This window comes from Corvus hawaiiensis, chromosome 16 (genome assembly GCF_020740725.1).
Source record: "Corvus hawaiiensis isolate bCorHaw1 chromosome 16, bCorHaw1.pri.cur, whole genome shotgun sequence".
NCBI classification, from domain to species: Eukaryota; Metazoa; Chordata; class Aves; order Passeriformes; family Corvidae; genus Corvus; species Corvus hawaiiensis.
In genome coordinates, this window is record NC_063228.1 from 2211983 (window position 1) to 2352257 (window position 140275).

Sequence of the window (140275 nt, forward strand, 5' to 3'; positions counted from 1 at the left end):
CTTGCTCTTTTTTGCTGTTTTTTTTTAATTGGTTTTTTTTTATTTTGTCACACACAATAAGAAGCTCCTGCTGAGCTCCCAGCCTGGTGCCTGGCTGGGGCAGCTTTGAGTTCAAAGGAGAAGCCTTCTGCATCGTTGTCTGGGCAGCTGCAGTCCTGGGCTACTGATCTTCTCTGGCTCACATCAACAGCATCTTCTCCCCTACACTGAGAGGAAAATGTGACTTCTGGAGTGTCAAACATGCTCTGACAGCTGTCAGCTCCCATGACACAGTGCACGTTAAATAACTCAAGTAAAACTCAAGTAAAAATCCATTTTAACTTTGCTGTATTTATATACTATATAAATTTTACATGCTATATATTTACAGTGGGGCAAGTGCTTTTTATCTTTAAAAAAACAAAGATCAAACTTTAGACATCTCTGAACAACACAGCTTGTATAAACCAGACAGATTATTCAGATGAACTGTATTTAATACAGGTTCCCCACTCATCTCCTGATGCAGGACCAGTGAATAATAAGTGCATCACAGTTTGATAGCATTTAATAATAAAAATAAAAATCACAGTATGAATTTGTCTGTAACTAGACACTTTAGAGAGACAAAACAGACAACTGAGACTTAAGACAAATGACAGTATATTAAGAAAATGTAATAAAAACATATGGAACAATATACAAATAGTCTTGAGAGATACATTCAGAACTGCATATTTGTTGTTTCACAATGCCGAAAACCAGAAGATTTTCTTCAGATCTTGAATATAACTCAAATGTGAAGTAAATTAGTTTCTAGTGTCAGACCACAGAAAAAAATGAAGCTCTTGCAAAACTTGTGAAGTTTTAAATAAGTCTTTAAATTAAATATACAGACTGTCAGTTGCAACTTTTATAATTCCTGGTCGCTCTTGCACCAGATGTCTTAACTTGGAGTAACATTACATGAATAACATAAAGTCAACCTGAGTCTGTAATTAAGCAGCATTTGAGATGGTCTATTCCAGGGCATTATCTCAGCACAGTGAGATATTTATGTGGTAATTTACAATGTTCAGCAGTTGTAAAAAGTTTTCACCCTTTTGGATTAGAAGTATATTTTAAAAAAGAAAGTCTCAAGTTAAAAACTAAAAAAAAGTTCTTACATGGTAAAATTCTGTACAGAAATGTTAAGCACCACTTATGACTGGATTTTGTCTTGATGGTAATTGATAATAAATTTTAAGTTTTGATGGTCAATATTGGTAATGTCAGGTTTGAAGGTAAGAAGTCGTTGAAGGTAAGAAGTCATTGGTTTTGATGATGAAAAGTTGTTGGTTTTGAAGGTGAAGGGTTGCTGGGGTTGGTGGTCAGAAGTCATTGGGGTTGGTGGTGGGTTCAGTCTGAGTATTGAAGGCTTTCATCAGTCAGCTCCACATCTGAAAGGCAAAAGGAAGCAAGGTCAGGCTCTGCTGGGACATTAAACAGAAAACTGTCTCAGGCTTGATTTCTAAAAGGCTCAAATCTTCCCCAGCTCCATCTGCTCCCTCAGTACAGGATCCAACCTCCTCACACACCAACTGCATCCCAGTTCTCAGCTAAGGCTGCTGAACAGGACAGAGCCACCTGCTTTAACAGCAAGTGCTGGACCTTGGCTGAATCAAATTTAATTTAAGGTCTGCCCAAACAGCATTGTTGTTTTAGTAACAATCTTGTGGTCAGGCTGACCAGATCTTAGCCACAAAGGCAGAGCCCTCAGAAATTTGCTGGAGAGGACATGTAGGAATGTAGGAAAGAACTGCTTCAAAGCTGCTCCTTCTCCCATCCTGTGTGAATTTTTCTTAAACCACAACTCGGCACTAGCTGTTTTCATCCTTATTAATTCCTTCAAAATAACAGGAGTTGTGGTGAAAAGGCACAACCTCACAATTCCTCTTCAGTGGTTCCACGCCTGTCCCTACCTTGTTTGAGAGGTTCAATACTCTAAAAACACAGCCCAAGTGGCCTCTTTGGAAAGCAGCTTTCATTGTTCAGAGACTTCTGAGACCCATTAAAAAAAAAAAACAAAAAAAACATTGACCTTCCAGAAGATGGAATTAACATCCATGCACTTGAGGAAATACTAAAATTCTCAAGACTTGAAAAAATTGCTTTTGCCAGCCCTCATCTCCCCTCGAGTTGTGAGGGGCGAGTTGTGCAATGGATGAACGGCTCCCTCCCTGCACAGCCCAGCAGCCCCAGTGCCCTGTGAGCACGGCAGGACACTGAACTCCTCACTAAACCTGACTGGTTTGGAAAAACCCGAGTTTGCCATCTGCTGGCCAGAAAATCACTAAGGCCAAACCACTACTGATCACAAGCATTTTGTTCTGTTTAGTTCCTGATTTATCAGCTCGATAACCTTTTAGTGCAATAAGGGTTATTTTGGACATGAGTATTATAAAAGAAATCTCTTTTTACAACATTAGGATTTGAAAGACCTCAACTCAGTTCTTAAATTTTTCTTGTTAAAGAATAATGGGTGAACAATCAGCTTTCCCTCCTGACCATTAACCCAGTTCTTAAACCATGGGTAGGTATAAAACGTAGAAAATTTGACAATAAAATTTGCTTTTGGATAGTGAGCTGTCTTCTTCAGGGATTACTTCACTTATCTTCGAGTAAAATAGATAGCTGGGGGATTGTTTTGGTTTTTTATTAAAATAGATGGGTAACTGGAACTGGTTTATGTCAGATAATAGCCATTTAATAATATTTTATTTCTATAATAAACACTTCTGTTCAGCAAAAATTTCACGGGAGATGTTGTCAAGTTTGATTTTAGATGTTGAATTTGTTGCAGTATGCAATCATCTTCATTGCATAATTTTAGAGCTAATTAATTTAATTAATTTATCTACTGTGAGCCCAAGTTGAGATTATGACAAGCAACAGCTGAGAGCTCAGTGTAAATTTAGTCAGGCACACAAATTCATATTCAGGTTTTTTGTAAGAAGCACCAATCAGATTTTCTAAATATTAAAAACTGGGGAAGAGCTGTTTCCTCAGCCCACTTCTATGTATTGTTTAAGCCTATGCTAACAGAAAAACCCCACAACTGAATAAAACAATAGCAGGAATTTAACACTCTCCAGGTGTTTAATTGTGAAGTGTCCTCTGGAGGTTTGACAGCTGTGCTTAGGAGAAGGCAGAGCTACACCTGGACCAACAATATTTCAGTATCATCACCAACTTCTGTTACTCTGAGTGAGCAACCAGCACTGTTTCTATGCTCTGAACAGCTGAATGTGGTATTTTACTTAAATTACAGAATGGTTTGGGTTGGAAGGCATCTTAAAGATCATCTATTTCCAACCCCCTGCCACGATAGTGTTTGGAAGCCATGATAAAACCCAGGGATTTTATCACACAAGAATTTAAAGATGGTTATGAATAACCAGGAGTCCTGCCAGCATCCCAGGGCCCCTTACCTCTGACATACTCGTTGGATGCCATGGAGCTGTATTTCTTGCTGTCACCTGCACCAGAAGGCTTCTCTTCCTTGTAGGGTTGTTTACTGCCCTGGTTTCTGTATTGCTCACATAAATGGTCATCTGGAGGATGGGATTCTTCCTTCTTCTCCCATGTTTTCTTCTGGAAACGAGGATCTAAATATTCCAGTAAGTCTTTCAGTTTCCTGTCATGCTTCTTCTTTTTCTTCTTTTTCTTATGTTTGCGATTGTCATTGTCAAAGTGGAGCACAGAGCAATCCAAATCATAAAGTCTGAAGGAAACATGCAAGTTAGAAAAACAGATGTGGCACTTGATGTATATATGAAATGTTATTTATTTACCACAGGTGACGACTTGCAGAGTGTCTGCTACTTTGTGGTAATTTCTGCACATCTAACTTAATTTAGATGCAGCAACCTTAAGCCCTCAGAATGAAGGACAAGAGGTCCTGGTTTGTACACAAATCATTAACAGGCATATGGGGAATTAAAAAAAAAAAATTAAAATTGTAACCTAACCAAGAACGGTGTGCAGATGTTATTCTGACTACATTGTCCAGCTCTAGTGTTCTAACACAATTCAGCAACATCTTTCCTATCTTCACTTGGCCAACCTAATGACATGATCCCGTCACATTATGACAGAAAAGTTACTTAGAAACAAGGAAAAAAAGGCAGACATGAGAAATACCCAGAAAATAATTAGGAAAAAATTGCTGATTATGCTGGAATCCTTGCTTACTTGTAATCCTTCTCTCGATGTTTATCTTTGGACTTCTTTTTCTTCTTGACCTTCTTATACTTTTTGATTCTTTGGTCATCCACCTTTCGGCATTTCTTTTCTATGTCACTTCCACTTTCTTCTTGGTGGGAGTATTTTCTTTTGCTATTTCTTAGTTTTTCTTTTTCATTTTCCCGGGAAGAGTCCTCAAAATTTGAGTGAGCTGACACTGGTGGAAGTGTGTGCCTTTCACGAGAGTATTTTTCCGAGTGCTGCTGAGGTACTGAACAGTGGTGGAAGTTTGCTCTGTGGCTGCTGAAGTGATGCACATCCTCCTCTCGGGAGAGTGTGCTGTGAGCCCATCTGCTTTTGCAATGATAATCCTTGTGTGACCTGCTGTAAGCTTGGCTCAATTTGTCATAGTCTTTATCACAATGAGAGGACTTCCTCTCCCTACCATCCCTTGTTCCATGGGAGGAATAATAATCATTGTAGTATCTGCATTTTTCCCATCTCCGTGGTTCATCTTGATAGTATCTTTCTCTAATCCAAGGTCTGTCTCCTTTGGAATAATAATACCTGTTCCTGTCTGGATCTGTCCTTTCTCTGCTTCGGGATCTGTAACGAGAATATTTTCCTGAGCTCCTGCCATTACTGGGACTGTTTCTTTCATTGTGGGAGGATCTGTACTTGCTCTCACTGCAATACTCCTGCTTATGACGGCTTTGCTTGTTTTTTTCCATGCTGTGAGAGCTCCTCCTCCTGTGGGAATGATCATCTGGTTTGTTTCTGGTTTGCCTCTCCTTCTCCTCAGTGTCCGAGTTTTCTCTCTTCCTCCGGTAGTGCTCTTTGTCAGTTCTTTTAGAGTCGTGGATTTTTTTCTTATTTTTTTTCATATGTTTATCATCTTCTTCACATATTTTATTACTCAGTCCCTCATCTGCTCTAGAAAATTGACTTTCCAATACTTTATCCAGTTTTGTAATAGAGGAGTCATTAACGGGTGGTACCTCTACATAGTTATTAGAAATGTCCTTTGTATCTTGGCATTTATCTGTAATATCTAGAGATGCAAGTTTTTTAGAACTACATTCAATGTCAGGCTTTATAGAGGAAGTTTGCCCTAATTTCTCTTTGCTCTCAGGAGACCCTTTCATGTACAAAGGATTTTCTTTTGAAATGAGTTCAGGTTCCTTTGATCTTCTTAGTTTGTCTTTATCTCTGATGTCTTCAGACTCGCACTGCCCAAGGAATTCACCTTCAGTATCCAAGGATTTTTTCCTAACCTTGTGCTGACCATTAATATTGAGATGTGCATTATCAGCTTTTGTTATAATACTTTCAGCAACTTCTTCTTTGGTAAAAACAGTTTCAGAATCTGATTGAGTAAAAAGTTTCTCAACGTCACAGCTGAAGTTGGAAGAAACCTTCCTGGAATCTTCATAGGCAAACAGTGCTTCCATCACTACAGTTTCCATAAGACCATCATTGTCAGAAGATTTCTGAGATCCAGAGACACTGCATAAAAACAAAAACATATTTTTAACTTGAAAAAGTCCATCTAAAAGATATTAGGAGTAAAATCTCCTGAAGTAAAAAAAAAAAAAAAAAGAAAAAAGAAACAAAAAAGGTGGCTAATGCAAAACTCTGAAAGACATTGTCCTTAGAAAATTATTCTTACACCTCCCTCTGCTCCCATGGAGAGTTTTTCTTTTCTCAATTCTTCAAGTCTTGCCTTGAAAAATCCACCATTTTTAGGCATTTTTCAAATAACACACAAGCAAAATTGAGAGAAAATCCCCCTGTTTTAATTAGAAACCCCAACACATCCATCTCCTTCCACTTGCAGCTCTGAATCACATCAGTAGCCAGAAGAGTGATATTTGCTCTCCCCCCAATTAGAAAAAAGGTAAACACACAGATCTCCCACTCTCTCCCAAACGGGAGAGCAGATTGTGGGAATTTACATTCACTCATCCTAGGATGCAAAAAAGGGAAAGAGGAATAGAAAAGTATTCCAGACAATGGAAGAAAAATGTAAAAACATCCTGTGAAAGTTTTACAGGAGTGAAACTGTCTGCCTGTATTTAGTATCAGAATAATGTGTGCCCAGTGCTGATGTTTGCAATACCACATGTACAGTGTGGAATTCTCTGTACTGATGTAAATCTCTTAAGTAGTGTTAGTAGAGGGGTAAAATAATAATAAACTTGTATGAAATCTTGTTTTAATCAGTGTGTACTCATTTTACCTTTTTTCCTCTGACAAGCTGTTCAACTGGCTGTATGTAAGAGATTCTAAGATACCTTGAGGATCTGGTGACAAAGCTTTAGGCATCTACAATTAAAACACAGAAGTTAACAATCAGAAAGAAAAAGCTATTTTTAGTAGAAAACTACTGTTGTTGACAAACTTCCAACATCAGATGTTAAACAAGATCACACTGAGCTACCTGCACTACTCCCACTTTACACATCATCCCCCACTTCGCTCAAAAATGTATTTTATGAAACTTATGAAGTCTTCTCTCCCTGAACTTCTCTTATGTTGACATATGTCATGTGTCAGCTCAGCTCTGCAAATTCAGTGGGATAACAGCACAAAGGGTTAGAATGTAGTGCTCATGAATATTGAATATATCACAAGTGAGGAAGTCCAGAGGAACAAACGTAACTCACCATTTCAAGCACTCCATTTGCTTTAGAGAAGAAAATCTCAGAAGGTTTAACGGGTTGGACTTGGCAAGTGGAATCATCAAGTTTCAGTCCATTTTCTTTATATTCATTATCTAAACTAATAGCACCATTTAAGGAATCAATTTTTGGCAGCTCATGTTGGGATCTTTCTTCAGCATTCTGACAGGACGAATGGGAATTATGCAATGTACGGACCACCTTCCCAATCAGAATTCCATTGGAAGATATGACGTTGCAATTCCTTTTAAACAAGCCCTTGGACTCCTCGGATTTTCCTGAAGGTTCTGCACCGTATGGGACTGTGTTATCAGAACAGAGCTTAGGGTTTCCATTCACTGCTGGCTCAACAAAGATTTCATCAGGAACCTCCTGCTTGGAGACATTAGTAGCAACTGACACTGCGGCTAGGTTTGAGGTAGGCTCTGCTGCGGAAGAGTTTGTAATTGTGGCTGAAGGAAGGGGCTTCAGATCCTCCTCCTCCACAGCACTGCTCGGACACTCCGCCTGCGACACCGTCTGGCGTGAGGGCAGCTTGTTGTGAATACTGATCGTGATCTTCTGGGGCTTTGAAGGGTCTGTCATTGAAGGCCTGGAAATTGCCCAGTTTTGAACACAAGCTGTTGGTGGAGCTGAAGACGGCCTTTTTACAGCAACACCAACAGTACTGGGATCCTCTTTCAAGGGTCCATTTCCATTTAAGCGACTGGAACTCTGGATTTAATGAGATTGTAAGATGGATATGTTCAAACACAGCATTGCAAGGTTTACAACATTGAATTCTCACGCTAAATAGTTCTACAGATTGCCTCAACACCTAAGAAGAAACCTCATCTCCCTTCCAATATAACTGCAAGTCCAACAAGTGTGTGTAAATCCTGCTTTTGGTATCAAATGAGCATCAGTTTTGACACCCACCCAAACAACTTAACATTGACTAAAGCTATCCCAAAAATATTTATTTTCCTTTTAAAACATTCTCTGACAACACTGGAATGATTCTGCTGGTACCCAGGAACAAGACAATTTTTTTTCTATCACTGTCTCAACTAAAGTGACAGTGATAGGGACGGGGCTTTTACTTTGTAAATTTAAATTATTTAGGCATTAATAGACGACTTAAATTGTCTCGAGCACAGCTCTCAGTGCTTTAGAAAGCTGAGCTGGAAGGGTAAAGTAACAAAGTGGCAAGGCTGCACAATTTAGGATTAGCTACTGTTTGAATAACTCTGGCTCCAGCATGAGGGCCGTGAAAAAACCTGCAGTGTGGAAGGGAAGAAAAAACTCAAAAAAACCCCCCAACCCCACATGAAAACCCACCATAATTTGGTGCTATAATCTGCCCTGCTCCAATTACCTTGATCATGTGAGGAGGAAGGCGTGGCCCCATAAATGCAGCCTGCTTGCTGTTGGCTCCGCGCTGGCCGAGGAAGGTGCGGGGGTAGGACGGCGCGGGCAGGTAAAAGGCTCGCTCGCCCAGCGTCAGATCGTAGCGCCTTGGGAGACAAGGGCACCTTAGCTCAGAGCTTTGCCTTCAGCCTGTCCCTAGATTAAACCCCACCCTATAATCTCACAGGAACAGTGTATATGACATGAAAGACACATGAGGAAGATTTAGCCAAGACTACAAACTGAAGATTAGATAATAGTCCTCCTACAATGACTTCCCAGAGCAATGCTTCAGCCTCACACCATCTATGGCCATGATTTCTCCTTTTTTCTAAGGTGGCCAGCTACAGAGAGCAGATATAATGCAGTGTACCCAAGAGCAGAAGTTTAATGTCAAGCAACGAGAGATAATAAATGACATGGGGAATTTCCACTTTGACAGAAGTATACAAACAATAATATTTTCCTAGGGTGAAAACAAAAAGACTTGAACACAAGAAAAGTATCAACAACTTCATAGTAAAAATATCCTGAGCACAACTGGTGTTTGTTATTACCTGATATAAAAAAGTACATAAGCTTGCTGATTGAGAACTGTTTTGATATCAGAAAGCTCTACTGAGGCATCATTCATTCGGTACCAAAGTCCATTACCAGCCTGCAAACAAAGACAGAACAACTTCAGATGAATTGCATGCGTTCCAAAGGACATCACAGATAGAGCACTACAGAACAAAGCACACCAAAGCAAACAAAGCACATGATGCAATGTTTTCCCCTAAAGCCAGGGGTTACCAGTAACATTTTGATTTCTTTGCCAGCATATATTTTACCCTGCTAGAAGTTGAGCTGACACCTACCTTTATGAAGCAGAGATAGTGTCCAGCATTACAGTTGAAGCCACTATGTACAAGAACTGCATATAAAGCATAGATGAGGGGTTCTCCAATGGATTGGGACATATATGCTCGAAGATCCAAATATTCAGGGTATTTTACATCCTAAACACAGACAAAGATTCAAACATTATCCTGAAATACTTCAGAGAACAGCCTGAAAAAAACATTTCTACAAACACAGACTAGGGACTTACATATTTTTCGATTCACTTAAAAATGCCTATTCTCAGAAACAACATTTAATAACTTAACTGCAGGGAGCTATTTTCTACAGAATTAGCTCTTTAAGGGTAAGGTATGTTCTTATGGTCACACAGGAACTTTATCACAATTAAAAAAGAAAGAAGCAGCCACTGCTGCTAAGTTGTTGTATCGATTTCTCTTACAGGTACTGCCTGAAAATGTGAACAACTTTAAAATGAGTATTCATCTTTGGGAAACGTCCCATTCTGAGAAGATAAAGTAGCATTCCAGCTACAAACATACCTTGTTGATCTTTCCACCTGTAAAATTTGCAAATCTTTTCAGTGATATTGTGAGAACATTGGAAGAGCGATGTATCGTGTATCTCTTTGATGCTGGGACCATCTTTTTACACCTTTAAAACAAGCACAGACATATTTTTAACAAGACAAGCACAGTATATTCTTTTCTCACCCAGAAGTCAAACAAGTTTTCATCTCTCACACATGCTTATGCTATTTGAATGATATTTGTTTGTGTAATATGTTAGATCTTTTCTTAAATCCATAAACTGCATTTCAGCTTTGTTAAGAGAGAGAAGATAGGACATTAGAGACAGCTCTACAGAACAAATAATAAAGGATTTAGGACATTATCTCTTGATAGCCAAATAAATGTCTGAACACGTATCTTTCTTAAGCCAAAAAGGTAAGGCTGTAAAAAATGTAAACAAAAATCACTGGAAGGAAACAGTCAGCCATTCTGCAAAGAGGCAGACACTGGACAATATTGAGTTTTCTTGAACTGAGGTTGCCTGGAAAGACACTGAAACCCTCTGCAGTCTTTGAAAACAAAATTGGTAATTTTGTATGTTGCACTGCACACTCAAAGGAGGTACAGACTAAGTCCTGAAATGCAACAATCAGCATAAAGACTGAAATATGTCACTTTACATTGTGAAGAAAAATACTGCTGAGAGCTAACAAACAGAAAGAATTTAATAGCCTCTTTTCAAACTGATGTCAAAATACAAGGCACAGAATTCCAAACTGATAGTGAAAGCCAGTGTAAAAAAAAGACCCACCCAGAATACAAAAAAAAAAAAAAAAGGTGGTTTATAAAATTCTGTAACTTGTATTTAGAAACAAAATTTTCAGGCAGTAGTCTTTATTAGAAAAAATAATGGTAGAAAACAAAAAGGAAACTGAAAAGTAATATAATAGCTTGCCTGCAATGGAAATGACATTGTATGTATACCAAACCTTTCTTTTCAAACTCACAAAAAGACTAAAGCTTCTGGGTTTATGTGTGACTAAGCTGGTGTTGCCTCCCACCCCAAATCCTTGTCCATGGCCCTGTGCTCCAGCTCACCACTTCTTATCAGACACGCCTTTTAACTTCCAGCCATGAGTATTTTAGTGTGCAACTTCACCCTTAGGAAGGATGACAAGCCCCAGTACAGACAACATTAGGAATAAAAGTCTAATGTGAGCAACACAATTCTTATAACATATTTCCAAATATTCCAACAGAAACATTAAAGTTACTCACTTAGAAACAAGTGCATTATTTTCCAAGGTTTGAATGATTTCAGTATATTAGTTGTGTAAACAAAACTAAATGAAACAGCAAGCCATGTCTGTCTTAATGGTAAACAAAGTCAAGAGATAACTTATCCTCCAAGTCATGCACTGCATTAAACGTGTATCTTTTATTAAAGTGTAATTAATAATAATCTTACTTGCTACACTTATAGCTATTTTCACCGTCCAGTTGTTCTGGTTTCACAAATTGTTCTAGAGCTCTGGTGACAGATGTAACTGCCTGGATGAGTAAGAAAGTAGAGCACTAAGTCACAAGAAATGCAAAATTTCAAGCACTTACAAGCACTATACAAGAGAACCTTGCTAGTTCATACTTAAGTGACCTATTGTGAACAGCAAACACTGTGAAGGAGGAGACAGAAACAGAATTCATTGAGCCTTTACCTCATTTGAAAATGATCCTACTTCAAAATAAATAAATTTTGCAGTGCCAGACAATATCTGTGGTATGCTTTGGCACCAATAATGAGAACAATCAAACCCATCAGTCTGACAATAGATGTATATTGAAGTAGAATAATTGAGAAGTATGATTGTATCACTGTTTGTGTAGACATAATTATTATTTTTCCAGCTTAAATCCAATCCAAACACAGAGAGCATTTCCACGGCTTCCACAGAATAACAAAGTCCAATCCACCCACATCCACCACCAAGTTCTTTTGTTTCAACAAGATATGTTTTTAAGGAAAATGACTTTATTTTATGAAGCTCTATAGGCCTTTCTACATCTCAATCCATGCTCACAAAACATCTTACCTTTATATCCAAAGTAACGTCGAGAAATGGCTCGTACGTATCCGACACTGCTTTGCAGTTCAAGCACTTTACTGGAAACAAAATACAAATGCTTAACATCATGTGAATGAGACTAACTGCATGAATTTAAATTATTAGTACACATTACTTTAGTCAAACTACAAATTCCTTTGCTACAGGCAGACAAAAAGACACAGATCAGTTCGGAAGACAGTAGATTTTTTTAAAAAGTACCTCGAGATCTTAGATATCCTCCAAATATTTGATAAATAAGCGTGGTGGCTTGAGAAGATCTGTCTAACCTGGAAATAAATTAGAGTCAGACCTCAGAAGACTGAAAGCACAGTTAACTCCGCAAACAATTTTTGGTTTTATGAAAACCAAGGACATAGATTTTAATTCATGATAGTAATTAAAGTAGTAAGAGGGGCTAAGAAACATTTAAATTTAATTAGTTTATGCTTACTTGGTGCTTCCATTCAAGCAAGCTTTCTGTAAAGCATCAACAGTGAAGCATAAGAATTCATGTGCATCCTCTTGACTGCCAAAATGGAAATGTTTTCCTATTCCTAATAAATAAGAAGGTTATTATATATTTATTTCTTATAGAATGAAAGAAAACACAGATTTCTAAAATATCTCTTCTTTAAAGTATCAGAATAATTTATATGCATCAAATAACTCTTTGAAAAACTAAAAACAAAACAAAGAAAGTAAAGCTATACTACTTACTTTTAAGGCCATTGATAACAGACGTAGGTTTGATGGCATTATTAGAGCAACACAGGACCTGGTTGATGTGACTTTCCATTGTGCACATCATACAGAATCCTTCTACATGACCTAGACAGTGAAAGAAGACAGCATCCCATTCCAGTCAAATTTGTATCTTTTCAGCAATGTATATTTGACTGATTCCAGTCAAATGTACATTGCTAAAAAACAAACCCACCCCAAAATAATAATAATCTAAGTTGTGGGTGCAATGTCCACTCTCTGTGTTACATTCCCTTCTCCTAAGGTGTCAATATCCCAACAGTTTTGTGGCATTTTAATATGCAGAACTGTACAGAATAAAACTCTTAAAATCACAGACCAGGCTGCTCAAAGCCCCATCCAACCTGGCCTGGAACACTCCCAGTGGAAGGTGTCCCTGCCCATGGCAGGGGATTGGAACTAAATCATTTTGAAGGTTCCTTCCAGCCCAAACCATTCTACGATTCTGAACGGAAATAATTTTCATATGGGAACAAAATGCAATCAAACTTCTAGGAATACACATTAAGATACCATACTAGAAAGCATAGAGGTGCCTTAGGAAAAAACCACATTTATGGATATAAAAAGAAGCTCCCCTAGGCTTAAATAAATTCAAGTAGAAAAACAAAATTCAAAGAACACAAATTCCAGCATTTAAAAAATACAAACTTAATTATTTAGATTAAAATCAGCCTAAATTTTAATCCATCCCCATCCCAAATTTCTATTTGAGTTCATAAGATATTAGTTCGTAGCGCTCTCTAGAATGTTTGGGTTTTTTAATGGGTCAACATTGAACACACAATTTATCACAGTATTAGTGCACTGCAGTATCTCAGCTGTGAACACTAAGAATCTTCAACGCCAGCATCCTAAATTTTACCACCTTTCCACCAGCAGGAAGCCCAAATGCCAAATGTTCATCAAATGCCTTACTTTACAATGTACTTTATTATTCACATGAAGCAAGAAATGATCTTTTCTTTAAGTTTTACCGTGGCACATTAAATTAACAAATTCACTTTATATGCCTCCTATAATTCTGAGCTTCCTGTTAGCAGAATCATAGAACCATTTAGGCTGAAAAAGACCTTTAAGATCATGTGCAAAACCTGCTTCTACAGGCAAAACAGGACAACTAAGGATTTTCTTCACAGAGCCACTGTTTTTCTTTCACCTCTGGAGCTGTCCAACAGATTTATAGTGTTAGAAAGTACTCACATGACTTGGTGTGCTCAAGAGAAAGCATGTAATTGGCAAGAGGAGGCGTGTAGGTCAAACACTGGAGAGTAGAATTAAGGAAACATGTGTTGCCGAGGTTCTGCAGCCCAACTCCAACACTTTGTGTTTGTTGCCAATCCATACAGATTTTCTCAGGTGGAAAAAGAATTCTTTGTGGCGGAGCAATCCCATCATTAACAACTGCAAGAAAACTTTCTTTTAGAAAGAGTTGTATTGGTTTTGTTTTAAAGCAGGTATTTAAAAGGTAGGTTTCTGCAGGAGCAGCCTGAAGAACCAGCTCTACTCCAAAACACAGCAACACACGATGCACAGCTTTAACACTGCCACGTGAATTTGCTGGTCAACACACTGTTTGGGACAACAATTTATTAATCTGTTTTAATTCTTTTAATGCAAGACAAACTACCACTCTATTTTAGTACCTGGTTTCTTTATATCTATATCCTTTAATCTCTTTATTAATTAAATTACTGGTTTTTTCCTTATTGTAACTTCAACCACAAACTTACACTTGTGGTTACACAGTAAGAAGAACTCAGACGGACAAGCAAGTACAGAAAGTAACCCTACAAATATCAAATCTCTTCCTGGGCAGTGTTATTATTCAAAGACTTGTGAATAATGGAAGCCATGAATGGTAAAATGTACTTTTCTCTCCAGAACAGAAGAGACCTAGGTACATCTGTGCACTATGAAAAGCTCCCCTTATTTGATTATACATAAATAAAAAATACTTTACAAATCAATTGTAAATAGATAAAACCAAGTTCTGCAACACCTATCCCTGCAGCTGCCTCAGGGGATGCACAGAATTGAAGTCTATGGCTGAACTCTTGATTCATTGTGGGCCCATTTTATAGCAATGCAACAACTAAAATCTGCTTCTACTTTGGTTTTGTTTTTAAGAAAAAGGAGGGAGGACAAAAGACACTTACCTAGATCTCTTTGGGCAAAAGGCTTTGATTTTTGAGATGATCTACAATAAATATGCCCCCCAGGACCTTTGTCCACAGAGACTTTGTTTGGATCTTCTGTAGGAGGTACCCGGCCCAAACTTGCAGTGCGTGATGTCATTTTTTTAGTACGGGGTTTCATAGATTTGTCAGACCGTCTTGAGGAAGATTTTTTAGACTTTGAAGATTTTGGCTTGTTAACTATGGTCATTGTTCATATCTGTAACAAGGCAAAAGTTCAGTTTGGCATAAGAATGTCCAAAATATTCCAGAAAGGAAAGACTAAGAGAGATCCTGTCACTTAGCCTCAAAGAACTTGAAGAATTGAACAGCTAAAAGTGATTACAAACAAAGGAACAAACCCAAAACTAAAAAAAAAAAAAAAAAAAAAAAAAAAAAAAAAATTCCACCCAACACACAACTAAATGCACAAAGTAGCATTTTCCATCAAAACTGTATCAATGTTGCTTTTAACTTCTGCTGAGCTAATGACTGATGGGATTTCTTACACTTCCATGGGGTTTTAAACCACTATAGCTACCAAGACCTCCTTCCTAAAAGAAGCTGTGAGCAGTGGAACAATCACGTGCCGGCCTGTTGAGATCCAGCAGGAATTGTCTGGCCAACATGCTCTCACTCCTGGGAACCACACACCCCAGATGACACAGAGGATGGGATATAGCTCAGAAATCTTGGGAAAGGAGAGCAAGAAAACACTTGCAAATTTATTTCCACCTGGGTTTCTTCTGCCCTTCCAAGAAGTATTTGTTTGGATACAATTTTGGCAGCACTCCTTGCGGTATTTTGCAGCCATCACATTTACAATGCTTACTTATCAACCAAGAAGTTGAATTAAAAAGTATCTTTTTCAGTTCTAGTTATGTGAAACTATTTTACCAGGGAAAAACAAAAGAGGAACGTAAACTATAAAAAGAAAATGATGAATGCAAAAGAAAGCAAAGAAATCCTCAGTCCTCAAGAATAAAGGCAACAACTGATATTAAGGCCTTTATAAAATGCTGATTATGTTTCAAGATGGTACCTCTTTAAATATGTGTCATTGTGTGTGCATAGTAAGCTGCTTAATAATTACATGATCAACTATCAACTCCTATATATGAATTTTTACTACTATCGTACTATATCATGTAGGGCCTTTTTAAGTTTAGGGAAACTATAAACTTAACTGAGGGTTTAAAGTATAACCTGCTTTGTAATCCTGAAATAACTGAGAGAACAAAGCATGAAGCACTTCAGATTCATAGCACAACTTGATTGCTAATGATAAAATTTTGGGTAGATGAAACAAAGCAAGTAAATCAGAGAACTTCTAGGCCCACAAAAGACAAATGATGTGTGGAGCCTTTAATTAGATTTTCCCCCTCTAAATTTTCAATTCCGAATCTACTCTGTGCACACTTTCCATTTTAGAGATGATAATACACAAAAAAAAAGAAAATATACTAATTTTACTGAAAAAATAGGACATCTTTTTCCATTTGAAAGACTAAGGTGACAGTTCTTGGGCTCAGTGATTTTCAGGTAAGATCCAGACTTCAAATTGCAGATACCAGTGACATCTCCTTTTCCTGATGGAAAGGGAAGGGGTTCCAACATCATATTTAAAACTTGTTTGCAAGACAAAAACCAGAATCAAGACTGCAGTGAAAAGCAATCAGAAGAATATTATCACAAACAGGCTTTGGCCTTATTCTGACCAATGAGGGATGCCTCATGTACTTTTAAACTTATTTTTGACAACCGAGTAGCACACTACCAGATATCAAACAGTAAGACACCTGCAAATATCAATGGATGTCAAGAATAACTCAGATCCACCACTTTTAAAAAATGTCAATATAACTAATTTGGATATAACATCTCTGTGATGAAGTAGCACAAAAATTACAAAAGATAGTCTTCCTCTCCTGCTATTCAATGCGTGTACAGGTTCTGTTCCTGTACCACTGCTGAACATAAATGCACTTTGCCGTGTGTATTGAGCGTTTTTTCCCCGTGCTATTCCCATAACAGACTTCTCCCAGTATGATACTGAAACAGAACAAACAGTTGCTTCCCTCCCATTTGGAGTGTTGCATCAGGGTTGTTTAGACTCTTTTTTCGCAGTCTCATCACAACACGCATCAGTTACGACTTGGATCTAAATATTTATGTTTGGTCTCCGCTTTGCATACAATAAATCACAGCTCAGGAGGGTTTTAGACAAGATCCCGTTCACAGAACCGCATTCAGCCAGGGAGCATGATTGCGCCTTTATCTCAGTACAAACCAAACGTTTCCAGCAGCGAGTGTAAAAAAACAAGAGCGGCACACGGCAACGCCGAGGCACAAACAAGAAGCAGGAGGCAACTACTCCAGCAGAAGCCCAGGCAGAGCCACCTCGCTACATCACCGCACACGCCGCCGGGAGCAAAACAACCCGGGGCAGTGCGGAACACAAACACACACCCCCCGCGCTGCTGTTACTTTAGTTACAAAATGAAAGGCAGCAGAGGCAAAAGTAATTAATGAGTTTACCCTTGCTCAGCAGGCGGCGGGGAGCGCCCGGCGCGGGACAGCTCCGCGCTGCGTGTCCCGGGGCCGCTGGTTGTGGCGGGACCGAGCCCGGCGCCGTGAGCGCCTCGCTCCGGGCGGCCCCGAGCCCCGGGACCCCGCTCACAACCGACCCGCCCGCCCCGGTACCGCCAGCGCCAAGCCCGCGGCACCGACCCGGCTTCCCCCGCTCTGCCTTTCGGAAGAGTCCCGGTTCCCGAAAACGTTCTGACACCGACAGTAAAAGGCCGCTGGCAGGGGCAGGGACGGGCACCGCAAGCAACATGTCCGCGCTCAGCGCGGCAAGAGCCCAAACACACACAAAACAAAACCCACTCCGACACGCAGGCGAGGGGTGCCGGGAACTGGCCCTGAGCGAGCCCCCGCCTCGCCCTTCTTCGTCACACCGCACACCCGCCAGACCCCCCAGCCCCGCGGCTCCCCGCCCGTGCCGTGCCCGCCTCCCGGCCCCGCGCTGACCTGTCCGGGCCCGCGTCCCATCCCGGCCCGGGGGCAGGACCGCGGCGGCGGCGGCGCCCAACGGCGGCTCCGTGCCCATGGCAACGCGGAGGGGGGGGGAGAAGGGGGCGGCGAACCTAGCGCGGAGCCCCCCGGGCACGGGGCGGAGGGGCCGCGGGAGCCGCCACCGCCGCGCCGAGCGGGAACAACGCGGGGCCAGGCGGGGCACAGCGCCGCTCCCGCCGCGGGACGCGGGGCCGGGGCGTCCCGGCCGCCCTCCCGCCAGCGCCGGGACGCGGGGGAGCCACGCCGGGTCCCCCACGCCGACAGCAGCAGGAGTAGGAGCAAGGAGAAGTGGGCGCCGGCGGGACCCCGGCGCGTAACAGAGAGGGCGGGCGCGGAGGCACCGCCGCGCCGGGAGGGGGCCGGTCCCGCCGGCCCAGGGGGTGGCGGCGGCGGCGGGGCTGGGTCCCTCCGCCGCGTGCTGGGGACGGCGCCCCGCCCCGCCCGGGGGTCCCACCCCCTCCGGCTGCCCGCCAGCCAGGAGGGCAGCGGCCGAGCGCCCGGCCCGCGCCCCGGCGCGGTGGGCTGGGCTGAGCCGGCTGCTCCCGCCGGTCGCTTTCCCTTCCCTTTCCCGGGCCGGCCCCTCCCCCCGGCCCATTGATTTCCAGGCGGGATGCGCACGCGGTGCCGCCGGGCTGTGCCGGGGCCGCCGCCGGGCCCGGCGCTGCCCCCCAGCCCCATTACCTGGCTCGGCCCCGCTTGACTCGGCGCTGCCGGGTCCCCCTCGCCGCAGCCCCCGCCTCAGCCCGGCCCGCTCCGCCTACTGTTACAGTCCGTCGGGGAACAATGACGTCCCTCCGCCGGCCTCTTGCATCCGGGGCCCGGCGCCGGCCGGGCAGGCGGGCGGGCGGGGGGAGGAGAGGAGGCGGCGGCGGCGGCGGGGGGAGCAGCGAGCGCCTCCGGGTCACACGGGGACCGGCACCGCCCCTGTGCCGCGGCCGGGAGCCGCTAGAGGGGGCTCGGCGACCCCCGGTCCGGGCGCGGGGCTCACGCGGGCTGCGGGCGGTGTCGGTCCCCGTGCGGAGGGGAGGGGACGCTCCGCTCCCCGCCGCAGACCTTCGGTATAAGCTCCTGCCTGCCCGTCCCCGCCTCCCGGGCCGAAGGTTCCCCTCTCGGGTTTATCCGTCCGGTTCATGTTTTATCGCTCCGCGCTCAAAGAGAGGCCATAAACGCTGGCCCGGCCCCCAGAGCCGCCCACAGGGAGGCGGGCGGGCCCCGCCGGCCGCAGCGGAGGGGACCCGGGCCCCGGCACCCGGCATGTGGGGGGGCAGGAGGGCTGCGGCCCTGCTGGCGCCGCCGCCCGCCATCGAGTACCCTGAGGAGAGCCCGGAGCCGCGCTTTGACGGTAAGCAGGGCAGCCATGTGGGCGACCGGGGAAGTCGCCCCTTTCCCCGGCTGGCGGGGAGGGAAGGAAGGTAGAACCGCCGCCTTCCTCTTCCCGTCCTTCCCCACCGCTCTGAGGTAGCGGTGGCCGCGGGGGTGATGCAAGAGCGGGCAGGCCCTCAGCAGTGCCCTGCCCTGAGGCCGCCGTGGGAGCTCCCCCTGCCTCGGGCACGAGGCGCCTCGGCCTCCCCGGGTAGCTGCTTTCCGTGTACACTTAAAAAAATTAATTAGGCTCTTAATTAGCGTCTTAAGCTACTCGCTCAGTGGCAGCTCGGGTGCTGCCTCTGTGAGCCTGGGTCGTACATAGTTTTGATGTTTAGGTAAATAGGTGTGAACTGAGACCTCAGTTCATTCGTCTAACTGTCCTCTTTCAGAATCGGATGTGCCGGCCGAGCTGCGAGTTGCAAACGGGTCGCAAAAATTTGTGAAGTTCACTTCGACCATCCAAAACCAGCTGCTGCTCGTTTCACTGCTGGAGCATCTCTGCCACATGTACACGCACAACCCCGTTCACTCCAGGTGTTTGTTCCGAAGTTAGTAAGAGGAGTTCATTCCTGTCTCTTAACCTGCCTTACTGCAATACGTACCAGACCCTTCTGTGCAGAGTTACAGTGTAATATCAATACAAAGCTGTAGGTTTCATCCTGCTGGGACAAGAATGATTCTCTGAAGAGGATGAATACCTTGAATCAACTAAATTGGCAATGACAACTTGTCTTATTCTTGAAAACAGTAACAGAATATTGCTGTAGATGTAAGAATCAGACAGTTCTGTTCCAGCTAGATCCTGTGAGTTGCATCATGAGAAGGGCAGCAGGGTAAATTATGTAACTGTTAAATGTGATCTAAAAAGGCAGGTAGAAGAGGAATTTAATAAAATATTTATCAAGAAATAGTTGTAGTAGAGTCTTCACTAAATATTTCAAAATTCTGCGAAAATCTGAGTAAATACCTTTATAAGCCATTTATTTTGCCATAAAGTCATTCAGGGAGTTTGCATTTTTAAGTGTGAAGTGTTACTTTTAAAATGCCTTTTTGGTATGTGACTTATCATGGGTATTTCATTCATTTAGGCATATACTGAGTGCATTTAAAAATGCATATCCAAGGGGTTTGTCCTTACTTTACATGATTGTAGACAATAAAATCTAATGTGTTGTTCATAGCTAAAATTTATGCCATTTATAACAACGCAGTTGCACCCATCTCCAGCACTTTTTAGGTTTTGTTTGCCTCAGTTGTTTTACTGCAACTGAGAGAGATGAGGTGCTTGGGGAGGTGGTGGAAGGGAGTGACTTCTTTCTTTATTATGAGTATGTGCACAAGTGTGTGGGTTTGCAGGGGAATTAAAAAACCTTGACATGACCACTTTTAATTCTAATTGCAAACCTGCTTTGAATTTTTCTTTTCACTGGTCAAAATAAGTCCAAAGGTAAAATGTAAGTGGATGGTCGGATGTTTGTATGATTCATCTGCTGAGATGAGGAAGAAGAGGAGATGCAGTTGTGATGCTGAAGGGCATGGCAAATAACTATTATGCAAAGGGATTCCCATAGAGCAGCTCTGGTTTGGATTTAATTAGTTTTTATTGCTAAGAGTACAGGAACAGCATTAGAGTAGGAGGGATTGTTGAGTTTTTCAGACACGTTATCTTTCAAATAAGATTTCTTGTTTAAAAACTTTGCATGGTCTTATTGGCTGGCTTTATTTAATGTTTCTCTGACCTTTCTCTGTTCCTTTGTGCAGTTTTTCGTCAGGCTTTCACAAGAACAGGCTTGCTCTCCCCTTTTGCCTTCTGTGATGAATTTAGTACTGTAAGACTGCAGCACAACAGAGCCATTGCTGAACTGATGAAAGCAGCTAATCAACAAATACTTAACGGAGTAAGCTTTGTTACATGTCTTTGGCAACCTCTGCAGTAAGGAGCTTTTGTTTGGGGAGTTCTTTTATTGTTGGATTGGGTCTTTTTAATAGTTATACAAAAGAACTTAGCTGTTTGGGATGGCATGCTCTGGTTCTATAGGTGGAAACCAATTTTTGAAGCCATCAATATTTTGTACCTTAATAAATAATAATAATAATAATAAACCAAGTTAAAATGTTTATAAACAAACGCAAGGTGGTGTAAGTATTGCTACAGCTTTTTTTGACAGACATCCATTTTCAACTTGAAACTGTTGGTTATGTTAACACCCTCATATTTACATTAGTGGAGGGTGTATTTTGTGTACTTGTGTTTCAGGCTGAATCAGACCCATTTGCTTATCTCACTGCTTGAACTAAGCTAGTTAATTTTGTTTTAAGCACATTTTAGAGCCCTCATTTTATCCTGTTTGCCAGCAGAACTCTAAAAGGGCAGTAATCTCTCTAGCAGAGAGATGTTAACAGATTACCAGTGGGATAATAATACTTTAATTTGGTGAAGCTCTCCGCAGCATGCGAATGCCTGGCTGTAACCTCATTTTCTTCTAAGAAGGAGGTTGCAGTTTCTGGTTTGATTAAGCTGTCCATGCCACTAGCACAGTAGACATGTTATTCTTTTTATATGGTATATTTTTATGTTGGATTTTGTTGTTTCACAGGAGCTTGATAATGGAGAGTCTCATGCAATTGGGTATGTATTCAAGGCATGTACAAATACTAAACTAACTCCTTCCTTAAAGTTCTGTGCTCTACTCTGAATTTAATATATACTGCATATCATATTTTGGCTCTGAAACATAGAAAAAAAAGGTAAAAGCTTCTTCAAATTCTCAAAGTGTCGTGGTGAAAATTTATTCTTCAGTACAACTCTAGCATTCACTGCCACTGTTCAGGAAAACAAGATTTATCAGGCATCAACGTAAAAGAAGTAAGCTGGATACTTCTGCTAAAACAGAGTATGGATTCGTAGCACATGTGCATGTTCTTGCAGTCTGCTGGTTTTCAATATTCACTGAAACTCAGGCTGGTACAGTATGGTAATGTCAAGGTACTTCCTTCTTCTTTTCATAATGTGAATAATATTTTTAGAATGTGTACAGCTGTATCTTACTTGTAAGTTGTAATTTAGTTTAATGCAGCCTAACTTTTTTTGATCAGGGAAAAAGAAGTTCTTTTTGAAGCACAGACTTCACGATACTTGAATGAATTTGAAGAGGTTGCAAGGCTAGGAAAAGGAGGATATGGTAAAGTATACAAGGTATTCTTTACCTCACATTTAAAACGAATCTGTTTGTATCTAGTTTTTGTTTGGAATTTAGAGTTACTGTTTCAGCTGTACTATCAAATGGTTTTTGAATAGAAAAGGTGCAAATCTGTACCTTAGAAGAAAGCTGGTGTTTCATTTCAGAATCTGCTCAGTTGTAGTTAGTTTTGCTCGTCAGAAGCAGGATATATCAGATGTTTTACTTTGTGTATTTTGACCCTTTTAAAATGAAAGAAAACTTCTTATTTCACATGTGAAGTATTGTGTTATATTGACTTTGAACAGCCTCAGAACTGATTAGTCTCCACAATCCAATGCTTTAGTTGTGGCTGCTTGAAAAAAAATGAGCCTTAATATGAACATAAACTGTCAACATTGGCTTGGACTTGGCTTAATTGTATTAAGGACTTGTAGTGCATGGCCAGCCCAAGGTTCCCCATGAGGTATGTGCCATGTGGAAATGGCAAGTGTGGTCTCACATATTTATTGAGGACCTGTTAAGCAGTTATTGGACCTATCAGTATCCCTATCTTAGACAGCAGGGGCCTAATTCCAGTTTCATTCTCTGATGCAGGTGATAGTCTATATGAATGGGGTGCAGAAATAAAATTTTAGAAAATAGTGGAATCTAAAGGATTTAATTAGTCCAAGCACATTAACATCTAATTTTCTCCTATTGCAATTGTTTTCAGGTCAGAAACAAGTTAGATGGTCAGTTCTATGCTATTAAAAAAATTAAAATTAAGAAGGCTACAAGAAGAGATTGCATGAAGGTATTCTTCTTCCTTTGTTTTGTCCCTGTTTTAACACCTTGTTGGCTTTAGCTTATTCTGTTCTAATTTATTAATGTAGCTAATATTTCCTGATATATTAAAAATACTAATACGATTTTTATGCATTCTGAGTTTTTAAAGGTTTGAGCCAATCAATACCTAGTAGAAAAAAGTAAATGAGAGGTATTTAAGTCCATTAAAAGAGCCATATTAATTACTTGAACGTGATGCATCTCTGCAACCATGAAAATCAATTTGTTTTAAAGCTTTCAAATTTTCTCTGTTACTGTAACAATTTTATCTGTTCCTTCTCTGTAAGAAACTTATTTTTTGTTACATTTCATGTTTCTAAGCATTCAGAATAAAGGACTGTCACACTGTGGGGTTTTTGGTCTTTTTAGGTGCTCCGAGAAGTCAAAGTGCTGGCTGGGCTGCAGCATCCCAATATTGTAGGCTATCACACTGCTTGGATGGAACAAGTTCAAACAGTACATCCAAAAGGAAAGTACAGCTCATTGTGTAATTCTTGCTTGCATCTTGCAACCTCTCTACTATTATTTGAAGGAGAGTATTACTTCTCTGATAAAATAACTAATTTTTTTTGTGTATCAGCTACTGTCTGTAACTGTTGAGAATTTATCTTTTTTTGTGTTAATTTTATACCTTCTTCTCGGTTTTCCTCTTCAGTTTCTTTGTTCTCAGCTCTTTCTACACTCTGTCCTTTGGTCCCTTTGTAACCCTAATCCATTGGTCCCTGTCTAGTCCTTTCCTGGAATGCCTTTAGCAGTTAAATCTTTTGATCCTCTCTTAGTGGGAGGTTTGGTTATGCTCTGTATAACTTTATTGCTTTCCAAGTCACTGACTTGATGCCCAGCCAGCCCAAAAACACCAAAGAAAATGCATAAATGCATAGGAAGTTGACTGCAGAGTAAAACAGGCAAAACTTTTTAACCAGTGATCCAGAGAATCTCGAGGGAAGCAATTCTTTAATGCTGGGGGTCCTTCACAAGTATTTAATGGTGGTAATGGAAGTACATAATGAGATCTATAGGTAGGTTCTGTGGTACTTAATGGTTTCCCTTGTGTTACAAGATTGGTGTTTTATATTTGCTTTTGTGTGCTAAAACAGCTTTTTCATATAAAAATGCAATTTTGATGACAATTATTTCCAAGATATCAAGTGTCTTCAAAACAGCAGCAGTGTGATGTGAAGGGTGGTGCCTTTTGGAGCTGCTTCTTTAACTGTGTGTTATTTTATACATTGTAAACCCTTACTTTGAACAGGCCGACTTCTGAAAGATGAAGTGTAAGTAAATATCTAAGAGAGCCCAGTTAGTGACTTTGTAAAACATATATTTTCTTTCCATTTAAAGAAAAATTAAATACATATTAGGGTAGCTTCTTAGGAAACTTAACAAGCCTCTTTTGCAGCAGCAGAAATAGAGGTCATCTAGAGCTATGCATAGGTAACAAAGTTAAATTCAGTGAGGTGCTGTAGCTTAAATGCTGAATTTAGTAAATATGTGCATGCATTCTTTGTTTTATAAAATACCTTATTTATCTTTTCATCCAGCAGGTAAAACAATAATGGAGTTGCAGCCATTATCTTTGGAGCAAGAGAGCAGCAAGTGAGTATTACAAATCTCAGCGTCAACATATATTTGACTTTAGCTTCAGGTGTGTATCTGAGACATTGCTGTCTGGGACAGCTGTCCGAAATCCCTGCTGGGAGAAAGCATTAGAACAGCTGGAGCCTGCACTGACAGTTATGTAATCCTGCAGTTTTGTGTGGGGAAGCAGCTAAACTCTTCCTTGGGAGTGCTTTTTGCAACTGGGGGGAAAAAATAATCAGTATGGTATATCACAAAGGGATGGTATGAAACTGTGTACTTACTTGGATTTCTCTCCCTTTATTATTTTCAGTGATCACTGTCACATCCAGAGCGTGGAAAGTGATAGTTCAATTATCTTTGCTGACCTTACCTCACAAGAAAAGAAGTCTTGTGACAGTACCAATCTTAAAAATCTGGGTGGAGAATCAGTGCAGAATATGGATGTAAGGAATGACTTTACAAACAGCAATAGCAAAGAGTGTGTGAAACCAAATAAATGTGAATTATCCATAGAACTACAAGAAGACTTTGTACATAATGTTAACAGTTTGTCAACTGATGTGGAAAATCATTCAACACGGGGACGTCATTCCAGTCTGGATCAAGATGCTAGCACTGAAAGCCAGTCCAGCTCTGAAAGTAAGTCCTACTCTGAAGAATGCTCCAAAAACGAGGTAGCACTCTGTGGAGAGTTTGAGGTAAATACAATTCTCTTTAAGTATCCTTAACTGCTGTCTAATTTTGTGTTGTTTTAAAAGTAGTTCAGTAGACAGGAAAAGAATGATTCATAACAATAAATTTAAAAGGATTAAATGACTGCAAGTAGAGCCAAAAGTTCAGACAATTTTTACTTAAGTGGGTAACATCATTACAAGGAATGTAATGACCAGAGGAGCTGGCAAAGCACAGCATCTGTGAGGAACTTCCCATGTGTTTGGCACCTTGAGTCCTTTCAAAGTACCTGTATGAATAAAAAGTGCTACTGCTGCATAAAACGGCCCCATCAAACCTGAAAACATTTAGCTATCAGTAATGATGGCTAAAGCAGCTGTTAGCGGTAAAAGTGTCTTGGTCTGTCCTGTGGTGCCCATGCAGTGTAGGAGCACATGGGAAAAAGATAAAAAGCAGATTTGAGCAGGGAATCACTTGTGCTTCTAAAACCTTGTTAGCATTCATACCATACCACTGATATGTTTTGTACAACACAGCCACCTCTGGAATGCTTCAAGCTTTTGCTATCACTTGGAGCTCCCTCTTGCAAGAAACCCAGTTTTAAAGGTGTCTGCTTGAGTTGTCAGATGAACTGGTACATTATCAGAAACTGAGATACATATTCATGGTAATAAATCAAACAGTTGGACTCAAAGATCTTTTCCAGCCTAAACAATTCTGTGATTCCATAAAATTCCATGTCAAGAAATTGGGGTTTTTTTCTATTTTATATTAATTACACTGGAATAAATGTCTGTTCAGTATGTCTAGAAGGTTTCAAACTCTACTTTGAATATTAAAGTATGTATCTGGCAGTTTTGTTAGCATTTATCATGTAAAAATTGTTAAAATTTGAGAAACAAGCAAAAAACACCCTGAAACTAGATAGTATTGTTGCATCTGCTTCTTGAGTGCAGTAGGTTACTAATACTATACTTGATGTCCTTTTGGCACCTGTTTTTGGAGGGGTTTTTTGTTTAATAAATTTTGGGTTTATTTAGAGAAAATAACTAAGGAAATACTGTTCATATTACTATGGCAAAATTATGGACCATTATTTTTCTGTTAGGTGGAGTATCATTTGATGCTTCATATACAAATGCAGTTGTGTGAAATATCCTTGTGGGATTGGATTGTTGACCGTAATAAAAGATGCAACAAGAGATCAGAGGACACTTCAAGTAAGATTCATCACTATCTTATTCATTGTAAAGCAAATAATTTTTTTTTTTGTGATTTGAAGTGCAGTTGTCTACTTTTATTTTACTTTAGCAGCTTATAATACAGATCTTCATTACATTCTTTATTCAGTTTATCAAATAGCAGCTTGTATTGAATTTTTGTATGATAGATGTTGGTAAAAGAATTGAAATTCTTCAGTTTTAGACAGCTCTTCAAAAAAGAATGACTGAATGCCTGAGGCATAGTTGTTACCAGGGGAGATCAGTGTCTGGGCAATACTCCTTATTTGGAATTGAGTTTTTTATTGACAGAATCTGCTGCTTCTCAGAAAGTGGTTAAAGGCAAATTTATCTGCTGTGGAAAATACAAATACATCATTTGATCCAGACAGGTTACAACAAACTTAAAGGTTTGTTCTCAGGAGTCAAAAATCCTATGCAGGCTAATCTGTAATAGGTCAAAGAATGTAACACTCCCTTTTTCTGAGTGACCAGGGGGTTCTCATGCTCCCATACCAAGCAGTCATCAGTAACTGTTGACATTTGGAGGAACAAGTCTAATGCTCTTAAAGCGTTAGAGACATGTTCCATTCTCTGGAGTGGTTGTATAAAAGCAGCATATGCATATCAGACTGTAAAACAAACTGTGTGATTAATGTTTTATCTTGGTTTTAATCATTATTAAGGTAAATCTGTTCTTCTCTTCATTCATAGAGTCAGGTTTACCAGCAAACTGTCAGCTGACTTCCACTAATCCCTCCTGTAATCATAATCTTGTAGCTTTCTTAAGATAAAAGATGATGTTCCTGGTCAGGAAATGACAGAATTACTATCGCATTTGTGCTTGCAAAATGCTGGTTTCACACATTTTCATGGAAATGGTGAATGTTATCATAGGTTAGACATGAAGAAACAGAAATCCAAATGTGAGTAAATTGCTAATGTTTAAATGGACAAGATGTGGGTTACTAGAGCAGGAAGACAACGTAGTTTATTAAAATAGTAATGTGGAAAATAGTCAAAACAAGGAGATGCTAAGTTTATTTAGGACCACTACAGCCAGAGGAGATTGAGGGATTCCAGAGGGTAGCACAGCAGCAGCAGGATTAGGAACCAAACAGGAAGAGTGCAAAGCAATACAGACAGCATGTCACTACATAAATTAGTACGATTTTATCTGGAACTGTATTTTTTATGCTAGGTCAGGACTGACATGAAAGTAAAGAGTTTATTAAATTCATAATCAAATAACTATCTGACGGGGTTTGGAAGAATCTTTTCAGGAGAACCTAGGTTCATGTTCCTTCAACTTTCCTTTTTGGAATTTTGATCTTAGTGACTTTTTGCTGATTCAGAAATAATATCTTGAGAGAAGCATGGGAAAATCCATATTTAAAATATGTGCATTCTGTTAAAAATTTATTCCACAGCATAAATAAACAGAATTCTACAAGACATACCACCATAAACTTACATAACTCAGTAAAACTAGCTGAAATAAATTAAATTGTTTTAAGGTCCATACCATCTCGTGGATGTTCGCTGGACAACAAAAATTTTCCAGGAGGTAGTAGAAGGAGTTTGCTATATCCACAGCATGGGAGTGATGCATCGAGACATTAAAGTAAGTCCATCAAATTATTACTTGAGGTTGAAGAAAACAAAGACAATTTACATTATGGGAAAATGAAAGCAACTTCATAGTTGCATTTGAGATGACCTGGGCTCTTCAGAATTTAGTTGTTGCATATGAAAAATTACATTATCTCCTCTATAGCAGTACCATGCTTGCTTTGCTGTCAGCATAGTAGTGATTTACACTGACTTACAAGTGGATTTTAAGCTCTGTAAGTGTTTTCTCCTTGGAAGCCATTTTCCTGTCTGAAACAGGCATGGTGAGAGTGGTTTTCTTTTGTCTCAGTCTTTCCTTAACCAGGGTAGGAACTTAATTACCTAAAAAAATTTTCTTTTAGGCAAAAATAAGAAAAGCCCCTTGACTACACCTCAGTTTGCTAACTGCATACCAGTTAGATTTTGGAAATATGTTCTAGTTACTTGCTTTAAAAAAAACCCAACCCCCTTGTTGCAAATAATTGCTGTCTTTCTAGAAGTTGCTGCATCCTCTAAGGAACCAAAATTATAGATGTCATTAGTGACTGAAAGTTTTGGGTTTATTCCTATTAACAGTAATAAAGAGCAGACTTTAAAAAATACCACTTAGAATGATTAGAATAGGATGCCCTTTATATGTTCCCTTGAAGATTTTTGGAACTCTAAGAATACTTTTGACTTCCTGGCTGGCTTGGATTGAAGCACAGGTAGATGAATCTCACTTCTGGTCCACCCCCACCATTAAACTGATAAACCTGAATAGCAAGGAGGTGAATGTGTGTTTTCCTACTTTGCTTCCCACTCAGGTTTTCTGCATCTGATACAGCAGCAGTATGAAGAAATCATGATTATTAAAACTTCACATGTAGAAGCTTGGAAGTACTTGAAGTCACACAATCTTCATTCAGGATTAATTTTCATTTTCCTGTCAACTGTTTCAGGGTGAACAGGTTTCAGTTTGCCTTCCCATTTAGCATCATCATGGCCTTATTGTCCAAAGTCCTGGTAGTTGTATAAAGAATTCCAGAATTCCACACAGTTACTGCAAACCTGTGTTTGAGCCAGTTCTGATGGTTTTCACCATATATTCTTCTAATGGTGATTTTGCAGGTATCTTGCAGAGACTGTAGTTTCTGTGATAATATTCTAAGTCTTTCAGCATGTGAATTTCTGAGAACAGAAGCCCAGTGGGTGGGTGTCCTGGAGTATGTTTTAACTTCAGTGGATATGAGAAGCCTAGCAACTTGTTCAACAGTGCTGCATCTTTTAAATTTGATCTGCATTGTGGATAGGAAAAGAATGGAGATTGCCCATCTCTTGTTAAACTATTCACATTTCCTTTATACTCTAACAGAAGACCAACTATTTCCTTTCTGCCACCTGAGCAAGTTGGGGTTTTTTCTAGATACATAATGCTTGCATTTCTCCTTCTTAGTGGTCCTAAAATCAAAATATATGGAAAAAAAACATTTCAGTTTTCTGAGTCAGAGCTCTCAAGTCTGTCATAATTTGGCTTTTTTTTTCATAGCAGCTTCCCAGAACCAAGTAGCATATTGCAGCTGTGCTCATCATACAGAAAAGTCTATTTTGGTTTCTTTATGTCTGGCCCAATGATATTTAGTCATCCTTCCTGCTACATCAGTTGGTCAAATTGACTGTCCACTCTTGCCTGTTCCTGTCTACTGTTCTGCAAATTTCCCAGTTTCTGTTGGGGAGAAAAAAGTACTTCATTTTTTCACTAAATCTTGGTTTTTTCAGTTTTGCTTTTCTTCCTTTTTTTCTAGATCCTTGTTCTAGGTCTGTGGTCTTTCGGCCCAAATGGTGTTGCTAACACATGATTTGGTATCAGCAATGACTATTTTTTCTCTCTCACTACTCAAAAAAGTGAAATAATCATCTTATACCTGTGAACTGGATTTTATAGCCTTTGAAACTACTGAAATTACATAATTCTTTATATAGACATGTATTTAAATTGTGTTCTGTCTTGCAGCCTAGGAATATCTTTCTACATGGATCAGATCATCAGGTAAAAATAGGTGACTTCGGATTAGCCTGCAAAGACCTTCTTTGGGATGATGCAGACCAGTGGTTTCAGACAGAAAGGATAAATGGTAAAAGGATAAATGGTAAGAGAAGAAAGTTTAATGGGTTTCAGTGTTTCAGTTTCTATGGTATTAAAATCAGTAAACTGTTACTTGCAAGGGTAACACTTGCTAAATCTCAATTGCCTTTCAAAGGACTGACACATACTTCAGGAGTTGGGACTTGCCTCTATGCCTCACCAGAACAACTGCAGGGATCTCACTATGATTTCAAGGTAGAGAACTTTGTTTTGTTCCTTCTTTTCTCTATTAACACATGGTAGATAATAGGAATAAATCAAGCCTTTCAATGGGCAAATACATACTTGATAAATACATAAATATTCCTCCTACTGTCACTCCTAATGTTTTTGTTGAAACATGGATTTCAACTTTGCCTTCTCATTTGCTATTAAAGCAAAAATTATTTTTTAATATGTTGAGAATGTAGATAGCTTTGTGTTCCTTTAGTAGTGTCATGATATTCCTCATATCATCATGAAACTTCATTGTTGTTAAACGTTTTCATGTCATGATTTTATGAGAAAGAGAAGCGTACTAAGTTAAAATCACAGTTATCCCAGAACTTTCTCTTCACCCCATCAACAGTCAGACATGTACAGCATGGGTGTTATCCTGCTAGAACTCTTCCAACCATTTGGAACAGAAATGGAAAGAACTGAAGTTCTTACACATTTAAGGACAGGCCAAATTCCTCACACTTTCTACAAGAAATGGCCTACTCAGGCCAAGTATGTGAAACTCCTCACCAGTGCGAGAGCTACAGAACGCCCAACAGCGGCTCAGCTTCGGGACAGCGAACTCTTCCACACCACAGACCAGGTAAGTCATGCCACTGACCCCAACCCTTACAGCATAAAGCAGCACAAAAAGAAAATGCCCTTTGTATCCCTGCCACCATTACATTTGTTTGGCTTTGAACTTAATCACATTCCTCTTAAGACTCTTTTTCTGATTACAGTATTTAGGCCACTCTATTATTTCTGGTGTCTTTGCAATGAGATAGCTGGTCCTTAACTATAGGTAACTTTCTGAAGACTGTACAGGTGAGAGGTATTTTCATAGGTCAGAAAAGATTTCAAAGCTTTTCACCACATCTGCAGATTCTTCTAATCATTTTTCCTTTCCATGCCCCACTGCTTTGTGGATTAACTTGTAGTATCAGGAAGGTAGAATAGCTGAGTGCTGCTGCATTGTGTGTGTAGTGGATTGCAAACACAATTCAAGTAGGTCAGTAAGGCTTTATCCTTGCTTAGCTATAAATGAAGTAAACTGACTCTAATTTTCAGGTTATTTCTAACCTTCAAGAGAAGGTGAGACAGCAAGAAGAAGAAATAGAGAAGCTGAGGGAGACAATAAGACAGCTTTCTGAAGAGCAGGATGAACAAACGAGACTAGGCTCTCCTGTTTAAGTACAGGAAAAACTAACTTCTATTGTGTTTTAAGTTATATAAAATGTTTCTTTTTTTACATAAAATATTTCAATGCATTTTCTTTCTGCTGTCTGTTCTTAAAAGGTATCTTGACCAAAGGCTCCTGAGAAAGGAATCATGTTGCAGTGGAAAAATTAAGAGCACAGCTTGTATTTACATAGGATTAATTTCCATACCTTAGCCATTGAACAAATACGTGTTACATAGGAGTTACAAAAAAGGAAGGTCACACCCAAAAGGCAGCTGTAATGCTTTTATTAATTTAGGATCCTGTCCAACTGTAGTAGCTAAAATACATCTCAGAAAGGACTCAAACATTACAGCAGGCATGAGGTGGAGTAAGATTAAAACAACATCACTGTGCAGAGTACAGGCTCACTTGAGGAGCTTCATCACAGAGCTGAAAGGTGCCAGATTCTCACAGGACTTCATCCACTTCTGCACGTTGGCCGGGGCAGTGTTGGCAGTGCCCGTCTGCCGCAGCGCGCACCACGCCACCACATCGGCCACCGTCAGTTCATTGCCCACCAGCCACGAGCTCTTGCCCAGGGCAGCGTTCATGGAGCGCAGCACTGCTCCTCTCTCCTTGCTGCTGCCTTCTTTCAGCTGGAAGATGGCTGTGTCCACCCAGCTGTCAATCAGAGTTGAGGTAACTGCATTGTACTTCTGGCCAAACAGGGAAAAGAGAAATCGAGCGATGTTCCCCTCTCCTTCTATAGGGCACATGGTTTGAATGCTAAACTTCATCTGGGGTTTGGGAACTGAAATTAACAGGAAAAAAAAGTGAATACAACATAGTAAAGAAATGAACTAGAACATGATGCACATTTGTGATGCCAGCACCATCATTAACATCATTAACCCAATGAGCAGTTTTCAGTCTTCTGGGATAAAGAGATTGCTTTTTGAAAACATCAGCCAAAACTCCCCCATAATTGCTCTTCTAGCTACCTTATTTGTAGAAACTGAAAAACATTTCTATTAGAAAAAAATCCTGAAGGTACAAGCAGCTCTGTCAATGTCATGTGTATTTTAACAGCAGTAACTACAAACAAGAATCTTCCTCTTCTGGCCCAGCATGGTTCACAGCTATGAAAAGAGAACAAACATGTTACCTGCTTCTTCATATCCACCATGTCTCAGCACAGGGATACCAAGGCAGCTGTTGGCAAGGGTTTAGCACAAGTTTCATTTTCTCACCTATTGTAAAATATTGATCTACAGCTTTCATTCTTACCATCCTTCCAAATCAGAGTAAAGCCCAGCTGATACTCATGACGTGGCTGCTTCTTAGTCTGCTCTCCAAAGCATTTCAAGAGGTTTTCTGGCACACTTTTCACTGATGAATGTGTGTGAACAGCTGATAATATTTTGTAGCGTTCACAAAGCAGACTGTGTATCACTAACAGTGACAGTGGAGGTAGAGAAGGATTTGCATTGATGACAACATCTTTGAGGGCACCATAATCCTGAATGGAAAGTAAAACATTCAGCAGTTAAGACACATTCCAGATCATACTCATAAGTATTGCTTTTATTTGACACCAAAATGTACAGTCATGCATGTGTATATCTGAAATTCTAATGACATTCAAGTAAATCAGTTCAAGCTTGGATATTTAAAACTCGTTTAAACCTTCGAACATCTTCCTTCCTCAACACATAATTCAAGGACATGACTGAGGTAAATTCTACTCCCAAGCTGAAGCCAATGTCAAAGTTTCCAGTTTAGTAACAAACAAGAAACCAACTGTTGTAATTTCAAGATCAACTATTCTAGCTTGAAATTCTATCCAAATGAGCATATATAGTACTAATATTTATAAATGTTTGTATCTATAATCTGCATGGCCAAAAGGAAATGGTAATTGTAGGTTGTATACTGAGTTCTGAGTATCCCAGGTTTTAATGCTCTCCTTCCAACCCTGAAAACTGAACATTGAGAAAGTATCTACCAATGTACCTACTCAACTAGACTTACCTTTCCAAGCATCAGATCTAAATCTGCTCCATTTGTTGTCAAAGGAGAAAATTCATCAGTTTGAATGATATTTGTTACATCAAAGTCAGCATCTGGGGTTTGTATCATCTTGGAGAGCCCATCCACAGCACTCTTCAGTTCATACAAGCGCTTTAGAATCTCTTCCTGGCGGGATTCAAGTGCTTGAAGTGATGGGTCAGCCTCTTCCTATAGGACAGAAAAAACCAAGGCCACGTAAACGTTCATTCAGCTCAGTGTCAAAAGAGTCCACAGCTCCCTTGAAATTAAGTTTTGAAAGACTAAACACATTCAAATACCCAGACCATTGTGAATGTCATGGGCTTATGTCTATCAGTTGTCTGTTGTGTGGTGAAGTGACGTATTTAATAAATTCCTGAAATCTTCCTGCTTAGTATATTTTTAAAACCACTTGTTACAGCAAACTCTGTAACATAGTCAAAATCAGACAGAGCTGGCAGTGAAGTGCGGAATAATGACTGAAAAGTCAAAGACAACTTGTCAGGTTCTTTTCAGCCCAGAAGAGCAGATGGGGAGGTTTGTGCTACAGCAGCCAAACAAGGAAACTTTTTGACTAATCAGGTAGTTAATAAAAGTAAAAAACCCTGTAGGTTTAGATGGATGGTGTATCATCTGGATTCAGTCTTTGTTTCAGAGAATATAAATTATAGAGGAAAAAAAAGACCATGGGCTTTGTTATGTTAATACCAATGCAGCTTTTTATCTCAATTACCTTACAAGCATCTCATCTTACAATCTCTTTTAAAAGAAGATGAAAAATATATTCCTGTGGCAGGTTTTACGTCTACAAACTTACAATAACGTTAAAGAAAAATCTTCAAATAGCTTATTTCTAAGCATCCTGAAGGAGGATTAACAAAACCCAAACTATCATGGATGAAGACATAGACAAGGTATCAAAGTAAAATCTTTATACCCACTTAACACAATATGCTCAAAGACAAGACAAGGAAAGACTCCTTAAGTGATCATTATTTAGTTAGTACACAAGTCCATACTTTGCAATGGGAAGGCATTTAGTTAGCACTCCTGTTAGGTTCTGCCCCGAAGTTACTCCTATTCAGTACCTCCACCATCAGCCTGGGTGAGGGCACAGCAAATCCCTGATGGCATCAAGCCTGAACTGGCCACAACCAGCCTTTGAGAATTCCATGCATTTCTGGCACCGGAGAGAGGCTGCTCAACTAGACCTACGTAACACAGCATTTTACATTTTTGTCTTATTTAAGGCAAAAGAAACTGAAACTAGAAATAGAGGGTGTGTAGCTGGCTAAAACCCGAGCTGAGCCAGCAGAGCGATGATGCAGCAGGACGGAACGAGGCCTGCTGGGCACTCATGGACTGCCAGGCTGGCAGGGAGCTCGGCACGGCCATTCAAACATAAAAACCGCGACAGCGATACACGCGAGAGCCCAGAAAAGTCAAAAAGGGAACTACTGAAGGCTTTAAAAACATTACGGAGAAATTCCTGAAAACGTTGGTTTTATTTAACCCTCCGACGAGCCGCTTACGGCGAGGCGGAGCCAGGGCCCCTCCTGCGGGCTGAGGCGGTGGGACTCGGCTCCGTGAGCTCTCCGGCAACGGAGGCTCCGCCCGGTCCCTAACCGGAGCTGGGGCTGCCACCAGAGAGAACCCTGGCCCGGCGGCCGCGTGGCTGACACCGCCAGGGCGAGCACCGCGGGCCGCGGCCTGAGCAGCTCCTTCCGCCCACCCCTCGCCCCTACCTGCGGCGGTGTCGGCGGCGTGGCGGTGTCGGCGGCGCGATGCAGGTTGGGCACGGGGTACATGCAGGTGGGCAGGTGCCCCGGCAACACCCCCGCGCTGTGCAGCGGCCGGACCTTGTACATCGCGGGCATGGCGACTCCCGCCCCGCCGCGCACCCGCTCCGCCACCACCGGCCCGCCCACCCCTCCGCCCATTGGCGGAGCGGCGCGTTACTGACACTCACGATACCCAATGGGATGCGGGGTTACCGTCCCGCCCTTCTGCCATTGGCCAGGGTTGACCCCCACAGGGCAGTGGGCGGGGCTGAGCCGTCGGGCCGGGGAGCGCAGGCGGTGCGGGGCGGGCGCGCTCCGGCCGCTCCCGGCGCTGGCGGAGCGGGGCGGGAGCCTGAGAAGAGCGCGGCGCGTCCCGCCCCGATGGAGGCGGCTGCGCCCTGGTGAGTGTGTGCTCCGATCCGGCACCGGCACCGGCCCTGGCCCCGGCCTTCGCACCCCCCGCCCAGGCCGCTTTGCTCCCCTCGCGGGAGCCGTGCTCCTCGCACGGGCCGTGCCTCTGTCGCCGTCGCGGTTCCGGCTTCCCCTCAGTTCCTGGCTCCCCTTACGGCTGTCTTGGTGGAGCCTGAGTGGGGTTTGCTGCCCTCTCTCACCGCCCTGGTTTGCTGTCCCTCTCTCCCCAGCCCGCAGCCCGCCGGGGCCATCCGGCCCATCGACCGCGGGTCTGTCCATCGCATCTGCTCGGGGCAGGTTGTGCTGAACCTCGGCACTGCCGTGAAGGAGCTGGTGGAAAACAGCCTGGATGCCGGAGCTACCAACATCGGTAACTCTTCCTCCATTTTCATAACTTTTCATAGATTTCTAAAGCACGTCTTTTTCCTCAAAACCGAGTGCATGTTAACAAATCTGGGCTTGTATTTTCTGTTAGGGCCAAGCATGGTTGCAGTGATCTTACATCTTAGGTTAATAAAAATGCTGATTTCCAGGCTCTAGCTGCATTCCTAGTAGCATGTGAGATTGTGTTATTTAATTTCTAGCCCTTTTGGCCACTAAAAAAGTATGTGGGCTGTACAACAGTGGTGATCAGGCTGTGCCAGCTGGCCTTAGGCTAGCACAGGGTAAAGGCAGGGCTGGTTTCCATAGCTCCCAGGATGGTGGCTTGGGATAATTGGGAAAACTTCTGTTCAGGCAGAAGTTCAGTGAAGCTTAACTACATGGAACTACAGACCAGTTTGAATTAGATTGACCTAACTTTTGACAGCTATCGGGATTTGTTTGTTCAATTTTGACATGGAAAGCTGTTACTTGAAAAATTGACTTCAAGTGAAAAATTGATACCAACCACCATGTGTGGACATAAAGAATTAAAATACTTTACAACTCAATTTTGTAGATATAAAACTTAAAGATCATGGAGCAGATCTGATAGAAGTTTCAGATAATGGAGGTGGAGTGGAAGAGGAAAACTTTGAAGGCTTGAGTAAGTTGATTTTTTTTTTTTTGTAATTTATATTTGGGCATTTTGAAAGTGGGTTTTCAATAAGAAAACCACTCTTTTTAAAAAAGCAAATTTCCTAAGTTTAATCATATTTAATGCATACTTGGCTTTTATATAATGCATGTGTGATCTGCGAGACTTGAGCAACACTAGGCTGGTGTTCTGTAGTGCTCTTGTAGTTACAGTTCCTGTAACTCAGAAATAGTCTTTGGTTTCATTGCTTATTGAAGTGCCACGAGCAATACAAATAATCACAGAGGAGAAAATTCTATAAATGTTAATGTGGATTAATTCTCGTTTAATCATTGATCATTGTTGAAGGAATTGAGCTGTGTGTAAGTGACTGCTTTGGGAAGGTGAATTGTAAGCTTGAGTATTTGCTGAAAGGAAGCTGATGTTGCATTTACTGTCTAACTTCCATTTGCCAGTTTTAGATTGCACAAAGTGGGAGCAGAAACAATACCATCTGAAGAATCTAACTGGCCACTGCAACAGGAATACTGGCATTTATTTTTTGATATAACAGCTAGGAATCTTTCCACCTTAGGTTATTACTCAGTAACTTTGGTGTTCAGTGTACATTATTGGTACATCAGAAACTCACTCTGCTGCTGTTCCAGGACAGTGAAAGTCCAGGGGTGCTGCTGCTAGGTCAGTTTGTTACCTGGTGGCTGGTGCTGAACTGATGGTGGGGATTGAGTCCTCCTCAGCTGTTGTGGGGGACTGGGCTTATGCCTGTCCTCTGTCCACCGTGCTCAGCACAGGCTGCAACTGTTTTCTGGCAGGGCAAGATCTGTGACAGGTACAGCAGCAGCAGAGACAGGTACTGTGTCCTGCTCTGAGGCATCTTGTAGTGCTTATACCAATAATGCTGAATGAATCTGTGGTGTAAGTGTGGAATAACAAGTGCATCTGAGGATATTAAAGAGATTTTGTTTATAGGAAAAAGGGAAAGCTAGCAGTATTTTGTCTTTAATCGTTATGTAAAGTGCAATGAATAATACAGAAGGTTTTTTGCTTCTTGACATGCATACAAAATCTACTTGCGTAGACCAGTGTCACTTTGAAGTGAAATATGTATTTGAAATATCTTTTTCCAGCTCTGAAACATTATACATCAAAGATACAAGATTTTTCTGATCTAATACATGTTGAAACATTTGGGTTTCGAGGTGAAGCTTTGAGTTCACTGTGTGCATTAAGGTAATTAATATTATTTGTTAGTAGTAGAAAGTTACTGTATGCACAAAAACACGACACCCTTTCAGTTTATCCTTATTGATAAAATGAGGCTTCCAGTTCCTTACTGTTAGGTCAATTTTGAGCAGTAGGTTGCACAACATCCTGAGTCCTTTCCAACCAAAATTATTCAATGATCCTAAGCACCTAATTGGTCATTTTATGTACAAAATTTAGCGTTACTTCAGTGTGCAGATCTTTACAGGGTGGGAGTGTGTATTTGCGTGAGTATTTGATCCTCTGATGTAAAGCAGTGTAATATTTAAGTGCTGATTGTTAGGCTGTAACTCATTAAAACTGTACTTAAATTTCTTTCAGACCAACTATACGTTTTAAATCAGCTTTTGTACACAGTGCTGTGGTATCTATTAAAATGAGGAATGTAGTGTTCAACAAAACTAGATTTTAACATTGAATTTTATAAGAAAGGAATCAAAGGGATACAAATAAGAATGTTTGTATTGTAGCTAGGAAAATGTTACACTACTCTGAAGAGCAGGTTCTTAGTTGTTTATGGTGGAGAGTTGTTTTAATTAAGTTAATAGTATTGCTGTAGTTTCTATGCTGATTGTCGTGAGGAATAGGTAATACAATGCTCAGTGAATAATTCTGTTGCCTCTTTCCTCCTGTTAGTGATGTTACCATTTTTACCTGTCATAAGTCAGCAAAGGTTGGGACTCGTTTGGTGTTTGATCACAATGGCAAAATTACTCAGAAGACTCCTTTCCCACGACAGCAGGGAACAACTGTCAGCATCCAGCAGTTGTTTTATACGTTACCAGTGCGGCATAAAGAGTTTCAGAGAAACATCAAAAAGGTAATGCCAGAAATCCTCAATTCAAAGGAGTGTCATACCCCAGAATTTATTCACTGCTGAATGAATTCAGTTCTCTGTAGAATATATTGATTACAGACTTGTTCATGCCTGTCTTACATCTTAATCAAATAAGAAGTCTTCTTGTGTGCTTTTCTTTTATGCTTTGCAATATTTGGGTTTAAAGGTACATTTTCAGATTTTAAGGTTTTGAAAAGAATCCTTATCATGATCACTAATGTGTATTTTAAAACCAGGGACTGCTGTGTTGTGGCTAAAATATCAGTCTTGTAAACATCCTGTTTATTTTTAAAGTACTATTTTTCATATATATGTATTTTAATTTAGTTGGTAAAGACTTTAAGAACTATAAAACTCCCCCCGCCACTTGTTACCTGCAGATATTGAATGCTTTGTGTATACATATATGTTTTAAAAAGAGACATTTTGTATAAATATGAACTTTCTTCTAATAGGAATATGCAAAAATGGTCCAGCTGTTGCAGGCCTACTGTATTATTTCCAAAGGAGTGCGGATTAACTGCACTAATCAAATTGGCCAAGGGAAAAAAAGCTGTGTGATATCCACTGCTGGAAGTCCCAGTTTAAAGGAGAACATTGGAGCAGTATTTGGACAAAAACAGGTATTGCTTTTATTATCGAAAAGAGAGACAATGTAGCTGGATAGAGAGGTTTTTAATGTCTAATAAAGTGTGGGAGGATGGAGTGTTGGCCTGCAGTACACCCTACAGGCTGACAGAGGAGAAACACCGCAGCCTCCACGGCTTCCTCTGAAAGTCCTGGATCTGCTCAGAGACGTTTTATGGAAGAGAAATTATTTAGGAGATGGGGTTATGGCTTAATATCTCTCTGAAACCAGTTTTAAGAGCTGTTGTACCAGCAAACGGGCTGTATGTCACAACAACAAGCAATTTAAAAAATCTTTTAAATGATGTGATGTGAAAATCTTAGCTGGAGAACAGAAGACTGAGGTGCATCCATGTCCAAACCAGCACAATCCAGCTTTTTCAAGCTCCTCCTATGAAACTAAGTTTTATTGGTGTTCTGGTTAGCCTTTAAATGGGATTGCAGTCAGCCCCTATAAAGCTGTAGATTGTGATGCTTCCTAAGGAATAGCTATAAAAATAATTGTTATCCTCTAGATGAGAGCAGAGATGAAAGAAAGCTCCAAAGCATCTTCCCTACAACTGTATGTTGCAATCATCAGAAATATTGAGTGGTTGACAGCTGCTGGCTGTTGATGAACACTTTTTCCCTCCACAGTGCCCATGCAGAGATCTCAAAGCCTGTTCATGCTGTGGCTGAAAGATGAGATGGAAGATGTAACTTTGTCTTGCCACGTGGCACCAAGCACAGCTAAAAATTGAGTGTTATCTGAATAGAATGTTTAGCTTATAGCCTGTTTTTTAATATTGAATACTTAAATTCATAGAGGCTGCTCTAATGGCAGAAAAATAATAGTGGCACAACTGGGAAAATGTTTGTGGTAAACATAACTGTTCTTAGGGAGCTTGTGATTCAAATAACACATTTTAAAATAGTTTTGTTGTCCTTTCAAAAGAAATTTCTATTACTCTTTTTGCCTGTTGTTTTAGCATAAAACTTGTTTAGGTCATATGTATGTCAAACTGTCAATTATTTTGTTGTTCTGTCTGTGTACATTTAAAGTAAGGGTCTGTGAAATAACTAAGGCACAGGTTGTGATATCAAAGGATGAGAACAGCCTTTATTAAAGGCGTTGTTCTGTTTCTCAGTGAACAGTGCTGTTGTCTTCTACTAGGTTTTGATATTTTAGTATTTATCTTGGTTAGCCAAAACCCACCATTTTCTCAAATTTTAAGGCTAATAAATGACAATAAAATGAAGGGAAAAATCTGTGTAGGTTTGATGTTTCAGTTCCTTCCCTTATTTTTTTTTTTTTTCAGTTGCAGAGCCTTATTCCTTTTGTTCAGCTTCCTCCTAGTGAAGCTGTCTGTGAAGAATATGGACTCAACTCTGCTGACATGCCACAAAATCTGTATAGGTAATTAGACAAGTACAAACCACTGTTGCCTGTGGCATTTTACCATAAACCAAAATTGAAAAGAAAAAGTAAAAGAAATAAAAAGTTGTGGTTTATAGTATTAAAAAGAGCCAAGAACAGCATGGTACATATTGGGATGTAGTTTTGTAGTAGTCTTTGTCAGATAAGAAATTGGGAGAGGAAATGTGTATATTCATTTTCACTGATGCTGTATAATAGTGTTTCCTTAAGCCCCTTATAAAATACTTTCCCTTTAAACATGCTTTTCTTATCCATTTTACCTTACTCTTCCATTATTTATCCAACAGTATTACTGGCTTCATTTCTCGTTGTGATCACGGTGTTGGAAGGAGTGCGACAGACAGACAGTTCTTCTTTATCAACCAACGTCCCTGTGATCCAGCAAAGGTGAGGGGTTTCTTTTTCTATCATCACCCCCACTAACTTGTTCAATATTCTCTGAAAACCTCAGGATTAGCAGCTCATGTGCATGTTTGTTTCTTGGTGGTACAAGTTCCTGTGTCTCAAGCTTCAGTCTTAGTTGTGTCTATTTGTGTGAACAAGAGCTCAATCATACAATCTATGTTTTAGTACATTAATTAATATACACTGGTGCAAAATAGAAGATAATAGTATTGAAGTTTACTGTTTTTCACTTTTTTTGCAGGTTGTCAAGATTGTGAATGAAGTTTATCACTTACACAATAAACACCAGTATCCATTTGTTGTCCTTAACATTGGGGTAGATTCTGGTATGTTCTGAATAATTTTTAGTAACTTCAGTAAAGGCTATTACAATTTACTCTTCAATGATGCTTTTATTTAGAGAATATTGTAATTTTCATCTGCATGACTTCCTGCACTCTGGGGATTTTTGAATGCTCAGTTGGTGAGGGAGAAAGAAGGTCTAGCTGTGGTTCCACTGTTTTTCCCCTACACTTTTTCTATATTCAAAAGTAAGGTCTTATTGATGAGGAAGAGGTCAGCTTAAATACAAGAAAACTAGTGTCATGTTTTTGTTTGCTGGAATGTTGAGACAGTTAAATCTGATTTGCAGACAAAATAGAAAACAAACCAGAACTAATTCTGGGCAATAGCATTTAATTTTATTTGTAAAGCAGTAATATTTTTCTTTTCTTTTTTTTTCCCAGAGTGTGTTGATATCAATGTAACTCCTGACAAAAGGCAAATTTTACTTCAGGAGGAAAAGTTTTTATTAGCAATTCTAAAGACTTCTCTGATGGAAATGTTTGGTAGTGATGTTAACAAACTGAATGTCAATCAGAAACTTCTGGACATTGCAGGTAGGACGCAAAATGTGGAAGTTTTGAGTATGATATATGGCAGGGAATTGAAGATGGAAAAAAGTGGTTTTAAAAACCCAAAGAAGAAATGAAAAAAAAATTTAAACAAAAATTAAGAAGGACCCTAAGTTATTAAGTGATTGTTATGGAAATTACGCATGCCAACACAGCAGGATTTACAGTCAACTTTATGAGGAAAAAATTAACACAAAATTAATTGATAATGCTTGCAAAAGATTTCCCCCAAGATACTGAAAGAGATCTATGTTTTTGTATGAAAATGTCTTTGAGAAATAATGGTTAAGGGGTCATAAACAAAATATGAAAATTAAATATGAGTTTATTGGATTTTAAACTTTGATTCTTGTATGACATCTACAGAAATTGATGATTCTCTTGTGACTGTATAGTCTTTCAAAATCGCTTTCCTGAGTTAAGATCATCTCATCCTCTTCCTTTCATTAACTGAGCCCTTTCTAATTTTCCTTTTTGCTGACATACAGAATCTGTTGTAGCCTGATTCTCTCTGTTATTTTAAATTAACCTTTAGTAAAATCCATGTGTGACTGGCAGTTGGTGAGGTTGAAGTCCTCTAATGACCTGCAAATCCCATATACCCTAAGTGCCTATTGTGCCAGCTCCTTAACACTTTGTCAGTGGAATTTTATAGTGACCATGAAGTGTAAGAGCAATTCACTTTTCATTGTCGCTCTGCCATTAAACTCTTTTGATAATATAAATAATTGTGCTGATTGGACTCATTACTGCTCCAATTTAAAAAGAGACTACAAATTCATTCTTAGTAGTACCATTAAGTGGCTTCAAGATGTACCTGTTTCTGTGTTTGTTATTAGTGCATTTCAGCCCCATATTCATTGTCTGAAGCTTCAGGGCTCCTTTGGGCAGTTTGCTATTTTTCTACCTCTTTTCATTCTCTTTGTTAAAGCACATCATTTAATTCATGTTTCCGGCTAACTTAGAGTCTTGAAAAACTCCGTATTCTGATTTCATTAGGCAACTTGAAGACACTTCCTGAAGAGACAGAAAAGCCTCAGGCAGAAATGCTGTCTGACTCTGAGACTGAAAATCCAAGTGGTGAAGGCAAAAGAATAATGACTCTTGCCAGATTAAGGGAGTCGTTCTCTCTCCATCAAGGAACAGAAAGTAATTTTCAAGGCTCTAAAAAGGTAAAACAGCAGCACAGTTCCCCTAGACAAAGGTTGCTCAATACCACTGGGAGTACTGTAAAGATCCAAAAGGCTGTCTTGACTAAGGAGGCTGAGAGTTGTCCTAAGTTTGACTCAAGGGTGTCAATTCCAAGGAGACAGTCGAGAAAATTAGAAGATAATGCAGATTCTGGATTCTGTAGCATTTCTGAGTCAGATGCTGGATGTAGTACACCAGAAGCTGGAAGCTGCATCAATAGTGAAAGTGCAATTAATTCTAAAGAAGAATTCTGTAGCACGGAAGAACAGATTCAGAAGGAATGTCTTAAAACTGCTGGATGTAGTAAGAAGTCACTGGACTGTGATGTTCAGGTCTTGGGCACTGAACCCAAGTTAGATCAAGTGAATGACTGGACCAATCAAAATGAGTTCTCTCAAGAACCCAGTAGTTGCTCCCCAAGAGTAAAACGTTTTAAAAGCAGAAACTTTAAAAGTGAAGCAGATGATTCCAAGGCAGGTAAATATCCTGAAGTGAAGAACACTACTGTTGATGTACTGGTGGAAGTTAAAAAGAAAATTGTGCCTCTTGAATTCTCTATGAAGGTTTTGGCAGAAAAGGTAAAAAAGGTAATACAACAACAACAGAAAAATACAGAAACTGAAAATTACAGAAGATTTAAAGCAAAAATTAGTCCTGGGGACAATAAAATAGCAGAAGATGAATTAAGAAAAGAGATCAGGTATTTCTGCTTTCACTTGCTTGATATATTTTGTTCATCAGCTAATAAAATTAGTTGAGGAAGAATATAAGACTTTCTTGGGAGGTGGGCAGGAGACTTACATGTACCTGTTAGTTTTGGGTCTGTTTTTTATTTAATGTCACTAAAAAGTTTGTTTGATGAGTTATTTTGCTGACAGAGCAGCTACTTGAACTAATTGCAAAAGAATACGGAAAAAGACACTAAAAAGGCCACAACCATCATAGATTTGGCTTAGATCAGCCCTGTAAATTGCAGTGCAGTCAGAGAAACACCAAATTTCACAACAGATAACAATGCACTGAAAAGACTGCATAGCTCATATTTCTCCCTTGTGTGAATGAAATTTGGTGAGACTTACCTGGAAAAATAAGTTAAATTCAGGTGGTCAGCAGACAGTAAAAGTCTGTGATTTGTTAGTATTTGGATTAAAAAAAAATGTTAGGAAAGTCTTCTAAAGTCTTCTACTCGGGAAAAGAAGGCAAATATGTCAGCTGCCTTCAAAACCGTGATGCCATCTTCAGTGTTACTTACTTGGACTATTGCCATATTGCCTGCTTCTAATTTTATTATCACAAATGGGGGAATCCTGAACAAGTCCTGTCTTAATGATGGATTGTGTTCTGCTAGTAATGGCCTCATCAGTCAGTGAGAGATTCTCAATAACTGTAATTTATTTTTGCATTTATATCCTGCTTAAATGAGATTTTCTTTTTTTTTAAATATAAAGTGTGTTCTGCAGGGGAGAAAAAGAGGTTTTTAAGTTTTACATGGTAACTGATATGGTGTAATTTGTAATCTCTTTATATTTTTTGTATACAGTAAAGAAATGTTTGCAAAAATGGAAATCATTGGCCAGTTCAATTTAGGGTTTATAATAGCAAAGTTGAATTCTGATCTTTTCATAATTGACCAACATGCCACTGATGAGAAATACAACTTTGAGATGTTGCAACAACACACTGTTCTCCAAGGTCAGAAGCTGATAGTGTAAGTATTTTCAGTTTTTTAACAATAACATTTTTTTAAATTAATTTGGTGTTTCAGAAGGATATCTATGATTTATATTTATGTAGCATTTCACATGTTCAGAACACTTGAGACTAAAGTGGTTTTTATATTCTGTGTTTCAAAGAGTCAATCCTCACATGAAACATCAATTCCATGGATGCAGTTGTAGCTATGCAGCAAATCTGCAAACAGATTTCCCAGTGGGCTTTCATAGCAACCCACAATTAGGTAGGATATTGGAAGCTGTTCCTGCAACAAGGAATGCTGCCCAACTTTATTCTGCTGAGTAATGCTTGGAAGTAACTGTTCAGTAGTGAGATTTTTTTAAAAAAGCAAAGTGAAAAGTTTTACCACAGAGCTCTCTATTAAGTATCTCTAGGTTGCTTCTGAAATCTGTTTTAAGTGCTCTGCACTGTGTAGCTGTGCAACACCATCTTTTTCTCTCTTTCAGGCCTCAAAATCTCAATTTAACAGCAGTAAATGAAACTGTATTGATTGAAAACCTGGAGATATTCAGAAAAAATGGATTTGATTTTTTCATAAATGAAAATGGTGAGTTGGGACCAGAATTGCTGGAAGTAAAAGAGTTCAAAGGTTTAATCTTATTCATTATGCAAAAATTCCCTTGGGTGTTATCAGAAACTTTGAGATAAGATGCATTATTGTATATGGGATATTTGTTTTTTAAGACTTACAATTCTGTGGTCTCTCTGCATGATTTAACAGAATGTTGTAGATTATTTGTCTCTCCAGCTTTTTACAGAAGTTTTTGAAGACTCTTTGGAGTCACTCTTTGGCTATATGACTGGATGTGCATTTTCTGGATATGTCACATTAAAATCCTTTTGTTTTATTAGTACACTTGCAGGGATAAATGCAGGCATGCAGTAAATGTAGTAATTTAAAATAAATAGATACCATTAGTAACTGATATTCTTTGGTTTCCTTATGGTTTTAGTACTGACTTGCTTTGTTCTTTTGAGCAAATTTTGGAACCTGCAAGCTCCTTATTGTTTCCCTTTTACAGTGAGGATAATGAAAATGCAGTGAGGTACCACTGTGCTATCTGGGAAGTCACTACACATTTTTTCCATAGTCTTCATTCCAGAATATCCCAGGGTTTTTTTGGTCTAAAATGCTATTAATTATCAATCTCTTACTATCATAAATCCTTAGTGATTTTGTAGTCACATAAACTCAAAATAGTTTCACAAACCAATTGTTCTTTGGAATTGAAGGGTTTGTCAGAAAGTAGATCTTCCTGCTTTTAAGTTTGCAAACAATTTTTTTGTTAATGTCAAAAGGGCGTCTGCCATAGTTACCACTTTGGTTAGTTAATTACATCCGTCAAAAGATTCAATTTAAGCATTGGTATATACACACATCACATCATATTAACGTTTTAAGGTAGTTTCTCAGTTTTTCTCTCAAGAAAAAGTAATTTCCTGTATTTCTCTGCTTCTTTATTATCGCTGCAAACCTTCCAGCTCCTGTAACTCAAAGAGTTAAATTGGTATCGTTGCCAACAAGCAAAAACTGGACTTTTGGTCCACAGGACATAGATGAGCTGATCTTCATGTTGAGTGACTGCCCTGGAGTGATGTGTAGGCCCTCCAGGGTCCGGCAGATGTTTGCTTCTCGAGCTTGCCGAAAGTCTGTAAGTCCTGTGCTGGATATTTGTGTTCAAACAAATAAATACCACGTTTCCTGATGCAGTGTGGGTGGCTGTATCTGTATGTGTATTGCAGGGCAGGTTTATTTACTGCTGAGTGTCAACAGCTGATATCCTTCCATCTGTTCCTCATGTTTATCTAGTAGAATTTGGGGACAATTTCTGGTAGTTTTTCATTTTGTTCCAAACTAAGTCATTTATGAAGATTGTGTTAGCTGTGTTTTGTCTTTTGGTTGTCTGGTAGGTTTTTTTGCTTTTAATGCCTTTTATTTAATTTATTTCCTGTAGTAGCTGAAGTACTGCTCTGGTTCGTGTCAGCTGGCAAACGGAAAAAGGAAATAATTCATTTTTTTTCCTTTACTTGCAGGTGATGATTGGAACTGCACTGAATGTGCAGGAAATGAGAAAACTGATCACCCATATGGGTGAGATTGAGCATCCCTGGAACTGCCCCCATGGAAGGCCTACTATGAGACACATAGTCAGTTTAGACTTGATTTCACCAGAATAAGTCAGTGTCTGTTTATTAACATTTTTATTTTTAATTCTTGGCAATATTTTGAGCTTTTATCGTGACTCTCTTATTTTGACTAAAAAAATTTTAGCCAGTCTTCAGAGCTGGAAACAGTAGCACTTGAAGGCATTCAGCAGGGTTTCCTCATTATCCCTGTTGAGTCATCAACACAAACATCCTGGAATTCATGTAAATAACTCCTCTCTTTCTGCATTTTACTGTGTGTTGTACTTATCTGAGCAGCAGTCAAAACTTTTATAAAATAAATATGTTTATATATAAAGATCAGGAGTAGGTGAACCTCATTTACAGCAAATACACTGATTCTTAACATGAAGTGGCATGTGAATATAAGTACCTAGGAGTGCCATAAAACAAATATTAGCTTTCTGTGTTTATACATCATGTCTATCACAATTTTAAAGAAAATGAAAATGATACAGAAGTTAAAATTTTTTTTTTTTTTTTGCTTATACCAAAGTTGGGTTTCATTAGATAATGACTTAGAGCTTTAATATTTCATTTCATGATTAATTTACTGGTATCTATGTTTAAGGCTTGAATAGAATAATTCGTCTAGCATCTTTACTTTTAATTAGCATTGTTCCCTTCCGAATTCCAAACCGTTTTTCAAGAACAGGGATTCCTTTTCTGACAATGAATGTCTTGCCAGTCAGGTCAGCCCAAATTCTATCTCAGTACAATCAAAATAGTTAGAAAACGGGCTTTTTGAATCAGAAACCATTAAATTGGTAAATTGGCTAAGCTCTTCCAGTTCTGTAGGACCTGTGTTTATGGGTTATGTTCTCTTCACACTCCATTTGCTGCTGATGGAGGGGTGGCCGTGATGCTGCTGCTGTTCCTCCAGTGCTCAAAGCCGTCCATGCCGCTTCTCGGAGCAGCGTGGCTGAGCGTGCCCATGCTACCCGGCACGGCTATGGCCAAGAACCTTCAACCAATTGTTCGTGTTGCGTGCGGAGCCGCGATTCCGCAGTCCTGCTCTGCCCGGGTGGGAACCGGCCCGGCGGGGCCCTGGGCCCGCGGCGGCGTTGTCATGGCTACGGCAGCGCCGCCGCACTGCGCCTGCGCGGGCCGGAGGCGCTCGGCACGGGCTCGGCACGGGCTCGGTAAGGGCTCGGCAAGGGCTCGGTAAGGGCTCGGCACGGGCTCGGTAAGGGCTCGGTAAGGGCTCGGTAAGGGCTCGGCACGGGCTCGGTAAGGGCTCGGCAAGGGCTCGGTAAGGGCTCGGCACGGGCTCGGTGAGGGCTCGGTAAGGGCTCGGCACGGGCTCGGTAAGGGCTCGGCAAGGGCTCGGTAAGGGCTCGGCACGGGCTCGGTGAGGGCTCGGTAAGGGCTCGGCACGGGCTCGGTAAGGGCTCGGCACGGGCTCGGTGAGGGCTCGGTAAGGGCTCGGCACGGGCTCGGTAAGGGCTCGGCAAGGGCTCGGTAAGGGCTCGGCCCCGCCGTCCCTCAGCCAGGGCTCGGTGAGGGCTCCGTAAGGGCTCGGCACGGACCCGGCACCACCGTCCGTGAGCCAGGGCTCGGTAAGGGCTCTGCCCCGCCGTCCCTCAGCCAGGGCTCGGTAAGGGCTCGGCACGGCCCCGGCCCTGCTGTCCCTCAGCCAGGGCTCGGTAAGGGCTCGGCCCCGCCGTTCCTCAGCCAGGGCTCGGCACCGACCCGGTCCCACCGTCCCTCAGCAAGGGCTCGGCACCCGCCTGGCCGCGCCGTTCCGTGGGACGGGCTTGGCACCGGCCTTCCCCCGTCCTCCCCCGCTCAGGTGCCGGGGCTGCGGTCACCCAGCGGTGCTGAGAACCCGGCGCGGGCCTGAGGCTGTCCCTGCCAGCCCTCGCCACTGCAGCATTGGCGGGCTGGGTTCCTGCGCTGCCAAGCGGTGATACCCGGCTGTGGTACTGGCAGTCCTGTAACCTTCAGGTAGCTCTCAACTGGCAAAATAACTACAAGCTAGAGTGGTTACGCTGTGCTGTGGTTCAATCTGCAACTCATAACTTGGAAGGCAAATTAAATCAATCACAGTAGTGCAGCTGTATCTTCCAAGAACTTGCTGAATGCATATCTTTGAGAAATGGCTTTCAACTTTTCCATGTAATTAAATCTAATAGACACCTAAAAATCGAGTAAAGGTGATCTCCATGTGGCAAAAGTAAGTCTGCTGACAACACTTCCATCACAGTGATTTTGATGGAAGACTTGGAGGTAATTCACAGACATTGCTCCCTGTTTACCCTGTGGCCTCCCTGCCACAAGCTGCCACGCCTGCCTTGAGGAACTGCTGTTACAGAAATAACTTAAATACATGAACATATAATGACAGAAATACTGATTTTTATTATTTTTTTTTTAGTTGTCTGTGTTTTGGGTTTTTAAACTAGTTTATGAGGTAAAAATACTTATATAAGACAGAAGTAAATTTTCATTTTTCAGAAGGAAAATACACATTGAGACAGTTCAGTAGCTATGCCAAAAGGCAAGAAGAAAGATGTCAAGAAGAAAGATGTCAAGAAGAAAGATGCCAAGAAAGATGGTAAGAAGGAAGCTGGTGAGAAGTCAGAAGAATCTATAGGTCCTACAGCTGAGAGTAGCTTAACAACGCAGCCAGATTTGCAGAATGAGTCAGTGAGTGAAGAAACTCAGGCAATTCCAGAGGCACCAGACAAAGAGGTAGAGGTAGAGGAACCACCAGTCCAGCCTGTTCCCCCGTTCCACGAGGAGCCTATTCTTGCTCAAGTGATTATAAAAAGGTAAACTTCTTTCAAATACAGCAGTGAAGTCAAGAACTCTCATTTAAGTATCTCTGCTGTAGCCAGTGTCATACAAACACAGATTTGACTCTTTATTTGAAGCAGAAAATCAGGTTATTCAGACCTAGTAGCAGTGACACCTTAGGAGACATACATGTGGAATTCTGCTGCCTTCTTGCATACTAGAGTGCTGCTCATGCTCTCTGTCTGCGAAAACCCTCATTGTTTTAGCTTGTTCACCTTCAATGAAGTTTTGTTAAAATATATAGATGATGAAGAAAATATATCATGTAATCTTTAGTTGCTGCTGCTGCCTTTTAGTGCTTAGGGCTGCTCATATCCCTTCAGAATATCCAAAACTGAGGAAGCAGGTGAATGGCGATGTTAACAAAATCCTTTTGTATTTCAAGAGAACTATGTGTAATTTTCATATTCCAGCATGCCTGGCTGTAAGGTAGTAAATGCTACCAATGTGATTTTTTTCCTTAATTGGTGGAATTATGGGTCTGAGGCAACACAAAAATTACATGGAATATTACAAGGAAGGTTCAAAAAAATTGGAAATTTTCTTGTAGTTCATTATTCTACACAAGATGCAACAGCTGACCTCTGTGTAGACTGTGGTAAATCAAAGGTCATTTATTATATGTGATTTAGATCTATTAGCAGTGACTTGAAATCTTCATCTTTAGTTTGTTTTCTTTGTAGCTATGAAGGTGAAGAAGTTGATGGATTCTATGAGGGTGAAGGATTTATATGTTTTGAGGGAGGAAATACATACAAGGTGAGTGTATAAATCTAAAAAAAAGATAGCAGTGGAATAAGTTCTCTCTCAAGAGCACTGAGAAGCATTGAAAGCTCTGTTAATTTCTGGCAATAAAACTCTTGATTTGAAACCAGTAGTTGGAGGGGAATTAACATGTCATTCTTTTGAAATCTTACAGTTGCTGTAGGCTTCAGCTGGGGTAAGAATAAATCTGCAAATGATGCTATTCTCTTCATTTTGAAGGGTCTATTTTCTGAAGGACGTATGGATGGACAGGGGACTTACACGTGGGCTGATGGAGTAAAGTACGAGGTAAAGCACAATTTAAGTTATAACTGAACACAGTTGCACCCAGTTAGATGTGCAAACTGAAGTAGAGAAGTTGCAGTAATTGGTACAGTACAGGTGGTGACTGCGGAGCTGTGACAGCAATTTCAATCACAAGCCTGACTTGTCCCAGGAAGCTGGGGAACAGAGTCTTAGTTTTTAATGTTGTAATTTAATCTTTCAGGGAACATTTATTAAGAATGTGCAGATGCTTGGTGGCCGTTATACCTGGAGTGATGGCAGTGTTTATGAAGGATCAATCAAAGATGGACTTAGGCATGGATATGGATTTTTTAGGAGTGGTACTCGTCCAATTTCTTACCATGGTGATTGGTGCAATGGCAAAAGACATGGAAAGGTCAGTAACAACTAAATGAGAGTGTGGGCTCGGGTGATGCCTTCAAAACTAGCAAGTGTTACTGGGCAAAGATTTTGCAAAAGTATTTTGTTCTGCATGGTCTTATGCTCTGTGGAGATTTGTTTCTCCTGGGGAGTTTTTCTGAGGTTGTGAATACAGTTAATACTGTAGACCTACTGTTGGAAGTAAAATTCTGAATGGGTCAGAAAACTGATCTGCCTCAGAGTGAGTACTGTAATTAAGATGCCAAGGTTAGCTCTCTTAAAGTATTTCCAAGAGGTTTGTAAAACATGGTAGACTTTGATGTAATGTAATAGGATTTTTCTTTTGAACACTTGGTGTTTTCTAAGGTCTTACCTAATATTAATCAAAAGAGGTTGCTTTTTAAATTTAATTGTATCCCTGCAGTTGCTTTCAGTACAGTGAATCAAAGTGACTCTTAAGTATTAGAACGTGATTACAAGTGTCATATAATTTGTATGTGGTGTTTTATTCATGTAGATGAATATTTAGGTATTTAAATTGACTAAATTCTTTGTTTCAGGGTGTAATTTATTATGATGAGGAACATACCTCCTGGTATTCAGGTGAATGGGTAAATAATGTCAGAGAAGGACAGGGATTGAGACGGTAAATATGATAACACTTGTTCTTACCCTCACATTTTTTATTTTATGTGTCTTATGTTACAGTTTCATGTGTTGTTTAAAAGGGGTACAAATGCTGTCATTTCATAGTAGTGTGTACCTTCTGCAGTGGAATAAAAAATGTACAAAGTGCTTTGTGATAACAAAGCTTTCTTTTAAGTTTATTTTTATGTGCAGTGTTTCTACTGACCATTTGCACAAAACAATAGGTAAAGACAAAATCCCAAATCAGCTGTGGTTAACCACAATTCAAGATTTAAAACCAAACACACTCAATTGATTTGAGCAGATGGAGGTGCCTTATGAGTAAATCACTTATCTATAGAGTTACATATAAACAAATATTTTTAATAGCTATGGCAAAGACTTTTTGGGAAAAGGAGCTGGTTAATATTTTTAGTGATTTCTAAATTAAAAATAGGAGGTAAACAGTGGCTACTCAAACCTCTGTATCCATGTCATAATGAGTCAATTTTCAATTTAATGCTTATATTTAGCCTTAATACATTCTAAATTTATTAGCAACGAGGTTTCACATAAACCTTTCATAAGATCAGCATAGAATTTAGTGTGAATTAACTTTTGTTGTTTTTTTGCAGCTACAGGTCTGGAAATACCTATGTAGGTCAGTGGAAGAAAAATCTACGACATGGACATGGAAAAATGACATGGCTGGCAGCTAATCAAGAGTATACAGGACAGTGGGTGTGTGGCATACAGGTATTCATTTCTTCCCCATAAACCTTTCTTTAGTTCAGCATCTGTCCACTGCTCTAGGAAAGCTAAATAGGGAGTTTTGTGCAATATCAGAGGAGCTTTGTACGATTTTTGCCAGTTGAGATAGCAGAAACATGTTCTTTATTATAAATTGATTCTCATGTTAGCAATATTAAAATTGTTAAAAGGCTTTGATTTAGTCTTATAAAATCAAAATTTAATTCCTAGTGGAAAATATAAACATTATTCAATTTAAAAAAAAAGTTAAAGAAGTGTTTGTGACTTAGCTTGAGCTATGACTTCAGCAGTAGGTATATGTAACAGTTTATTTCTGTGTCACCTGTAAAATACTAGGCCATACTGTTCCCTCTTGGAAAAGTTTTATGATGGAAGACAATTTTGTGGCATTTTCACTTCCTTCCATTTATTATTCTGTTTCAAAAAGAATGTGAGCTACTTGCTCTGTCTTTTCACTCTGCTTAAAATTGTCAAGGAGTCCAGCTTGTGTAATATCCTGGCTCTGTGGCATGGTGTTCCTCACCTGGCTGTTCAGCACTGTGGGAGAAGGATTTAGGGAGGAAGGGCGGGTGACTTTAGGAGTCCTGTGGTAGAGCTTGCTCAACTATATGTTGATGCACTGTATCCTCTGGGTGCTTCTCCCATGCACCTTTGTAGAATGTAGTTCTGTGCCTGCTTTGAAGTGCTGCAGCCATTAGCTGGGGGCTTTTATTTCAGAGAATTGCCAAAGTCTGGACCTGTTTTTTTAAACACACTGGGTTTTTTTTCAGCATGGATTTGGCACCCACACATGGTTTTTTAAGGCAATGCATATGTCTCAGTATCCTCTGCGGAGTGAATACATCGGTGATTTTGTAAAAGGGAAGCGCCATGGACGTGGCTTGTTTCTATATCCTAGTGGAGCAACGTACAATGGAGAATGGGTTTGTGATAAGAAGCATGGCAAGGTGAGGATTGACAAAACTGCAGACAACAGCAGAGCAAACTGTTCTGCTCTGTATAGAGGATCTCTAGATTTCTTTACAGCAAATTACGTTCAGTTTGCAGTGTGGATGGAATCCCCACACAAAGGGCAGAGAATCCACTGAAAGCAGTAGGATTATTTCCAAGGACACAGGTTGACTCTGTGGTTAGATGTGTTTTGTGTGTACAAAGACATACATTTCACTGTGGAGATTTTCAGTGCAATAGGTGCATCTTGAGTTTTGCAGTGGTTGGTCAGAATTTCACAGTTCCACAGCGAGCTAATGGATTTCAAGCTGTCTTTGCACAGAGAGGTTCTTACATAAAACAGCCTTTTGCAAAAACTCTGAGTGGAGTGCCACATATGCAAACTAAGGAGTGCAAACAAGTCCTTCTATATGGGGGAAAAAACTTTTCAAATATATATATAGGCAGTTCTTTATCCCAACAATGTACCTATTTAATGGGTGACAAAATGCATTATAAAAGAGGGTAGGAAAAATTATTTTGCTGTATTTTATTTCATATATTGCATTTTAGCCAAGATTCTGAAAAGGAAATTGGACTGGGAGCATTAGTGTTGCTTTTTACGATCTTTGTTTTACATTATGTTAATCTGTCTGTAGGGTGTGTTTGTCTCCCTGAATGGTCAAGTGTTTCAAGGAGAGTTCATAGACAATCATCCAGTGGAATGTCCTGCTCGTCAAGGGGCTGCTGTGGAAGCCAAACAGCAGAGAGCCACTGGCACAAGAAGGTGTTCTGGCACTGGTGAGCAAACCAAAATTTTACTTAACTTTGCTTAACAAAACAAATTTTACTCAGTTCACATTTTGTTGTTCCGTTTTCTGTAACATGAAACTGTTTGTACATACCCAAGAATCAGGCATTTCTTCAAAGAACTTAGATAAAAATGGAGGTCATGGTTTTTGCTTCCATGCTGCATTTCCTGTGAGTGACACTTGGAGTGGAGTGACACATCCACACCACATCTTGTAATGGATGGAACACTGCTGTCTGAAAGTTTCACAGCTTATGTAATATCTGCATTTCCTTTTGGTTAGAGGTTGATTTGACAAAATTGCTCTTCAGTTGTTGTGCTGTTGGTTATGAAATCTCTGCTCCTCACTATGAAGGAATCTGTTGTTCCAAGTCAGTAATATAAGAAGGAATAATACATGTTTTGGTTTTTTGTGTGTATATGTATTAAACTTTGTTTTAGTTTGTCTAACTTATTTTATTTGCATGATAGAAAAGACCATAATCATTAATGCCTTGGGAGAGACTTCTATTCTGAAATCAGATATTGAGTTGGATATCTCTTTACTGCTTGAGTTGTTGCCAGTGGAAGACAGAGAGGAAGAAGTGAAACAAGTAAGAGTCTACCGTTTAATACTTGCAGTTTTCCCTTGTATTGTGTTTCATATTATTTTATTTCTAGTTTATTTGTGTTAAAGTAACTCTTTCCATTATTAAATTATTAAACAATTATTCAAAAATCTGAAGGCCATGAAAACAGAAAAGCAAAAAGAATTAATAGGCAGTATTGCCTCTTCTGAGCTTCCACTAAAAAAGGCCAATTAAAAATAGGTTAACATGTCTGGAAAGGCATTGAGCAACCAGCTTTAGGTACTCTGAGGTTTGTCTGCTTTCAGAGAATAATTTATTTTTATCAGTCACCAAAACCCATGTATTAAAACTACTTTTGAGTAATGCTTTTGTGAACACTTAGCCTGGGATATGCTCTTCTAAGTTGCAAGGTCAAATAATTATCTGCCCTGTTACAGGATCAGTACAAACTGATCTCTGCTTGCTTTGAGATGATGCTGAAAACATGTCCTGCTTTATTTAGGTAGAATTGGCTGTGTTGATGCATATTTCAAAACTGAAAAAAGCCTACCACTTCTACAGTGTCTTAGGCTATGGTCATTCTCCTGACAACAATTACACCCTGACTAAGCTGCAGTTTTGGAGGTTTCTGAAGGACTGTGAGTTTCATTTCTCCTCCGTAACTCTCGCTGAAATGGATCGGCTGTTGAGAGGTTTGTATTCCTCCTGATCCGGGTCTAGAATGAAAGAATTTTACTAGTAAGCTGTGGAGAGTTGGAGTGGCAAGGTCTCCTGGCAGCTCAGCTCTGGGAGTTAAGTGGCCCTGAGTCAGTACCTCTGTGCCTGTGAGTTGTCAGAGGATGAATTTACACATCTCTGGGCACTTCTGGTCCTTAGGTGAGAAAATACGAAATCGAAATACAACATAAAAAACTGCACTGAAGAGCCATCTGTTCAAAATACATATTCACCCCTGGTCTTGCCATTACTATTACAGTTTTAAGAGGGAGAGAAGTAGGAGAAACAAATCTTTTTTTGTTTTTTTTCAGTGTTCTTGACTTTGGTTTGCACGTAGTATGGGTTTTTTTCATTCATAGAGCCAGTTAATCAATCAATTCCCTTTAGACTTGCAGTGTCCTTAGTATATGAAGGGTTTAACTCCAGCTTTGAATCCCCTTCTATTTCTATATATGCTGAGTGGGTGCATTTCTAGAAAGAGAATTGTCCAAGATCCAGCTATAGGTGGACAGTTCCCCCTTGACCTTTATTTGGAAGTGCTGTATTGTCTGGTCAGAGTCTTCCAGGAGTGTTGTTACACTGTGATAGGTGGAGATGGAGAGGATAAGAAGGGCTGACAAGTCAATATGCCTATAAGCATTTTAATGTACATGAGAACAGTAGAGATTTGGTTTTTTTAATTTTTTAGGTGATAAACCATTTGAGAGTATACATTGTCCACATGAGGTATTGGTGTTCAGAACATTTTTATCCTACCTTGTTCACCTGGCATTTCATATCTATCATGAAGAGTACAAGTAAGTTTCATCTTTTAGTGAAATTTATTTCAGTGTAATCAGCTTGAGCCTTCCTAGATAAGAGTATTTTTGTTTCAACTCTAGAGACGAAGTTCCTCATCTCTGTAAGTGTTTCTTAAAAATGATGTCCAGGAATGTTCTGCCCTCTGCCTGTTGTGTCCAAGGTAAGCAATGCTGTTTTTTCTGTGCAGAATTCATTAATTAGTGCCACATGCATTACAGTTTTATTGTAACTGTTATTTTTTCCCCAATTCATTTTGAAAGGTCTCTTATTTTCTGGTGAACAATTCACATCTTTTGCCATGAGCTACATTGACAAATGCTGGGAAATATACAACAATTTTTGTAGACCGCATTCCAGGCCTCCATTTGAACCCACAGTGAAGATGAGGCAATTCCTCTGGATGTTGGCTGTAATAATCTAATTTTTTTTTGTTCTGTGTGATTAGATGTGCTTTCTTTGTTAATTTGTATGAGCCTTTTAAAATAGTCCCTGTGGCTTCTGCACAGTTGAAAAGTAGGAGTGAGGTTATTTGTGCAAGCTGTTCAAGGAACAGTAAAGGAACAGTTGTTCTACTGTTATTTACTATTATTTATGCACTTTTTCAGGATTGAATTCTAATTTTGTACTTTATAATTTCATATGATCAAATCCTAGACAAATGTGTTTAAAGAATAGAAATATTTTTTTTCCTGGTCCCCACTGTGTCTCCCTCTGCCCCCTGTATAAAATGTACATAGGAACATGTCCTATTGTTAGAACTCAGACTGACAGCTATTGAAGTAACACAGTAAACCATTTCAATAATGTATTTACTACAAGAAGAACATGAGGTTGTTTACTACAATTCAGTAATTTGGGGACAGATCAAGATTACTATGAAGGTCCCACTGATATGCCTGGGGTTTGGGTACTGTCACTTTATCCAAGCAATTTTTCATGAAGAAAAATCAGATGGAAAAACTGTAATTTTTTAATATTTTTGTTTATGAGCTTTCACAAGTTCTTTTGTAACACTGCTTTTGCAGTCCAGGGAAAATTCCCATAGGCTTCAGTAGGACTAGAATTTCACTCTGTTGTTAATTACGTATGTGGAAGTATCATTTGAAACCACTAGAAATTTTGGCACAGGCTTGAAAGGGAGGTAGATGAGGTCCATGTGGGGAATGCCTTAAGTGCTGTTAACATGTAACATTTATTCTTACCCAGGATTTTAAACTTCTCAGTGAACAATTAACTGCTTCAAGAGTTGTGGGAATATTTGTCAAAGTTGGTGCTTCCCTACCTCATATCACTGGTGTCAACCTGGATCTGGAGGTGTGTATGGAAAAAACCCATAGTTCATTGCTACAGGAACAACTAAAATTGCTTTTAAAAACAAAAATCAGTGCAGTGTTTTAGCTCAATATGACTTATATAAAGTGTAACACATCATATCCCCTCCTGAATGTTTTAAGCTTTGGCTCTTTCCAGTTTTTCTTCAGAAGAAGGGATGTTTGACTAGATAAATGAGGCCAGAGAGACTTCACTAGCACTTCTGAGTTCTTTGCTTGCTCAGGTACCTAGGCCTGTTAATGAAGAGATTTTGTAAAAATGAACTAATTTACCACTGCATTTGTTTTACTCTAGATGGTTTTTCTGGAATTTTTTGAAGCTCTTCTTGAATGTGCATTGGTGTATGTTACTGAGGATATGATCCTGGAGAAAGCAGCTCAAGATGATCAGAAAAGAAGTAGTGTTGAAATCAAGGAGTTCTCCAGGAAAACTTCAGCTGTGTCTCTCACAGAATGTTCTCTGCCCCAGGTAAAGTTGATGCAGACCTGTTGAGTGTTACTATGTGTCCACTTAGAGGGCAAAGTCAGGTCCTGCAAATGTTCTGTTTCCTGTCCGTGGAAACCAATTTCTTCTTTTCCATAAAAAAATCATTGGATTGGGTCCTTCTGCTTTTTCTCTTTGTTGGTACCTTTAATTGTAACATCAGCATAGACAATTTTAGCACATTTGCACATTTTCCTAGATAACTATATATACACAGAGTACTTCTGAAGGGGAACTGAGAGATTGGTTGGCTGGTGAAAGATCTGGCTCTCCTGCATTAAGCTGAATGTCTGAAATTGTCCTGTAAAAATGGCATTCTGTTGTATGTAGCAAGCCTTGCTGTTTGCCAGCAGTTAAGCTGTCCTCTTTTTCTTTTTGCTAAACTTCTGAATAAGAATTTTATAGGTTGTAAGATGCTGCCTGTGACACTGGTGCAATTTGGGTAAACAGAGTAGTTGAAGGCATGAATTAGAATTGTTATTGTTTGGAATTATGCACAAGATGAAAGTATTTTTGTTAATTCAAAGAGTATTCACAAACACATAATTTCACAGCCTCTGTAGGCCAGTAGTGCCACTGTACACCACCACTTCCCATTCTTTGGCCAGTTGTTCCCACCCTATGGACCCATTCCATTGCATCACTGCAAGCAGTGACACAGTTGTACACTGAAGTGGTCCAGTTAAAATAGTAAAGAAACAAAAAGAAAAACCCTAATTTAAATGTATTGAGGGTAAAATTCTTGCATTACATTTCATTAGTGCACCTACAGCAGGAGTATAATTGGTACAGACATAAGTGATGACATTTCTGAGGCAGCTGAGCTGTATGCTCAGGAGCAGATGAACAATAGATGAACAATATGTAGAGCAACATGTAAGAACAGAGGAACAGGTCAAAGAACAGGAGCTTTCATTCTCTGTAGTGCTGTCTTTCCCTGGCTCTGAAATAGGATAATCCTACTTGCCTGGCTGGTATCAAAGGTAAAATGTTGCCTGGTAGTACTTGAAAAGGTGAAACACCCCTGCAGTTTAAATGTTTTGAGATAGGCATTATTGCAGGATGCATTTGGTTGGCAGAATGCTTTGTAGATGGGAATTTGCATGACTCAAAGGGACTTGGGATTTCACTTTGTAATTTGAACACAAGCCCAGACATTTAGTAACTGAATTTAAAACTTCTTGCCAGCCACCGAGACCTTGTGAAGGCACACAGCTTGCTTGTCTACCTTCTCTACTGGGTGAGTACTGTATAAAGTGGCTACAAAACTACAAAGTGGCTAGAGGAGATTCACTTTTTCTGCAACTTTCAAAACAATTAAACAGGAGCTGATCATGGAAACAGCTGATAAATTGCAGTTACAGAGGGCAGCTCCATTCAGTTTGGCAATTATGGCAAGGTTTATGTTTAGCTTTCCATACCTGCTGTACACAGATAGCTGGGCAAGTTGAAATCTCTGAATCTTCTGTGCTTTTTAATTAGAAGCTATCACTTTTTCCTTAAAAATAACTTTAAAGGCTTTTTAAACCTTAATTCTTCCTGTTCTGTCCCACTCATTTGGGCATGGAAACAGGAGATTGAACTCTGCATTGTGCCTTCATTAGAAACAAACTTTTCGTCATTTCTTAAGTATTTTAACCACAGGTCTGGCTGTCAGGTCAGATGACAATCTATATTTGTTTGTGCTGAAGATCAAACTTGGTATTTCACGCACAGAATTAAAGGCTGAGTAATTTTAATTTTCTTTATTTGCAATATCAGAAACTCTTCCCTCATTTCCCACAACTCCTGGAGAAAGCAAATATGATGTGTCATTGCCCAATGAGGATGTAAAAGAAGAACAGGATTCCTGTCCAGAAAAGGAATTCTCAGGTAAAACAGTCCTACTGTTTTAGAACTTAACACACACACACAAATCTCTTGTAGCTCTTGAATTGTGAAGTTTTAATTGTATATGCAGATTTCAGCTTGTCACAAGAGGGCAGTAAATGAGCATTAATTCTGGAGAAAGATTTGTAAAAAACTTTAAGTATTTTTAAAAATAAGAAAATAAAACTTCATGATTAAATGAGACATTTAAAGACCAACTTACATAGTTTCCTCAAATTTAAAATGCTACATTTTATTTGTAAGGCATCTATAAGCTGTAATTTGTTTTTACTCTATTGAAGCTCAAGCTGCAAGCCTGTCTGTGGAGTGTCCTGGACAATAAAATGTATTACTGCTATGTCCTGCTTCTTTTACTTAATATAAGAATTATTATTAGTGGTGGTGCCACCACTAGCTGGGATAAGAGGCCTTATGTTAGGACAGGCCAACATTCATGCAGAAGAGATATCAGTAAGAGCACTTTGGTATGTTGAGGGTCCTAGATTTTTGTACCATCTTCCTTCCAGCTGATTAGCAGATCTCATCTGGGTTGGTTTTTGTGTTTGTTAAATGTTTTCTGCTGATACTGAACTCAAATCCAAGGACAAAGGTAGACAAGGATCTCTGTAGTCATCAGCTCTTTTGCTGAAATCTGATGGCTGAAAAGTTACCCATCTGAAAAACTTCGTTCAGGGCTCATCACCTGGGCCTGGCCTGTTTCCTGGCCTGTTTCCTGACATGACAAGGGACACTGGCACACACCTCTGTCCTTTCAGGTGGTCATGTTTGTTCCTCCCTTCCCCTGTGCACAGGAGTCACAGATACTGAACTGTCATCAGGTTACTGCAGAAGACCCTTATTACAGGATTAAAGGGAAGAGTTCATTGTCTTTTTGTGCCATTTCAAGGGCCAAGTCACTGAAGCCTCACAAAAGGGCCACCCACTTTCAGTTCAAAGTGTCTCACACCTTTCATCTTCTGTACCATGCAGAAGTCAGACCTTCCCCTTGCAGAGTATCAGAGCTGAAATATTGTAGTCCAAACCACATTTGAAACTGAAGTGCCCTGCTAAATAAACATGTTTAATTTGCATGTTGCAGATGAAGCAAAAGAAGACAAAGATGAACAAGACGAGCTATTGAGTCTGTGGAGGTGTCAGATGCAAACCTTTTTCACAACTAAGTTCTTCCCTGCTTTTGAGCATGAAATAGTGCTGAGGGAAAAAATAAAAGAAGTAAAAAAGGAGGATGCTGAATTAGCTGGGCTGAGAAAGATCCAAGCTGAGGAGCTGGCAAGGTGAGTGTTGAGTTTTGTCTGGCAGTACTGTTATCAAAAATGAGAAGTGTGCTTAAGAAAGTATAGCATACTGTACTGGAAAAGAAACTCACCCAGGTATAATTAGTAACATACAGATTGTAACTCACGTGCTTTTTGTTACTGGCTGGAGTAACAAAGACAGGCTGCTTTCAGGTTACAAACTTTTAACTCTGGTATTTCCTGACACTTGGGTCCTGCTCTGTGGAAAGGCAGTTAAGACATATTTGGACTTGATGAGGTAATTAGAGACTTTCTGCTTCTCTACGCTGTGACACTTCATACTACTTATACTATGACTAGAGCTGTAGTTGCTTAGCCAGTATAAATCTGTCTCCCTCCTCTAGCAGTACCTCAAATTCAAATTTTGTTCACGCAGACTTATTGCTGAAAAAGAAGAAGAGGCAAAAAGGCGAGAAGCAGCTGCAGCAGAAAAGGCACTTGCAGAGTTAGAGAGTGTCAAAACGCTGAAAGGAAAGCCCAGGAGAGGAGCCTGGTCAAAGAAAGATACGTCCAAGAGAGGACCCTCTCCCAAGAGAAGTCTCTTGGCAAATAAAGAGGCCCCCAAGACAGAACCTTCATCATAAAGAGGCTCACAAGGCAGCACAGCCTGAGGAGGAAGAGGCAGCACCCACAGGTACCAAGCACCTGCTGACAAAATGTAAAATAAATAAATAAATCCTCTGCTGGCAACTACTGAAGCTTCCAGAAAGTACTCTCCAAATAAGGAAAAAACCCCCAAACCAAAACAACCCCAGAAGACCCTCACTTGTAGGAAGCATGGTTCAGCCATATGCACAAGAATTGCTGGTTTCAGAGGGAAGAGTCTTTTACACCAGGGTCTTGGGCAAGTGGTTAACTAGCAGGAAGTCACGTGACGCAAATGAACACAGATGCTCCTAAAGTGTAACAATTATTAGTTTTATTTTTCAGCAAAATATTCACATAACCTATCAGAATGGAATGGTACAGATGAATTCAGACTGGTTTTTAATTAGTTTGCACATAAACATTTTTAAAATTTAAAAATTTTATGGTCAGTTTACAGATTTTAGTAGAAATTTTGATTCTTACAAAGCAAGTATTGCTTTACTATTGTCATTATTCCAGTCAATAATATGACTAATAACTTCTCATGTTGAACAAGTGCCTGACATTGACATCTTCAATAAATCAGCCCTTTGCAGATCAATCCAAGAAGAAAATATTATTAAACTGTGTTGCACAAAGTTTCTTCACTTCTTCTGTTTAAAAAAAGAAAAAAAGATACATCAGTATGGTATTTTACAGAAACCTCCTCAAGAAAAACCCTGGGGATTGTCATGGAGAATATAATTAAATTCAAACAGAAAAAGCCCTAAGAGTTTCTAATGTAGAAATACACTTAATGTTGCTGTCTTCAGTAGGAGAAAGGCAAGTCTGACATCTTCCACTGCCTGAAAGCTGTGTTGTGTCTAAGTGGCTTAAGTGCAAATGATGGGCCTCTCACCAGACACTGCAACAGCAGCAGACTTGGCTTAACATAAGGAAGTATATTATAACCCCCTTTTCAGAGAAGGGAGGAATTAGGGTATTCTGTTACAGTAAATCAAGTCTGCAAAACGTTCACTTTGTGTTATTTGGTAGACAACACTTTCTAAGTTTATCAGGCACAGAAACACTCATTTACTGCTTCTGTATGCTAGGTTTGATGCTGAAACACAGTTATAGAAAGATTTCCAAGTTATGCAACTCATTCCTGATTTTAAAATGTAGGTTGCTAGGCTTTGGTCCTGGAAAAGGACCAAATTCTTTCCCATTGTCTAAGCGAGGACAGTGCCTCCTGTTAAAACAGAGCCTTAGAATTCCTGCAAGTAAGAGTCAAACAGATTTTTAGAGAAATAGCAATGTAAAAGCTTATTGCATCTTAATGGTAATTCTCACTCTCAGTCATAGTAAATCATTCTCAAAACCACATTAGAAACAAGGTAGCGATGGATGAGGAGCACTGACAGGACAGCCACAATGTGTAAGTAACTACGCCCGGATCTGACAGATAAAAAGTCAGATGTAAATATATTCATCTCTCACCTGTAATACACTTTTTAAATTACTCCTAAACTAAGCTCACACTGCTGTCCTCTATTATTTGAAGGAGGAAGGATGACTGATTAATAATTAAGAATGCCTGCTGAATATTTATGCTGTCCTTTCACAGCTGGTAGTAGGCAGACCAAAACCTTAGGCAAACTCACCTGCTCTATCAAAGATCAGTCCCTCTCTAGATTTCTCATGAGATGGTTTTATTACTTCTCTAGGGACACACATTTTAGGAGTAACTGTGTTTAAAGGTAATAAGAAACAAACCTTACCATTAACTTCAATCAGATTTACATTTTTTTGATTCAAAATAACATACAGTTCTCGCTGGTCAGACTTTTTCCCAACTACCCAGTAATCACTCATCGCCTTCACAATAATTTCCTCGTCTTCATCAACTCTGAAAGAAGTTTTAAAAAGTAAAGAAGGTGGCAGCAAGTTCATCTTCAACAACTTTATCTGTAATCATTAGGAACAGCTCAATGTCAGAAATGTTGTGCAGTGTCAAAGAAAACATCAGTTCTAACTTGGCCAACATTCAGTCCAGCACGAAGGCTTCATAAATGGCTGCTTAGGACATCCCCAAATCAGTAATTTTTTCATTAGCCAAACACTCCAGTGCTCTGAAGAAAACTCCTCCATTCTGGCAAGAACACACTTCACAGAATGAGGATTTGCCACACAGTGACCAAATACGGAAAGCTGGAGATGGGTTGGTGATCCTAAGCTTTCACTGAACTGTTAAACCTGGACCTAAACTATGCTCAACAACACATATATTCTATAAAGCTGTCACTAACCCAGTACTTCCATAACATGATGACACATGCTTTTGTCCTTTACAGAAAAGTTAAAACCTTGTCCTTAAGCAGAGTGGGAAAATTGCTTGTTGCTAATTAGAGCATCAGGCATCCCAATCATTCAGCATTGTCATGATCTTCATTAACTTTTGTAGTTACAGAGGGTCTCTCCCACTTTGCAGCGTGATACCCATTGACAAGAAGCCACTTATCTTCTCTATCAGCAGGACTGCAGTAACTGCAAGGTTTGCATTTCATCCATTGTCTCACCCGGAGAGGCCACCAGCTGTGTCGGGGCAGGTATGACACAGGCAGAAGCAGGTGTCCCTGTCCTTTATACTGCTTTCCCAGATTAGACAGACTCTGGTGCTTCCCATCCCATTTGTTAGGACTACTCTGAAGCCTCCAATAGATGAAGTATTTTCTTGGATAGAGGCCCTGGCCCTCTTTTAAGTTATTTTTTTAAAAGGACAGTAGAAGGTTTTTTTTAAGATGGACTATTTCTAGACCAACACAAAATACCAAACATGAACAGACAGCCATCAACAAAGACTGGAAAGCTCCACTCCTTTGAAAAACAACTAAATCTGCTTGACAGTAGGAGTTACAGACTACTTAATAGGTAAGCATTACCTGGAGAAGTCACTGTTGATGTCACCAAGAATCTTCATGAGGTCAGGGTGAACAGATGCAAGTGATACGCTGGGTGTTTTCCTCATGTGAATGGTACTTTTCTCTGCCAAGTTCATGTGATTGAAATAGATGAACTTAAATTGAGGTTCCTTCTCAGCCCTAGGAAGATTTAAAAAGAAAAAAAAAATTGTGTTTTGTGAATACCAACATGTTCTATAAGCACAGGCCTCCCAGAGATTGGGTAGTGAGCCAGTGCAAAGCTAACTTAGCCTGGAGTTATGTTCACACTGAAGGGACTTGTGGGATCGAACTTCATTTTAACACACTTTAAAAAAAAACAAAAGACAACCAAGCCTGCAGAACCAGCCAGTGTTTCCCTTTCTGCCACTCAGGCTGCCAGGAAACACTCACAGGGGAGTCTGAAGGCCTTGTTCCACTTCACAGTAGTAATTCATTTGCATTTTTCTAATGAACTGGTTTTTTCTCTGGCCCCATTTTGTTCCTGCTGCTCTCCTCTATGCCAGTCCAAGCTGCTTTGAATGGATCCTGGCTCTTTGAGCAATAAGTCATCTTCTATTCATGTATTTGTTATTTGTTACAACCATCATTTGTGTGGGCCAAGCAAGAGACTATTTTCAAACTCCTGCCTTGGCGGTCTTCCTCCATTTCCTCTTTTATGAAGTTAATATAAAAACCTAGAGCTGTAATTTTTTGTAGAAGTCACAACAAATTCAGACTGACCAAAAACTGGCTGCAGAATTGGTACTTGAGGCAATGCATTATTTAGAACCAGGAGATACTGTGATGACACCACTCACCTTAACAAACAACCAGATACCCCTGCTCTCTGTCACCCACATGCATTAGTGTCAAGGAACTGTATCATGTTTTCAGGACACCATGGCATTAAACTTTTAAAGAGTTAAAGCTGCCAAAGCCAGTCCCAGATGACATTTAAAAACCCCAAGTTTAATGATTTAGTAGATTGGCACAATTTCAAGCACATCCTATTCCATCCTGTGCGATTTTGCTGATTTGGGATGGTACCACTAAGTTCACTCACACACCCATCTTTGGTTGAATTCCTCTTATGTTGCCATATGTGGTGCTGTTCTTGCTTCCCCAGCTAATAAATCTATCAAAAAATAGATGCAATTTTATTGCAAGACAGCTGTAGTTCTAAGTGAAGTATGAAGCATTAAAATCCTTTTTCTTTTGACTGTTTTTTGTCCCTCAAGTAATTACCTTAGTCCTGCAAAACAGAAAACAAAAAAGACCTTTTTTTCCTCACCAACTATACATGGCAACATTTCAAGAAGCAGTAACTCTGGAAAAGTCCTCAGCTGTAAAGCTTCCACTGTAACCAAACTAAAATTCCTAAAATTAAATTTACTCACTAAAATTCCCATTTCAGCCAGACAATAAACATTTGTTCCTAAATTAGTAACATCTATTGTTACTTCAGAGAGACCCAAATATGCAACAATATGCACTTCATAAACTCTTAAAGATACAGAAAAGTAGACAAGCATTGTTTTAAGTATACCATTAATGCTTTCAAAATTTGGGCTCATGTTACCATTATTTAAGCAGTTCATTAAACCTAACTTTTCACCAACTAATGAGGGAATGCAACAGGCAAAGAAGTGTAGTACAAACCCTGATATTCTCTTGTTGATGTTGTATTGTTCACATATGTCTGATGCCAACACTGTGAGCTGAGGCCCAACAATGCTGTCCAGTTTTCTGCAAAACTCCAGTGTGGGTGGAATTGAAGCTGTGTCAGGCAGAGAAAAGGGAGAGGTGAGATTCTCTTCCCACAGCTGAAGGTACAGTTTCTGTAGTTGTTTTCTTTAAACATCAGTGAGAGTCCAAGAACAAATTTCTCCCATAATTAAAACCTCAGGGGTGATTTTAAAAGTGGCTACGTGAAGCAGTGTTTAGAAATTCTATTGTGTAAAATGAGTTACTTATACCACTGGAACAAAGATGAAAGACTGATAAAAGCACTCATGAAAAAGAGACTCAAGTAACAAATTAATGTGAGTATTTTTCAAGAGTAAAACAAGCTGCATGTCAAAGTATTTTGCATATAAAATCTTGGCAAATAATTGATGCTAATAGGTACTTACCATCAATCATAAAGCAGACAGCTGCACTCATGGCCTGGAACAAAACAAAAGCAAAAAAACCATTTACAGCAGATTACTTCAGCTAACTCAAATAAATGACAATACTTCAGTGAGGTCACACACAGGTGAGAAGAAATTTAAAAATCTTTTTTAAAAGTAACACTTCAACAGGATAATCTTTTTGCAGTCTTGTAAAACAAAGGTTAGCTATGATTTTAAAATTCAGCCTAGTTAACAGTTTTAGGGGAAATACACAACTTGCAAAAATGCACTTACACAAAGATGTCTGCAAGAGACTCCCATTTAATGTAAAAAAATTTTTTTGTTTGTTTTATTGATTAATCCTATCTAAAACCAGGCATGAAATCACTTACAGCAACTGAAGGCTGGTATTTTGTTTTAATAAAACAATTGTTTGCTTTGGACAGGATACAGGAGAGGTGAAAAGAGAATTCAGGGTTTAAAGCTTGTTCCTAGAAATGCCAGTTTTCTGTCTCTTTGCTTTAACCTGGCCTTATTCGTGCACCTGTCTATACAATTCCTAAGTACTTCACATCATTGTCACCTTCATTGCATAGAGATTCCTAATTCTGTGGAGTAATTGCAGAGGAAACTGTACTACCTTATAAACAATTAAGTGAAGCTCTTCGTAAGTGTCATCAGTGTTAACAAATATTTTGGGGAAACGGCATTTTGTCTCTGGATCATTGAGATTTAAAGGTCCAGTAAGAAACCTAGAAAATAATTCAACAGGTGAGAGGTGATGAATTCTTGTATTTCAGTTTCTTGAATTTTACAGATGTTCTCCAAACCTGCAATTCTCATGATTAAGGATGTCCAAACCCATAATTACTCAAAATAATGTTGTCTGCTTGTTTAAGTACAGAATTCCTCATTGACATGCTGACTACAGAGGAATATCAAACAGATAAATCCTAGATCAAATCTACACCTTTGTCTGGAGTGCTTGACCAAAAAGAAATTATTAGAACAATTCCCAAATTTATCATACAATGCATTAAGAACAATGGGAAGAAAAATAAATATGCAGGAATGTTAATGAAGCATTTTCTCTTTTTTCCAGAGGTCAAGTTTTACACTGCACCAACTACTGTGCAACCCTCTGGAATGAACTGTGTGTGGAATATGTACTCAAAATACACACACTCCTCCCAAATGGTTTGCCCTGGGGGGAAGAAGCAGTGACAGTAAAGCAGGACCTACCTTCCGTAGTGTTGTAGATTTCCTGGCATTTCAGCACGTATGGGAGAATCTCTTCCCGCTAACTGAGGGGAAAAAGAACACACAGGAGAAACCAGCTTAGAGGCAGAGAGAAGAGAGAGATTCCTCTTTGGTATTTTAGCCTTTAGTACCAGGTAAACAGGAAGAAAAAACCAAAACCACCCAACCACCTTCCCCACCAAAACCCCCCAGCCCAACTACCTCAGGCTCCATGTGCCTTGGAAACAGAGATGTCGTGAGATATTTGTACAAAATTCTCATGTCATCTTGCTCCAGTCCACTCCTAGAACATTGTGGGGAAAAAGAAGCAAATTATGTCTGTGCTGCAGTTCGGACCACACATTTTCCTCTAACTAGCTCAGACCAATGCCTTTCTTACTGAATGGTAGCCTGACTCATATTTTCTCATTTTCATCCAACTCTGTCACTAATTTAAAAGCTTCTCTATTGTGACACTTACTCATAGGATTAGAAATTGAAGACACACAAAAGATTTACTGAAGTACCTACCAGATAAGCTGGTCATTGTAGAGAAATGCAGTGTACTTGACTATGTTCAGGCTTTCTTCCATCCTATTAATAAATGACTGAATTTTCAAGTAAGTCATTTTATCCAGTGGAAAGAAGCTGATTCCACAAAACACATCCAGCAGATCACAAGACTGTAAGTGCAGTGTCTGCAAGTACTGAGAGAATGACAGTTGGCTTTTAGAATTCAGAAAACTGCCAAGGTGTAGATTTAAATGACAAATTTGAGTCTAATCCCCAATAATCTGGACTAACAATCAAAGAAAAAAAATCCTTCCAGCACTGCTTGCCTGACACACTCCTTCATGTGGGGACAGACTTTTTACAAAGGTTTGTAGTGACAGGACAAGAGTTTCAGACTGAAGGAGGCTCAGTTTAGATTAGATATAAGAAAGAAGCTTTTTACAATGAGGGTGGTCACACACTGGCACAGCTTTCCCAGAAAGGTGGTGAATGCCCCATCCCTGGAAACATTCACAGCCAGGTTGGACAAAGCTCTGAGTAATCTGATCTAGCTGAAGATGCCTCTGCTCATAGCAGGGGGTTGGCCTAGATGACCTTTAAGGGTACCTTTCAACCCAAACTATTCTGTGATTCCATGTATGAGTGCATGAATGTGATTCCAAGTGTCACTTTGCTTTTATTTAATCATTATGACAACAGCTTTTAAGGAAAGTTCAAGATCTTTTGAGACTATAAGAAAGCAAAGCCTATCTTACTAATATTTAGTTTCAGATTCAACTGTAGAAATAGGAACAGATAATTAGCTTTCAATGTGCAATGGAATAAATAATTTCTATTATTCACTTTCTTGATAGACTGTAACCTTTACCAAGAGATTTCAAATGCACTGTCAAGTGGTCTGTTGAAAGATGCTTTATCCAATGGCTCCCTCTACAGTCACTTCACATTACCAAATGCCCACAAGTAATACAGACCAACAGGGTGACAGATCTCTGCCACAGCTTATGTCTCTCTGTTTTAGCGATAAAAATCTATTTACTTCCTTTTTTGCCAAGGTCTATTTTTAATTTAGTCTGGACAGAAACACACACCAGCTCATCACGGTACTCCTTGTGCCAGTGGTGTTTATTCTGGAGTCTGCCACAAGTCTTAAAAAGAAACAAGCAAGACCCTCCCCAAATCCACAAGCAAAGCCTGTGCTTTAGTTTACACTGTCACAACACTGTGCTATTCTAAAAATCTGTTAAAAGAACAAAATTTTAAACACCTTTTTGCAGTGTCTATGCTCCATCATTATCAGATATTCACATCTCTACCACAAAAGCACAAACTGCTGACCGCAGTCCTGTTTCCTTCCATGCAAACAAGAAAAATGGGGGCAGGCAGGCACTTTTAAAGTGTGATGAAACTTTTCATGCAGGAACTCAAAATTCTGCCAGATGTGACTATTCAATCAGTTACTTTATGTGAAAAATAGGTTTTTCTTTACATCCTTTCACTAAAATATCAGCTTTGAAACGACATTCTGAACACCAGTTATGATGTATGCAGTATTTCCTGAAGCCTTCTCAGGATTGGCTACTAATTCCACTTGGGGGGTGGAGGAGGGGGAGAAGTTAAAAATTTCAACTATTCTCTATTTCACAGCACTACAGGACTTTAAGCCTGTGCATGCAGCTTGTGGAATCTCCACCCATGGATGTTTTCAAGTCTCAACACCCAAAGCTCTGGGCAGGAGAGTTTAACTTCAGTGTTACCCTGCTTTGAGTAGGAGGCTGAACTGGATGACCTCCCCACATTCCTTCTAACCTCAATGATTCTTTAGCAGTCACTCAAATAGATCTGCACAAACTGTTATCACAGTAACCAATTCAAACATTAAAGCAGAAGTTTGAAAGAAAGAACACAATTCCATCAGAAAAAAGATCCAACAGTTAAGTTGTTCCATCAAGCCATAACCATGCTTGTGGTTCAATTCCACTTAAAGAACCTTCTCCATCAGAAAAAGCAGAAAGTATTTGACAAAATGAGTAATCACATACTTTGTGTTGACTCTACATCTTTTCCACTGCCTGTGTGTTATAGTCACACTGCTGCCACTTTTTTTTTGCATTTTATTTCCAGTGCAGAATCACACTGTATGTGCCTGAAAAATAAGGTCTTACCCGATGGAAGAACTTCTCTAGTCTCTCCTTTAGAACTTTCACACCCCCATCTTCCATGGCTTTCAGGAATGTACCATTGAAAAGCTAACAGTTTAAAGAAAAAAAAAAATCAGTGAGTTGGGTAATCATTTACAGTAATTTCTTATAACTTGGCTATGAATATAGATTACAACACAGCTCCCATTCCTTAACACACTCCACATCAATCCAAATGTATCCCTTCTTTAGTGAAAAAACATTTAGATTTGCAGAGTCCAGGTACATATGGCAGCAGAGGCAGAATACTTATGTGACACTGAAGTATTTCATGCTCTTGTTTTGTAAAAGGCCTTGAGCCTCCCGTGTTAATCCTACCTTGTACATGCTGTAGCACTGCTGGAGGACTGAACTATAAACCTTGTCCTGCAGGAAAGAGAGCAGCATTATCAGTAGGAGCTGTGAATTACAAGTATTTTGGCTGAGCTACACATAACATATTTTCAAAGAGTCAGCTAAGACACAAATTGGATAAATCAATCTTTGAAAATTTAAATGGCATTTTCAGTCAGCATCTAGAAATGTCTCTTACTTATAAAGTATGATTTCAACAAAGGGAGTCCCTTCCCCCCTCACATTTAGTACCAAAACCACTTTAAGAACTCATGCCAAGGATTCCAGTTACAAACAGTCCTCTTCCCTGAGGCCAGTGGTCAGTAACAATGAACCTCTTTCTGGCAGCTCTCTCTTCATCCAAATCAAAGGCTGAAGAACATGGGACACTACAGCTGATTTTATGGGGCTGAGATTTTAACCCAGACGAAAAAAGACTATTTTATCTGGCAAAATAGAGTCCCTGTGACACCAATCCTTTTCTTAGGACACAGAGAGGACCAAAAGTAATGCACACTGTAATGAAAAGGGGCAGGATAACCAACCAACTTTTTAACTATTATCCCACCCTGCCAAATACCCTTCTGGTATACAATTGAACAGACCTAATGATACTGCAGCTTGGACAAGAAATCCCATCATAGTTATGAGCTTTTTTGGTTTTTCAGATTATTAGTAAATATTACTAGCAGTCTCAAGAAAGTAGTAACATGTATACTTGCACCTAATAAAAATACATAGATTTAAGAACTTTATTAAACAAACATCCTCAGAAATATTCAGCCACTCCAAGCTAAAAGTCTCACAGCTGTATATTTCACCAGTGTTTATGGAATGATCTTGAACTGTTCTCTGGATAATTCTCTTTCTTGTGCTCTTCTTTAAACTTTTTACTGAAAAGTACTTTGCCCTTTTTCCATTTATGGAGATAGATATAGATATATATAAAATTAATCTGACAGCAGTTCAAGAAGAATCAAACTAAGATATTTCTAGAAGTACTCTTAAAATACAACACAACTCATTAAAAAAAAAGGAAAGTTCATTATTACCAGCAATTCTTCTTCCTGATATTCATAGACTGGCTTTCCATCTTTGTGTTTTTCTATTATGGGATTCCGTACAACCTAGGAAGTGGAACAGGCTGGTATTAGACAATGCAGAATGCATTGAGAACATTGCAGGATGGTGTTTTAGGAATATGCATATCACATGCATAAGTACCATGACCATCCAGAAGTTTTCTTCAGGTTCATGGAAAAACTGTCTATTCTTCTGTGTATGTAGGGATTTTGCAGGTTTTGTTGGGCTAAAGGTCCTGGAAAGAAAAAATATATGTAGATATAGATATTCATACACACTCACAACGAGAAGACATACAACTGAGATACTGAAAATACAGTGCTTGTACCAAAACAGTGAGCCATGCAATCAGACTTCCTACCTCGTGAACTGCACTATAGCTTCACATAGCCCCACATTTCTAATTTTTTCATTCTTTTCTACTTCATTTGGGTGATAGAAGAGAATCTTCTTTTCTTCCTAAAATTCAAAAAAAAAGAATCCAAGCAAATGCATTTTAACAGAATCAAAGAATATTGAGTTCATGGTTTGCTTGTTTTTTAATCCCTTAATTACGTAGGCAGAATTTTATTTTGTACTAAAATAGGCTTCTGTAATAACAGATAAAAGGCATATTAAGCACACTTAAGCAGTCAATCATCCCATGATATGTCAAAGTACTTCATAAATTGAAGGCTATTGAAATCACGGGCCCCAGTCATTTCTCAGCCTGTTCAAAGCAAGGCGAGCTTCAAAGCCAGCTCAAAGCATGGCAAGCTTCAAAGGCAGCTCAGATTGCTCCAGGCCTTGTCCAGTCATGTGTTCGATACCTCCAGAGATGGAAATTCCCCAACTTTCCAGCCCTGCTCTGGTGTTAGATCTCTTCACTGTGAAGAATTTTTTTTTTCTATCTCATCAGAATTTCCCTTCATCCATCCTCATTCTTCACTTCAAGAACCCAACTTCATCATGTGCCGCCATCCTTTAGGCAGGTGAGACTGCCCTCTGCCCCCTTTCCACATTGTCTCTCCTCCAGGCTGCACAAATACAGGTTATCAAAGGCTCCTCTGGTACGCCACAGACTGCACCCCCCTGACTGACTTAGGGGCTCTCCACCAGGCTATTTCAGTTTGCCAGGATTTTTCCTACTCTGGGAATCCCTGGAGGAGCACAGCACCCACCAGCAACCTCCCATGTGCTGGACAGAGGGGAGGCTTGGCTGGACCTGCTGAGCCACCCTCTCTCCCACACCCACAAGCGCTCGCTGCTGATTCACGTACGACCTGTTGTTGTTCACAGACTCCCTGGTCCTGTTTTGCAGACCTGCTCCCGGCCAGTCCTCCCTGACCTGCCACGCTGAGCCAGATTATTCCACCCCACACACGGGACTTCGCTGAGCTCCACGAGGTTTCTGCCGGCCCAGTCGGCCTCAGCTCGCTGAGGGTCCCTTCGAACAGGACCTCATCCTCCAGAGGAACAACAGCTGCCCCCGCTCTGGAGTCACCCAGGAGCGTGCTGAGGACACGCTCAGCCTCCTCATCCTGTCATTGCCAAGCAGGTAAGTACACTGCTCTGTTCAAAAACTACTGAAGCCCAGGATTATCACATGAACCACGCAATATGCTGTTACCTAAAGCTAGTGACTAGAGCTTCTTAACTTCCCTTACTAAGAGACACAATGGCGAATAAACACTAGCAGTAAATTGAATGTAACTAAGCTAAACAGTAACCTTTCTACCATATTGTATCTACGTCGAGAAAGTTATTTTTAGAGAAAGTTAAAGCATCAGTAAAACAGTTGCTGACTGTCCAGCTCCTCATCTACAACATACGCCCTGCTGCTGACAACACCTCCGGTTACGGTTTCTGTTCGGTCTGCAGCAGTGAAAGACCCCAGTAGGGAGGGCAGGCGTCCCCGGCCCCGCGGGTACCCGAATGCCGGGTGCGGGTGCGGCAGCCGCGGGCCGGGAGAAGCCGCAGCTGCGACCGCCTTTGTCCGGGGCCGCTCCGCAGGGACAGCGCCGAGCCCGCACCCACTGCGGCCCGGCCTCGGGCACGGAGGGACCGCCGCGCCTTCCCCGCATCCCCGGGCGCGACATCCTCCCGGTACCTCTCCCTCTTTGGGCCCCAGCTTGGGGTTGTAGATGAAGAAACTGAGGAGGGTCGGAGCGAGCTGCTTTTCCTGGCCGGCCGCCCCCGCCGCCGCCGCCGCCATCCTGAGCCTGGGGCCGGCAGCCTCCAGACACCATCGGGGATCGGCCCGAGGCCGCCGCGGCACCGGCCCCGCCGCGCTTCCAGCGGCCCCGGCCCGGCCGCGGTTCCGCCTCCGCGCCCCGGAAGCGCAGCAGCGGCCGGGAAGCACTCCCGGCCCAGGCGCCTCGCAGCGCCCCCAACGACGGGCGCGGGAACGGCGGGCGGGGGAGCCTTGCCGGGCGCCCGGGGGCCTCCCCGCGTCCCCTCAGCCAGAGGCCGTGCCCGGCGTCCCCTCAGCCACAGGCGTGCCCGGCGTTCCCTCAGCCAGAGGCCGTGCCCGGCGTTCCCTCAGCCAGAGGCGTGCCCGGCGTTCCCCCAGCCAGAGGTCGTGGCCGGCGTTCCCTCAGCCAGAGGCCGTGCCCGGCGTTCCCTCAGCCACAGGCGTGCCCGGCGTTCCCTCAGCCACAGGCGTGCCCGGTGTTCCCCCAGCCAGAGGCCGTGCCCGGTGTTCCCCCAGCCAGAGGCCGTGGCCGGCGTTCCCTCAGCCAGAGGCCGTGCCCGGCGTCCCCTCAGCCAGAGGCGTGCCCGGCGTTCCCTCAGCCAGAGGCCGTGCCCGGCGTTCCCTCAGCCACAGGCGTGCCCGGCGTTCCCTCAGCCAGAGGCGTGCCCGGTGTTCCCCCAGCCAGAGGCCGTGCCCGGTGTTCCCTCAGCCAGAGGCCGTGCCCGGCGTTCCCTCAGCCAGAGGCCGTGCCCGGTGTTCCCCCAGCCAGAGGCCGTGCCCGGTGTTCCCTCAGCCAGAGGCCGTGCCCGGTGTTCCCCCAGCCAGAGGCCGTGCCCGGCCAGCCCCGCCCGGCAGTCCCTCGCAGGCGGGGAGCTCCGGGCGGTGGGCCGGGGTGTGGCGCGGTGCCCGGGCCATTGGACCCCTGTTCGAAGCGCAAAAGTACGAGCGTTTCACTCCCCTCTGGATCGTTCAGAGCTGCCTGTCAGCTGGAAAAAGTAGAAACGCGTTATTTTTGGAGGTAGAATCCGAGATTTGAAAGATGAGATGAAGTTTGAGTATGTTGAAGGAATTGGCATGCAGCATCACTTAGTGCAGGTAATCCTTTCACCATACATAGATATATTATGTCTATTCTGATTATTTTTCCATTTTCTGCCTGGCACATTTAAGATAGTGGCATTAAACTAATAAAAAAAGCTTTTCTATTACTTTTCAATTCCCATTTTAATAAAATTCAGTGTGAGCTAAAATAGAAGTAAAAATGGCTACACGGTAAGAGATGTATCACTTTTCTTCTCCATAGGAGTGTGAAGTTTAGGCATCTGAATAAACTAAGGTTACGTAATTGCTTAAATAAACACTTGGGTAAGGTATAAAAGATATCATTGAATATCTCATCCCACCAAGTAATTTAGAAGAATGTACTGGCAAACTCTGTTAAAGTTGTGCCAAATTAAATATGAAAAAAAGCAGTATTTCTTGAGTTTTTCAAATTTTTTTTCCCTTTTGTTATTATTTCAGTTCCTATCATCACACTGAGTTTATATTTACTTTCATTGCCAGTAGCATCATTCCAGATAGTCCTCAGCCTCAGCAGCTGGTGTATTCCTTAAGAATCCAATCCAGTGCAGTAGCAGCACTGTGTGGAATAGAGATGCTGTAAGACTGCAGCAATTTAATATTTAATGTGTGTACTCAAAAACTGAGCGGTGTAAGCCAGAGAGGGATGACCGCTGTTTCCCCCTGGGCTGCTGGAGTCAGCTCCATCCCATCCCTCCTGCCTTGTGCCATGGCTGCAAATCCTGCTGGAGTCATCTCTGACCCATCCCTACTGCCTTGTGCCGTGGCTGCAAATCCTGCTGGAGTCATCTCCATCCCATCCCTACTGCCTGTGCCATGGCTGCAAATCCTGCTGGAGTCATCTCCATCCCATCCCTACTGCCTTGTGCCGTGGCTGCAAACCCTCCCAGTGCCTGGCCTGGAGGAGGCTGGTGCCTTGTGAGGGAGAGGAGGCGTGAAATAGAAGTTCTGGCTCACCTCCCCTGGCCATGCTGAGGTCCTCCGGGCTGGCTCAGCACCGAGTTTGGATATGTGAGTTCATGTGGATGTGTGCAGGCTCCTTTCCATGGGTGCAGAGATCACCACTACCTTGGGTGTCACCTTTCCTGCCCGCACAGGTGGCGTTTAACCCAAACCTCTCAAGAGTGAGCAGCTCCTCCTGTGTGGCCTGGACAGGCAGGAGTGACACAACAGGCTGAGCCACACCACAGACAGAGCATTTCCAGACAGTGCCAGCCAGTTCTCGGACAGCTGTAGGAAATGTTTCCAAAGCTGCAGAGAGAATCTTCTTTATCATTTCATGGTGTTTTCAGAGAGGTCACAGCAGAAGGTGACTCCTTCCCCTTGCCAGCAAAGCAGGACGAGGGAAGGCCCTGCTGTGCTGAGCTCCGCAGCCTTTCCCTGAGCAGGGTCTGAGGAAGGATCAGGCCAAATGTGTCAAGGTGAGGTATCCACATACAGTAATTCTTGTTTGCTACCCTACAGCTCTGAGTTAAAAATCAAGAGTGTGTGCAGAACAGGCCTTTCACTGTGATCTGTCCATGTGAAGGCTGCAGCACACTTGAGACAATTTCTGGGAAGATCCAGTCAGGATTGAATACATCAAACAAAAGGAGCCCAGTTCCACTCCTTGCTTGTGCTCCACTGCAGGCAGGGGTGAGGTGGTGATCAGGCCAGAGGGAAAGTTCATTTGCTTATACTACTCACTTAAAGCAAAACAGGGGAATTCTTAAAATTGATAGTATTGATAGTCAAGTTAAATAATTTCTTACCAAAGAAGTCATAAAACAGCAGGGACTGTAGATTTTTGTTTGTGTTGGTTGAAATGTTTAGATGTGTGTTTGTTCAGGACTTAGTAAGATGGAGATCCTGGGCTGTGACTGGGGTGCCTGTTTACTGCTGCAATACAAACACTGGTGCAAGGGATATATTGTGGAGGTACATAGAGTTGGACACTGGGTACTCACTGTAAATGGGGATTGCTGAGGAAGGGGTTTCTGTGTCCAACTTTCCCTAGGAAGGGAATTAATGTATGTGTAGTGATTGCTAATATATAATTCTGCTCAATGCAACCTCATCAACATTGCTTTTGGTGGAAATATTTGCGAGAATCTACAACGAGCAAGTGATAACAGATTCAATTAAATTATTACATTTCTAATGTACACATTAACAGGGTATGAAGAAACTTCGATTGTGGTTCCAATTTCATCCCATCTTCTTAATTGTATGTGCAGTAACACCACACCTTGACATTTGCAAAGTGGCATCAGATCACCCCGAGTTTGAAATGTGATTCCCAGCCCATGATTATGTAAAATTAAACTGCTGCATAAGTACATTGGGAATTTGCAGGACAACCCCTGCATCAAGGGACAAACAATTAACAACTTTATGAGTGCTTTCCAATTTATGTTTAAAAATACATAGAAGTAAGATATAGTATTGTGTAGACATATGTTTTGGTTTGTTGAGCCTATTTCTGGATACTATTTTGAGCACTTCTGTCAGCTGTGCAGTAGCAGACTTCACAAAAAGGTATACCATAAATCACTCTGGGTGTTAGAGCTGACAGCTTTAAATAAATACAGCTGACAGCTCAAATAGCTGTTCCATTGACAGAATGTGGTCTAAATGTGTTAACAAATGTGTAGACTCAGCAGTTTGGGATTAGTTTAGCAAATAAATTACAAAACAATGCTGTGATCCAGCAAAAAGCACAATGGCTGTGTATCCCTGGTCTGCACGCTTTGTTAACACTGCAAGAGGCCTGTGGAGCTGTGTGGGAAAACACAACAGTGCAGCTGGAGCTGGGCTCCTGCTAAGACAGCCTTCACATCCCCCAGACTTCTTCTGTTGTGTGTGATGTCAGGGAATGTGAGCAGCACTGTGAGTGTCGTGGTGAGTAATGGTTTAATAATGGATGCATTTGCTTTGCAGGACCAGAGATTTCATAAAGGAAGGCAGTAACATTACACTAGCTTGGGTTATGATTAAGAATACAAAGTTACTGAGTAGCAACTGAAAAACTGCTTTCATGCAAAACTTGAAGTACTGAAATGGGTTTTTTGTTTAATGTTGCTAGCCTGGGTCTGAAGAAAAGCTGGTAAGAGAAGATGAGGAAGGGGCTAGGCAGTTAAAAGAATTTCAGCTCTGAAGATGGATTATATTAATATGTTAATTATTTCCATTCTGAGCACTGCAAGAAATGAAAATTACATTAAGAATGATGCCACAGTTTGACATATTTAAGGCATGGAATTTTTCTGCTTAGAGGTTGAATAAGGCTACAGGGTTTTTTTATATTTTAATTTTAACTGTTCACAGACAGGGTAGACTGGCACAAGGTATTAGGGGGTACATGACCTGAACATGGAATAGCATTTCTGAGACCTGTATTTTAAGGGAATCATAAGTATTCTGGTATTTTCTATAATGTGTCTTTATAGTAGTTGTGTCTAGTGAATAATTGTGTTATGCAATGTACAAGTGGCAATTCTGATAACCACTTGCAACTTCTATTGCAATCTGTAAGCAGGACTGCCAGTGATGGGTGATTTCTGACTGCTGCCTTTCATGTCAAATTGTGGTGAATGCAGTAGATTAATTATTATTTCCACCCTATTAATTAAATATGTACTTATAGTGAGTACCCATATCCATGTGTTAAATGGGGGTTAAATATGGTCAGTATATTTAGTTGTTCCTTCCTTATCAGTCAATAAAACCCTGCCCAGGAGCTTTCTCAATTACAGGGGCCTGCCTGAAGCACTGGGAATTCTACATGCCACGTCTCTAGGAGCTTTAGCAATGATGTGTTGGTTTATGCTAGGGAGCAGACAAGTATCTTTGTCAGTGAATAAATCCAGTTTGAGTTATGACTATCACATATTTCACAAGAGTATTCAAAAGTATGATTTAATGTTTCAAGGATCCTGGTGAAGTGATGTTTTAAGTGTTTCTTCCTACAAGTCAGCAAGTTTTCTGTTACTTAAATCTGCTGGGGTAGGTGCTGTACTACTGGGGTTTTTAAGGTACCTTTTTTCCTGATGGAAAGCATGGAAAGACTCTTTAACTGCAATACTTTGGATGTTTGAGAGACCTCAGAATATCTTGAGTGGAGCAAGTGTATTTTTTTCTGCTTGGTGACCTGCTCCAGCATCCTGTTGCGTCTCAGTGGAGAATAACAAAATTTGTGCTTTGCCTCTGGGTTTCTTTGTTGAGGGCACAGTGCAAAGGCTGACACTGAGAGGAGCTAGAGTTCAGAGTGCAACAGCACCTGGAAAATTCTTTATATTACAGGCATTTGCCTGCCTGATGTAACATGATTAGTCAAGGTCAGGACACTTAATTGTCAGTGAAATGCAGAGCAGTTTGTTTGTTACCTACATGTGAACTACTCCAAGACCCTTCTGTCATCAGACTGATTTCATTGCCAAGAACACACTTTATTTCTTGTGATTATCCTGTGACATCCATCTTATGCTCTGAGAATGGCCATGGGTCAGACCCTCAGCTTGTGTAAATCTGAATATCTCTGTTTAAGTCACTGATACTCTAGAGATTTATGCCAGGTGAGCATATTTCACAACATTAAAAAGTAATATCAAAATTCAGTGTTCATTTTTTATCAGTTTGTATTATTTCTTCACAATAAAAGGAAAAGTGTGATGGCCATATTAAATTCTCACATGTATTGAGTCTACCAGCTTACAAACAACTTGTATACCAAATTAATCTGCTTGAAAACATCTCGAAATGATACAAAGATTCTGTTTTCAATTGTCAACTGTTAAGAATTGTGGATTGCTATGTATGTGTTTTTTTAAAAGGCAGTTGATGTTTCTAGCCTGGCTTGCCATTGCTTGGCTCCCAAAAGAGTAGGTAGCTGCAGAGAGCACAGAGAAGAAATCAGGGAGGAATCATTATGGAATTTGTTTGGGTTAAGGTGTCTAGGGTGTCTCGGAGGATGGAACTGCGTGAAATTTGCTTCACAATGAGTACAGGAGAATTTAATTTAACTGCTTTTGCTGTGATGATGAGGATGTTTTAACCAACAGAAATTTTTCAAGTACTGTTTCGTTAACAGGCTGGGAGAGAGCAAAGGCTCAGCATATGGAAGCATTAACTCTATGGACTCTGTGACTCTGGTGCTCTGAAAGATGCATGGTCCTTTTCTCAAGTCCATTCAGACTTGTTAATCTCTTGCCCAAGAGTAGCTGGTTATCTCATAAACAGTTCTGTTCTGGGTTTGGTGTTTTTGTGCACAATTACCAGTATTCGTAGAGACTTTTGGTAAGGAAGAAATGCAGTTAATTTTGAATATAGTCATATGCAGCAAAGGAAGAAATGCACTGGAACTGCAGTGACTGAACTGTTCTGTTCACTTTGCTTAAGGGCTTCTGTCGTGTTGTGGTGCCTCTGCAAGCTGCATGTGTGTGACCTGCAACTTGCTGATGTTGAGAAAGTAAGTGAAGGTATAAATACTCCATCAGAGCATCTGAATATCTCCTTTTCTAATGAGTGAATAGTTTGCTCATAAAAAGACGTTTCTTCATCATCCCCAGAGATGGATGTGAAGGACATTTTTAACAGGTCAGTCCAGCCCACCAGGGAGAGTACGTTGGAGCTTTCTCAACATGCATTTTTACAAATTCTTCCTCCACACTTTCAGTCCTCCCTGTTGAGAAAATGAGAAAATACCACCAAGAAGATATCTTGCTTCCCCTCTGCTTCTTAAAACCTCACAGTTGTCTGAAACATCAAGTCCTCATAGGCTTTCCTTTTAATTCTTTGTGCAGGAAAGCATGTGGTTTCTCTTTCTTCATCTATTAATTAGCTGGTGTAAAAGAGTGGTTTGAAACTGCAACAACCTCATGCAGAACCCACTTCTTAAGCAAAAATATATGACTGCTTTTCACTTGGAGGTCAGTGAGAGATTTTACCCTCATCTATCTCACAACTGTATCTGAGCTCCTAGTCTTTGGTGAAAATCTGAATGTTCTGAGAATTTAAACTTAATCCAGAAGGCTGAATCCAAACAGAACTCCCACTAATTTCAAAAGATGTTCCATATATGAGGATCTGATAAGTTCAAGATCTTGGAGGGATTAACACTTTTGGTTTAAGAATTCTCATGTTTCAATATAGGAGTCAAAAAAATAGACACAGGCTACAGTATATGATTACTTTTTATTGGATATTTTTAAGGGAAGTGTCTGCTAAAGTAGAGGTTAGAACATGGTAAATAGTCCACACAATGAAAAAAATCAGTAATCAGTGTTCCATTATGTTGCTAAGTCAGTGAAAAAATAACAGACCCTGACAAGATAAATAAGGGACTCCCAATTTTCAAGGTTTTTGAGCGTCTTGTGCAGATTCATCCCAATTCTATCTTGTTTGGTCCTAAGCCTGCACCATTTCCTGGAATTCTGTGAAAGATAAGAGAATATTTACATGAAAGAAATATTCACATGAAAGGATTAGGAGTAAAGGATTAGTGTTTTATCAAGAGATTTAGAATAGGAATGAACAGAAAACAGTTATCTGATAGATGACCAGAGAAGAAATGTGTGGACAAGAGGCATCACCTAAACATCCTCTTCTAAACAACACACGGAAAAGCAGTGTTTTGATGACACTTACAGGGAATAATTAAATATTCAGGGTCGTTTTGGCCTTCTCTCTGCATAATACTGATCTTCGGCAAAAATAATGGAATGGCTTATATGGAATTTAAGTAAGAAGCAGGTAATAGCTGAAGTGAAAAAATGATAAGCGAGTGTGTGTGTTTTATTAGCTGTTTGTAATGCTTCAGACATTGAGAAGTGTTGATTTAGAGCACAGGCTAAAGCTAAAAACACTGGGCAGTTCTATGTGGTATGGTCCTGGCGTGTTGAGTTGTGCAATAAGATACTGTTATTTTAAAGATCTTTTAAATGTTTGGCTTCCATGAATTAGAGTATCTGATCAGTCCCATCCCTGAGTGACTATATTAATATACAGATTGCTTCATAAATCATGTATGTTTATTCTGGCATAGTTCCTAAGGAACTGGGTTTAATTCCTTCCAAAGAAAGAAACAGAAGAGTTCAGTGCTGCTGGTGCAGTGAGCCGGGGAATCTGCACGCCAGCACATTCCCTGCATGCTATTCCCTAAGCCCCTTTCGTGCTCGTCCAGGCAGCTCGCTGCTCTCATGGGGTGAGTTGCCATTAGCTGCAGGCCTTTTGTGTGTGTGCTTTGTCTCCAGAGCACAGCACAGAAGTACGGAATTAGGAAATCAGGAGGTTTCTGCACTGTGCAGCCATTATACCACACCAGTGTTTCCACGTGGTGAGTGCAGTGTGCTGCTTCCTAAAACTGCTGCTCCTTCCTGTCTGGTCCTTAACCTGCCACTGGAGATAGACAGCATCCATCCCTGCACAGATCCTGTTGTGGGATCTCATACTGGGGTAGTGTCACTTGATCATTCTGTTCTTCTCATGCAAAACAAATATGGAACTACATGGGACGTATTGAGAATGATTTCAGTGCCCAGTGGAATTTCTGTGGGGCAGTAGCTGCTGGAAACGAGCTGATGTGTGAGCTGTTTGTTCTCCTGTGTGCAGCTGGTTCTTTTGTCCTTGATTTTACATTTGTGTATTCCAAGTGATGCCAGCGCTGCCTTACGTTAGAGTAAGTGGGAGGAGACATGAGGGGCAGTTCCTTTCAGAACAACTGGAAATATGGGAGTGAGTGGCAACAGGAAAGTTCCTTAGGGTTTTTTACTTGCTCATGCAAAAGGAATTGCAAAGATGAATCTATAAGATCAGGGACCATTTCCACCCTTAAACAGGTTGCTACTCAAGGGTTTCAGTAAAACCAGAGGGTACATTAAATGTACCATCAACATAAAAGAGAATCCCACATCACTACAAACATCCTGAGGTGCCTCATTCTGTATTTAAAGCAGGTAATACCTTCAGCCCCGATTTTACCATCCCCATCATGATCTGCAGCTGCCAAAAAGGTCTTGGTTTCTGAGGTGGTTAACACTCTGGCTCCACACTCAAACCTCTGAAGGAAATACCTTGGAAGGAAACAACTTGGATTTAGACTTTCACGCCATAATATTTTTTATGCTTGTTGCGTAATCAAACAGATAGCTATCTCTAAATAATTTACCACAATAGCCAAGTCCTTCAAACACTGTTTGACAAGCTAAATCTTAGTTGTATATATTTCCGCTTTGTAGGTGCAAACCTGATTAAATTGATTCTGTCCACTACGAAAATCCAGCCCCAGGGAGCTCTTTTTTTCTATATTGAGCATAAAAGGCAGGTATTATTAATTTGCTTCTCTCTGTAGGGATTATCTATTTAAATACACCTTTCACAACCTGCTGAAGGTTTTATCAACATTTAGCATAAATTTTGTTCACATTTACTGAAAGTTCTGGAATGGAAAAACTGCTGATTTTTTTGATAGCCTCCAAGTAGTCAACAAAATCCTTACTTGAGCTCATCTTCCTCAATAAAGCCACTTTGATCATTGTCGAGAATCCGGAAGATCTCCTTGAGCTGGCTGCTACTCTTTTTAGACATCCCACTGATCTGAAAGAATTTTTTGGGACTAAAGGAATCTGGAGCTGAAAATAAATTAATAAAGAAATTAACCCCAGACCACTGTGTTCACTGTTCCTAAACGGTCTGAGGATGCTACTTTGTTACATTTTAATTGTTCTAAACAAGACCAGTAGGTGAAGCCTGTCAAAGAATGAATGAATTTGCTATACTGCCCCATAGCCTCCTAAACATCCCACAAAATCATGTGGGGATGCTCCAAATTGACAATATAAACCAGTTATGAACAAACATACTGTGACAGCTGAGTAAAGAGATTACAGAAGTCTGTTTCAAGTATGCACTTGTTCAATATTTCTTTGGGAATGAGTTAAACTTGCCAGGTGTTGCACAAAATAATAGATTTTGAGAGTTTTAATTGTTTTCTCACCTTGGCAGTCCCGCAGAGCAGCAGCGATGTCAGAAGGGCTTAGAATGTCTGTAAGGCTCATTTTAAACCTGCACAAAATAGAATATTGCAGAGTTTTGAAATGCAAATGCATCTTACAACAAATTGGGTTTTTCCGTGGTTTGAAGATATATAACATCAACAAGAGTAGATGAATCTCACTGATCAAACCAACATCTCTGCTATTCCTTAACAAATTACAAGGTTTAGTACATCACTTCCTTCAAAATAGCAGTGCAGAAATAATGCTTTTTAATGAGATGGGTTACATTAGCTGTGTTGTGAGTTAATGATCAATATTTTGTCATTTATCTACAACCTATATAAATAAAGCACATTTTAAAACTCTATGTAACCATTAATCTAATAAATAATTCCAGTCTTACTGGAATGCATGGAATCTGGCAATACAAGTAACAATATCTGCAGTTGGAAAAGGAAAGGTAAGAAAATTTGCTTCTATTATCTCCCCCAACAGCTCTAAAGAATAAAAAGAAAACAGATACTTATCTATATAAAGTCCATCCATATGTAATTCCAGCAATTAAAATAAAAACCTTAGAACAATGGTTATTGTACTTACTACTGGTGCAGCTCTGCACAGTAATTTTATTTAATTAATCTCAAGTCAGCTGCTCACCTTCTGAATTTTCTCAGCTAGGTAAAGGAAAAATAGTTGAGGAGATACCAGGCAAAAATGTAATGTTGGCTCTGGCTTGCCACTCTGTCTTATAAAGGATTCAAAAGGTGACAATAACCACTACTTAGGTTACACTTTCATGGATCAAATGTTTGAATTGAGACCTGGCTCAAATTTCTTCCTTAACTAATTAAAGTTTTCTTTCTATTTATATCCTAAGATAATACGGACAAAAAGAAGAGTTTTTTAAAATAAATCCACTAGTGCTTAATTAAGTACAACTCTGCCATCAGAAGCACCTTTCAGCCTCCAAGTATGTTAACAGGTAACCTCTGCACCTGAAAGTCACTCTTTGGCAGGTGACTCCAGCAGTCAAATCCTTACGAAAAGAAATGAATTTGTTCTCCCTGGGTCTGTTGATCCTTTGGAATGGAATGTATAAGGGAGGTAGGAGATGAAAGATCAGAGGTGACAATGTGTCATTCTGACAAAGATAACTTGTCACTAGGGTAGAGGAAAGCATTTCCTAATTTGGGTGATCTTTCTACAGTAAGCTTCATTTTGTATTTCCTGACCGTTTCCTGAATTACAGAAACAGAAACCAATGCCTTCAGTGGCAGAAAACTGAACTAGGTAAAGCTGAATAAAATGATCTTGTTGTCAGTATTCCTTGGAAGATGATGTATAATCGGTTGGCCTACTTAATAATCCATTTTGAATGTTTTGAATTACATGAAATCAATAATAGGCTTACTAGTTGTAGCAAATTCTGTAGGTTGTAGGAATCAGACATTGTTAGTGTGGAAATAGTTTTAAATACATTTTATAACACACACTCTCACAATCTATTTCATTAATAATGAAATTTTAATTGTAAATTAGAGTTTATTATATATTTCAGGAGTATTACTTTTGGAACAAAAAGCCTTAAGAAAATTCATAACAGCAGATAGGAGGTTTTCCTTCTCAGACAAAAATCTGTTTCCATCTTTAAGGGGGTTAATATGGGCAAAATTCTAGGATGAAGACCAATAAAACTCACATGTATTTTGGTTAGTATTTATTGTGTAATAGTCAATTGTGGTAGCTAAACTAATGTTCTCTTAATCCATGAGCATTGTTTTATTTTTAAATGAATGGAAATGGCATGGTATGGCAAAGAGGAAATATTTTTATAGTAGCAAGGGTTGCAAATTATACTGTGGAGCAGAATAATAAATATATCTAAGCCTTGATGTAAGTTAATGAACTACAGTGGGTTTACTCCTACTTGGTTTAATGACAGTGAGAAAACTGTCAATCATAGCAAATATTCCATAGCACTGTTTTAATTTGGATAGAGAAATGCAAGGTATAAGTAACACAAAAAGCAGACATAATTTAATGATACTTTTACCTTTTTTGCTACCTCTTCTGTATGCCAAGGAATAAATCACAAATAATCAGACTTACCTTTGATCCCAAATACCAGCTGTCCAGGAACAAACAAATGCTCCTTCTATTGCTTCCAGTGGGAAAACTGGTTATAGTCACCTGGAAGAACATTTTCCTATTACACCTAAGAACCCTGGGCAGTTGTAGATTAGTATTGTGTGATTAAAACAAATTTAACAGTGCTGATTTGTACAAGCTGAATCTTTTGGTGCTCTTTCCATTTATCTTCTTTATTCAGTACTGCCTATTTGTGTTGCTTTCTGCCTGAGATTTCCATGATGTTGTGATGTCAGGCAGTGTCAGTGGGAACTAAGTTCATTCTGTGCTTTCTCCAGAATCACCCTGAAATAACTTTCAACCTCTTAGGTACCTTTTTACACACTGTTGTATTTTCTCCTTTATGATTATCTCAAGTTATCTGAGTTTGAACAGAAGGGTTCTTTTTTTACTGCCAAGATGTATCTAGAGAAAAGGGCTTTTTTTAGTGCTCTGTGACAGTGTCATAGATGTTCCTTTATAGAAGACTTCCCTTATTTCTGCTGGCTCCTACACAGTACTCATGGAACTGCTCTCTTTGTTTGTGTTTCACTTGCCATAAGACACTAATTATTGGCAGCTAATGAGAACGAGGGAATTGAAATGAAGTAGAGGAAAACGACAAGATTGAGGTGAGCATGTAATGCTCAAGCAGCTCAGGGTGTGTCTGCAACTAATTTGGGCATTGTATTTAAAATATAAGCACCAAATGTTCAAAGAACAGCATCTGGTTACCTCATACACTCTGCCGTGGCACACAGAGTGCTGAGCTGGTTTTGTGTGTATTCAGCAGGAGTAAAATAGCCAGAATTAGTATTATATTAGAATATGATCTCAAATAAAAGTGAGATAATTGCTATGATTGCTTTTGAAGGGATCTTTTAATGTTTGAAATTCAATGCTGACAACAAAAGTGTTGCTAATCCTGGCTGAAAGATGGTTTACAAAAGCCTAAAAGAGCTGAATTTCAGAATCAAGTTGATGTCACTGTACATTGATACAGGTGGGAATCTAGGGTTACTGGGTTTTATTTATTTATTAATGACACTTCATCTGAAGTACAGGTTTCCCTCCACTACAATTAGAATGCAATAATCAGGGATTAGTATATTAAGGGATATTTTGATGAGATAATCTGTTTTACATCTGAATTATTTGCCTGTTTTCCTTACTTCTGGGTTATGTGTTAGCTTAGGTGATTGTAATTACATTATGCATTCAGAAAATGAGATCTGTGAACATGTTTTTTTAGAAGATGCTATGCAAGCAGTGTAACATTATAAAGAAAATCCCTAATAATTCAACCAGAACAACAGCTGCTAAATAATGGGCAGTTAACAATAGTGCAAAATCTGGCACAGAATCTGAGTTTTGCACAGTTTTCCAGGAATGTTTAGCACTCGTTCCTATCAAATTCAAGAAAAATATTAATTTTTGTTTGTTCGTTTATGTGGTTTTGGGTTTTTTTTTCTCTATGAGAGACATCTGAAAGTTCTGTTGGCTTGATCATCTGAATATTCATGTACTTGCATACCTAGTGTCGTTTTCACATGAGATGTCTTTATTAAGTAATATTAAAGCCTTTTTTTTTTGTCTTCAGACTTCCAGAATTAAACTTGAAGGTGTGATTCTGAGAAATACAGAATATTCATATTGACAAGTTCTTCCTAGGAATCTAAACATATAAAACAATTGTCTTCAAATCAAGTGCTATTTACTTCTCTAAGAATCAGAGAAAAGTTGTATTTGGTAAATCATTGACAGGTTGTGGACTAGACATGTACCCTTTGTGTTCTGTTTGGCATAAAGTACAGAGTTAATTAGCAGTGGCAGTCAACCAAAGCCATGACTTCAAGCAGATGCAAAAGAAACATCAGCAGTTGTCTCAGGTGAGATCAGAGGAGAGGTGTTAACCTGAGACCAACTACAACAGTGTAAAGAGATGCTGCAGCAGCTGTTCTCAAACCCACACAACTCCATCTTTCAGCCCTGGTTGTGTCAGGGCCAATTGTATCATGATCCTGGATAACAGATTCTGCCTTTGTAATGAGTTTGGAAGTAACTAAAATAGATACTCAGTAACCTCTGTGGTTGATAGTAGTGTTGATGTTTCAGCGGTGGAGGCAGAGAATCTTAGTGTGTTTACAGCTATAATCATTGAAAAGGACCTTTACAACAAAATGAATTCTATCCTGCCACTTCAAGTGGTCTCTTAGGGCACATGTTTTAATCACATAGAAATAAAGAAATAATTACAGCATTTAACTTGAATTGTTGCTTGGGCCACAGTATTTTACCATATTTCCGGAGAAGTTTGAGCACATGCTGTAGCGTTTGACTTTTTTGGTCCTGTGCATTGCTGTGATGAAGGAGGAAAGCCAGGCCCCAGTGACAGAGCTTTCTTTCCCTGCAGCAGGTAGAGGATATTACCCAGAGCACTGAGCAGAGATCTGGACTAGAGAACCCAAGATACGAGATAGATTCTGCAGCACTGCAGGTCTGGACCTAAAGGAAAGCAGGTACTTCTCACGCTGGGGGAAATACCATGTGGATTTTCCTCAGTTCAAGTGATGTCCTTATCATTCTGTGGGAATGGACTTGATTTCTGTTTGAAAATGACAGCAGAATAGACCAACATAGATGAATAATAGTGTCACTAATTCATAGAGTCTGGTCTGATAAACATATTTTTTAACTTAAAAAGCTGTTCTGGAAGATCTCTGCCAGCATTTGATATGTGTTTGTCTTTAAAAGCACTTGGAAGTTCTTCTGTTACTCAGTAATGCAATTTTCTGTCTCTGACCCTAAATGTAATTGTCTAACATGTTTCTGTCTGCTGTCAGCATTATAGACAGTGTCAGATGGAGTGATCTTTAAAACTCTACATTGCTCAGGGTTTCTGTCTATTTTAGGAATAACTGTGCCCTAATGCTGGAGGCTGTGAAATAATCTGGATTCTGCCTATTGTGACGTGTAAAAGATAAGCACAGTGCTACTACACTGTTACCAAAGGCTCTTTGCACATGGCTGCATTTCACTGTACCCCACAGTGTAAGGAACCATGGTAAAATGAACCAAATAGCACTGAGGTGCTTCCAGCTACTTCTGTATTCACTGCCTGTCCTCACTGATTTCAGTGGGATGTCAGCCATTAATTTCAGCTGTAGGAGGATGTATAACCCTTGGTGAGGCTTGAAGTAGAATTACCCTGTAATTAGAGTTAATTTTATCGTAAATAATCATCAAAAGTTGCTCGTTTAACAGAAATGGCCTAAAGAAAGGAGACTCAGACAAACCATTAAAACACATGCAACAAGCATGTGACAAAATTCTGTTGAAAGGAGGCAATCCTATATTTAGGGTCTCAGACCTCCAAATGTCTGATTGCAGCAGAATGTTGTTCACTTTAAGGGAGCTCTTTGGGAATGTTTATGGTCAGGCAGCAGTATTTCCAGCTGAGGCACAATTTGAAGAGCTTTCTTAAATCCCATGGTAAGTAGTTACAGAAATTTCACAGTACCTGACAGCCTGTGTGAGTGAGAGGTAGAGAGGAAAAGAAAGTGAGTGAGTGTACGCTTGTGCAAAGAAAACAGCATTTTCTCCACTGATCTGCTTAGTGGTAATGCTGGAAAAAGGAAAGGTCTAAAAACGTCTCTAGTCACAAGCTCTTCTTAACTTCCTGGAGTGATCACTGAAGCTGATACCAGACTTACCTTGTCATGAATTTTTTACTGTTCTTAATGGAATGGTAAGTGGTGAAATTGTCTTAGATTTGTAGGCCTAGCAGGCTAATCAGGCTGGAAGTAAATGTGGTTAAATAAAGGAGCTGCCTGCTATCTCAGAAGTTATCTGAGCTGTCTGTGCCTTTCTCTCTCATTTGGCCATTAATGTTGGTACAATTCTTGAAAATGTCTGGGTGACCCATATTGCACAAGGAACACATAAAACATGATATCAGCTGAGACACAAAGCATTTTCTGACAATAATGAGAGCTTTTAGCACTGCAATCAGGCTGCAGTTATTAATTCTGCAAAATTTCCTTTTTTAATTGCTCTCCTGAGATGACATTGAAATAATGAATGTCAGTTTGCTTATGGCTAATTCTTTTTTCACTCTTATAGAAAATTCTACAATATTAGGACCTGAGTCATTAATTAGAGTTAATGGAAATATATTTTTGGCTGATGTATAGAGCATGAACACATTATTGGGTATTCATTAAAGTCTTGTAGATTGCTTTACCTTTGTGTAATATGATGATTTCTCCACTATTGTATTGATATTTTCTTCCTTCTCCATAATGTCTCTTCACAAATATGCTGTGCATTAGAACCACAACAACATCTGCAGGTAATTTTGAAATTAAGATTTTTGATCTGCAAATATTGAAACATCTTCTTAAAGACCTCCAGCAAGTACAGTATGAGACAGTCATACCAGTTTTTGCAGGATTTATGTCCAAGAACAGACTTTTCAAGAGCTCCAAATTTTTTTAAAAGAGTATGTAGGAGCAACTATAATGTTGGAAGTACAACGTTTGGGATGGTCAAAGCCATGTAGATTTTTTAAAAGGCTGTTTGGCTGAGTGTTTATTTTGGTCACATATCTAAGACAAAACCAGATACAGTGCAGTGTTTCATTAGGTGCTATTAGCAATGAGTTCCTTTTGTAGCCCAGTTTGATTGCTCTGTGCGTTTATACTGTGACAAAATTGTGCTGACATCATCACACTCATGCTTTTCAACCAGAACCCTAACCTAGTGCACAAAATGGATCAACTTCAAATAATGAGCAACTACTCAGAATTTTCATTCTCCCCATTCCTTACGTCTGTCTTGCTATTTCAATCGGTCTGCAAAGAAAAAAAAAATTAATTTCTTAGCAATTTTTTATGGCACTCTTCATTTTATTATGCTTTCCTCACAAACATTGATGCATTTTACAACCCTGTGAGATGTGGGCATTATGTTATTCTCAGTGCTGAGAAGGAGAAAAGCAGCAGAACGTTGATTATTTGGGCAACATTCCCCCATTTGCTCATATGGAGCACTGGGGACTTGTTTTTTTGAAGTGCTTTTTGCAGAAGTGGCAGGTGGGACACAAGAAGTGTTCTGGAATTCATTCGAGCACACAGAACACTGAACTTCTCGGCAGTGGAACAACAGTGCCATCGGGTGGGCATGAAGGTGAGGGATTCCTTGGGAGATTTTGAATTTTCAGCTATTTCAGTAACCTAAATTCATCCTGGATCCAGTTGATCTTAAATTGATGACTTCATTAGTGCATGGTCCTGCAGTATACTTATCTCTGAAACACGATCAGCTGCATAAAGAATGACAGAAAAACATATGCAATATTAAAATGCCTCTTGATTAAATACCACTACCAGTTACTACAACCAGGTTTTACACCTGGACATTTTATTAATTCTGGTTTTTTTAACAACATGTGCTAGCTATTTATGCAAATATTGAAAATTCAATGGCCCACAGAGATGCTTTTAATTTATCCTCTTAATATTTTTGTTTGTATCTTTAATGCCCTACATTCAGATGAGCAGAGTGGATTCCAATTCAGTCCCCCAGTGGCATAGATCTTCTGCTTAAAACACCTGGGAGCGTGGCTTTAGTAGTGCTTGTACTACTTCAGATGTATTCCAGCAATGTGAAACCACTTGCCAACACTTGTTCCTGACCTTTCAGGGTACAAAATGTGTAAATAAATGGTAGGTTTGCAATAGGAAAGATTGTTTATGGCACATCTATCTTGGTCTTTATCTTGACTGCTGGTTACAATTTGACCAGTGCTTGAAACTCTGAAAAAGAAGGAAAAAGAATAATAAAATGGGACCTCAATTTGTAATCGCACAGTCAAAAATTTCTTTCCTAATTTTTAGAGTTAAAATGGGAAACTAATGCTACTTCCTCTGATAGTCGTTCCTTAAAGGTAGCTCATTGTGTATTCATAACAATAGATACTTAAGGCAAAGGAAGTGTTGCATTTAAGTGTCACATTGTATCACAGCTCATTAGCAAAAAGAAGTGAAATTATAGACTGAATTTAGGTTCCAGTCCTGAAAAAATCTCCATAGGTGAGAAAAGGGACTGGTAACTTTAGTCAGGGGCATAATAGAGGTCAGTTCCTGTTAGATTCTCTCTATAACACAGAGCAGATCAGAGCACCTCAAAATCAGATCCATAACATCCAATACATGGAGCAGGGCAGCTGCCTAGAGCTGCCTTTAGGAAGTCTCAAGGGCAGGTATTATCCTTTTAATAAGAGCAGTCTTACCATCCATTCCAATTTTACCGTCTCATCACTGTCCCCTGCTGCCAGGAATGCCTCGGTCTCAGCATCAGTCAAAGCTCTGGCACTGGCTGAGAAATTCTTCAGGAAAAGTCTGTTAAAGGTGAGAGAACAAACGAGTGAGACACAGTACTGAAAGTGTTCAGGGTTTGGATTGGTAATAGCTGCAAAATTTCAAGCTTAATTCAATTCTTGAGAACTATTAATGGCAAAACTTCCTCTAACTTCATTGAGAGTGAGGGTAAGGAAGTCAGAGAATGCTGCATCACAGCCTGTAAAAATCCTTGGTGGCATCTTGGTTTCATTGGATTAAAAAAGTAAAATTAACACTGACTCTGTAGTGGCAGGATTCATCTTCCCTCCCTTGTTATCTTGCTTCTTTCTCCTAAGATGCAGAGTCTTAGCAGCAAGAATTTCTCTAACCTTAATTTTAACTTCAAAGTCAGATGAATGTGATCTGGAAGGTAGAATTCATGTGACAGGAAGAAAGATGAGAGAAAAATGGCCCTTTGAATTCAGTCTGGTAAAAAATCTTATAATAATAAAAAACAGCTGTAGCAGAACTTCTATTTTTATCTTCAGAGTCTGACAGTTATTGCTACATGAAATGAGTATTTTCAGCGCTGTCAGAGAGTTTTCCCGTTGTGATCCAGCCTTGCCTTTGTTATTTGACTTGCAGCTCCTCCAGCACCAGCACTCACACACAGGTGCGCAAACACAATTGTCTCCCATCCAAAGGGGCAGGAGGAACGGGAATATTTCTGATCTTATCATGCATTTTAAGATGATAAAACACAACCCTGTTGGTAACTTTTTTATTTACTTACTTCAATTCCTCTTCCTTGGTAAAGCCACTCCTGTCCTGGTCAAGAATTCCAAAGACTTTGTCAGCTTGGTCTTTGGACTTGAGACCCACTTTGACAAAAAAGGTTTTGCAATCAAATGAATCAGCAGCTGAAATAAGCAGATGGAAATAAGAGATGAAGAAAAGTAGTCAAACATCTGGAACAAAAAGAATTAGCTTCTTGATCAAAAAGCAGCAAACTATTCTGTAGTACAGTGAGGATTAATTACAAATCCCAAGTAACAGTCTTGGATTTTCCTGAGTTTATATCAGATCAATGGAATTTTTCCATCAATGATATCTCACACCTAGGAAGATAATGAAATAGTGACTGTGGTCTTCAGCATGCAGGAACATACCCGTGTAAATTGATACTTCACTGAAAGACATATTTGCAGAACATGATGATAAATATCGTGCTTGTATTGAAATCAGCAGTTTCTCTGAAAAAACAGGATTTCTGCTGTGGGATTTCAGCCTTTGGATTTTTTCATCCTTAAAATTGCTGCAATGAACAAATGATGGGTGCCTGTACCTTGGCTGGCCAAGATTAAAACTCGCATCTGTTCCATTACCTTGCATTAAGTAAGAAAGCATTTTCTGTTTCCATTGGAATTGGGACTTTGGGGTAGCAAGGACAGAGGAATTTGATAAACAGACTGAAAACCCAAATTTAAAACATAAATGTTACCTTGACAGCTCTGTAGACCAGCAGCAATTTCAGCTTCTGTCAGGATACTGGGAAGAGCCATGCCAAGACCACTGCAAAATGAACAATACTGTTGGGTAGCGTTGCCACTGCTCTTGCTCTCTCAGCTGTGGAGCTGGCCCCGAGGGGAGCCAGGTCTCGTCAGGGGGCAGGTGAGCCCAGGTCCCAGGGCAGAACAGGGGAGCTGCCCTGCAGGAGCCAACTGCTCCATCCTTTAGTTCAGATGCACATCGTGCATCTGAGTCACTGGTGTTTCTAGTTAAGTCTTCAGGTGCACAAGCTGAGGACAAAGCCAAATCTATTTACAGAACTGCCCAGCATTCAGGCATCTTTGGTTATTTCCATGCATTTTTTGTGTGAATTATTATGATGTCCTCTAAAGCTCCAGAGGAAAGATTGAACTCACCTGGCCACTTAGTTTTCCCCAAGCCAAGAACAGAAAATATTGTCAGGTAAAAGATCTGCAGAGTCCTCTTGACTTAATTCTTTTTCAAATGACATAGAGAAGGACTTATACAGACCTTAGTTAAGTCCCCTTGACCTTTTACAGAAGTCCTAGAGCCACGTGATGGCTCAGATACCCCAGGGGATAAGTTACTGTGGCTGACAAGATCTGCTAGCTAATCAGATTGATATTTATATCCCAAAGGAATATGTAAGGTTTCGTGCTATATACAGTAAATCCTCTCAGCTTGCACCTATTTTAGTGAAATTAATTACTTTTTATGTATAAATGAAAAAATACATACATTTTTAAGTGCTTAATGATAGCAAGAAATTGACATCTTCATAGCAGACTTTGACTTTTAAGGGCCCAGTCCTGATAGGAATTACCTGTGAAACACTACTCCTGCAGTTGCCCTAGTAGTCTTCAAAACATACGAATACTGATATATTTGTAACAGATGTATCTGATATACAAGTACAAGCTCAAAGACAAAACTTCTTCAGCCCAAAGTACTTTTAATGAGTTGTCATATAAGCTTTGGTTAGCTATAAAAGTCTAATCTTGACAGCATTTGCTCAGCATTAATTAATTGCATGGTGCACATTTTTAAATCATCCTAGTAAATGTGTCAGTTTATAGAATGAAGATTGTCAGTTGTTCAGCAGGATGCGGGAGGGTGAGTCAATTATGGCCAGGAGGGAAACAGAGCAGTGAAATCAGTGATATTTGGTTCTTCCTTGCTGGGCTGAAAAAATAAACTTCTGTAAGGTCTCAGCAGCTAAAGTCAAACTGCAGCTCTTTCTCTTACTGGGTACTAATAGGGACCCCACTCAGTTATCTCATTAAATTTATTGGAACTTAATGCCGTTGAGAATAGTTGGAATTGTCCACTGGTGCAAAAAGCCATTGGGAAAACATTTCACACTGACACTTATGTAAACATGGCTGGAGTATTGCTTAGGTTTAAATAACATTTGAGTGATGAGAACATTTAAAATGAAGCCTGTCCTCTAACCACTATATCATAAAGCTGCTGTCTTTCAAAAATTATGTACACGAAAATACAGACAAAACCTCATCTATCTCAGTTCCCCTTGATTTCTTCAAGAGAAGAATTTTTAAGAGGAGCACTGACTATGTTATTCTAAACCCATGCTGTGTGGTAAATTGAAAACTGTGAAAACTAACTTTTCTGAATGATATAAGATCAACTGAACAAGTTACTTTTAAAGGCATTTTAACCCAAACAGGTGGATATCTAAATTAGATTGTTCAATTTTCCCATTGGGAATCTAGCTTTGCCTTTGGCTCAGGTTACTAGGAAATAATCAAGAGTCTGGCCTAGGATCAGAGACAATCTGATAATTGTATGGGAATTACTGAGCCTTCAAGAAGTAATCCTTGTGAGGAGCCCACACTGAGATTACAAAGCATTTATAGAGAAGAGTTTTGGAGTATTTCTGTGGCAAACCAGCACTTGCCCGAAGGTGGCACCAAAGACAGGCAAGTCCAGCCGTGAGAGCGCTGAGGGACTGCGGGAGAGGGAAAACTGCGGACCAGGATGAGAACAGGATAACAGGAGCATGTTCATCAGAGGGGAAGAGAGGAAGGAGCAGGTATTTAAAAGAAAAAAAGTCTAGTCTACGAAGTCGCTTGAAAGAACAGGAATATAAACAGACTGAACTGAAAAGTCTGAGATAATTCCCAAGAGCTTTCCTTTCATGATGATTTAGAAAAACAGGTTATTTTGTCTGTCTAACAAAACCAGGGTTTACTGTGTTTATTTTTATATTGGCTGAATTTTACAGTCCATTATGGAGATCATTGCAAATATGAAATCAATTTGTTCTGGAAGCCTGGGAGTTAAAGCAGGAAGTCAGTGTCTAGAAAAGACAGGCTTTTTACAGTTTATAAAAATGATTAATATGTCATTGTGATGGAACTGATGTGATTCCATTTGAGTCAAGTATTTGCATATTCTACTTGGGCAGAAGTTCCCCTTTGAATTTAGGGTCAACAATCCCTTTGTACCTGCAGGGAAAGGCATTGTCTAAGGGTACCTTCTTTTTCTGTTGTAACTGGAGTGATGGTCTGATTTTCTCTTCTGAAGCTTGATATACAAAACTGATTTTCTTGTTTTCATGACTGTAGGGCATGCTGACCAACAAATCAGAAGTTCTGGAGCAGCCATATCTCAGCTGCTGATGTGCTCTATAGATCTTTGGTACAGAAAGTGTACCAGAAAGTCCAGACCAAAAACATGGTATCTTTCTGTGTTTACAATCAAAACTAAGGTGGAAATGAAGTTTGTAAAATGTGAACACTTTAGTTAGTATTCCACAGTATCCTCTTATTAAAATGTTTTAAAATGCATGGAAAAATTAAGCGTGAAAGTGTTAGGTACATGTCTGTACAGGGACTTAATCAAGATGTATCTATTTCAGTAACCCATTCCAGGAAATTAATCCAGCCTTGGCCCCTTCTGCCCACACTGTTTGTGTGAAGAGCTCCAGGCGCCTCTGATGATGCTGCATCAAAGATTTTCCACATGGGCTGGCTGCTAACTCAGTGAAGGAACTGTACCTGTCTATATGTGCAATGAATGTTCTGACATCCCCTTGCCCTTTCTGTGCTCTCTACTTGTTAGAAGATGACTGAGATTTCAAACAGTTGGAGAGCTGAAATTGAATCTGAAGTTTACAAATGGCTTTTGGATTGGTATTTCCAAAGGAACATGAAATTAAGGGGCAGCCAGCTTCCACTAAATACCAGGAGGTTTTATCTCATGCTTGGTTCTGCTCCTCTTTCAGGACAACCCAAAATTTTGGTTTACGAGAGGTGGTAAATTCAGTGGCTAGAGTACTGGGGTAGCTTGGGATCGTGACCCTGGCCCTCTGTATCCTTTTTCTAAGAGCTTGTGTAGGGCAATCAACTTCTTTGTGTTTTGTTCCTGCTTAAAGGGATAGTAGTATGTCTTTATTTCATAAGAGCTGTAGGGAGGATTAGAGGTTAAACTGCTCACACAAGACGACTAAGGGACTGAGGTGTCTGAGAACTCACAGTCTTTGGGCCTAGTGGAATTCAGATCTACCACTCACAATTGGGGTTGCTCTTTAATTGTCCTAAGTGAAGGTAAAACACATAAACCACATCTCCTTTATGCTGGGGACTATGAAGCAGTCTTATACTGAGTATTACAGTGAGTAGGATGGTCTTACTCTAAACCTGAGAGCAGGTGATCAGTGTGAAAATACCAGGGGTTGTTAGATCCTTTCTGATTTGATGTAGCATAAACAATTTCTAACAGAATTTTAGTTTTCAACTGTGTACTCAGCAGTGTTTTATTTGTGTAATTCATTCATAACAACTTGATGCAGATTTAATCCTTACTTAGAACTTCTATCCTTGAAGATACTCAAACTCATCTTAGAGCAATGTGCCCTTCTGAGGGAGTGATTGGACCAGAGACCTCCAGAGAACCTTTCTATCAGGAATTAGTCTCTGATTCTGTACCTGAATTATGGTGACATTGTGATACCAACCATGTGTCTCTTTGCTACTTCAGTTGGCATTCATGTAGACATCCTGCAACCAAAGTTTTTCTCTAGCACGATGGCATTGTCAAGTTCAGAGAACACTCCATGATATTCCCTAAAAAAAGGCTGCCACGGACTGAAGTTAATTAAAATGAACCTTCCCAGAAAACTTTACATTTGTTGAATTTGTTTCCTTTAGTTGAAAAATACTCCTCTAGTTTGGTTAAAATGTGGATCTAAAATGTGCCCACAGAAACCTTAACAGACAGTAGGTGGCATTTTTGCTGAAGCCTATGGGCTTTTTTTTTGAATTGCGGACTTCCTGGAGTTTTATTATAACTCCTTCTAGTGAAATGGCTGGGTGACTTTAACCAGATTTAAAACACATCTTCTTGCTGCAAGTCACTATTTAAGAAGAACAGATTTTCTTTTAAGCATAGGTGAAGTTGCAGCTTGCACAAGAATTCCCTGATTCTTGGGAGTGCTTCGTGCCCCTGTAGCACAAGGCAGTGATGTGCAGTTGTTCTGCATCTCTGAAATACAGGATGGGCCACTGTGCAGTCTTGCATTTCTTGGATTCCACATGAGACTCTCAAAGGTGCAAGGAATGCAGTGTCAGGTCTGGCGCTTCTGGTACTGTATGTGCCATCTGCTTGTGAGCCAGTGACAGGAGAGTTTAGTGATCAGCAGTGTGAAGAGCTAATGTATATATTACATCTGGATATTGCTGCAGATCTGGGTAGCCCCAGGTTTTTTTCTTCAGCAGGGAAATAATTAAGGTAAAAGGAACCAACAGTGTCTCATCATTATGCAAAATATTTCAGTGCTGCAATTAACAGCAGCTATAATTTAAGCCCAGATTTAACATCAAAGGCAGTGGGGATAGAATTAGGATTTATAATCATTGTAATTCTGCCAAGGCTTCAAGTCTGATTGCTAGAATTCCTCTTTTGCATTAGCCATCTTAAATCTGTCCACCAGCTCTCTTACATGCCTGGGAAATGAGGGAGCTGTGCTTGCCTCACATAATCATCTTGCAATTCATGGAAATGCCAACACTGGATGTTACATAAAAGTTCCAGAAGGCTTTGTTTCTGCTCTTCTTCAAAACAGCTGCCAAATCATAATTATCATTCAGTTTCAGTGAGGAGTATTGAAAGGACAGTATGCTTGTGAGCTGGAGCCACAGCACGGTCCACGGGGAAAGAAACAGCTAAATCTTGGTGGGGAAATTTCTGACACACTCAGCCAGAAATGCACAACATCCACTCAGCCTGCTGATGTCTGCATTTAGCCATGAGCATTATTTACTTTGCCTACTAATGAAGACAATGCTATAACCAACTCTAAACCCTGTAAGACACTTACCAAAGGGAAGACTAGTTCTTAGTTTTCAGACTGAAGAAAACTGCTGATATTATGGAACATATAGATGATAATTCATACAATAAATGACAGAGTTGAGTAATGGCCATTATTTAACAATGTAGCAGCTTTAGGGTAATCAAACAGCAAGATTGGCTGTAGTTTCATCTGTAGAAAATACAGAAATTCACAGATGTGGCCAAGTATTATTGCTTTGTACATGTTAAGAGACAAAAAGCAACAGGCTCATGATTCATGGAAAAACCTCCAGGCCTGTGGCCCAGGTTGTCAGGGGCCCATGACTTGTGGCAGTGTCAGAGTAGGATTAGACCCTTCTCCTCTATCTCACAGCTGCCTTAGATTTCATGAAAGATAAATCTTCTTAAGGGAGAGTCACATTTTAGGCCATAAACACTTTCTGGCAATACCATTACGCTGTAATCTACTACTTTATTTTGTAAAATTACCCACAAACTTATTCTGTGCTTTGAGCTATGTGTGAACTCCTCTTAAATGTCTTAATTTTTTTTCTCATATTCACAGGGTTGGGACTTAATATGAATTATTTTTAGCTACCTTGTTAGCATTGCTTTTCCTCAAGTATCAGAGAATTAATCAGAAATAAACCTCAGTTAAATCAGTACAATTAAGCCTTAGAAGATATCATATGGCTTAAGATCATCAAAACTGTGTCTGGCAAGTCAGCATGCTCAAGTATGAGGATGGAGAACCTAAACAAAATTTTAAACAGCAGCTTTTCCCTCAAGGACCTTTTTGTTTAGTTGATTTTTAAATTTTTTCTCCCTGCTCCCAGCCACAATTTCAACATTATCAGTGGTTGAAAATCACAAAGTGCCTTCTTTACAATAGAAATGTAACAATGCCATGTGACCAAAACATTGCAAGATTTCTCAGCAGTCAGGTGTGTGAACTTCCTGTGTGGGGACCTGTTAATGCCTGAAACAATATAAAAATGTACAAACACATGCTGAGTGCTAAGTGCCTGTTGGACGAGGTAATTGGCAGAGTCAGTCCAAGGTTCCCTTGGTCTAATGCCGTTTATGCCTTCACCAGAGACTGGAATTCTGTCAAGGAAGAAAGTGAGAAAAGCAGGGAATAAAACTCGTGGAAAGTGGTTTTTTGACATCTTAAAAAAGATAGATAAAAATGACTAAAGCTCCTAGGCATGGAGGGCTCCCAAAGTTATTATAACACTGCACAAGCTACTGCTAAACTGAGATTCTGGGGGCGTAACAGATTTTTCACTCCTTAAAAAGAGTAAGTGCAGAGAGGAGGAGTGTGTCTGTAAATTTGTATTTGTAGGAAATCCTGACTTAAAGGTAAACTAACTTTACCCCATTACAAACTTCGATAATATCCAAGGAAGAAGAGCCTCTAGCTCTCAGTGAGAAGAATTTTTTTTGGTTTTGTTGTTCCAAATAAAAAATATCTGTGGTGAAGTAATTCCAGAATGGGAGATTCAATGGTTAAGGGCTAAGATCTGCATAATATAATGCCCTATTTGGGGCTCATAAACAGAAGCTGCAAAAGCTGCTGCTAAAGCAAATTCCTCCAATAGTGTATCTCCCTCTCCTCCCAAATCTGGCTAAGATTAGCACGTGTGTCTGTTGGAGTTACTGCCACCTGTCCTAGTTCAGCTGAGACAGCCCTGTTTTCAGTGACTTCATCTCTAATACATGATGCATAATGTCCTATTTTTCTGTGCTGCAGTTTCTAAAAGAAATATCCTGGCTAGTTCACATCATCCCTGAGGTTTTCTTCAGGAATTTGATTGAGTTTCTTGAAGGACTGCCCAGTGAAATGTGCACTTATCAGATGATTTTCCAGCACAAAATCCTGTTCTGCACCGCAGCGGTTGCAGCCTTGAGAAACAATACCCTTCGTGTTTTACATTAGTGCATTAAGCACTCAGTAATATTGGCCAATGTTTGATAGCAGAAGATGAAGAAATAAGTTTCTTTAGGTAGAGAGTGTGTTTAAAAATGGAAGTGTTGTATGGCCAGAAGTGCAGAGTATTCACTGCAGAAATGGAAATTCAGAGAAATTCAGGTGTTCTGAACATTTTAAGAATCTGGCACATTGAGTCTATGGATCAGACACACAGCAGGATTAACCCAAAGCTGTTATCATTGCTTGGAAGACCAGACTCTACACTGGGCCTAAATATTCTGTTCCTGCAACAGAGACCAAATGGGAATAAAAATATGAAAATAAAGGAGTATTTGCTCATATAAAAATTGTGGCAGAAAGTATCAGGCCAAAGTACTCCTGTGTATTCTTCCTGCCCCAGTTTAAATGCAGCCCTAAATGTGTGCATTTTAAACCACGAATTTTATCCATTTTCCAAAATCTTACCTTCCACTCCAATTTTGCCATCACCATCAGTGTCTCCTGCAGCCAGAAAAGCCTTGGTCTCTGCCGAGGTGAGGACTCTGGCATTTGAAGAGAAATTCTTCAGGAACAGCCTGAAATAGAGCAGGGTGCTGTGCTTGAGTTTTACTCTCTGAAATGCCCCATAAGGTAACGTCTGCTCTTATTATCTGAGGGAATCCACACAGATTCAAGGAAAGACAAGGATTTGTGTTTAATTTTTAAAATGACATCAAGGGTTTCTTCTAGGACACCAAACAAGTTCAATGTTTAAAGAAATAGAGCAGCTGAACAGTACTTACTGCAGCTCCTCTTCTTCAATGAAACCACTCTTGTCCTGATCAAGGATTCCAAAAACTTTCTTTATCTGATCAGGAGTTTTGCTGGATAAACCAACCGTGGAGAAGAAAGCCTTGTAGTTGAAGGAATCATCAGCTGGAAGAAACAGAAGTCATTAAGTATTCTCCCTTGAAGTTGCTACTACTGTATGTATTCCTTGTGAATATGTATGTCTTTTCTGAAGCAGCAGCCTGCTTCTCTTTCTCTTTTTCCCTGGTGTGGCAAAAGAGCAGATACACTGGATAATAATTTCCCTTTTTAATCACTCTGTGCCTGTGGTCACGTTTCCTTTCAGCCAGTTTGAAGTTTTCTGCTGCAATGCACATTCTGCTAAACCAGGATTTATGCCATGTGTCACATGCAATTAATAATAAATATTAAGAGGGTGCTACTGCGACTTACAAACAACTCCTGTAATTCTTAATTCATATTCACAGAGTCCTTACTTAGGTGAAGAATTTGATAGAAAAGTAAGTAATACACAGACAAACCAGATCTTTGAGTATTTGAGAAATTGGCTTGATCTTACTGAGCAGCTCTTGAGAGAAGTGAGACTGATCACTGCTTCACAAATGACACTCTGATTCTGCAAGCTGAGGCTTTTTATGACATTTTGAAGGAAAAGGCTAACTTTAAATTTAAGTCTTTAACAGGTTTAGACACTGACAGCTTAGTGGTAAGCCAGCCCTAACTGCAACTGTGGCCCTTTAATTGCTGCTCACCACTTGTGAGACCTTTTGAATTTAAGGGGCTATATTGTAATGTAGCTTAGAAAGAGATCTCACAGGGAAGGAATCTAAGGGGAAAATGATAGGCATGTCATCTTAAGACATAAAAATGATACGCATCTTCTGTCTGCAGAGCGACCATTCCTTACCCTGGCAGCTGGAGAGAGCAGATTCAATATCTTTAGCAGAGAGGATGTCAGTGATGGCCATTGTTGAACTGTAAAATAAATTAAATGTGAGCTACTTTGTCATTAAAATGACTTCTCTCCTACTTTCATGGCTCCATTTGAAGTTGCTGCAGTGACAGTGTGTGATAGGGGAGACATTATTCATCTGATGGCAAGTGGAGCACGCTGTAACAGATGTCTGCAGCAGGTGCTTCCACTGAAAGCTGGAATGAGGGAGGAATTCTGCACGCGGGAGCGTGGGGCTTCAGGAAGATCTGATGCCTCTGCTGCTCTGGGAGAGCAAATCAAAGGTGTCCAGCACAACAGAACTTCATGACTTCTGTGTGGGTTTTCCTGGAGGTGGATTATTACTCAATAAAACCCAGAATGTATTTACAGCACACACAAGAGATAAGGTTCGGTATGTCCCCTAGAACTATATGGAATAAGTGTAACTGGAATGTGAAAAGTCCCATATTATTATCGATAGATGTAGTGATCTTCACAAAGAATGAAAATATTAGTGTAGAATTAGTGATAGTAAATTTACTCATGTAAATTTGGAGAGTAAGTTCCTCCCCTATTTAGTTGCAAAAATAAATGTGGCTTGTTGGGCTGCTGCATCACTGAAAGACTACATTTCATGAGAGCTTTGGAAAAGGTTTTTGTCAGTATTTTCTGAGGTTTTTTTGTTTGGTTGGTTTTTTTGCTATAGGTTATAATAAACCATATTTTTGCCCAGATTTGGGCATTTCAGTAGATTGTTGTCTTTAGAAGAGAAGTATTAGGACTTAGTAGAGCAGAGGAGGTGTTTTATTCTGACACAGCAGCACTTCATTTGAGAAAAATACTCTGTGCCATTCAGGCACCAACAGCTGCAATAGTTTGCCAATGTAGTATGTATCACTTAACAAAATGCTATATTGCCTGCATTTCTGAACAGTTTTTAGTGCATTGATGTATTTAGTGTATTGATGTTTGGTAAACTGCACACACCAGCGCAGACAGGTTACAGTTTAAACCTTGCAACATTACTCTTAATTCATGTTAGTGAAAGAAGGGGACTAAGGCATGGAAAAGTGATTCTTGAAAGCCACAAGAGAATAGAAATATCTTTTTGTTAATCCCTAACTGGTCTTCAGCAACATCATTCTTCCTGTCTAAGCATGGAATGAGAAGGAATCAACTGGTGGTACCCATTTATAGTCTCTGCACTGGTTTGAGATCTAAACACAGGTTTAAACTTTGCCTAAAATATGAAATGGCTGCCTCTGTACCTGTTGGTTTGCAGCAGAAGACATTGTCAATCGTTTTAGTCCCTTTCTGAATATCTCAAAACTGTTAAGAAAGCAATGGGACCCATTCCCACTGATGGCAGTGGATCCTTCCCCAGCTCAGGCAGCTGAGTTACTTTTCTTTTACTAGCGATTATTTTGTCCCAGTGGTTTCTTGTGCAAAGTACTTCCCCCTCTCAGCATTAGGCAAGATAATTTGGAGCTCAGATGTTCACCTAATTCTCACTGCTGACAGGGGAAGAATTGAAGGAAAAACTAAGAATTGCAGCATTTTTTACAAGGGGCACCATTCCTGTCTTGTTCCATCCTATTATCCAAATGCCGATTCCATTCTATGTCAGCTTGTAAAGATACAACGTACTGGAAGCTGAGATAAGAGCAGATATTTTAATTGCTTTCCATTTAGGGAGCATTTTGCTTTTGTGTTTCTTTGAAAGCAGAAGATGTAATCAGCTTACCTTTGTGGTCTTCTTGACTGGATAAGGACGCACTCAGGTTGGGAGGAAGGCACTTGCTGTGTGTCTCCAGCAGAGCTGAGCTTGCATATATATACTTTAAGTTGTATACCATATACAGATTGTAGATTTCAGCGTCACGAAGGGGGAATGGTGTCAAATGAACTTGCCTAACTAATCATCTTGCACTATTTTTATCTCAAGAAAATACATATGATATTTGCAAACGAAACAAGATAAGTGGCCAGATAGGCAAAAAGAACAGAGTCATGTCAAATTTCCTCTGATTTAAGCAGAAAACACCAGCATCTCCATGTGATGTAGGGCAAGATGAAACCCCCCACTATCTCATATGCTTGATCTAAGGAGTCAGATGAAATGAAGCACAATAACTTCTGAAGAGGCGTCTTTAATGAATGTTTAAATGTGATAACTTGTTATCTTATCTGTAGACACTACTTGTGATAGAGTTTCATCATTGGAGTACTAAACAAAAAGAAAAAATTAAAAGTATCCTGTTCAGGTATTGTTTGCATAGCAAACCAATCAGGGAAAATAATAGCCATGTTGTCTCCCAGAATGTCTGATCTGTTGTTGTTTTGAAAAAAAAAATACCCCACAGTTAATTTGTTGCTACAGGAGGTAAAATAATATGATGTCAATCCATCAGAACAGTTGGTTGGGGGAGGGTATTTCATCTGCTATGTTTCCAGAGAAAATCTTACAATTCTGCAAGATTCTGACAGCCTGTTTAGTCGGCTATGTATGAAGCAAAGGGGTTATGATCTGCCCAGCTGTCTCTGAGACAAAAGTCCCTGAGCCCCACATGAAAGATCTTTGCTTTCAGAATAAAGATAAAAATTTCAATAGCAACATCATTGCTATAACCATATCTGAAGAGTGTCTTTTCAGTTTTCAGCCTGTCTTCAATCTCTTTTAGAAGAGAGATTATTTTCTAGAATTGTTTGGCCAGTGCTGTGTTCCTTTGTGCTAGTTGCTTTTTTCATGGGTATAATTTGATCGTCTCAATTTTCTTTCACGAATGTTGTAGCCTGACTGGGTGAGGAGCCTGTCAGCTTGGATCTCACTTGTGGCTTGAGGTAGCAGAACAGTGAAAGACAAGTCATATGGATGACAGCACAAGGTATCATTATGGCTGGGATTAAGGGATGGTAAGGGATGACAGTGCAATTGGCATCACAGCTTGAGGTGGTGGCACAGTAAGAGGTGACGGTGCAGAGACTGTCTTAATGTCAGAGAGGGTGTCAAGGCATCTCTTTTCCAAAGCATTTCCCTCTAAGATGGAAGACAGACCTAGCCCGTCACCAAAGCCAGCCACTAATAAATCGGGGTTCCAGACAGAAAGGTGACAAATGGAGGGTACCTGCAAGACCTTAGTGCATCCAGCACTGACAGCAGCTGATCAAAAAGCAACAAAAAGACCATTGCAAAAGATTCTCCGTGTGAAGGAGGTGTTATTTCATTTGCAGCATATAAACGTAAGAAAAATTATTGCTACGAGTATTTTTTCTTTTTACAATCCTACAAGTCTGTCCCCCACAAAAAGTTTCAGATACAGATAATTCTTTTGCAGGGAAGAACCATTGGTTAACAATGGCTGTGGAAGATTTCAGCTTTCCCTGTTTTCTGAATGGTTCTTGACCAGCTGACACTGAAAAATTTCAAGAAGAATTTGATGGAGAGATATTCAATACCGGCTCTTGTTGTCACTTGTGACATCTGGTAGAAGGGATGCAAATACCACTTTCCCCCCTCAAACTCTTCTAAGAAATTACTTTTATTCTAAATGGGGAAAAAAATTCCTCTCCCTTTTACACACACCACCCTTTTGTCCCCCTCCAATTTGGAAAATTGTCTACATAGTGCCAACAACTGATGCGCAGTACGTAGGGTGTCCAACATAAAAACTGATGGCATGATATGACCTAATGAAGCTAAGTTAAGAGGAAGGCCAAATTCTGCTGAAACTCTTGGACTGCAGGAGTCTGCATGGGAATTTGGTCCCTGGTGTCTATTTCAGAGAATGCATTTGATTTTAGATGCAATGGCTTCTCATTTTGCCCAGAGCTAATTCCACATATGTTAACCCCTCGCCCCCTCTCTTCCCTTTAAAAATAGCATTGATTGCTGTTATTTCCCTTAATGCCTGTGGACTGTTGCCATTAGTTTGAACTTTAGTATGTGAAGCACATAAGGATGCAATCTTTAAAATTGTGCTTTGTTTTCTAAGAGGCTTTGACAAGGTAATTCCTTTTGTGTCCCGAGATTTTAAGGATAAAGCATGTAGTCAAATGATTTACGGCTCTGCTGTGTTCAGCTGTATTCAGACTCCAGCAAATTTTGGAGTCACTTTTGCAGAAAGATTGGAGGCACTAGAGATCCAGAACATGTGCACTGATGAAATGCAAAGGGATCATGTAACTATTTACAACCAGCCTCCAACAACCATTTTCTTTTCGAGCACCACATTAGAGATTACACAAACATCTGTCTGGTCACTTTTGCTTTCTTAAATCAAATACTATTAGGAACTTTGCAGCTGGCATCCAACTTGGCAGGGGAAGAACTGGGGAAGTATGAAAAAGTAAGGAAAATAGCCTGTCAGGTTACCACTAAAAGCAGTTTTAAACCCTGGGACTTGAGCATTTCTCTTTACTCAAGGCTCTTTGCCTTCTGGAGGCATGGCATTGTTTTATTCTTCCCATTTTTAACCTTAATTCTTTTGACATCTGAAGCTCCCTCCCCAGGCTGAAAAGTTGTATTTTAGGTCATCGTAAGTTCTGTGATTGTTCTATAATCTGTTCTTGTCGTTCTTCTTTGAGTGCTGATGTGAATCATGTGCAAGAGAATGACAAAAGTGCAGCAAACAGTTGTGTGAGTGTCTGCTTTAATTTAAATAAGTGTGACTTGCTGCCTTGTATATGCCTGAGATCATTTTCAGATGAATGAGATGAATGCTTCTGATAGGGGTATCCATGGTCACGAGTCAGGGAACAGGGATCCCCTGACAAAATGTGTTTAACCTATTGTTAAATGACATGTGAGTAGTGAGAGTAGAATATTCATTCAACTTGTAATTTGTTTTGGGAAGATATCAGATGAAAGGAACTCTATGGATGTAATTTAATGTAATTGTATTAATGCATCACACTCCAGTCATTTGAGGAACATAACTCTTGGAGAGATCTGGAAATATTTGTGAGTGGTTTTAGGTTTATATTACTTAACCTACCATCTGTAGACACCTCATAACTACCCCCCAGTAAAATGCTGAATAAAGAAAAATGCTGGAACTGTTGCTATGGGGGGAGGAGGCTGTATGTGGGAAATACACCAAAGAGCATCTGGTTTATTTTTGCAAACTTGAATGAATTACAAAATTTAAGTAATTTATTTTTCACCAGTTATCATTCTAGTGTCGCGTGGGTTCAACCTCTGAGGTAGATTTTCAGAGATTCTAAGAATTTACAATGCAACTTTTCAGCTTCAAGTGCCCTGTAAAATGTTAATGTACAAAACTTCTTCACTCATATTTTTCTTACGTGCATAAAACATTATTTTTAAGCCAACTGGATTGTTTACATAAATCAGACAATTTCTGATCCTGCATATCTGAAATGGGAATTTCAATCCTGATTCCAGAATTTGAAAGGAATATGGTCCAGATGTAAATTCTATGTGATTTCTGAAGCTGTAACTCAAAACTTTTATTCCTGAATTCAACCTTTCCAGTTCACTTCCATTTCTGTTTCTTTCTAAAAATGTTCATCCATTGATGCAGAAAGAAAAAGGCTTTTTTTTAAAGAAAGAAATTCTCATAGACTGATTTCTGAAATGGTGGGTTCTTGGGTCTGTTAAATCTGATACAATCATTCATAAACAGACAAGATACTTGAACCTCCTGATGACTCCATCCATAGGTCTAAAATTACTTGCAGTAAGTGTCAGAAAACCTATAGAATCAGTTTTCCTGCTTTAATTCTGAAGCAAAAAGCTTAGTATTTTTGAAAGTATCCTAATAAAAATGACAATAACAAGGTATGTGTAGGATAATCATGTTTTTTGAGTAGAAAATAAAATCACTTCTGCCAAGGCAGTCTTCTCTAGATAAGTTGGAAGCAAAGATATATGCTGAAAACAGAACTTCAATTCAGTATTTGATCTACCATTTTCTGTTCTTGAGCTGTGTTCTTCAAATCCCGTCTGGTAAAATCCCTCAAGGGGATCCTTGTTACAGGAACTGTAACTTTAGTCCATGTGTTTATTCTACGTAGCTTGGTGCAGTCCTGCTCCATGACTGTGGTTTATAAGCACTATAAATAATCCTCAGTTGTAGCAAGCTTTCAAATATAGATGTGTTTGAAATGAACTCAGATGTTTTTCAGCCTGTCTGTATGTTCCTGTGTAGTCCTTACCCCACTGTGTAAACAGCAGCTCCCACTATAAACAGAACCAGCTCCTTGGGTTGTATAATGGCAGGAGCTCGAAGTAAGAACTGGGTCATTATCTGTGCTTATGCTGATCTAGTACTGATACTGCTGAATAAAGCAGGGCCTTTGATTCTTCTGGCAGAGTTGCTTTTCAAGGGGATATATATGTTCCAAGGATATATGGGTTTCAAAACCCCCAGATGCTGACTCTGAGAGAGATTTTTTCTGTGCACAAAGCCCAGACCAATCTGATTTACAGGTGCCCAGTGAGGTGTGACTTAATGCCCTGCTCCTCCGTTTGCTGAGTTCGGGAAATGGTCAGGGCTTGTCCCAGCTCCTTCCAGCCTGGGCTGCTGGGCTTCTTTTCTATGCAAACTAGAGCGTGATAAGGGGCTGATGTGTGTTTGGGTATTGTCCAAATGTGGAGTTCATGTCTCCAGGGCACAGCACCCGGACCCAGGAACTCAGAAGCATTCCTTCATCCCTCATTAGACGCTGCCAACAACACTGACAATAATTAGAATGAGGACTATAGAAAAGTAAGCTGAATGAATATGGAAATTGGTACTAGAGACATAACCATTGGATATGAAAGCATTAAGTCTTTACAAACAAGAATCCATTGAGCATTTGAGAGCTAAGCCTGGTTTAATCAAATGGTGCATCAATGAAGTGATTCCGCTTCTCAAATATTTGAAGGATCAGTGGGATGAAAAGACAGAAGCGGGCATTGTTCTTCCTATACAGAGCTGCATTTGTGCTGTAGCTCCTGAGTGATATCAGTGTCCAGATAGCCCAGTGATTTCAAACTTTATTGTATAACATAGGACAACGCAGACAGCAAATGCAAGTTCTTCTTTTTCATTTATGGACAAACCACATTATAATCTCTGTGGATTTTATTGGCAAATTGCTGCAGTCAGGTGTGAAGTAAATTACTTCAGATCTGTTTCTCTGAATGAAAAATTAAATTTATTGTATTCAAGTCATAAATTCACTTAACATTCTTTCCTTGAATTGTAATGGCCTCCATCTGAGCTGAATTATAGCACTGACTGCACCTTGCTAAAAAGGATACGTTTAAAAAGGAATTTTACTAAAGGGGAAGCTTAAGCAGAAAAAGGCAGAATGAATCTCTAGATCAGGAGGCCTTGGAACAGGAATTCCAGCCTGGCTGTGCCTGGTTCCTTGTTAGAGCAGAAAATGCCCTTGAACTGAAAAGGAATTGAACTTGAGCTCCTGCTCACACAGGAGGAGGTAAATGGAGAAATGCTTGATGCACTTTTGATTCTCTGAGACAACTCACAGCGTAACTTTATAATACAGAGACAACAAGTAGGAGAAAAAAAGTCTTGAGATTCTTGCATCAATATTACAAATTTTGAAGGATTTGATTTATTATTTTGACTTTTGCATTTGGATATACCATACAGCAACACCCAGATTTGAAAATCCAAATAATTTCAAATTCTTTGGAAGAAGCAGAAGGAGTCTTGCTGATTCCCAAATTCTCCATATTGGCTTGTCCCTTTCTGAGTAGAGGTAGATGAAAGCAGGTGAAAAGGAGAATAAATGCATAAGAACTTTGCTGAATTTGAAGAGTAAGAGCATTCTGCAAATGTATTCTGTGTCCTACACTATGCTGAGCTGGGCTGTACAAGCTGTAGTTCTGGGCAAAATTTGTCACGTAGAATTTTTTCTGGAAAGTTAATTACTTCTGTGGCCAATGTGATGTTACTGAAATTTGATTATTAAATGAAATGTGAAGCCTTTACTAAGAAATGCTCCAGAGCTGTTATCTCAGAATACCATGGCAAGGTAATTTCAGAATACCAGATCCCAGCTACTCCCTGAAAGTTGCAGCTATATAAAACCTTACTGAGCAGTGATGTTGAAAAATGCATATTAATCAGTGCAGATCTTCCCCATCACCTAACCCTGTAATTGATGGTGCCATCAACAGCAGAGACAGTCATTTAAATTATGAATGCTTCTGGTTATGAATGATGGATTTTTTTGGCATAGGAATTAAAGAGTATGCATTATTAGAACTAGTAGAAGAATTCAAGTCATGTTGTGGAGAAAAGTACAAAGTTAGGCATGGTTTAACATTCATGAATATTTGGCTAACAAACAGATTTTTCTATTAAATATGTAGGCATTACAAAACAGATAGAGAAGCATCCATTGAATAAGGTTTGAAAGTTGTTCTAAGCCTTGTTGAAGCTGATGATGGAGCCAGTCCTGGGAGGTTTCTGGGCAGTGGCTCTGATGGATCTGAGAGAGAGTGACTCACTGCACAGTGTGAGCCACTGCTCTGCAGCGTTTGCTTGGACATCTTCTATAATCACCTTTATTTGCAGAATACATTTCTATTTAGACCCTGAGTATATGGGCAGCTCAGTGTCATTAACAAAAGGAAAATATGGAAACTTACCTTCTGCTGATATGGCCAGCAGGTTGTCTTCACAGAGGAGGATTTCCTCTGAGTGAGCGGAATTGGATTTCACCCAGTTTTAAGACTAGAAGTATGAAAAACATGATCTGATAATCAGGCAGCACTTGCATCTTGGTGTCCTAATTCTGCCAGTTCTTTAGCAACCCCCTAGAGTTTTCCAAGGAAAACTGCATAAACAACAACAATGGCAAAAATAGCAAGACTGCTATTAGAGAAACAAACCCAGTCAGTAAAATGGAAAATAAAGGTGCAATCATTAGAGGTTAAAATCCTGTAACAATCTTTCCACAATAGAAACATCCATAAACCTCCTGGAGGCTGCAGTCTGTGGGGTATCCCCTGTGTAGGGATATTGCCTGGGAGGTGGGATTTGAGAGTACAGATTCGGGAATGAGGCCATGGTGCTTTGGCTCTTGTTATCTCAGGTTCTCCAGTAAGCCCAGTTCAAGCCCATGGCTCAGGAAGGTCGCAGCTGTCCCTGGGCAGCGCAGAGCCAGCACTGCACAGCCTGCTCAGCTGTGCCTCTGGGGAGTAAAACAGCCTGAAATTCAGCTTTCCCAAAAGAGCAAAACCTGTTTGGAGACACTGTCTCATGACTGGGCAGAGCTTGAGATTTTTCTGGTTTATTTAAAATAATCTGGGTAAGCCCCACTGAAATACAGCAGCCATTTGCTCCCCTGAGGAGATCTGACATCCTTCCAAGGGTGAGCAGTGCCTATGGGCCAGTTCCTACAACAGCTTTACAACCCTGCCATAAGCAGCAGGAGTAAGACTGAGTATCCCAACCTGCTTGCTTGGCATGACATGGGCTTGATGTAAGAAATACAAAATTGAGCTAATATAGTTACTATACTGTCTGTTTGTGTCCAGGGAATGCTGAACACATGAGGAGCAGATGGAAGAGATTAAAAAGACATAGAATTATAGATGAGAAATGTTTACAATTAAAGCAACAAACATGAGATCTCTCTGTAGTCCCTTTCCTGATTATTTTGAAGGCCATTAGGGTGAAAAAGTCTTGACAAACAAAAAACTATTTGACTCAAACAATACTTTTCAAAATTATCTTTGTTTCCCTTCACTCCAGCCTAGCAAAGGAAAATAAGTGCATTTAGCAACACCGATTAATTTAGACCATTTAAAGTTGTCTGATGAATCTGATAATTCAGCTTGTCCTCTACTGTTTCAGCTACTAAGGAAATTCCAGTTAGGGACTGCTAGATCAGATATCCTGTGTCTCAGCTGACCCAAAATCCCCATGATGGTTTTAGCACCATTCTTAAGAGAACCATGCAGACTTAGTGAATAACAGACTTGTTTACCTGAATATGGCAGAGCATTTAATTTAAAGGATATTGGCATCACTATTAGAAAACTCAGAATTAAAGGATGATGCATGGAATATTCTTTATTTTTGCTGTTAGTAGTGCAATTCATTAATAACAATTCAGTAGAAAACAAAAGAAGCTTAATAGATCCTTGTTGGTAGGAAAGTCTCTCCACCAAAATCATGAAGTAAATATCTTTCTAGCACTCTTAAATGTTTTTTTCCTAAACTCTAGTTTCTAAGGTTCGTGTATGTTCCTCCAACTGTGCTCATAACTGAGCAAAGCTGAATAATTCTGCATCAAGAACTTGTGCTGCTGCTCACAAGCCTCGTGGTGTGATCTTGGTGCAAAAGCAACAGTATAAAATTAAAAAAGACCACGAATTTTACTCCAGCCCCAGGGTTTTCTAAAAGCACAGGCTCTCAGCCTAGTTTGTGTTAAGACTGTTTTTTCAGTCCCTGACAGGGTGTAAAATTACAGACTGGTCAATGCAGATAAAGCTGACACATATTTTCAAGCACAGTGAGAGTTTAGGGCTATATTTAACAAAAACACTGAGTTCTGTGTTTGGGGAATACACTCTGCCTCTGTACCCAAAAGAGTCACCAGAATCCAAATTCTCTCTAGCTTCTCCTGTTGATCACATCCCACTCAGTGGTTTCAAATTTTATCAGATTGTGCCTGTTTAGGGAAAGAGGTATGATTTTGAGGTAAATACATGGAAGATAGATTTTTTAAATGCATCCAGTTTTTAGCTCTCAAGGACTTAGTGTCTTTTCTCCATAGTGCTGCTAAAAATGCAGCCTTGGATTTCCTTTTCATGAAAGGGAAAACGTGTAGTCTTGACAAGCTTGGGAGAAGGGACATATTTTCTGATGTTGCTTAGAGCACATCTGTGCTCAGAGCTATTTCTGCCTTTATCTCACAGCTGATAACATTAGACTTTTAGAGTTAGGTTTTTGAAGGAGCTGCAGACCAAATGCTGAGTTTTAAAAATCTGTCTGTAAATATTATAGTAGAGCTCCTGGTACAGTGAAAAACCTGGGTAAAGTGACTCTTCTTAACACTGAAAATTAGGTTTCTCTCCCCAAACAGATGTACTGGCTGTATTGTATCAACTTCTAAGTATTTGCAATTAATATTATAAAGTCCATTTCTTTGAATCATATATGACAGGAATCTTTTCCTGGTGGTAATGGCTATTTCTGTTCTGGGGAGCACGGAGCACTTTCCAGATCTTTCTGAGATAGTTTGTATTATCTGACATTTCTGCAGGCAACGTTTGCTTAGTAGTGAATTGGATTGTAAATTCTACAGCTGTGAAGTTGTAGCAAACAGGAGTCTTGGCAAATTTCTAAATAAAGCTTTGGTAAGGAGCGAGTGGGAATTTAATGAATACAGATTGTGGAATCAATCTCTCAATGTGTTTTGATAAGGATAAAGTGCCTATATAATAGAGGTTTTTATTGCACCACTAAGTATGACAACAGTGAAATTTATTATATGCACCTATTTATATTATTTTCCTTTCCTTTTCGTTCTTATAAAACCTTTCAAATACAAAAGGTTGTTTCTCTGTAAGTTCTTCAGCTGGGAGGATTCAAATAAAAATAAAAAGTTAAGAGGCTGCAATCCCAATGCTGAGAAACTCAAAGGTTTTATAAGAATGAAAAGAAAAGAAAAATATTTTTTTCCCTGTGCATGGAAAGACAGGCTCTGTATGTGTGTGATATGTTGGACTTTGCTTTATGATTTTTGTATTGATAGCTTTATAATAAGAGGATGCTCTGAGAATTGCACTGGTGGTTTTATTTTGCATTGAGGAGTCTCTCTGACCAGAAGGAAATTTTCTGGGCAAATGAATCAAGTTGCAATCTCAGCACATCTCACCTTGGGTACCCCCACAGTCTGTCTGGGCCCAGCCATGTGCCTGTGTCCTTCTCTTCAGGCAGCACAGTGACAGTCCCTGGGCTGATGAGGGCTGGACACAGCTCTTTCAGAGGCTGCTGCTGTCATTCCTCTGTTGGCTGGAGAACAGACTGCAGAATGAAATTAACTTTCCCTGACAGGAGTAAATACAATGCACAGACAACACAGTGTTCCTGGGTCCAAAAGAAGGAAATTCCATGGATTTCTACTGGGACTGCAGTAAGATTTAGTCTTGCAAGCAATACCATAATTTATGAATTATAGGGACAAATATCTGATATTTATAAATGCCTACTATACGAGACTTCCTGTTTCCATTGAAGTCAATGGCAAAATTCCCATAGACTTGAATGCCAACCTGATCTGGACCACAGTAAGACATATTTCCCATTAAAATCATGTTATAATTAAAACTGGGAAACTGCTTACCAAGGTGGATCTGATAGCCACAGAAGCTGTGGGTCATTAGTATGAACTGAATCTTTCTTTGTTTCTCTACTACTTCAACTGAAAATTAAGTAGTGTCCTTGTTTTTACCAAGATCTGTAAATTTTTCATCCTGTACCTCATGATGGTTAAAGCCATCTTAGCATACTTTGTGACCCCTGTCAAAACACATGGAAGTTTCTGTTAAGGTGATGTGGTTATTATCAGCCATATTCTTAAATTTACTTCCCAGTCAAAAGAGGAACATTTCAACACGTGGTCAAAGAAAGAGGGTAATTGTCAGTAGAAGGAGGAAACAGACACTCTTCAGGCAGCAGCAGTTGCAGGGTACCCAGGAATGGCAGCAGGTATTTGGCTGAATAGTTCACATGGCAGAGTTTAGGAGGAAGGACCTACCCTGGCAGGGATCAAGAGCAAGCACAGGACTGGACCTCCCTGCTGTACATCTGTAGTTCTGCCTCCAGGGAACACCTGTCTTTGTATGTAAATCATTTATGCTTATCAGAGAGAGGAATGCAAAACCCTGGATGGACTATCTGAATTCTAATTCTGATGTTGGTGTTGAGCCTCCCTGTGGCCCTGGACAGCTGATATTTACTGTGTGCTTTGTGCCAGTACCTCCCTGTGCAGTTTGCCACAGGCATTTAAGTGTTAGGCTTTGTCCTTAAAAAAGGGTGAAAGAAGGAGGTCAAAGCTGAAAGAGAAAATTGTTGATATTGTCTCAGTATATGTTGAATAGATTCTTGTGCTACAAACTGCTTCATTACAAGAGAGATGATTCTAGGAATCAGATCCTACTCAGTGTAAGTGTATCACAAAAGGTTTCTGTGTATTACTTAAGCTGCTGTTTCCCTATAAGCAAAACTGGGCTAATCTCTTAATGGCTGAAAGGTGTGTATGAACTCCACAGTTACTTTTAATGATTTCCGGAGATGAAAAATTGTACTGAAATACAGGCCAGTTGTTTTTGTTGTCAGGGTGGTTTTGTTTTGGTTGGGTTTAGTTTTGTTTCGCTTTTAGCTTTTCTGTAAGTTCTTCAGTTTGGTAAAAACAGAATTTGAGTTACACTGGTCATACGTTTTTGCTTATCCCTATACTGACAAAGCTTCAGCTTTTGCCTGGTTAAGGGCTGCCTTATGGTAGATTTGGTCCATGTATGAATTTTCCCAGCTATCAAGACGGTAGTTTTATTTTAAACTGAAATAGTCCCATCTGATCTGCTATGTGAGCCAATAATAAATGGCGAAATACTCAATTCAGAAAAATAAAATTATGGGTATTTTTTCTGTACTTCATTTTGTTCTGTGCAGTTTATCTTGAGTTGGGGAGAGAAAAAAATATTGTTATGGAGAGCAAAGAAACAGTGCAAATATGTTTATGTATTTCTAATTTTGTCTTGGGTGTTGAATTGCCCTGGGTTCAGTTGCATAATGATAAGTAAAGCAACTGGACACAATCCAGTGCAAAGTGATGCATGAAACCAGCACTTTTCCCCCCTACTGTGTGAAAATTTGTATCAGCAAGAAACAGATAGTCTAACTTGTATGTAGCTGGAGAACTGCCTGCATTTTGATACCTACATTCTTTGAAAATGACTCATTCTTGAGTGCCGACACCAGATCCCCGGCGTGCTGAAGCCCAGCAGTGACCCGCTGACCCTGGGCTGCATTAACCCTCCATCCTCCTCACCCTGCACCGGCGTGACCCCGGCAGCGGGGCCAGGGGAGCTGCGGGCAGGGCTGGGGGGAAGGTGCTTATTGCGTGGGGCTAAAGCCCAGTGTTGCACCTCACAAATCCGTCCTGGAGCCAGGGTTAGAGCCAGGGTTAGGGCTGAACTCCGCTGCCTTCTTGTCACAAACCCTGCCCGCCACGTCCGCATCGCTGGGACTGCGGTGTGTGACTGCCTCGGGTGGCCTGGCTGCAAAACCCGACCTCCGGGTCAGCCACCTTCTGTCCGGGAGATGGGACAAGGTGCTGCCTTTCTGAGGAAAAGGCCAGTCATTGCTTTTCTGCTGCTAATCAGATATATTACTTGTTACAGGCTCAACAATTATTTAAAAAACCCCCACTTATGGTAAAGCTTTTGTTCTTTAAGCATCTTTCACCCAGAAAACCTGATATGTGACTTTCTGTGAACTATGTAACAGGAAACACTAATGAAAAAAAAAAAAATAAAAGGCTTTGGTGTTTGAAGGAAATTACATTTTTTAATAAATAAGTTACCTTTAAAACAAACCTCCAGTGTCAGATAGAGAGTAATCAGAGAATAATTTCTCTGTTTTGCCTTTTTTTAGAAAAGTAAAAGCTTTCTGGTTTTCACATAGCTCTCCAACAGCTTCTTTTATATGGCATAGAATAATAGTATTTGTGTGAAAGAAGGATGGGGAGGTTCAGTTCTAGAATGAATCTCCTATTTGGTTCTGGTTTTATGTTGTTTTGTCCAAATCTACATCCAATCTCTGGGAGGTAGATCTCATAGTAGAATTTGAAGCAGTGCAAGAATAAGTATGTAAATAAGTCAGATTAGTTTCAGGAGTGGGAAATGTTTTTAAGTAATGTTTCAGACTAAGCCAGTGTGAAAATGGGGGTAAAGATCATGCAGATTTGGGCTGTTGCTAATCAGCCACTCAGCAGCTCTGCACTTAGGTTTTTCACAGTGTGACTCTTTTAAATAAGACACAAACACACAAACACATTGCAGATTTATCTTACTTTGGTAGGTGAAGATCTGGAGCCTAATTGTAATTAGTAGTAGCTGTTTATGGCTGGCTTAGAGACCTCCCAAAGCTGAACTAGCCATGGCAAAGTGAGCACATCTTTCCCTACTGTGAGAGACAGCGCTGACCTTTGAGTGTTCAGCAGGCCTTTGTGAAACTGCTGGGATTTATTGATGACTTGGATTGTTTGGATTGACAAAAGGACAACTGAAAAGATGGTAAGTCATCATGAATGTGGGAGTTCATCTCTGTGATCTCTGAATGGTGTTTAAAGGTTATGATTTGTTCTCAAGTGACTGAAGCAGCGGGGTGGGAACTGACTGAGGTCTTCCAGTTTTTGTTTAAGATGCACAGTATTTCATTTTTGGATGAGGTGTAACTCAAACTGTGCTCTTGGGGCAGTCAGCTGTGGAGTATTCTGCTCTTACAATGGTCCAAGGAGTGCTGTATGTTGGAAATCATTGATGGAGCAGTAGAGGGATCTGGCTGGGCAAATTGCTCTAAAACCAAAGCAGAAGGATAAACACTGCCTCCTCCAGCTCAGCTTAGCTATTCAGCGGTGGCTAAAAGCTGCCACCAGGGCTGAGGGGCACAGTGCCATCCAAGGCTTTGTAATGGCTTCGGTGCTGCTGTGGTGCTCCTGAAGGGTGATGCAGAGCAGTGCCAGTGGACTTTTATTAATCCCAAATATGCACCTTGCACTCCGTGACACATTCTTGGTATGCAACAGTCAACAACCATGGAACTCGTCTGTGCAAACTGTGTGCAAACTCATTGAATTCTGCACCTACTTGACAGTCAGTCCTTGCAGATTAGATTATTTTTCTTGGAGAAGGCAAGATTTGCCTAAGAGGAAATGTCATAAGAATAGGATGGAAATGAAGAGTGAATTCTGTTGCTTAAAGGCTGGTCCTGCTAGAATAGAAGGGATAATGCACTAATCAAATTTTGACAAGGTATTAAGGAGAAAAGATGGGAAATCATTTTTGAACTGCCTGCACTAAAGCTGGATGCCTGAAAAATAAAGTAGTTCTTATGCATAAACATAATTTTGATTTAGTTGGCATTACCCAGGGATAAGTCATACAACTATAGCAGCCATAAACGTCAGTGCATGAAAGAATGGGCCTCAAACATGCTGGTGATGCCAAGAAATCGGGGAGACCACCTGTTCCAAGATGAAGTACAATATAAAAAATTACAGAAACTTCATCTCACCCAGCTGGTACCAGCACAGGTAGCACGTGTTGCATGTGATGCATGTGGACATGATTATGTGACTGAAGCATACATGGCCTGACCTGCTTGTACAGGACAAAGAGAAGTAACAGAGGGAGTGATCATAATAAAGAACTGTTTAGGGAGAATATTCCACTGTGATCGGTCTTCCCTGCCCTGTGATATTTATGTAAATGTAAATTCTTCAAACAAAGGCTTGTTTTCAGGCTGCAGGGAAGGACAGAAGATCCATGAATTGCACTCTGCAGTGAGGCTTTGCTGCAGCCTCGGTGGCAAAAATGGGGAGATGGAAGTATTGGACTTGTCAGTCAGGGCTTGGCTTGTTGAGTCCTCTTCTTTTGTGCTTTCTGAGAGACAATTCATCCAAAGCAGAGAATGGAGACTGAAGAGAAATAAATAGGCAGGGAGGAGGAAATGACCAAAAGACAGAAAAATAACAAGAGCGAAAATGTGAACAAGATCTCGTTGTGTACAACACATTAGAGGTGATCTCACCTTTCTCCTTTCAGCTGCTGTTGTCTGAGCCTGGCAGGAAGAATGGGACAAGGCTGGTAACCTGCAAACACTGAGTTACAAGCTCTGGCAGGGTTGACATCAGAGTGTTAAGATGTCTCTTGGCTCCCCCAGTTTTCTTTCTCTTAGTATGCTCCCTTAAAATGTTTGTTACGCTTCGTAAGACTTCTTAAAATCTAAAGCCTTTAAACGTGGAGGATTTGCACTGGTGCAGGAAACAATTGCTCAAGGACTGAGAGTGTGCAGTCCTTGCTTAGCTCGGCTCCCGGCCTCTGGCCTGTCCCCAGCCTAGCTCCGCATCCCTTCGGAATGCCCAGCCCCAAATCCTGGCGTCGGGAATGCACAATTCCCGCAGTTAGGAATGCACAATTCCCGCAGTTGGGAATGCACAATTCCACATCCCGCCGTCAGGAATGCGCAATTCCCGCAGTTGGGAATGGCCAGTCCCACGCCCCGCAGTTAGGAATGCGCAATTCCCGCAGTTAGGAGTGCGCAATTCCCGCAGTTGGGAATGGCCAGTCCCGCGCCCCGCCGTCGGGAATGCGCAATTCCCGCAGTTGGAAGTGCACAATTCCCGCAGTTGGGAATGCACAATACCACATCCCGCCGTCGGGAATGCGCAATTCCCGCAGTTGGAAGTGCACAATTCCCGCAGTTGGGAATGTACAGTACCACATCCCGCCGTCGGGAATGCGCAATTCCCGCAGTTGGGAATGGCCAGCCCCGCGCCCCGCCGTCGGGAGCGCTGCGCTCGCTGCCGGCGCAGGGAGGCCGCGGAGCGCCCCCTCGTGTCCGCCGCGCTGGCGCCTGGGGCCGGGGGCGGCTGGGTCCCCCTCGGGGCCGGGCAGCAGCGTCAGGCGGCGGGATCGGGTGCCGAGCTCTGCCTTCCCGCAGAACTCTCGGCAGACAAGCTGAGGTCGTGAGTACGTAAAAACATCGAGCCTCTAAAAACATTTGTAAATCGTATTTCATGGAAAAAGCTGCCCCTCTCACACTGCTGGGTTAGCCAGGAGGATGGATATGAGGATTTGTTGATAGGTCACTAAATCCTGTTCTGCAGTGCAAAAATCGAGGGACAAAATACCAGTAGCAAGGTCAAGGAAGCTTCCAGGGCTGTCACTTCCAGCTGCTCTGCTGTTTTGTGTCACCTCTGTCTGTGATTCCTCTGGTTCCCTCAGGTGAGCACAGAGCTGCTCCGACAGAACCCAGACCCCTTCCATCCCGCCAGTGTGTCTTGTACGTGATCCTTCAGCCCACTGCCATCTTTCCTAGTGCATTTCTCTGAAGGGGAGGTTCAGTTTTCCAGAAAGATTTTTCCCTGTAATCTTGGTTCTCTCATCAAGCTGTGAAAAGCTCCCATTGGCATCACTACCTGAATCCTATCACCCATGCTAAACCTTATGTAGCTGCCTTCTATTATAGAATAATAGGCAGACATGGGATCCTCAAATGGATGAAGAACCCAATTCAAACAAAGCAGTTCTTTGGGATTTGAAATGTCCTGAAGGGCCATATCCACTGGGACACAGGAGTGTCTAAGTGCACAGGCAGGGCCTATTGGAATTATCCTTATTCTAAGAGAAAAAAATCACCTTATCCTGACAGGCTATAAGTTACACAGGATTTTGTGATTAAATCAGAATTATTCATACCAATTTCGTGTTCAAAACTCCAGAAAAATAAGAAAAGATTTCATGTGGTGGAAAACCCCAGTAGGCTGTGTGGGAGCCCCCAGAGTCAGATTGTGATAGCATTGGGAAAGGGCTGAAAAGCAACATAGCAGAGTGAGATCAAACCACAGCACATGTGTTGTTGTTACTGTTACTAATATTGTTTCCACAAATGTTTGAGATGTTGTAGGTATTTCTCAGACATAAAAGAAAGAATTACATCTGGCCAGGTAGTTCACAGTGGGATATGAGCTTTTTTTTCAGTTTGACATGGAAACAAAATAAACACAACATTAGCAATTATTTGGTTTCTTGCTGAGAACATGTTATGTAACTACTCTGGCTTTCTTTCCTCATAACATAGGGTGGGGAAGATGATAACTGTAGAGAAAAGAGTAATACAGACATTCAGCCACCCTGCAGCATTTCCAAGAATCACCTTTGGCAGGTGCAGAAAAGGTGTCCATGAACTTCCAGAGCCTCCCAGCAGGAGTTCTTTATCGCATTCCATACTGTGATAAAAGAGCAGAATCAATAACTCAGAGAATGGGGACTGAGCAGCTGATGCTGAATAGAAGTCTTAGGAGGCAAAGGGTATTTGAGAAGAACTTAATAAGCAATCCAAGTTTCTCCAGTCCTCTGCAATCCACGTTTAATTTCAGTTTGCAAGGGCCAGCCTACAGGATGGTTACTGCAGATTTACACCAATATAAGCAAGAATGGAAAAACCAGACACTTAAGGAATGAAAATTCAGCCAGAAGATTGTAGGGAATAAAATGTCATCCAATGATTAGTTTGGGCAATGGAACAGAGTGCATTATGTTTGAAAAGGGAGAGCCACACTGCACTATTAGGTGCTCCAGTGCCACAGAAAGGGCTGGAGAGGAAGAGCTGGTCCATCTACACACCTACACACATCCTTCTGCACATCAGGGCACCCAGGTACAAATCCCAGCTGCCTGGGAGGAGAAATACATCATTTGGCTATGTCTTTTCCCAGGCACTCTGCACTTCCCAGGCAGATTTAATTTTTTGGAGGTGAAATTGAACAATTGGCAAAGGCCCAGTATCTCAGAGAAATGTGAAAAAACCTCAGAAATGAACTTGTGTGGCAATGAGGATGTGCTGGGAGGAGCCCGCTGGTCCCTTGCTGGTGGAACCCTTTGGCAATCAGAAAACTCTGTGAAGCATGGGATCCACACACAGGAAATACAGAACAAGAGAGATCTAGTCTTGTTTCAAGCCTCTTTTGGTATATCCCAAACATTTATTGCCCACAGACCCATTTTCTTAGCTATGCAACTCCTCTGTGGGAGCATCAAGTTCCATATTAAGGCTGTTTAGGTTCTTTGCCCTTACTGCTCCCTTTGAAGGACCATGCAAACGTGTGATATCCATCAACAACTAGAAAAGTTTTCTGTAGTTTTCAGTCTAAACATGCTGTTGATCAGATAATAAAAATTTTATCTCACAGCCATGTTAACCTTTAACTTAGTTCTTTTCCCACTCTATTTATCTTAAGATCTATTTATAAAGGACTTGCATAGATCTATTTATAAAGGACTTGCATATTGTTCCTCCACTGTCACACTGAAGAAGTCATGTTCTTTTTATCTCTCCCTAAGACTGCTAATTCTGTAATTGCTCTAATAGCCAGTCTGCACTGATTCCAGTTTAAGCTAATCTTTTTCAACACTGTTGACAGGAACTGTATAAATATTTCACACAAAATCTTACCAGTGCCTTGTCTAAAAGTGCCAATATTTCCTTCTCTGCTAAAAATCTCACCTAACCCATCTGAGCACTACATTATCTGTCTCCACAGCTGTGTTGTACTGGCAGATTTGGCACACTGTCAGTCTATCAGAACACTCAGATCTTTTTCCTTCTCTGTTGCTTCCAGCTGATGAATCCCAAGAACATGACTTTGCAGTTCACATTATTAAATTTCTATCGCTGCAGACAAGAAGGTCATCTAATTCCAGTGAGGTGATCTGGTCCTCCTCAGGACTGGCAATACCTTCCATCGTTTAATCACCATGCACAGTTTTTGAGGCTAGGCCTGATTATGTTCCTAGTCATGGAAATGTAGATTCTATGGTATTGCTCCAAAGAGTGATCCCTGAGGAACACTGTGGGGTAATTTGCTCCATTCTTGTAGTTCCATTTTTATTATAACCTGTTGCTCCTTCTTCGCATTGTTTTTATATTAATCCCTATCACCTCCACCTTCAGTAATGATTTCCTGCAGAGTGCTGTGTCAAATGATCTGTTTGAATTTCAGTAGACTGAGTTCATTGCATTATTTCATTCTGGAGAGATGATTATTTCACTCAAGATACACCAGCTCAGTCTGATACCCTCTGCTCTGGTAAACCATGTATGTTTTCTCACATTCTGTTTGCCTCCCTACAATTAATTGTTCTTTCTTTCAAAGTTTGTTCTAAGACTTGGCATTATACTGAATTTTAAAAATACATTTTAGAATATGTATATTTTCTAAAAATACATTTCAGAATATAAACATTGTATTTGCTATGCTGAAGTCCTAGGCAAGCTTTCATTGAAATTCATTAAACACTGGCTGCTTTTACTTGTAAATTCATATACCAGTTATTTCAGTGTGCTAGGGAGGAGATTGTATGTATTCCTCAATAGTTTTTTGCATGAAGAAATATACTTTGTTTCTCTTAAGGCTTGTAATTTCTGTTACACTACAGCTTCCTTTATATGTCATTCCCATCTGTTATTAGCCTAATGTCAAAGCAAAGGATCATTGCTTATTCTCAAGCAACACCATCTCTGATTTATTATTAAAGAAAACCGCCTTATACCATGCCTGTGTCTTTGATGGAGCTCTTCCATCACTGGTGGCATTTTTCTGCTTTGGGTCCGGGAAGTTAAAGTCTTCCTTAAACAAAGAATTGCAGTTATTACTTTCCTGTAATTTTACATCGCTCATAATTCATATTCAAATTTGAATAGAGGAAGGAGGCTGTAAAAGATCCTCAGCAATATCTTGCTGCGGCAGTTTTTGTCATCTCTAGTCTGAGTAATTTCCACCCAAACAGAATTTGTTTGGTCAATGCGATCACAGATTTCTTTACACTCAGCCATTTCCTCTAGATTCAGTGGCACCCTCCCTCTCCTCTCATTTCTGTCTTCCCTAACCAACAGCCTGCATACTGCATTAGTGGGAATATTCTGTTCTCAGCAGAAATGCAGAAGACCTCTCCATGCTCCAGCAAAGTTGCTGATGAGCTTCTGATACCTCATCTTGCCTTTGACATTGCCATTCTGTCTGAACATGACAACTTTCAAGGGAGACAGGGCATGGCCTGTGTGAGGCACAGGGAGAGGCTGTGCCCTGCCAGTGCCCAGGTGGTAACCAAACACTTTTCACAATCAAAGATGACCTGAAAATAGACATTTGATTGTTTAGCTGCCTGTGTGAACCCCCTGACTCCACAGGTTCTCAGGCCCTGACTACCCTCTCAGGATTGTCGTAGAGAAGAATTAATATGAAGAAAAAGTACAGAAACACTGATTTTTGTGCTTATTGATTTGTTCCCCTGTGGATGTCATATTTCCAGTATTTTTCTGGACTTCACAGCCAATGAGAATAGTCAGGGCACTTCCTATGGAGTGATCTACTTGAGCTAATCTGCATGTTTTACTTGTTCTTCAGAGAAATTATTTTAGCCCCATCATGAGGCCATTCACTGAGGTTATAAATTTCAGCAGAGCCAGGGGAGAAATGTGCTCCTACATACCTGATCCCCTGAATCCACCAGAGATCTGCTTCTTGTCACTGACTGCAACATCAAACAAAAAATAAAGGACTTGTTGAGAAACGACATTGCTGGAGTTCTTTTGGCCCCAGTCACTCATGTCTGCACACACCCAGTTGCTGTGGCTGGGAGTGCCTCCAAACAGAGCTGGATGATGCAAAGCATTTTCCAAATGTTTGCACAATGAAGAATTGCCATCACAGGCTCAAGAGCAACTGTTTTGAGAAAGTAAATATTGTGCATTTCTGGATTAGATAACAGCTAAGGGCAGCACGCATTGTGGCTGGAGCCTGAAGGCAAAGCATAGCAGCAAGGCTGAAGAGCGGTTCTTGTCTCCCACAGGAGGATGAGACTGAGGCTTGCAGCTCAAGGAATGCTCTCCCTTTTACCCATTACCATTGGCTGCATCGTGCTTAATTTTTCAGAGATGTAAAATTAAATTAGACAGGAGGACAGCAGCAAAAGGTTGGGTGAATTGGAGAAAGAGTAATAAGTTTGTATCTGATTCGTTTTCAAACCATTCCATCAGATCAAAAATAGACTCAGTTCTCTTCAAAGGGCCAGCAGTTCCACAGTGTTTACAGTTTAGCAGCTCTGGTCAGAACTTCTGCATTTTTCCATGTAGCAAAAACAGTTCTGTAACTGCAACATTATTAATTCAGCTACAATAACTCTCCTGTTATCTGGTAACACTTTTTGACAATGTTTCCTTATTGCTGTTCTCACACCTTTCCATTGCAGTATGTTACAGAAAGGATTGGCATTTACCTGGCATATTGTATCTGCAAAATGCTTTAGTAGGTCTTAATTAGCAGTTCTCAGAGAGTACGAGGAGGTAATTTTTCAATAGAGAGGATAGGAACAGCAATTTTAGTATTGAAATGTCCCACTGGTATTTCTGTGGGCTGTTTCATGCTCAGAATGTTTTTTGAGAGATATTTTGTCAGAGGCACATCTTTTGAGGAGTTTGGGGGTTGATTAGTGCAAAAGCACAATATGGTTTAAACTCATACCACCAGTGCAATAGTTTCTAAAAACATAGAATGGTTGGCAAAGAACTTTTGGCCTACTGGTAACAGAGTGTACAGGCCTTCTTCCCACCAGCAGAATGTGAGGAAACTCTGAAATTTCTTGTCATCTCGGTGAGGCACCTGCATCTCTAAGAGTTCTTCTTGCTTGCCTGTGCTGAAAGGTGGCTGAGACAGGAGGTTGTTTCACCTGGGGGAAGAATTATACCTGTGGAAAGTGGCTGCTGAAATAAACACTTGATCTTGTGTCTACAGTTTTAGGATGGAGAGTGAACAAGAGTCTTACCTAAAACTGGTGAAACAGTCCAGCTTGTGGGATTCATAGCAGTAATTCTGTGCAGTCTGTATAATGCTCCTTGGGCTGGAAACCCTGTTGGGTAGATAGGATTTTGTCCATGATTTCAGCTCTTAGGAAGAGTGTCACTGCAAATAGTACCATAATTAAACACCGATGAAGAAAATTGGGCAAACGTGTGCTCTTGTTTCTGAACATCATCCTTCAGCTCCAGCTCGGGGAGTTTTGCACATGCAGCAGTACGTGAGACAGCTTAATAGAGATGGCAAGGATACAACAGTATTGATGATACTGTAATTACACCAGTTGTATTTTAATAGTACCTACCTGCCAATATATGTCCCAGGTTCAAATCAGCATGACTGATTGGCTTAGAAAAATGTGTTGTTTCGGTGCCTTTACAGTCAAAGCAATTAGTAATTCAGCTTTTTGCAGTCTTCAGCAACAATCCAGGTCTTTTCAAAGCATTGTATTCACGCTGGTTTTTTTGATAAAATGAACTTTGCAATGGAAACTCTCATTCTGACTGCCAGGCAGTATTACCAAATCAGGGTTGTGACCCTGTAAGATGCACATGAGTCAGCATTGGGTTGAAGTTCTGACTGCAGAATCAAAGTGCAAAGACTTATTTGGCTTGTGGGATAGAGGAGCCTTATTCAATACCTCACATCTCATTCTATAACCTGACAATGCACAATGTGGGTTTCCAGGGGATGTTTGCTTGAGGGCTGAGCAGAAGGGAAGGTCCCAGCATCGTAGCCTGCTTTTTAGTTCACCATAGATTCATTAGCATTTAGGGGAAATGTTTTATGAGTGATCACACACTTCTTTGTTCAAAACTGTATTGTAATGTGAACTACATGTCACTGAAAATACAGAATAATCTTTTCTGTTTACAGAACTAGGCAGTCTAGACTTCAATTTATTTATGGTATTTATTTAAAGATTCAGTTTTGACCTAGATCCAGTTCTCGTTTCTGAAAGCTACATGAAGTTCTGACTTGCAGCAATTTTCTTCTTAAGGCTGTTAATGTATATTTATGTAAAATCAAGGATTCCAGCCTCTTATTACACAAACCATGTAGTATTTTTAACAAGAGTCAATTGATTCTATGTAAAATTATGCACAGGATACTGCAGGCAGGGGGAAAAATCATTGTTGTCCATACATATTTGCTATTAACTGCTTTAACTTGACCTACCTGGTTTTATAAGCAGCAATGTCAGGGGAATTAATTGCATCAGAGTCTGTGGAGAGAAAAATCAAGGAAGAATTCTATTCGCCCCAAATTAAGCTTTAATACTGCAAAGCTGTCATTATGTGTATCAAAGGCTGTTGAAAGTCATGTTGCTGGGAATAACCAGGGGGCTTGTTATTGCAGTCATGATCATCTTTCTGACAGAAGCTCACTTTCAGGAAATGTGATATGAAATTTTCCTTAGGTTCTCATCTCGTTCCCATACTGTGTTTGTTTCACTCTTAGTGGCTTCATCTTTAATTTCTCAGTTAGGAGCTAATCATCTACAAAACTGTATAATGAAAGATGAGAAAGTCTGAAAGGAGTCTTAAGTGAATGCAAGTTACATTTTCTTTTCCTAATTTTGGGAATGGGAGTTTCCTCAACTTGTTTGGGTTGAGGCCCTTGCGTAAATAGGATCATACTGTGCCTCTAAACATAGCCACAGATTCTGATTTCTGCTTCTTGTAGATCCATTTAAAAGGCACTGTTTTCTTCCATAGCCTTGTTAAGTGGGTGTATTTCTTCCTTTCTAGTAATCTCTGCAATATCTTATCAGTCTCTCAGGGGCTGACCCTTCTCTCTGTGAATGGCCGGAACTGCTGCTGAAGTCTGTAGCAATTAAACAAAGGGCAGAATCAACGAGGGATTCTCTTGGTGGCTTAAAGGCTTACAGAATTAGTAGCACTAATGTAGACATTGTTCCATTGGAATTTTATATGCATTCTTACACATGTATGTCTATCATGTGCAAATCTATCTGTGGAATTCTGTTCCATCCTTCCTCAGTAATTTTTACTTTTTATTAAGACCAGGCAGGAGCCTGAGTTCTTCTGCCAAATATAGTTCCATGAAGCAAAAAGCAAAAGCATATCAATAATAATGCAGTGGACAGAGAACACAGGAATGACTGTTCTGCCTCAAATCCATTTGAATGTGTCTGCTTTATGCTGAAATCACTGCACAAAACAATCAGTTGCAGTGTAAGTCTCCTTCTGTAAATAAACATGGCTATATATGATAGCTGTTCCCAGGCCAGATGATGAAGTAGACTCAAAATTACATACACAAAATGCATGACCAATTGCATATTTTAATTTGTAATTATCACAAGTGCTTATGCTAATTGCTTGTTGTTCAGTAGCAGTAAAATAAAACACAACTGGTGTAGTGTTTGCTGTCAATCCATTTTCAGTGTAGAACAACTGATTTATTGGTCCTCTGAACCAATGAATATTCTTTCTCTATGTGAGTGATCTATATATACCTAGAAATCATTAAATGCAAGATTCCTTCAACATAGGATCAGCAAATCCATAAGTTACTATGTACCTGCTGTGTTCCAAATGGTGACCTTCATATCTATGTCTTATTTAGATTTTTGCCTCTAACAGTGGGCTGAGCATTGTGTTTTCATTGTACAGCACTAAACCTACTTTCTCTGATATTCTGTAATGTCATGCAGTTCTATACAGCAGCACAAACTCTGCTTAAGGGAAGAAAATAGCCAGAGCCATCTGGAGAGGTACTGAATTTCTCAGTAGTGGACAAAGTGTATTTCAGACAAGGACAGGAATGACAGAGCAGAAAATAAGTTAGAGCAGATATGGGAAACAATATCCATTGGTGAGATCTTTGGACACTAAACCAATCTGTGGCAGAGCTCCTGTGTGTTTCTCACTCGAGAATTTGCTCTATAAGGAGAACTGTGTGCATTAATTGAGCCACCTGCATAAGTGCCACAGCACCAGAGCGTACAGAGGTGAGCCTGGGTTCAGGCCGTAACTGGAGCTGTTCAGATCTCTGTGGGAGTCATTGGCAGGTGATGGTGGGGCACACACAGGGCCTTGCAGTGATCAGCTTGATGTTCTAGGACCTTTCTTCTTGTTGTGGTTTAATCCCAGATGGAAACTCAGCCCCCTGCAGCCACTCACTCACCTGCCTGGTGGGATGGGGAGAGAATTGAAAGGGTAAAAGTGAGGAAACTCATGAGTTGAGATGAAGACAGTTTAATGGGTAAAGAAGATCAACACACACAAGTAAAGCAAAACAAGGAATTCATTCACCACTCCCCATGGGCAGTCAGGTTCAGCCATTCCAGGAAAGAAGAGCTCCACCACATGTAACAGTGACTTGGGAAGGCAAATGGCACCACTCCGAAAGTGCCCCCCTTCCCTATTCTTCTGCCAGCTTTAAACATGGAGCATGAAGCTCTGTGGTCTGGGATATCCCTTGGTCAGTTGGGGTCACCTGTCCTGGCTGTGTCCCTTCCCAACTCCTTGTGCACCCCCATCCTCCTGTTTGGTGTGTGGGGTGAGGAGCAGGAAAGGCCTTGACTCTGTGTGAGCTCTGCTCAGCAAGAACTACAACATCTACACTGTTTCCAGCATAAATACAAAACACAGCCCCATACCAGCTACTGTGATGAAAATCCCAGCCAAACCAGCACATTTCTCCACTTTCTCTTCCATTAGCACCTCATGTACAGGATGAGGCTCGCAGTACGTGAGACCAGGAATCCTCAGAGTGGCTATTTCCTCTGCAGTGGGTCTGCCCAGGCAGGGAATCTAGATCAGCATGGACAATGTTAACAGATGGCTGCCAGGCTCATGTCTGCCAGCTGGAGAAAAGCACAATGCAGCAGGGATGTGTGTCCAAGCCCTTCACCAGTGGTGGGACCAGCCAGTGAAGAGGAAAGCTCTTGTAACTGTCCTGATCTCCAACAACCATAAGCAAATCTAGGCAGAGGAAAAATCTGATATCACACACTGATGTTGTGCTTATGCACAAAGAGCATTGGAATATTTTCTTGCATGACAGGAGTATTTAATGTGTAGGAATGTAATGTGACTTGTGTTAATTTGCTTGATAAAAATAACATTTTCTGTACCTATCTTCAGTGATCCAGCATTTTGAGACACACCTTTAGGAAAAATAAATGTATCTAATGGTTTGTGTGGGATAAAGAATATATTTGGGTCAAATTAAAAAGTGGTCCATACTTTGGTGGATAGTTAAGCTGTAAAATTTAACCAAGGAAAGGGTAAAACTGATAATCTTGCTTTTACCAGCTCAGCAGTAAGCAGAGCAGGTGCAAGCCATGTTTAATCCATGGCCCCTGGGAAATGGTAATGTTCATTTCTGTTGTCTTCCTGTGCCAGATGCCAGGCTCTCCAAATTTCTAATTGAGAGCACTGACTAGAAAGACTGATAAGGCACAACTGAGCACCTGGGTCGCATCAAAATGAGAAAAGCTCTTTAACTGCTGCTTATTGTAATATCCCACTGTAGGCAACACCTGTGGTATGACTTTATAAATAGATAACCTGAGCTGTGCTCACACAGGGGTAATTCAGAAGTTGTCAGCTTGTTAGGCAGCTTTCCAGCAGTGTGCTGATGGCACATGCCCATAACCCAAGAGGAAATAATTCTTCATGTTTATGTAGTACACTATGACATAAAGTTGTGGGGGTTTTGTTATTTTGAAACTTCCTAGTCTGCTTCTGCATTAAAAGAAGTTCTAAGCAGATGTGGTATTAGCATTTTGTAATGTCTTGGAATAGGTATGTCACCTGCCATGTTCTAAAAACATTTGGATGTTCAAAATTACTTAGCCCTGGTAGCACACACCTGCAGAGGAACTAAACTTTTGGTAAAGGTGCTGATAACTGTTTTCATATCTAGTTTAATCTGTTACGATGTTTTTTCTCCCATTTACAGTGGTAGTCACTGTACCCCCTGGAGTTCATATCACTGAAACACCACATCCTTTTGGTATTGTATACAGATATGAAAGAGATCCTCTTGCTGAACATACTACAGCCCATGGGTTTGGATTAGCTTTGGACCTTTGGACTGAATTTCCTTTATGTTCCGATAATTTACATTTGAAAATATGAAAAGCAAAATGCATTTTTCAGCTACCATTGCTTCCTGATTACTCAGTGTGTAAGAGGTTGATTCATGAGATTCATATGTAGTCAGCGAATTGTCATCAAACCCCTTTCTGCCCTTCAGAAGTCGTTTAGATTCTGTATTTTCTGATATATCATAAACATCCCACTAAGGTACCGTTGTTGGTTTTTACATTGCTTCGATATCAAAAGAAAACACCAGTTCCCCATAAAGATAAATGCATTTTTTTATTTGGACCAATTGTTCTTTTCTGGGATTGGAGAGCAAAATTGTAACTATTGACATTTAATGAATGGGATCAGACCTTCTTACTTTAATCAAAGCTTTGAAATGAAGTGAGGTGAGGAGGTGAGCATTTTGAAAAATGTCTTTTGTTCTCAGGTTGCTCATGCTTATAAAAGGTGGGCTCATTCCCCGGATTTTCTTAAAGTTCATCAGTAAAAATATGAGACATATTTCTCCATATCCTGGCACACATGAGTAATGTCAATCACAAAAGCAGCTCTACTCCCTTGCAGGACACGGCCAAAACAATATAGTGCAGAGTGAAGGACATGCAATGCTCCTATAATGCTGTAACAAGGGGTAGGAAAAAATATCCCCCATGGCGAGTTGAGCTCAGTAAGTTGTTAGTGTTGGAGCTGGAAAACCAGTTATAGTGAGTATGAGCCTTGCTTAAATTCTCACAATCTTTTTATTTGTCTGTATTTTATAACTCTACAAGCAAAGCAACTTCACCTGTAAGACTACAACAGGTACATAATTTTGTAAACCTGTTTATGTTGGATTAGCTTTATTAAAAAGATAAAGGGATTGTGGAAGATAGAAGGGCTTTGATTCTTGGATGATCTTTGGACTCTCAGACTGCAAGGAGAAGGCAAATGAGCTACGTATTTCAGGTCTGTTTTTGTAAGTAGCCAGTTAATAAGTAAACTTTTAAAATAAGGTGCTGGCCTTAAGAGGGACAAGGTTTTTTAAAATGCATCTGATATTTGTTTTTAGTGAGTTGTTCCTTGTCTGTGGCACAAGCTTTGCTCATTGGTTTTTATTGCTTTCTCTGTAATAATTTTTCACTGAGGTATTTTTTACCTCTTTCTCTTCTGATTACCAAATAGTACAGAAATTTATAACCAAATGCTACCTTCTGTAAATGGTTCTTGTTCTAAATATGATCTTTTAAACAAATAATTATTAAAAATAATGAAAATATTTAAAAGTTTGTTTTCCAGTTTACATGTGCAGGATATATTGGTTTGTGCTCCTTCCTCAGTTGACAAGATTCTTCCTGATCCTGCTTAATATGTCTTGATTCACCCAATTCTTCTCTGTGTAATTGGTCGTGTTGAAATGTCAGTGCTCTGGAAGACAACATTCATTAATATAAGAAAAACACATAAGAAAGCATTAACTTTTCAGTACAAGGTACATCCTTCCCTTGCAGTGCTGTAATGAACTGCACCTTCCTCTAAATCTTGGACCCTTGTGCTTTTCTTCCAAGTGTGCTTGGAAGCTTTCAGCTGCAAGCATCGAGACACCAGCTGTCTCTCTGTTAGCAGCTTCCTTACTCTTCTTTTATTCTTTTCTGGATCTGCCCTCCACATCCAAGTACTTCTTTCAAAAATTCGTTTTGTCAGTATTACAAATTATTTCCAAATTGGGATGAGCTTCCCCCCCATACACAGAGGGGTTCTTGGCCTGAAGCCTTTGCTCATGCTTTCACTAAAGCTAAGTGTGGAAGCCAGTGAGAAATTGTTGAAAGAGAATGCAAGAGGTCTAAGATAATTTCTGGTTTAATTTTAGAGCAGTTGCATAGGATTGGGTTATTAAAGATATTTAAAATGAAAGGTGGGTGCCTGCATGTAAAAAAAATTGTCCTTTAATCTTCCATGAGTTTCAGCTTGCTCAATGTTAATGAGAACTAGTACTTGTATGAGACTTTTTCTTGATTGTTTTCTATAAAGTTAGGTATGAAGTCATATGGAAATGGAAAGGACTACCTTAATAGACAGGTTGATCAAGAATTCCCTGTTTGATAGGATCCCAAACCATTTTTGTCTTTCAACAGGTGACACATTCAAGAGGTGATAGATAACACTCATCAAAATTTAGTATTAGAATTTCTATTTAGTGAGACATGCAAATCATATTTTATCTGTGCTCAAAAGTTTGCCTTCCTTTGTTGAAAGGATTTGTGAGGAAGAGATTCCTGCTGTTCAAGAGGTTTAGAAACAGATAATGCATTGTGTAAGCAGAGTTTGCATCAGCAAACACTTAGCTAAACACGGCTAATTACAGGAGCATTCTGCAGCCTGGAGATGGTTTGTTTCTCAGAGGCGCTGCCTGGTTCTGTACCTTGTAGGTAGTTTTACTAAACCCTCACACTTAGGCAGAAGTGGTGCTGAACTGTTCCTTTGCAGAAGTGCTGTTCTTGTCACCTACACCTCCAGTGTAAGAACACCCGGAGCCTCACGCAGTGACATTTGCTTTCTTGAGCGGTCTCAGACAGGACAAGTTCTTGAGAGTTGCTGAGCAGCTTCCACAACTATTGCCTTCATGAAAGTATTGCATGAGGAGAAGCTGAGCTGCAACCTCGTTGTTTGATCTCTTGCTTCTTACTTGGTCTGTTTGTGAGAGTATTTTTTCTGGTTTGCTTTTTTTCCCTTGACACACATAGAATGTATATTTAGATCAGCACTGCATCAGACATTCGTTTCGTTAAATGGCTTCTCACTCTATTCGGTCCTGCTTTGCTGCATCTGGAGCAAAATTTAATAGTCCACACAGTTTAATGTCTACTAAAAATAAATAGGAGAGGGTGGAAGGAATTTCTAATGTAACTGAGAAAGTTTTACGACAGCTTTTTTGCACAAAAATCATAACTTTGCATTTCCTTTTGTGTTAATGGAAATTAATTAAATCTCCTATACCTTTAGAGGGAATAGACACACATCATTTCTCTCTTATGATCCTGGTGGAAGGTTCTATAGGAAGCTTTAAAATACAGATTTATCACCACAGATGTATCTTCTATTTCAGCATTAGAAAGTTGTCAGTGGCATAAAAGCAAGCTTCAAAATTGGCATGAGTTGGCAATTTGGATGGCAACATCATCAGAGTCATATGTGGGGAAAGAAATTTACCCACTTTTGACTCTATTTTTTGTAAACCAGGATGGAATACTGTTGAGAATAAATTTATACGGATGTTGGCACTTATGCTTTTTTTGAGGGACTACTTAAATGCTCTTTCACAAAAATTAATTCTTTTGACTCACTCCATTGATTCCATAGAATGGTTCAGTGGACTAAAGTGAAATGAATTTAATTTAATAGAGTAAATAAAGTACATTTAAATTAATTGAGGTACACTTACAATTATGATCCATCTTCATATCTTAATGTTAAAACTTATTGAAAGCCTACCTGTTTGAAGCCAAAGTAAGTAGAACCTTCCCAGTCAGACCCATCAAAATCCACTAAGTATTTCTGGGTCAACAGAAATGACAACTATACTAAATGTTCCAGGATGTTAGTGGCAGATACAAATCCAAATATTAAATATTTCCCAAGAAGAATGTAATTCCTTAATGATTTACAAGGAACGGATTAAAAAAGAGCTGTTTGATCTCTATTTAACACATTTTAGAATTAACACAAACCAAATTTTCTACCAGCAATTGAAAATATGCAGCACCATATATTCCAGAGGTTTGTTTTTCCACGTGCAAACTTAATCATTTGTGGGAAGACATCAGAGAGTTCTGACCTACACCCATTTTAGGATGACAGATAGATACTAAGAGAGAACAATTGACACAAATGAGAAAATTTCTTTTACTGATTGTTTTAAATGCATTTTTCTTCAGCCAGTTTTCCTTGAAATGTGAAATTCTGGATGCTGGAGTGTTGGAATGGAGAAAGAAGCCTCCAGTTGTATAAAACCACTATTAGGTCACTGAAAACTGAAGGTAGAGGTTAAAACCAGTGATATTTATTTTGTCTCTGTCGGGTGGAGAAGTGAATCAGTTTGTTAAATACAAAAAGACAACACTGACAGGGAAAGAAAGGTTATATTTGAAAGGATGAGACATGATTCTTTTGGGGGGAGGGAGAGCAGAGTGTGTGTCTCAACATTCATAAATAGAGAAGCCAATCTTGGTGCCTAAAACAGTGGTCTGGAATAAAGAGCTGGGTCCTGTGATCAGCTCGGCTCCTGACGCTCAGTGATGCTCTTTCGTATTAAATGAATTGTGAATCTTTTGGGGCTTTATTCGCAGTTACATTGAGGACCTTTAACACCCCTCTGGCAACTTGCTCAGCCTGCTAGACAAATACTCCTTCTGCACCAATAATGTTATCAAAAATATTGAAGAAAACCAACTGAAAATAAAACTATCAACATCCTTTAGTTGGTCCAATTATCTGTCTTGACAAAAAGGTTTTAACGCCTCCCACGCCAAACAGCAACTTCAGTAATTTGGCAATGATAACAGTGCATAATCAAGAAACGCGAGGCTGTGATACGTGGTGACAGGTCCCATTTTGTGCATAGGAAGAGTTTTGTTTAAGTAAATATATTTTATACCTTCCAGGTTACTCGCTATTATGTTGCTCATCCCATTAGTCTCGTGTAGTTACCACAAATGTTTAATTGCAGAAATTGTAAATGGGTGAATCTAACATTCCCGAGGATGGAGATAGGAGATGAGGCTTTGTGTCTTTGGGGTTTTTTTGATGTTCGTGGTGTATTTGAAGATAGGGAGTAAACTGTGACTAACATGTAGAACAAAGGACTGGAAGGTTTGGTTATTTAGCTTCAACCAATGACTAATTCACAGCAAACCTTAAGTGTCCCGTCATTACAGAACTGTGGTCTAACAAGTCCTTGTAATGATATGCTGCCATAACATCCCAGATGATATCACAACATGATGTTTTATCAGAAAATTACATCAAAGGCCCAGCATTCAATTATGATAGGGTGGGTTGGGAAATCAAGCAGCCTGCTGTGCTGAGATGCAGTGAATTGTTTTCAGTAGTGAAATGTGAACACCCTTGCATTGTAGACTTGCTGGAAGGCTACAAAGGAAGGTTCAAACTTCATGTCTGTGGCTGCTATCAATCTCAACATCTTTTTTGTGTGAAATTTGCATGAAGTCTGTGACAGAGCTCAGAAGTACCTCAGACCCAAGGCAGTGATCAGGACCCTGCTTCTGCCCATGTTACACCACAGAAACATGGTGTTGTTTGAATAACCATCATTACAAAGCGTGGCTCTAACGTCAGCTAAAAGGAGCCACACTCGCATGCAGGGGCCCCAGCTCTGATGTCCGTGCTCATGGGAGGGAAATGGGATAGAGTGAAGGATAAAGGACTAACCTTGATGTTTCCACTGGGTACTTAGAGTACATACAGAAAAACACCTGGCTGTATCATCACCAGCCTCAGTTTCACAACAGCAAAGAGCTATTAATTGGAGATGGTGGCTGTTTGTACATGAAAACAATTATGTCATACATATTATATCTTGTATATTATATATCACTAATTTTAAAGGGAAGGGATCACATTTTGCCTCCCATCCATGAAATCCACAGCCAGCCAGACAAACAATATTCTGGGACTACTTTAAAAAAGTAATTCATTATAAGCAGCATAATGCATTAGTAATAATTTACTAAAGCAACAAAACAGAAGATTGTATCCCATTTTATAATTCAATTAAAATATTTCCTTTGGAAGGAAAACTAATTAGAACATTTCAAAAAATATGGGTCATTGGGTAACACAATTAGTGTCTTCAACCAGACAGAGGATATCTGGGGTTAGACACAGACTTGGTAAGAGTAGTTTGATTTAAATATATCCCCATGGTAGAAAAAATTCTGAGGGACAGCGGGGATTTAGGTTTATGTTTTGTCTTCCTGGACACCATGTTCCAAATACTACTTTGAGCACAAAACTTTCCTTTCATGAATCCCCAGAGGTGCACTCATTGTACATTTCTTTGGACAATCTGTGCTCCCAAAGTCGTTATATAATCTTGACATAATTAGCCTTTTCGTTAAATTATTTGGAAAACGGAAATCTAGTTTGTTAGTCATATGGTATTTCCCTATTTCCTCACTGCAGAGAGCCCCTGATTCCTTAGGATTAACACTTCCATTTATGCTGCTTAAAGCTGACACCTCATTTTCATGTACTCAAAGTTCAGCAGAATCACAGACCTAAAGGAGAATAATCTTTATTTCTAAATCCTGCTGGTATCAATAATTTATCAAGGTCACCTCCAGCCCTGGAAGCGCTCGGGCTGCAGAGGGAGGGTGGTGTGCCCGTCCCGGTCTCTAACCTGGGACTCATCGCGCTCCCGCAGAGCAGCAGGAATAGGCCGGGTTCATCCCAAGGAATGGCACCCGGGGCTGTGGTCCCCGAGGGGCTCATCCCAAGGGATGGCAGGAGGGTCTGTGTTCCCGCAGGGCTGATCCCAAGGGATGGCAGGAGGGTCTCTGTTCCCGCAGGGCTGATCCCAAGGGATGGCCGGGGCTCTGCGCTCCCGCAGGGCTGATCCCAAGGGATGGCAGGAGGGTCTCTGTTCCCGCAGGGCTGATCCCAAGGGATGGCCGGGGCTCTGTGCTCCCGCAGGGCTGATCCCAAGGGATGGCAGGAGGGTCTGTGTTCCCGCAGGGCTGATCCCAAGGGATGGCCGGGGCTCTGCGCTCCCGCAGGGCTGATCCCAAGGGATGGCAGGAGGGTCTCTGTTCCCGCAGGGCTGATCCCAAGGGATGGCCGGGGCTCTGCGCTCCCGCAGGGCTGATCCCAAGGGATGGCAGGAGGGTCTCTGTTCCCGCAGGGCTGATCCCAAGGGATGGCCGGGGCTCTGTGCTCCCGCAGGGCTGATCCCAAGGGATGGCAGGAGGGTCTGTGTTCCCGCAGGGCTGATCCCAAGGGATGGCCGGGGCTCTGCGCTCCCGCAGGGCTGATCCCAAGGGATGGCAGGAGGGTCTCTGTTCCCGCAGGGCTGATCCCAAGGAATGGCAGGAGGGTCTCTGCTCCCGCAGGGCTGATCCCAAGGGATGGCCGGGGCTCTGCGCTCCCGCAGGGCTGATCCCAAGGGATGGCAGGAGGGTCTCTGCTCCCGCAGGGCTGATCCCAAGGGATGGCCGGGGCGGGGCGGTTCCGGGCCAGCACTGAAGGGGCTCCACGGCCGGACCGGCCCTAAGGGGACATTACGCCGCCAGGGGGCGCTGCTCCCCCCGCGCCCTCGAGTCCTGCGCGCGGGCTCGGCCAAGCCCCGCCCCCTCGGCCCGCCCTCCTCCAACCGCTCCGAGCGCGGTTTGATTGGCAACCGCGCGCCGCGGCTCTCGCGCCGCAGCCTTCCCTCGCCCTAGCTCGCCCTCTGCAGGGCG

The 140275-nt window shown here is 40.4% G+C and overlaps 9 protein-coding genes across 14 annotated transcripts; 3 read left to right on the plus strand and 6 right to left on the minus strand.

Moving 5' to 3' along the window:
* Positions 1-310: 310 nt before the first annotated feature.
* USP42 (ubiquitin specific peptidase 42) lies at positions 311-18517 on the minus strand. Of its 2 annotated transcripts, none has more exons than XM_048320473.1 (17): positions 18432-18517; positions 14655-14892; positions 13699-13899; positions 12451-12561; positions 12185-12287; positions 11953-12020; positions 11719-11789; positions 11097-11179; positions 9659-9770; positions 9134-9274; positions 8831-8931; positions 8242-8380; positions 6870-7598; positions 6443-6528; positions 4213-5709; positions 3450-3742; positions 311-1418 (listed from the first exon to the last, which is right to left on the minus strand). In XM_048320473.1, exons 2-17 carry the CDS (start codon positions 14881-14883, stop codon positions 1378-1380), a joined length of 4005 nt encoding a protein of 1334 aa, XP_048176430.1. In that variant the 5' UTR covers positions 14884-14892; positions 18432-18517; the 3' UTR covers positions 311-1377. The 2 variants fall into 2 exon arrangements, with proteins under 2 accessions (XP_048176430.1, XP_048176431.1); XM_048320474.1 differs by lacking the exon at positions 18432-18517 and adding an exon at positions 17706-17806.
* A 16-nt stretch (positions 18518-18533) lies between these two features.
* On the plus strand, positions 18534-31918 carry EIF2AK1 (eukaryotic translation initiation factor 2 alpha kinase 1). 3 transcript variants are annotated; one of them, XM_048320476.1, is made up of 16 exons: positions 18534-19092; positions 19505-19663; positions 20877-21013; positions 21713-21744; positions 22212-22311; positions 23010-23090; positions 23492-23591; positions 24664-24718; positions 25014-25401; positions 26484-26595; positions 28113-28219; positions 30200-30335; positions 30447-30526; positions 30900-31133; positions 31601-31723; positions 31829-31918. In XM_048320476.1, the coding sequence occupies exons 1-15, from the start codon at positions 18534-18536 to the stop codon at positions 31721-31723; spliced, it is 2403 nt and encodes an 800-aa protein (XP_048176433.1). In that variant the 3' UTR covers positions 31829-31918. The 3 variants fall into 3 exon arrangements, with proteins under 3 accessions (XP_048176433.1, XP_048176432.1, XP_048176434.1); XM_048320475.1 differs by lacking the exon at positions 31829-31918 and having other exon boundaries at positions 31601-31800; XM_048320477.1 differs by lacking the exon at positions 31829-31918 and having other exon boundaries at positions 24667-24718; positions 31601-31800.
* Positions 31919-31983: 65 nt separating this feature from the next.
* On the minus strand, positions 31984-35661 carry AIMP2 (aminoacyl tRNA synthetase complex interacting multifunctional protein 2). Its single transcript, XM_048320482.1, has 4 exons — positions 35489-35661; positions 33726-33932; positions 32982-33213; positions 31984-32505 (listed from the first exon to the last, which is right to left on the minus strand). Exons 1-4 carry the CDS (start codon positions 35618-35620, stop codon positions 32120-32122), a joined length of 957 nt encoding a protein of 318 aa, XP_048176439.1. The 5' UTR covers positions 35621-35661; the 3' UTR covers positions 31984-32119.
* A 167-nt stretch (positions 35662-35828) lies between these two features.
* PMS2 (PMS1 homolog 2, mismatch repair system component) lies at positions 35829-47785 on the plus strand. Its single transcript, XM_048321183.1, has 15 exons — positions 35829-35925; positions 36166-36305; positions 36876-36962; positions 38081-38183; positions 38853-39036; positions 39510-39677; positions 40980-41077; positions 41386-41485; positions 41745-41829; positions 42229-42381; positions 43396-44287; positions 45128-45295; positions 45768-45868; positions 46804-46973; positions 47356-47785. Exons 1-15 carry the CDS (start codon positions 35906-35908, stop codon positions 47497-47499), a joined length of 2613 nt encoding a protein of 870 aa, XP_048177140.1. The 5' UTR covers positions 35829-35905; the 3' UTR covers positions 47500-47785.
* A 1132-nt stretch (positions 47786-48917) lies between these two features.
* On the plus strand, positions 48918-67209 carry LOC125334245 (radial spoke head 10 homolog B-like). 3 transcript variants are annotated; one of them, XM_048320914.1, is made up of 20 exons: positions 48942-48986; positions 49945-50261; positions 50970-51045; positions 51271-51339; positions 51539-51712; positions 52257-52342; positions 52959-53079; positions 53865-54041; positions 54684-54825; positions 55307-55428; positions 55907-56096; positions 56810-56918; positions 57003-57082; positions 57183-57331; positions 58129-58236; positions 58549-58722; positions 59926-59977; positions 60499-60609; positions 61706-61901; positions 62299-67209. In XM_048320914.1, exons 2-20 carry the CDS (start codon positions 49978-49980, stop codon positions 62504-62506), a joined length of 2628 nt encoding a protein of 875 aa, XP_048176871.1. In that variant the 5' UTR covers positions 48942-48986; positions 49945-49977; the 3' UTR covers positions 62507-67209. The 3 variants fall into 3 exon arrangements, with proteins under 3 accessions (XP_048176870.1, XP_048176872.1, XP_048176871.1); XM_048320913.1 differs by having other exon boundaries at positions 48918-50261; XM_048320915.1 differs by having other exon boundaries at positions 48918-50261; positions 52965-53079.
* On the minus strand, positions 62820-75200 carry CCZ1 (CCZ1 homolog, vacuolar protein trafficking and biogenesis associated). Its single transcript, XM_048320916.1, has 15 exons — positions 75004-75200; positions 73276-73373; positions 73056-73149; positions 72884-72958; positions 71817-71864; positions 71463-71546; positions 69316-69491; positions 69007-69088; positions 68788-68849; positions 68186-68297; positions 67564-67597; positions 67091-67208; positions 65432-65590; positions 64271-64398; positions 62820-63163 (listed from the first exon to the last, which is right to left on the minus strand). The coding sequence occupies exons 1-15, from the start codon at positions 75106-75108 to the stop codon at positions 63108-63110; spliced, it is 1431 nt and encodes a 476-aa protein (XP_048176873.1). The 5' UTR covers positions 75109-75200; the 3' UTR covers positions 62820-63107.
* Positions 75201-82319: 7119 nt separating this feature from the next.
* Positions 82320-87530, minus strand: LOC125334093 (parvalbumin, thymic CPV3). Its single transcript, XM_048320557.1, has 5 exons — positions 87249-87530; positions 85139-85206; positions 84641-84773; positions 84106-84215; positions 82320-82577 (listed from the first exon to the last, which is right to left on the minus strand). Exons 2-5 carry the CDS (start codon positions 85197-85199, stop codon positions 82552-82554), a joined length of 330 nt encoding a protein of 109 aa, XP_048176514.1. The 5' UTR covers positions 85200-85206; positions 87249-87530; the 3' UTR covers positions 82320-82551.
* A 5140-nt stretch (positions 87531-92670) lies between these two features.
* LOC125334095 (parvalbumin beta-like) lies at positions 92671-95634 on the minus strand. The gene is given in 6 exon segments (XM_048320558.1): positions 92671-93082; positions 93559-93582; positions 93585-93667; positions 94401-94527; positions 95109-95179; positions 95533-95634. Coding segments are annotated over 5 exon segments (321 nt in total). The 5' UTR covers positions 95170-95179; positions 95533-95634; the 3' UTR covers positions 92671-93056.
* Positions 95635-98883: 3249 nt separating this feature from the next.
* Positions 98884-105980, minus strand: LOC125334092 (parvalbumin, thymic-like). Its single transcript, XM_048320555.1, is given in 7 exon segments — positions 98884-101560; positions 102852-102961; positions 103169-103301; positions 104083-104150; positions 105854-105888; positions 105890-105935; positions 105937-105980. Coding segments are annotated over 7 exon segments (447 nt in total). The 5' UTR covers positions 105966-105980; the 3' UTR covers positions 98884-101534.
* Between the last annotated feature and the right edge of the window lie 34295 nt (positions 105981-140275).

Coding starts and splice junctions, on each gene's coding strand:
- USP42 (XM_048320473.1), bottom strand. CDS start 14,883: ATGACCATAGTTAACAAGCCAAAATCTTCAAAGTCTAAAAAATCTTCC. Junction 7,599..8,241: donor TTCCTCCTCACATGATCAAG/GTAATTGGAGCA, acceptor CATTAAATCCAG/AGTTCCAGTCGCTTAAATGG. Junction 3,743..4,212: donor CATCGAGAGAAGGATTACAA/GTAAGCAAGGAT, acceptor TGTTTCCTTCAG/ACTTTATGATTTGGATTGCT.
- EIF2AK1 (XM_048320476.1), top strand. CDS start 18,534: ATGACGTCCCTCCGCCGGCCTCTTGCATCCGGGGCCCGGCGCCGGCCG. Junction 23,091..23,491: donor CAAGAAGAGATTGCATGAAG/GTATTCTTCTTC, acceptor TGGTCTTTTTAG/GTGCTCCGAGAAGTCAAAGT. Junction 30,336..30,446: donor AAATGGTAAAAGGATAAATG/GTAAGAGAAGAA, acceptor TGCCTTTCAAAG/GACTGACACATACTTCAGGA.
- AIMP2 (XM_048320482.1), bottom strand. CDS start 35,620: ATGCCCGCGATGTACAAGGTCCGGCCGCTGCACAGCGCGGGGGTGTTG. Junction 33,933..35,488: donor CGCCGCCGACACCGCCGCAG/GTAGGGGCGAGG, acceptor TCTGTCCTATAG/GAAGAGGCTGACCCATCACT. Junction 33,214..33,725: donor TAGATCTGATGCTTGGAAAG/GTAAGTCTAGTT, acceptor CTTTCCATTCAG/GATTATGGTGCCCTCAAAGA.
- PMS2 (XM_048321183.1), top strand. CDS start 35,906: ATGGAGGCGGCTGCGCCCTG. Junction 38,184..38,852: donor AGTTCACTGTGTGCATTAAG/GTAATTAATATT, acceptor TCCTCCTGTTAG/TGATGTTACCATTTTTACCT. Junction 44,288..45,127: donor GAATTAAGAAAAGAGATCAG/GTATTTCTGCTT, acceptor TTTTGTATACAG/TAAAGAAATGTTTGCAAAAA.
- LOC125334245 (XM_048320913.1), top strand. CDS start 49,978: ATGCCAAAAGGCAAGAAGAAAGATGTCAAGAAGAAAGATGTCAAGAAG. Junction 52,343..52,958: donor GAAGGACAGGGATTGAGACG/GTAAATATGATA, acceptor GTTTTTTTGCAG/CTACAGGTCTGGAAATACCT. Junction 58,237..58,548: donor GTGTCAACCTGGATCTGGAG/GTGTGTATGGAA, acceptor GTTTTACTCTAG/ATGGTTTTTCTGGAATTTTT.
- CCZ1 (XM_048320916.1), bottom strand. CDS start 75,108: ATGGCGGCGGCGGCGGCGGGGGCGGCCGGCCAGGAAAAGCAGCTCGCT. Junction 72,959..73,055: donor AAAACTTCTGGATGGTCATG/GTACTTATGCAT, acceptor TCCACTTCCTAG/GTTGTACGGAATCCCATAAT. Junction 67,209..67,563: donor TGTCTGCTTTATGATTGATG/GTAAGTACCTAT, acceptor TGCCTGACACAG/CTTCAATTCCACCCACACTG.
- LOC125334093 (XM_048320557.1), bottom strand. CDS start 85,199: ATGAGCCTTACAGACATTCTAAGCCCTTCTGACATCGCTGCTGCTCTG. Junction 84,774..85,138: donor TGCTCTGCGGGACTGCCAAG/GTGAGAAAACAA, acceptor ATTTATTTTCAG/CTCCAGATTCCTTTAGTCCC. Junction 82,578..84,105: donor TGGTAAAATCGGGGCTGAAG/GTATTACCTGCT, acceptor TATCTTTCACAG/AATTCCAGGAAATGGTGCAG.